Genomic DNA, 140,000 nt, shown 5'->3' on the forward strand with positions numbered 1-140,000 from the left:
TCCATTATTCTTGCCTTTATGTCCTTGAGTAAGTTCCCTGAGAAGATGCCCCAGTCACTTTTGTTTGCTCACTTAGTGTATCATGCCAGTCAAAGTCAATTTGAATCAGTCAACAGTACCAATATTGCCTTACTGACTGAAAGACAATGTGTTTGTTCTCACAGCTTGTATCTGAGATTTGTTAAAGTGCTGCAAAATGTGAAGTTCAGATTAAATTCCTATAGATCCGTGAATCACTTATTAACGTAGCCGAGCGGTCAGGCACTAGTAATACTGTCACTCCTGTCTGGAATCCAGCCACAATATCGTGCATGCAGGATAGTGTACAGTTACCTTGGGTTTCAGAGGAACCTCAGACGACCCTGGGTGCTGAGACTACTATCCCTGCGATGGCGACTTGTTCAAGTAGTCGTTCCTTCCCAGGGGACGCTTTGAGAAGAACTTTACTTGCAACGAGTTATGCCATCTCTTGCTGATGCCACAAGCCGTTGCAGAAAGACATTTCTGTGGCTAGTGTACTCACTTGAGTGTGTTGTTGTTCCTTGTGTTTCAGATGGTGATACTATCCTCGTTGACAGTAATTCGTGCATTGTAAAAAGTTAATTCTCGAGTAACCTTCGCATGTTGTTAACGTTTGTAAGTGTTGTCTCTTTATAGTTGATACCTCGTGTCACTGTGTGTGACTCAGATTGAATATCAGTATTGTTGACCGTGTTCATTTCTTTTCCCCTGTGTTTGCAGTGAGAGATAGTAGATCTGTTCTCCCTTGCTCATATTGCGCATTACAGTGTTATTTTTCTACCGGGGAGAGTCATCCACTCCACCGAGTTTGTTCATTCCTCCAATAAGAAAGAACCGATCCTGTGTGGTCTGGTGTGATTCGATTCCTGCTCCAGGAAGATCTTGTTCTGACTGTGAAGCCACCAGCACCCATTAGTGACTTTGCAATGAGCCAAGAATTACTGTATCGAATAGCCGAGTTGGGTACTCCTAGCAGAAGAGTATACCATTTAGTAATTCCACAGTCACTAGTGAATGTAGCTGTATCTTTAGTAGATACTTGTTCAGATCGCCCTCAGTCAAGGCATGTGTTAGCCATTGCAGAAGAATTCGATCCACCCAAAGATGATAACCATTCTGCATATATAAATCTTACCCTCGCAGAGTTGGGTTTAAATGTACATTGCCTGTATTAGATGTTCAAGATGAATGAAGTGTCCATTGCGTGTTTATTATTAGCTGATCAGTTTTCAGAATTTTTTTGTGTTCACATTCCCTCCGAATTCTGAGATTAGCAGTAATGATCTGTGCGTGCCAGATCTTCCTTTGCTGTTAATTACTCTCACCTTTGTAAATATAAATATTCTTCCTCAGAATCCGTAGAGTGCATGAATACAGATCGATCAATCAATTCCATCCTTTATTATGCTATGATTTGTACTTATAATTCGTAATTACCTGGAGTTTACCTGGAGAGAGTTCCGGGGGTCAACGCCCCCGCGGCCCGGTCTGTGACCAGGCCTCCTGGTGGATCAGAGCCTGATCAACCAGGCTCTTGCTGCTGGCTGCACGCAAACCAAGGTACAAGCCACAGCCCGGCTGGTCAGGAACCGACTTTAGATGCTTGTCCAGTGCCAGCTTGAAGACTGCCAGGGGTCTGTTGGTAATCCCCCTTATGTATGCTGGGAGGCAGTTGAACAGTCTTGGGCCCCTGACACTTATTGTATGGTCTCTTAACGTGCTAGTGACACCCCTGCTTTTCATTGGGGGGATGTTGCATCGTCTGCCAAGTCTTTTGCTTTCGTAGTGACTGATTTTCGTGTGCAAGTTCGGTACTAGTCCCTCTAGGATTTTCCAGGTGTATATAATCATGTATCTCTCCCGCCTGCGTTCCAGGGAATACAGTTTTAGGAACCTCAAGCGCTCCCAGTAATGGAGGTGTTTTATCTCCGTTATGCATGCCGTGAAGGTTCTCTGTACATTTTCTAGGTCAGCAATTTCACCTGCCTTGAAAGGTGCTGTTAGTGTGCAGCAATATTCCAGCCTAGATAGAACAAGTGACCTGAAGAGTGTCATCATGGGCTTTGCCTCCCTAGTTTTGAAGGTTCTCATTATCCATCCTGTCATTTTTCTAGCAGATGCGATTGATACAATGTTATGGTCCTTGATGGTGAGATCCTCCGACATGATCACTCCCAGGTCTTTGACGTTGGTGTTTCGCTCCATTTTGTGGCCAGAATTTGTTTTGTACTCTGATGAAGATTTAATTTCCTCGTGTTTACCATATCTGAGTAATTGAAATTTCTCATCGTTGAACTTCATATTGTTTTCTGCAGCCCACTGAAAGATTTGGTTGATGTCCGCTTGGAGCCTTGCAGTGTCTGCAATGGAAGACACTGCATTATGTTAACACCCATTCTGTTAACACCCATTACATTAACATCTATTACGATACCATCCATTAGTTCTAAGTTACATATGTTTTTGCTATTGTATAGAATCAGCCCAGAGCCACCTGCCTGTTCAGCCTGTAGTATAGTATTGTATGTCGAGACAACATAGGTAACATGACCGAGCTGTCAGCATAGGTGCTGATCCCCTGTATATGTATATGTTATCTGAGTATCATAGTACCATCCATGTTTTGCATACATGACCCCTTGCTAGGCTCGGCGACTAGCATGTGTGACGTCACGTGATGCTGCATGAGTGTGTGGGATGCGCTGTCCCACTCTCAGTTCCCCGTAGACCTACCAAGCAACAGGACAGGCAGGTTGGGCTCCCTCTCTTCACACTCTGCTAATATAAGCGTTACCATCCAACAAGTGTGTTTAACTCCAACCATCCCATCTCCACGAACCCTCTCAACAAAGTGTTGTGTGTGCAGCAAGGCACACAACTCAAAGGACTGCATTGCAATTCTCAAGCAGCCAACCAGCGAGACCCTTCAGCCAGAGCCCAAGTGTGCCAACAGCTCAAAGAAGCACCATGCCTGGAACTGGAGCTGTCCTGTGATGGTGCAGCACTGGCAGCAGGTTCATCATTGGAACTACCCGGCAGCCCCGACACCACCCAAAATTGGAACCACCCAGCAACAGTCAGTATGGGCTCCAACCGTGGTACCCCGGATACTGCAGGAGGGCAATACCAGCGAGTTCCCAGCACTGGGCTCCCAGCAGTGGCATTAGGGGGCAGGCACTGGCTTGCAGCAGCCCGGTCAACTGCAGGGTCAGATGGCATGGTGGCCAGGAAGACAGAATCACTGGGAAAAGCAGCCACAGGCCAGGAACACTGCCCAGCAGGTCCCAGCTGGGCACCATCATTCCTTGCCATCCCACCAGCAGGCCTCTTCCCAAGGGCAGACCCCTCCTGCAAGCGGCCAGAGTCAGGCAGTGGTTTCCCGCCAGGGGACCCGGAAGCCCATAGCCACTCAGGCCAGACCCAGGGTGCACCCGGCTTATGCAGCTGCAGTGTCGACAGCCACCCAGACATACTCAGAGACTCACCCACAACTCGATGTGTCGTCCAGCTCAACGTCTACAGAGGTATTGGTAGACTCATTTCCCACTCGACTGAAGAAAACCATCAGGGTCATCTCAGTGCTCCTCTGTCGCCTGCTGCCATCGGCAGAGGACAGGGGAACCTGCAGACAGCTCCTGTCGTGAATGCAATGGAACTTCAAGCCATCATCCAGGAGTCCTTCCAGTCTGTGATGGAAGAGGCCCGGGAGTCACCAACAATGGACGACAAGTCCCAGGCAGAGATGGAATCCAAGGGCCACCTCTGCAGCCCTTGAAGATCCTCCAGTGGAACATTTGTGGGCTGCAGTGGAAAATTAACTTAGTGATTGAAGCTGCAGTTGAAGATAAGGTTGATGTCTTCCTGCTCCAGGAGACACTTACCAATCGTCACATCAAACGCAGCCACGTATCCTGAGATTCTCGGCATACCTTCAGCGCCTGGAAGGGACTGGCAGGGGCACAGCGATCTACGTCAGGACCACTATCCCTCATTCAATCTCCACTGACCCAATCAACTGCGGAGAGGGCGTGGAGGTTCAGGCTGTTACTCTACACCTGCCGGATGGACCTCTCGTGGTTTACAACTTATACAGAAGCTCTCGGTACATCCTTGACATTTCAGAGGTGGCAGCACTTGCCCCCCTGGAGGGTCTTGTTGTGGCTGGGGATGTCAATGCCCACCACCCAATACTTACTTCTGTCTCTCCTACCAATGCAGCTGGGAGGCACCTTGCAGCTGTGCTGGAGGAGGTCCCTGAGATCGCCTTCCTCATTATTATTATTATAATCAAGGGGGAAGCGCTAAACCCGTAGGATTATACAGCGCCCAGGGGAGGGGGGATGTGGAAGGCATTCAGGCTTAATTCGGGGAACTGGAGCACAGATCCAATTCCCTAAATCAAGAGCCCCTCACCAACATCAAGGAACCTTCCATGAGGGGTCGCCTTCCTCAACAATGGTGAGCCAACCCATCACTATGGTGGCCACCTGGACGTCACACTCATCTCTAGACAGTTGCTCTCGAGTGCAAGATGGGAGGTCCACCCCCGTCTCACCAGTGATCACTTTGCAGCAGTCACCACACTGATGGTCCAGCGGTGCCCGCCCCCACACCTATCCTCAAATGGAATCTCAAGAAGGCCGACTGGCAGTGCTTCCAGGAGGTCATCGAGCACTGGTGGGCAGAGTCTCCTCTTCTGGAAGATCCAGATGAGGCAGCTCAGAGCTTGCAGGCGGCCTTCACATGTGCAGCTGAGGCAGCCATACCTAAGATTCCAGGCGGAGGGTCATACAAGCGTGACTGGTGATTTTACAACGAGGACATCAGGGAGCAGAACCATCGGATCAAGATCATACGCAAGTTGCACAGGCTTAATCCCACGGCTGAGTCCGTGCATCTGCTCAGGGAAGTAGTGCAGCATACACGCCATGTCTCAAACAGGGTCCGGCAAGCTAAATGGTTCGAGTGGTGTGCCTCCCTCAGCTACTCCTCCACCTTATCTGATATTTGGACCAAGTTACGATTGGCCACTGGGCAGTGTCTCAGTGTGGCTCGATTGCACCCAGACCCCACAATGGAGGCAGAACGTCTGGTGGACCTTTTCTCCTCCAGAGCGGCCATGGCTCAACTGCCTGAGGATCTCAGGGACCTCCAAGCCACCCTCCTTCCTAGGAGGATGATGGTGATCCAAGCGGCATGCCAGGCTCAGGACGTCACGGATGAAGACTTCACCGACCAGGAGCACCAGGCAGCCTTCACATCTCATTGGGACACTGCACCAGGGCATGATGGTATCACCTATGGCATGATCACTCGGTCTGGCCATTCTGGTCATGCAGCTGTCCTGGGGGTCATCAACCAGACTTGGCGAGCTGGCAAACTCCCTGCCATATGGAAGGAGGCTGACATCATGCCAATTCCTAAGCCTGGGGATCCTGGCAGTGTGAGACCCATCTCTCACTGCCAGGTGTCTGAAAGGATGATGTTGGAGCGCCTGAGGTGGAAGCTTTGCCCTCCTCATAAACACCTCTATGGCTTCATCAGAGGAGTGGGCACTTTTGAAAGCCTTACCACCCTACTGGCTGGCATTGGGTCAGACGCCCAAGCCCACATTGTTGTCTTCTTCGACCTTGAGAAAGCTTTTGAGCTAGCCAGTGCACCTGCCATCCTCTCACTCTTAGCCTGCAGAGGGGTTAAGGGCAGGCTGCTTGCATGGCTTTGTTCCTATCTCCAGGACAGGTGGGCCCAGGTACACTTCCAGGGGCATGCCTCTTCTCACAAGTCCCTGGACAACGGCACTCCACAGGGTGGGGTGCTTAGTCCCACCCTGTTCAATGTACTGATGCACCAGCTGGCATGCCTGCCTTTCTCCACAGGCACCTTCCTATTCAGCTACACCGATGACCTGGCACTTGTCGTACCTAGGAAGTGCCGACTTTTGCAGCGTGCCCAGGAGGACTTCGATCTGCTGGCTTCCACTTTCCATCACTTGAAGCTAAAGATATCTATGGCGAAATTCAAAGCCATGATCCTTTGCACCAGGGAACCCAGTCAGAGGCTGTGGGTCCTGGGCATCGACCTGGACTGGGTTAACAGTTATAGGTACCTTGGCATCTACATTGACAGGCGCCTCACCTTCCAGAAACATGTACACCACATCAAAGATAGGGCCCTGCAGAGGGTCAGGGCATTGAGTGCATGGCCAACCCTAGGGTCGGAGCCAGCCTCGAGGTCTTGAGGTTGTTCTACATCCAGGCAATGCGCTCGCTCGTTGACTATGGGGGGCTTGCTCTGGTTCATGCCAGACCCACAAACATCAAGTCCCTCTGTGTGATCCAGAACACAGCTGTACAGGCCATGCTGGGGGCTCCTAGATGGGCCAATGCAGTGGCTCTGAACTTTGAGGCACAGTTGCAGCCCCTTGAAGACAGGATCCAACTTGTAGCTGCCAAGAGGATTGCAAAGTATCTCCGATGCCCAGGGGCTGACAAACTGATGAGGGATTTATGGGTCTGCCATGGACAGGTCATTCCAATGCACCCCAGCCGCCGATGGATGTGGTAGATTGCAAATGCCACACAGAAGCTCCTGCCCATGACATTGCTCCAGGCGGGAGGCTGCGAAAGACTGGCAGTGAACAACATGGTGCTGCCCCATTGGGCACCAGAGCTGTTGGCGGTGCACTGGACAACCCTACCAGGCAGCAAGAGGCATTGCCCCCAGCACATTCTGCAACGACTTGCCTTGGCTAGCACTGTAGGTGTGGAAGGCCCAGGGTGTGCCATATTACACTGATGGCTCCAGAGACCCAGTGGCAGGCTGCACAGCTGTTGGGATATTCCACAGCAATCTGACAGCAGGTTGGCGCCTCACAGACCATTGCACCAGCCTCCAGGCTGAACTCGTTGCCATCCAACAAGCTCTGCAGCATGCTCTTGCAAACCATCAGCATCCCCCCGTCATCCATGTTGATTCCAAGGCAGCGATCCATGCACTTATGCACAGAGAGCCAAGGGACAACATACACTTAATCACATCCATCTGGGGTGACCTGCAGACGCTCATGGCCCAGGGTCACAGGGCCACCATCAACTGGATCCCGAGCCATGTGGGTATTCCTGGCAATGATGCCGCAGATGAGGCTGCAAGGGCTGCATCCCTCGAGGCACAGCCATGTGCTGCAATCTCCATCGGTCTCAGCCAGATTGTGTTGTGGGCTGCCAGTGCGGCCAGGCGTCCACTCCCTGACCCTGGGGATTCATGGAGCCTCCGCTGGTATGTCAGGGCGACCCACCCTAGAAAATGCCATGCCCATATGACAACAGAAAAATGCAAACTCCGGTAGCAAAATGCTTGGCGGCTTTCACTGAGATTTCCCACATAGTCGACTTGGACAACGGACAATGGAGCCCAGGTTGCGATCCTCTGGCACGGATGCATGGAGCAAGTGAACAGCAGGCAAAAAGAATGGGGCAGCCTAAGGTACATTGCAGAAGTCCATTGCGCTTTGCACACAAATTCAGCAATCGCCTCAAATGATGCTGATGGAAGTTTGGCAGTAAGGTTAACGAGAATCCAAAATCCTAGGGTCATTGTGGTAAGTTCAGCAAGCCTCCTGGATGGGCAACATCTTCCCAGCAATTTCCAAGGAACAGCTGTTAAAAATTGGACCTGACTTAATGGAAAATTCGGAAATTTTCCCAGCTTCCTGGCACTCCCGAACATCTTGCTTCCTGGGGATTTCGGATCTTAACAGGCACTCCTTAAAATGGAGGAACAGTTAAGCAAATAATATTCAGCCAGTAACAATCAACCAGAGGCAGCCGATGATCACATCATTTGCTTTTACTTAGCACACCGAGCCCCTTTAAATCTCTGCACAAAGATTCAATAAACCAGCAAATCAATTAGGGTACCGGGAGAACACAATTACACTAGTACCTCATCTTCATTAACAATGATAGATCTTCGATGACAGGTCAGCCATATCAAAAACAATATACAACAGATCACCCAACTGTGAGTAATTGAGTAGTTCAGACATGTATGTGGACGTGGAACCCCAGACCACCGACACAATGGTAGGCTAAGTCACGAGGAGCATTCAACCAAATTCAACATTCCAATAACAAAGCATAAGAGTGGGATCATCAAACCTGTAAATTGCCTGAACCGATATAGCTGGGAAGAGTGATACCTAGCAACAGCTAGATCCCCAACAACTTACCTCACAGAACAGATTAACGAAAGGTGGCACTCCGATGTACGCACAAGGCTTATTCCTCTAAGAAAAAGGAGGAGCAGATGTAAAATGAGAGATTCAGGCGCTCCTACGTTGAGGCGATGGAAAAGTTAATCAACAGAGCGGCTTAAAGAGGGTCAATATAGCCTGAAATGCGTAGGGAGACACTGGTCGAGAAGAATAACCAAGCATCGAACTTAAGCCTAAAGCGAATCTTATAGTAAGTCATGAGGATCAGTTAGTTCAGAACTTAGCCAGTATGAATTCCGAAAAGAAACTCCAGTTATTTCTTCTCCTCCCATGCCAAATCAAGTCGAGAACAACGTCAGTACAGGGCTCCCCTTACTTCAAACAGAAGATAAGGGTCTCCTACAGATGACAGCGTTAAGTGGAAATGAGTGACTTACTCAAGTCCAATCAATGACGACCAGTATTTGTAAGCCAATGTCGGCTAACTGACTTCGTTTTAACATCAAAATGAATTTCTTTTTATGAGAGGAACCACAAAATTTAGTTAACACAAAGCCTATCCCGATGCTTATCTGACGCCAAATGACTACGAACAGGCGTGATGCCAAATGACAGCAAACTTATGCACACGCAGCTCCCAGGGCCAGACTCATGGCAGAACTCCGTGACCATCAAGAACCGTAAAGCAAGGCCCCTATCATCGAGCCACCTCATCCTCATGGAGGAGGGAAGGGTCATGGGGAAGGTCCACACAGCCAGGGTAACAAGACAGCAGCTCTTCCCACTCAATGTTGGCAGCAGCAACAACAGCCCCCATCCAAGATGGATAGGCAGCCAACATTCTCCATTATCATAAAAATCTGAAAGGGTCTCAGCAAGCGAAAAGATCTTACCACTACCTAGAAACCCATCAGCCACACAGCCCTAGGGCAACATGGGTTTTAAGAACAGGATCGCACCTGTTCGTCTCAACTATTGGATCCCACTACGACAAGGAAATCCTAAATGCACAAGAATAAAGAGGGAATCGCAGATGTAAGATACAGTTACTGCAGCCTTTGACAAAAGTCGATATTATTACTTGGACCATTATATTAATAGCTGACTAAAATGCGAAAAAGCTAAAGGAATCAACAGGAAAAAGTCCGGAAATCGATGGATCCTAGTAATTTCCTTCACTAACAGAACACAGAGAGGTTAGTCGTAATGACAGGAGTGGAAAGTTCGAGGCAGGCTACAGGTGTAAAAAGCTTCTGTATTCCACAAGGCACCAGCAGCCACTCCTCCCATCTTTGCTTCCTCATCCTCATATTCCGAACACAGAATTCAAGTGGATGTCAGTTACAGCACCGTGTCTTTCCTTTTGCAGGAATGGCACCCGGAATACTCCGCATGACGGAGGTCTTCCCACTTGCACAGCATTGCAAGGCGTCAGGCGGACATCAACCAATCACCAGTGGGCTGCAGAAAACAATGTGAAGCTTCAATCGACGAGCAAGTTTCACTACCAGACATAGGTAAACAAGAGGAAACAAATCTTCATCAGCAGTACAAAACAAATTGGCCTATGCAAAATAGAACGAAACACCAACGTCACACCTAGGAGCCTGAGAGGGAGGATTCATGTCGGGAGATCTCACCTTCAATGGACCATAACATTTGCTTATCAATCGCATCTGAGAAATAGATTGACAGGAGCCGGATAATGAGAACCTTCGAAAACTTAGGAGGCCAAGGCCCATTGGACAGACGCTCTTCAGGTCACTTCTTGTTCTATCTGGGCGCCGGAATATTGCTGCCGCACACTGGAACAGCACCTTTCAGGCAGGCGCAAGGAAATGCTTGACCCTCAGAAAATGCACAGAGATCCTTTCCACGGCACGCATAACGGAGATAAAACACCAATCAATTGGCAGCATTTCGGAGGCACTTCCTTTGCCCTAACCTGTATTCCCCTGGAATGCAGGGCCAGTGGAAGATACATATTGAGAGTTGCACCTCCGGAAAATCCTTAGAAGGAACTTAGTAATCCGAACTTGGCACACGAAAATCAAGTCACTACAGCAAAAGACTTGGCTTAGACGATACAACATCCCCCAATGAAAAGCAGGGGTGTCCTTACCTTACGTTAGAAGACCATACAATAACAAGTGTCAGGGCCAGAGACTGTTCTAACCTGCCCCCAGCATACATACCTGGAGGGTTTTACCACCTGGAGGAGAAGTTCAGGAGGGGGTCATCGCGCCCCTACCGGGCCCAGGTCTGAGACCTAGGCCTCCTGGTGGATCAGGAGGCCTGACTTCAACCAGGCTGTTTACCTGCTTAACTGCACCGCAAAACCAACATACGAGCCACAGCTCCCGGCTGATCCGGGAAACTGACTTTAGGGTGCTTGTCCAGTGCCAGCTTGAAGCACCTGCCAGGGGGTCTGGCGGTAATCCCCCTTATTGCGTGCTGGGAGGCAGGTTGAACAGTTTCCCCGGGCCCCCTGACACTTATTACCATGGTCTCTTAACACGGTTCTGCGACACCCTGCTCATTGGGGGAATGGGATGGCATCGTCTGCCAAGTCTTTGGAACAAGTAGTCGGTTGTTTATGTGCAAGATTCGGCACTAGTCCTCTTAGAGGATTTTCCCGGGAGGCTATAATCAGTATGTATCTTCCCTCCCACAGCTCCAGGGAAAATACAGGGTACAGGAACCTCAAGCGCCCCAATCCCAATTGATGGTGTTTTATCTCCGTTATGCGCCGCCGTAAAGTTCTTCTGTACATTTTCAGGGTGGCAATTTCTTACCTGCCTTGAAAAATGCAGCAGCAGTGTAAGCAAGCAAATATTCCAGCCTAGAATAGGAACAAGTGACTCCTGAAGAAGTGTCATCAGCGGGCTTGGCCTCCCTAGTTTTTGAAGGTTCTCATTATCCATCCTGTCATTTTTCCTAGCAGATGCAGATTGATACAATGTTATGGTCCATTGAAAGGTGAGATCCTCCCGACATGATCACCTCCTAGGGTCTTTGGACGTTGGTATTTCCTTCGCCTTCATTTTGTGGCCAGAATTTGTTTTGTACTCTGATGAAGATTTAATTTCCTCTATATTTTACCATATCTGAGTAGTTGAGAGAATCTCTAATCGCTTGAAGCTTCATATTGTTTTCTGCAAGCCCATCAAAAGAATTTAGGTTGATCGTCTGCCTGAGGGCTTGCGAGGTCTGCAATGAAGAACACTGTCATCTGCAGATTCGGGTATCATCTGCAAAAGGAAAGACACGGAGCTTGCATTGACACCTGTCTTATGTCGGATATAAGGAATGAGGAACAAGATGGGAGGCGGCAGCATTGGTGCCTTGTCAGGAAATGCGAAGCTGCCACCGTAGCTGCCTCTTGGACTACCTGGTTGACGACTACCTTACTGTGTTCTGGTTAGTGAAGGAAATTATAGGGATCCAACGAACCGACTTTTCCTGTTATTCGCCTAGGCACGCATTTTGTGCTATATTACGCCATGGAAACAACACTTGTCGAAAAGGCTGCAAAAGTCTGCATATTACATCTACCATCCTTTGTCTTCTATGCGCATAGGAACCTTGTCGTAGTTGGTCCAATGAGTTGAGTCAACAGACAGAGGCGACTTCATTCTAAACCCATGTTGCCCACAAATTGTGTAACTTGATGGGTTTTCAGATGCGTGGTGATTCTTGCTTCTTTAAGTTACCTCAAAGATTTTATGGACTATGAAGGGATGTTAGTGCTATTGGATCTGTAGTTCTGCTTGTTGATTTTACTACCCCTTTACCTGGAAGTAAAGCAAGTATGTTGCTGTTAATAACAGACGGACCATGTCCAATGCTGCCTCTCCATGAATGGATGGAAAAAGGCACAGTGAACACAGGGGATCACAGTTCTTGATGAACAATGAGTTCCGCGAGTCTGGGCCCAGGGGCAGAGGCATAAGTATTAGTTCATTTATCGCCTGGGGTCTGAAGTCAATACAAACAGTTGGACAACATCGGAAGTTAGGCTTTGAGACAATCCAGAAATTTTGTGGCTCATCAAAGGCTAAAAATTAATTTTGATCTTCGACTCAGTCTGGATTACAATTGGCAACTTGCCTAAAAGCTGAGTCATGGATTGACTTGGACTTAGGTCCAACTCATCATCTGTTGTCATCTGTGAGGACCCTTATCTTGTTTAAGAAGGGGTCAATACTGAACGTTATTCTCATTTTGATTTGGCTAGGAGAAGTAAAATACTGAGGGACTCTTTCGATTTCATTTATGGCTTTTTAGTTCTTTCCCAGCGATTCCTGACTCCCTAAAGGATTCTTTTTAGGCTTGAAGATTCGATAAGCCATTACTATCTGACCAGTGTCTCCCCTACCCCGCATTTCAGATATATTGACCCATAACTTTTTTAAGCTGCCTGTTGATTAGCCGTCGCCCAAAGGAGGCGCCTGTCTCTTTCTTGTTTTATCATGCTACCTCCTTTTTCTTAGGAAGGAATAAACCTTGTGCGATACATCAGAGCACACCTGAGTTAATCTGACTAGGCAGGCACTGGGGTTGGGGGCCTGTGGCTAATAGCATAGCTTCCCAGCCTATATCGGGCCCAGGAACTCTGCTTACTTGGTGTGTGCGATTTCTGCCATTTCCTGCCAGTTTTTTTTCCTTCCTGGCACTAAAAATCCTCTCCCTCTTGAGTGGCTGTGGCTACCCAGGTTTTCCCATGGCCTGGATGTTTTGTATCTTTTTGTCCCCTTTAGATGGTATGCCTGGCAATTTAAGTTATAGCACAGTCTTTCCTGTACTGAAGAGGTACACAGTTCAGGGTGAAAAAGCTTACAGGAAGGGAGTTTGCATTTTCCTTTTGTCATATGGGCATGGCATTTTCTAGGGTGGTCATAGTTGCACGTCCCATCTGTTTTTCCAGATTTCCCATGCCAGCAGATACCGAGTGCATAGTATGTGCACAGGCTTGGTTTCCATTTGCCTTGGGTTTCTGTGACTGTATTCCCTGTTGGTGCATGTTTCCCTGTCTTACTTCTATCCTCCCTAGCACCAACAATGGAGCTCCCACCATTTGTTTTTGGTAATATATCCTCACTATTGCTAGTGGAGTCCTCTTGTTTGCTATTTCCTGCAGTATTTCTAGTTTGCAATATTGGTTTTATCTTATCTTTGAATACACTTGTTTCCCTACTATGGCTCCTGTCCCCTATGAGGTCATTCATATGTATTCCTTCCTGCGTATAATTCCCGACTACCTGGACAAAATCTCCAGCTTCACCATTACTGTCTCCCAGGACAGCATCTCCAGCTTCACCATTACTGTCTCCCAGGACAGCATCTCCAGCTTCCCCAGTACTGTCTCCCAGGACAGCATCTCCAGCTTCACCATTACTGTCTCCCAGGACAGCACCTCCAGCTTCACCATTACTGTCTCCCAGGACAGCACCTCCAGCTTCACCATTACTGTCTCCCAGGACAGCACCTCCAGCTTCCCCATTACTGTCTCCCAGGACAGCACTATCAGCCCCCCATTTACTGACTACCAGGACATCATCTCCAGCCTTACAGTTTCTGACTACATGGCCAGTATCAAGGGCAGTACCATTCAGCCCGGACTTTTTATGTTCCCATCTGTTGTAGAAAGCTTCCAGGTTTTCTATGAAAGCAGCTTTGATGTTGACCTCTTTTAATACCCTTGTGATTTTAGTCCACAGATTTATCTCATTTGGGCATACCCAAAAACACTTCCCTGTTTTAATACTGCTTGTAGCTAGTTCTTGGATATCTGCACAAGGGGCGTGACACCAATTTCCACAGAAATGACAATTTATGCATGTGGAAGCCCGTTTGTTTGACTGACCACAGACTACACACAGCTTCATAATGATTTGAATGGTTGATTTACTGCAATTCTACTAGCAACCTCTTGAATATTCTATTAATAACCTGCTAGGTGGTGCACAACGAAACCGTTTGAAACAAGTCCAGGGTTCGGACCAGTCAAGGGTTCGGACCAGTCAAGGGTTCGGACCAGTCAAGGGTTCGAACCAGTCTATCTGATCTGATCAGTGGGTCACTTATTTAAACCATACTGGTCGGTGATTTGAGCTAACACATGAAGGATCTACTGGAAATTATCTACCCGAGTAATATGTGATTTGATTGATACAAAAGTATAACTTGCGTGTTGAAGAGCCGGTGACTGCTGGCACTCCTACAATAACGAACGGTCGAGCCTCCACCTTTGTTTATCAATCGCTGTATCTAGCTTCTCTATTTTTTTTTTCGTCTCCACCACAATAAATGCTATATTATCACTATAGTTGACTGGTGCAAATTTTGGAGGAAGGGCGCTTTTTCTGTAGTAATAATTGCTTCTCGTTGTGTATATTGCGACCGCTGGTAACTACAGGTTATATGAAATTCACATAAGGGGGATTACCAACAGACCCCTGGCAGTCTTCAAGCTGGCACTGGACAAGCACCTAAAGTCGGTTCCTGACCAGCCGGGCTGTGGCTCGTACGTTGGTTTGCATGCAGCCAGCAGCAACAGCCTGGTTGATCAGGCTCTGATCCACCAGGAGGCCTGGTCACAGACCGGGCCGTGGGGGCGTTGACCCCCGGAACTCTCTCCAGGTAAACTCCAGGTAAACTAAAAAACAAGGCAGGAGATTTAAATACCTTACCACCCTTTATATACAAAAAAGTGTCACAAGTGCTATCACCAATCACTGCAACACTCTTTAACAAATCCATTGAATCCTCCACCTTCCCTACAGTACTCAAAATAGCAAGGGTCACCCCGATCCACAAAGGAGGAGACCAAACAGAGTTGAACAACTATAGGCCAATATCCAACTTACACCCTCTCTCAAAAATCTTCGAAAAATTAATTCATAAACGAATCTACTCCTACCGCATCTTCCAAAACATACTCAACCCCTGCCAATTTGGATTCAGGCCTAATAAAAATACTAATGATGCTATTATACACATGCTAGAACATATATACACTGCAATAGAGAAAAAAGAAGTCCCACTCGGGATCTTCATTTACTTACGTAAAGCTTTCGATACAGTTGACCACGACTTGCCCCAGGGCCAGACTCATGGAACTCTGTGTTCATCAAGAACTGCAAGAAGCCCCTATCACGAGCCTTTTCCATCCTATGGAGAGGGAGCATGGACACGGGGGTCGTCCCTCAGTTACTAAAAACAACAGACATAGCCCCACTCCACAAAGGGGGCAGTAAAGCAACAGCAAAGAACTACAGACCAATAGCACTAACATCCCATATCATAAAAATCTTTGAAAGGGTCCTAAGAAGCAAGATCACCACCCATCTAGAAACCCATCAGTTACACAACCCAGGGCAACATGGGTTTAGAACAGGTCGCTCCTGTCTGTCTCAACTACTGGATCACTACGACAAGGTCCTAAATGCACTAGAAGACAAAAAGAATGCAGATGTAATATATACAGACTTTGCAAAAGCCTTCGACAAGTGTGACCATGGCGTAATAGCGCACAAAATGCACGCTAAAGGAATAACAGGAAAAGTCGGTCGATGGATCTATAATTTCCTCACTAACAGAACACAGAGAGTAGTCGTCAACAGAGTAAAGTCCGAGGCAGCTACGGTGAAAAGCTCTGTTCCACAAGGCACAGTACTAGCTCCCATCTTCACGGCGCGCATAACGGAGATAAAACACCTCAATTACTGGGAGCGCTTGAGGTTCCTAAACCTGTATTCCCTGGAACGCAGGCGGGAGAGATACATGATTATATACACCTGGAAAATCCTAGAGGGACTAGTACCGAACTTGCACACGAAAATCACTCACTACGAAACCAAAAGACTTGGCAGACGATGCACCATCCCCCCAATGAAAAGCAGGGGTGTCACTAGCACGTTAAGAGACCATACAATAAGTGTCAGGGGCCCGAGACTGTTCAACTGCCTCCCAGCACACATAAGGGGGATTACCAACAGACCCCTGGCAGTCTTCAAGCTGGCACTGGACAAGCACCTAAAGTCAGTTCCTGATCAGCCGGGCTGTGGCTCGTACGTTGGTTTGCGTGCAGCCAGCAGCAACAGCCTGGTTGATCAGGCGCTGATCCACCAGGAGGCCTGGTCACAGACCGGGCCGCGGGGGCGTTGACCCCCGAAACTCTCTCCAGGTAAACTCCAGGTAAAACCCCATACCCATCCTGTGGGCGGTAGTCAAAAGATTACAAAGGTACATAATGGGTCCAGTGACTGGACCCCAAAGTTATGATAGCTGAACTAGTTACAAAGGTAATGAACTCCAGGTAGATCTGGTCACTAATCATGGCAAGTTACAGAGGTAATGAATCCGCTTCACTCCTATACATGGTTACAGTCATGAACAATTACAAAGTAATGAACCACTGATACGTCCACACCTGGTCACAATTGTAATGAGTTATAAATACAAATATTAAGTGGATCATACACCCACACTAGTGCGCGCGCGCACATACACACACGAGGGCGCACGCACGGACATGTGCACACGAGCGTACAAATATATGCATACACACAAGGACGCACACCCACACACACACACCCCCGTGTGGGCGGCTGTGAGGTCAAGGTCAGCAGCACAGCTGCTGGTTCTGTCCCCACAAATGCAGTCACCATGTCAGACAGAGGAGAGCGGCCTAAACGTTTATTGGAATGCGAGGACGAGTCGGAGGACGACATGGGGCAGGTGGGAGCCCCCACCAGGTAGGCCAAGGATGATGTGGAGACTGCTATATCTGCCGATCTGCCACTAGATCAGACGGCAGCTGCTACTTATGCCTAGAACAGATTAACTCGGTGGCACTCGATGTATACTCAAGTCTTATTCCTTTAAGAAAAAGGAGGAGTAGATGTAAAATAGAAAGAGACAGGCGCTCCCTTTACAGGCGACGAAAAAGAATAGCAGAGCGGCTAAAAGAGGCCAATATATCTGAAATGCGTAGGGAGACACTGGTCAGAGAAATAGCAAACATCGAACTTAAGCTAAAGGAATCTTATAGGAGTCAGGAATCGCGGGAAGAACTAAAAGCCATAAATGAAATCGAAAGAAACCCAAAGTATTTCTTCTCCTATGCCAAATCAAAGTCGAGAACAACGTCCAGTATTGGGCCCCTACTTAAACAAGATGGGTCCTACACAGATGACAGCAAGGAAATGAGTAAGCTACTCAAGTCCCAGTATGACTCAGTTTTTAGCAAGCCGCTAACCAGACTGAGAGTCGAAGATCAAAATTAATTTTTTATGAGAGAGCCACAGAATTTGGTTAACACAAGCGATGAGAAATTTCAATTACTCAGATATGGTAAACATGAGGAAATTAAATCTTCATCAGAGTACAAAACAAATTCTGGCCACAAAATAGAGCGAAACACCAACGTCAAAGACCTGGGAGTGATCATGTCGGAGGATCTCACCTTCAAGGACCATAACACTGTATCAATCGCATCTGCTAGAAAAATGACAGGATGGATAATGAGAACCTTCAAAACTAGGGAGGCCAAGCCCATGATGACACTCTTCAGGTCACTTGTTCTATCTAGGCTGGAATATTGCTGCACACTAACAGCACCTTTCAAGGCAGGTGAAATTGCCGACCTAGAAAATGTACAGAGAACTTTCACGGCGCGCATAACGGAGATAAAACACCTCAATTATTGGGAGCGCTTGAGGTTCCTAAACCTGTATTCCCTGGAACGCAGGAGGGAGAGATACATGATTATATACACCTGGAAAATCCTAGAGGGACTAGTACCGAACTTGCACACGAAAATCACCCACTACGAAGGCAGACGATGCACCATCCCCCCAATGAAAAGCAGGGGTGTCACTAGCACGTTAAGAGACCATACAATAAGTGTCAGGGGCCCGAGACTGTTCAACTGCCTCCCAGCACACATAAGGGGGATTACCAACAGACCCCTGGCAGTCTTCAAGCTGGCACTAGACAAGCACCTAAAGTCAGTTCCGGATCAGCCGGGCTGTGGCTCGTATGTTGGTTTGCGTGAAGCCAGCAGCAACAGCCTGGTTGATCAGGCTCTGATCCACCAGGAGGCCTGGTCTCAGACCGGGCCGCGGGGGCGTTGACCCCCGGAACTCTCTCCAGGTAAACTCCAGGTGATGTTATCCTGACGCCAAATGACTTCGAACAGGCGATACATGACATGCCCATGCACTCTGCCCCAGGGCCAGACTCATGGAACTCCGTGTTCATCAAGAACTGCAAGAAGCCCCTATCACGAGCCTTTACCATCCTATAGAGAGGGAGCATGGACACAGGGGTCGTCCCACAGTTACTAAAAACAACAGACATAGACCCACTCCACAAAGGGGGCAGTAAAGCAACAGCAAAGAACTACAGACCGATAGCACTAACATCCCATATCATAAAAATCTTTGAAAGGGTCCTAAGAAGCAAGATCACCACCCATTTAGAAACCAATCATTTACACAACCCAGGGCAAAATGGGTTTAGAACAGGTCGCTCCTGTCTGTCTCAACTATTGGATCACTACGACAAGGTCCTAGATGCACTACCTGGAGTTTACCTGGAGAGAGTTCTGGGGGTCAACGCCCCCGCGGCCCGGTCTGTGACCAGGCCTCCTGGTAGATCAGAGCCTGATCAACCAGGCTGTTGCTGCTGGCTGCACGCAAACCAACGTACGAGCCACAGCCCGGCTGATCAGGAACTGACTTTAGGTGCTTGTCCAGTGCCAGCTTGAAGACTGCCAGGGGTCTGTCACTAGAAGACAAAAAGAATGCAGATGTAATATATACAGACTTTGCAAAAGCATTCGACAAGTGTGACCATGGCGTAATAGCGCACAAAATGCCTGCTAAAGGAATAACGGGAAAAGTCGGTCGATGCATCTATAATTTCCTCACTAACAGAACACAGAGAGTAGTAGTCAACAGAGTAAAGTCTGAGGCAGCTACGGTAAAAAGCTCTGTTCCACAAGGCACAGTACTCGCTCCCATCTTGTTCCTCATCCTCATATCTGACATAGACAAGGATGTCAGCCACAGCACCGTGTCTTCCTTTGCAGATGACACCCGAATCTGCATGACAGTGTCTTCCATTGCAGACACTGCAAGGCTCCAGGCGGACATCAACCAAATCTTTCAGTGGGCTGCAGAAAACAATGTGAAGTTCAACGATGAGAAATTTCAATTACTCAGATATCGTAAACACGAGGAAATTAAATCTTCATCAGAGTACAAAACAAATTCTGGCCACAAAATAGAGCGAAACACCAACGTCAAAGACCTGGGAGTGATCATGTCAGAGGATTTCACCTTCAAGGACCATAACATTGTATCAATTGCATCTGCTAGAAAAATGACAGGATGGATAATGAGAACCTTCAAAACTAGGGAGGCCAAGCCCATGATGACACTCTTCAGGTCACTTGTTCTATCTAGGCTGGAATATTGCTGCACACTAACAGCACCTTTCAAGGCAGGTGAAATTGCTGACCTAGAAAATGTACAGAGAACCTTCACGGCACGCATAACGGAGATAAAACACCTCAATTACTGGGAGTGCTTGAGATTCCTGAACCTGTATTCCCTGGAACGCAGGCGGGAGAGATACATGATTATATACACCTGGAAAATCCTAGAGGGACTAGTACCGAACTTGCACACGAAAATCACTCACTACGAAAGCAAAAGATTTGGCAGACGATGCAACATCCCCCCAATGAAAAGCAGGGGTGTCACTAGCACGTTAAGAGACCATACAATAAGTGTCAGGGGCCCGAGACTGCTCAACTTCCTCCCAGCATACATAAGGGGGATTACCAACAGACCCCTGGCAGTCTTCAAGCTGGCACTGGACAAGCACCTAAAGTCGGTTCCTGACCAGCCGGGCTGTGGCTCGTACGTTGGTTTGCGTGCAGCCAGCAGCAACAGACTGGTTGATCAGGCTCTGATCCACCAGGAGGCCTGGTCACAGACCGGGCCGCGGGGGCGTTGACCCCCAGAACTCTCTCCAGGTAAACTCCAGGTAATAGGGAAGGTTTCTGATACATGGGATCAACTTTGTCATCCTCCTTTGTACATTTTCCAGAGCATTTATATTCATTCTGTAATACGGTGACCAAAACTGTGCAGCATAATCTAAATGAGGCCTAACCAAGGATGTATAGAGTTGAAGAACAACTTGAGGATTCCTTTTATTTATGCTTCTTGATATGAAGCCAAGGATTCTATTAGCTTTATTGCAAACACTTATGCACTTTTGTCTTGGTTTCAGATTACTGCTAACCAGAACTCCTAAATCTTTTCCGCAATCCGTAATATTAAGATCTACATTATTTAGTTTATATGTGGCATGGTTATTTTTCTGTCCAACATTTAGAACTTTGCATTTGTCTATATTAAACTGCATCTGCCACTTCTCCGACCACTGCATCAGTCTATTCAAATCTTCCTGGAGTGCTCTAATGTCCTCGTCAGAATGAATTCGACGGCCTATTTTGGTGTCATTTATGCTTTTGAAGGTGGCTAGGAACTGCCTCGGCAATTATTGATTCAATAAATTTTCACACTATGATGTCGCTCTTTATGCCCTCATCTATGTCGTTTATGTAGATTGTGAACAGCAGGGGGCCCAACACTGACTCCTGTGGAACACCGCTCATGACGCTTCCTCACTCTGATTTCTCCCCATTTATGCGAACTCTCTGCTGCCTATTTGTCAACCATGCCTCTATCCAGGAAAAAAATTCTCCTCCTATTCCATGTGCCTTAATTTTCCTGGTTTAGAAAGACACGTAAGCAAACACTATAACATATTTATTAGAAAACGTTTCGGTCCTGGGACCTTGATCACTTCTAACATGTTAGAAGTGATCAAGGTCCCAGGACCGAAACGTTTTCTAATAAATATGTTATAGTGTTTGCTTACGTGTCTTTCTAAACCAGCTTGTCGGTATTTATTACCAAGGTTTATACCATCTTAATTTTCCTCAACAGTCTCTGATGTGGGACCCTGTCAAAAGCCTTACTGAAGTCCATATACACAATATCATATTCATTACCATGATCTACCTCCTCAAATACCTTAGTGAAAAAGTTAATAAATTCGTAAGGCAGGAACGCCCCTTTGTAAAACCATACTGAGATTCGTTGATTAATTTATGCTTTTGAAGGTGGCTACGAACTGCCTCGGCAATTATTGATTCAATAAATTTTCCCACTATGGAGGTTAGGCTTATTGGTCTATAGTTCGAAGCTAAGGACCCGTCACCTGCTTTGAAAATAGGTATCACATTTGCCATTTTCCACTTATCTGGCACCATGCCAGTTTGTAGTGATATGTTGAAAAGATTAGCCAAAGGTTTGCTAAGCTCCTCTTTACATTCCTTTAGAACCCTTGCATACAGTTCATCAGGGCCTGGGGATTTGTTAGGTTTTAATTTATCTATTTGTTTAAGGACCATGTCACTTGTGACCCTAATCATAACAAATTCCCACTTGCGACAGCATACTCCACCTCTATTCAAAAGTCTAAATCTACTCACCATAAAGAACATCCACACTTATTCATGTGCCTACTACATACATAGAATAATACACGCAAACATAAACCCTCCACTCAAACTTCTCCTCACCAACCTTAACCAGACACACGACCATAACACAAGATACAGATCACTTTTTGATGTACCTCGTGTCCATATCACACTGTAAAAACTCTATGCACATAAAGGGCCCCAAAATCTGGAATTCATTACCAGAACATACTAAAGTAACCAGGCCTGAAAATCAATTTAAGACTCTTCTAAAAAACCACTTACTCGCCCAGGTCTAAATAATCAACATTCAATATTTAACATTATCAATAATTCTCTCAATTACTTAAATCTTAAAAATTCAAGACAACATATAGCATATTGAATATCTTTTGTTATACATTGTAATGTGACAAATTTGTACAACTATAATGCTTCAGTATCGATACTGTTCAAATTTCATTGTTTCAAATACTCAATTGTACTTTATATTCTAAATTGTTTACGGTAACTTTATCATTGAATCTTTCATTGCTTGTTAATTATAAGTTAATTTTAAGCCTACCCATAATGCTCTGTATACAAGGGACTTTTGGCATGTTCACCCAGCTACTATAATTCATTGTACGACTATGTATCATGTCCAAATAAAATATATGAATGTGAATATGAAAGGGGTAATCCAATGTGTGACGGGATCCATAGCAATTGTACATTAATTCCTTTGTCCCGGATTTTTGAGTATCTATACCTGGCTTCTGCAATGAGCATGTTGTTGGAGTCATTATACGAGTCAAGAGCCTTCAATGATGACATAGAATCAGTAATGATGATAGAGTCAAGCTCAGTGTCATAAGTTAGCTTTAGCACCATTAGGATTGCAAACAATCCTGTAAACCCCGCATTGTAATACTTATAGAGAATAAACTTTGATTTGAGCTAGGCAAGAAATTTCTTCTTTAACAGTTGCTTTAACAAGTGATTTAAGGAAGGGATTACTATGGTGGTCCGGTGGCCCGGTGGCCTGGTGGCCCGGTGGCCTGGTGGCTAAAGCTCCCGCTTCACACACGGAGGGCCCAGGTTCGATTCCCGGCGGGTGGAAACATTTCGACACGTTTCCTTACACTTGTTGTCCTGTTCACCTAGCAACAAATAGGTACCTGGGTGTTAGTCGACTGGTGTGGGTCGCATCCTGGGGGACAAGATTAAGGACCCCAATTGAAATAAGTTAGACAGTCCTCGATGACGCACTGACTTTCTTGGGTTATCCTGGGTGGCTAACCCTCCGGGGTTAAAAATCCGAACGAAATCTTATCTTATCAATGATCTTCTTGGGAGGAACTTGTTGGTATGTGACAGAAAGGAAGGAGAATGATTTTTTATTTTTTTTAACCAACACACGTAAATATAAATAACTCATTTTACCATAATTCCTAGTATATCTCCTTTATAGTATAATAATAAGGTATTAAAAAACCCCAATGGAAATAAATCACTTTGACTTTTCTGGTTTACCCCAGGTTCTCTACACATACGCTGCTATGTATGATAATCTATGTAACTGTATATATGTATACCTGAATAAACTTAACTTAGCTTTGGGCAACAAATCTTAGTGCCATCGAGAAGTGAGGCTGGACACAGTTGATGGTGTCAGTGGCCCTCATACACCCAACAACAACAACAACTCATCTTGCAACCTTTACCCATGTAAGTTTAATTTTATTGTTATAGTTAAGATGTTTGGTACTGATGAGTCCATTAATAGTAGTAGTTAGTGGTAGCAGCATTTATTAGTTATTATAAGACTAGACAGTCCTCGATGACTGCCTTTCTTGGGCTATCCTGGGGGGCCTACCCTGTGGGGTTAAAAATCCGAACCAGAAAATCTTTTCTTAGTAATAGTCAGTGGCGGCTCGTCCATAGGAGCTATAATTCCCCCAGATGCTCTCTGCCAGATGTATGACTTCATCAACCTTACGCAAAAATAATCTGCAACTAACAAATATATTACAGGAAAAATCTGTTGTATGTTTTTTTTCAATGTATTTATAAGCGAATTTTTATTTTTTTGTTGAAACGATAAAAAATTATTAAAAATAGAGGTTTGATGTGGTACAATAGTATAGGTATTACTGGCGTTACATTTAGCAGCGAGGAGCTGCATTTGATGCAGCACACCAGTTGCAATCGGTCTGTTTACATTTAAATTTTTTTCACTAGCGTTAAATTGAATTACCATTTGATAAACGATGCAAGTGGAAACTAGAGTAAACTCAATTAAATATTTACAAAATATTAACTTTTCAAAGTTGATTTTAAGTGAAAAAGTAGATAAAAAAAAAGATTGACAAACACCAGTTTTATCTATTCTACAAAAGAGTACAAGTAGGAGCAAAGAATATGCATGCCAGTTTAGCATCAGTGTTTACCACAAAACTGAATAGCTTTGTGGATGTGATGAAAAGAACACTTTATTCTGTTTTCCATGCTTACTATTTGGTGGACAGACTTCATGGACAAAAAGTGGCATGACTGACTTGAGGCATTTACCACAAAAAGTAATGAAACATGAGCTGTCAACCAAGCATATAAATAATGTTATTGATTTGTCAATGCTGGGTAAAGTGAACACTGTAGCTCAAATTGATAAAGCATACAATATTTTGATAGCGAAACACAATATCAAATACTATTTGTAACATCATCACCTCTGCTAGTCACGTCTCCGCCAGCAGGATTGTGATGACCTCAGTGGGTATGTATATGTGAACACTTATTAAATTTAGTTTAATTTTAAAAATTATTACTCTACTAATGTTTATTATGCTGTTCTATGAGGTTTGCAGTCACGCAGTCCTCCCATTCTATTTTTTGATGAACCGCCACTGGTAATAGTTAGTGGTAGCAGTAGTTAGTAGTGGTAGTAGTTAGTAGTAGTAGTAGTAGTTAGTAGTAGTAGTAGTTAGTGATAGCAGTCATTAGTGATAGTAGTATACCTGGAGAAGGTTTTGGGGGTCAACCTCCCCCCCCCTGCAGTGCCTGTCCAGTGACTTCTTGAAGACAGCCAGGGGTCTATTGATAATCCTCCTTATGTATGCTGGGAGGCAGTTGAACAATCTTGGGCCTCTGACACTTATCATGTTGTCTCTTATCGTGCTAGTGGCACCCCTGCTTTTCATTGGGGGAATGTTGCATCTCCTGCTGAGTCTTTGCTTTCATAGGGAGTGATTTTCGTGTGCAAGTTTGGTACTAATCCCTCTTTCTCGCCTGCATTCCAGGAAATACAACTTCATTTGTAGGTACTTCATTTGTTACCAGTAATTTAGGAGCTTTATTGTACTTATGTGTGCTGTGAAAGTTCTTTGTACACTCTCCAGGTCAGCAATGTTGCCAACCTTGAAGGGGCAGTTAGTGTACAGCAGTATTCCAGCCTAGAGAGAACAAGCAATTTGAAGAGAATCATCATGGGCTTGGTCCTAAAGCCTAGAGGGCCCGGGTTCGAGAAACAAGTTTCCTTACACCTATTTTGTTCACCTAGCAGCAAATAGGTAAGTCGATCGCATGGGGGACAAGGGACCCCAATGGAAATAAGTTGACAGTCCTCGATGACGCACTGAGTTATTTGGATCCGGGGTCCGAACTCATTATCTTATCTTATCCTATCATTTTTCTAGCAGATGCAGTAGATACATTGTTGTGGTCTTTGAAAGTGAGATTCTCTGACATTATCACTCCCAGGTCCTTCACATTAAATAGTAGTAGTAGTTAGTAGTAATAGTACTACAGTAGTTGGAACTACTAGTTAGTTGTAGCAGTATTTAGTAGTAGCAGTCAATTATTATGGGATTGACATGCATCATAGAAGTCGGACTCTCCATAAATATTGTGCTAAAGTATTCACTCTGGACCTTGATCTGTATTCCCTGGAATGCAGGCGAGAGAGGTACATGATAATATACACTTGGAAGGTCCTGGAGGGATTGGTACCAAACCTGCATACGAAAATCACTCCCTATGAAAGCTCAAGACTCGGCAGTAGATGCAACATTTCCCCGATGAAAAGCAGGGGTGCCACGAATACAATGAGAGACAACACAGTAAGTGTCCGGGGCCCAAGACTGTTCAACTGCTTCCCAGCATACTGGAAGAAGAGCTTAGGGTTGCTAAGCAGGAGATACGGCGATTAACAGAGGAGAACAAGAGGATTCAAAGTAATCCTCCTGTTGTGAGTCCCCAGGTTAAGAGTGGAGCTTGGTCAGTGGCCGGGCAACATGGAACCAAGCTGAGGATCAAGAACTCTGTAGGAGAGGCAGAAAACAACGAGGACCCAGAAATGGAAACTTCCATTTTCGGTGCTACCTGACGAATGTGGGTGTTCTACTGGGAATGTCACAGCAAACACCAAGGAAGCATTGGCTGACGTGAGTGAGACATCCCTAGAAACCCCAACGAAAACTATTGAGAATGTCTTGACGAATTCCACAAGTGAAGGTGTAGTGCTACCTAATGAATGTGAGTCGACTACTGAGAACATCACGATGGACATCGCCAAGGAAGGTAAAAACGTTGTTGTTGGGGATAGCCAGATTAGGTACATGGATAGGGTGTAGTGATACTGGTCCTGTGGGGAGCAGCAGCAGGATAATACTGCACCACCTCTTGGGGCCCTTAACAACAACAACAGTTTGGTGTGTGTGATGGGCGCCAACACACAGTGTGATTCTCTCCTCCTCTATTTATATATATATACATTAGTCATGCAGATTACATGGTGAGTTTAAATATGTGGCCTGTAGTTATAACTTTTCTCTTGACATATGCAAGACATCACCATCCCTGTAGAAGCCATTATTAGATGTACTAGTCATTATATTTTGTTGTTGCAGAAGTACTATGAAGATTCTATGTTCAATAAAGCCTAGAGATAAGGCCTGTGTTTCTATCACAACATAGGGCATTCTGCTTGAAGGATAGGAGTAGAAGGCAGAGAGTGTGTTTTCCTGGGGCTGGGATGAAGGATATTGTTAGCCGTCTGGATGACATCATGAGAGGTAATGGGAACAATCCTATTATGTCTCAGTGCTGGAGGCAACGATGTTGGCAGACGTAGGAGTGAGGACCTCATTAGCAGGTATAGGTCAGCAATAGAGATAATTAGGAGGAAGGGTGGGAACCCTGTCATATGTGGTATTTTGCCAAGGAGAGGAGTTGGAAATGAATGGTTGTCCAGAGCAATTGGTGTCAATTGCTGGCTGGACAAATACTGTAAGGAAAATGCGGTAACATTCATTGACAACTGGGACCTCTTCTATGGCAGAAATGACATGTATGCCAGGGATGGGATTCACTTATCTAGGTCTGGGGTGGGAGCACTGGCCAATGCAGTGGAGGGAGCTGTTAGGTCTTTAAACTAGGAATAGTTAGTGGTATGGGTTTTGGCGGGAAAACAGTGAAGTTGCAGTGTAGTAATATGAGTACTAGGAGAACTAGTAATAGGCACAATGAGGTGGATATTGGAAAGCCAGTGGCACTAATTGACAAGGACAGTAATAGGTTTAGCAGAATAACAGAAAGGAGCAGGAAGGGTAAAGAGAAAGGAGGGTCCTTAACTATATATTACACAAATAGTCGTAGTGCTAGGAATAAGATGGACGAGTTGAGACTAGTTGCTAGTGCAGGTAACATTGATGTATTTGCCTTAACTGAGACATGGTTCAATATGAAAAATCGGGACATGCCTGCGGAATGTCACATTCAGGGTTTTAAATTGTTCCAAGTAGATAGAAGTATCGGGAAAGGGGGTGGGGTGGCATTGTATGCCCGAGATCGCTTGAACTGTTGCATAAAAATGGGTATTAAGCCTGAAGTAACACATACAGAGTCTGTTTGGATAGAATTTTCAGAGGGGCATGAAAAATTGATTTTAGGTGTGATATACCGTCCCCCAAACTTAGATAGGGACCAAGGGAGACTACTATGGGAGGAAATTGTTAGGGCCACAAGACACGATAATGTAGTAATTCTAGGAGACTTTAACTTTAGTCATATTGATTGGAATTTCTTGACTGGGAGTTTAGAATCATACGAATTCTTAGAAGTAGTTCAGGATTGTTTTTTAAAGCAGTTTGTGACAGAACCTACAAGGGGTAATAACCTGCTTGACTTAGTTCTGGCAAACAGTGAATCCCTTGTTAATAATTTAGAAATTTCAGAGGAACTCTGTGCTAGCGACCACAAATCAATTACATTTAGCATTGAATGGAAGTACGATAGTAGGGATAACTCAGTAACAGTCCCAGATTTTCGCTTAGCAGATTACGATGGGCTTAGAGAACACTTATCATCTGTTGACTGGGGTAACGAAGAGAGCTATCAATATGACAGTTTTCTGACACTATACATGCTGCTCAAAGAACGTTTATCCCATATAAAGAAATTAGATCAAATAGAAATGACCCTAAATGGATGAATAATAGGCTGAAATATCTACTTGGGCATAAGAAAGGAATTTATAGGCGTATCAAAAGAGGTGAGGGTCATCTTATGAATCAGTATATTGACATTAAGAGGGACATTAAAAAGGGAATAAGAAAAGCTAAAAGGGACTATGAAATTAAAGTTGCTAGGGATTCTAAAACTAACCCAAAAAGCTTTTTCCAGGTTTATAGAACAAAAGTTAGAGATAAGATAGGTCCCCTTAAAAATAACTATGGGCATCTTACTGACAAAGAGAATGAAATGTGCTCGATTTTAAATAATTATTTTCTCTCGGTTTTTACACAGGAAGACACTAACAATATTCCAGTAATTAATTTTTATAGTGGGCTAGAAGAAGATAAATTATGTAACATCACAGTCACTAGTGAAATGGTTGTGAAGCAGATAGACAGACTGAAGCAAAATAAGTCGCCGGGTCCTGATGAGGTTTTTTCAAGGGTTCTTAAGGAATGCAAAATGGAACTCTGTGAACCATTAACTAATATTTTTAATTTGTCTCTTCAAACAGGTGTAGTGTCTGATATGTGGAAGATGGCTAATGTAATTCCTATTTTTAAAATGGGACAAGTCGTTACCGTCAAATTACCGCCCAATAAGCCTGACCTCAATTGTAGGCAAATTACTAGAGTCAATATAGCTGAGATTATAAGAAGCCATCTCGATAAGAATAGCTTGATTAATGATACTCAGCATGGATTCACAAGAGGCCGGTCTTGTCTAACTAATTTATTAACTTTCTTCAGTATAGCTTTTGAGGCTGTTGACCACGATAAAGAATTTGATATTATTTACTTAGATTTTAGTAAGGCTTTTGATAGAGTTCCGCACCAAAGACTGTTAAAGAAAGTGGCAGCTCATGGCATTGGGGGAAAAGTGGTCTCGTGGATCGAGTCATGGCTCACAGACAGGAAGCAGAGAGTGTTCATAAATGGGGTTAAATCAGAGTGGGGATCTGTAACAAGTGGCGTTCCACAGGGATCAGTCTTGGGCCTGTTGTTGTTTATAATATATATCAATGATCTTGATGAGGGAATTACTAGTGATATGAGCAAATTCGCCTATGACACAAAGATAGGTAGGATAATTGATTCAAACGTAGATGTTAGGGAACTTCAGGAGGATTTAAACAAACTCTATTCTTGGTCAGAAAAGTGGCAGATGCAGTTCAATGTAGATAAATGCAAGGTTCTGAAGCTCGGGAGTGTCCATAACCCTAGCACTTATAAGTTAAATGATTGTAATAAAGTTGGTAGAATTACCGACAATATGTAAAGTAAAAGGACACAAATGCAACTAATGTGACATTTATTGTAGCAACGTTTCGCTCTCCAGGAGCTTTATCAAGCCATTACAAACAATTCATGGACACAGAGGGTATATAAAGGCTCAGAGTGAGGTGAATACTAGTGAGGTACCATTTCGATGTTCACTAGTGGTAGTAGTAGTAGTAGTGGTAGTGACAAAAGTAATACAATATGGTAGAGCAATTAATTCGTACATGAGTAAAAGGATATAAAAGCTATTACTTGGGTAACATAAAAATAGGTTGGACATATATAGACTGGAATGAGGCAGGTTGTTTCAGTGTTCACTCTCTGTAACGTGCTTTGTGTAGTATAACAGGAGAGACTATGTGATGGCAGGGTTTACTGTTTTCAGGAGGATTCTTGCTAAGACTTCGGAGATGGTGAAGCTGCCGTTGTTTTGTTTAATTGTATTCGAAACAGCGATCAGTGCTGATTCGAGGCACTTGCGTCTGCGGAAATTAGTTTCTTTGATCACTAATTGGGCGTCTCTGAATTTCATGAGATGATACAACACCGAAATTCCTCCAATCATCTCATGAAATTCAGAGATGAAATTGGCAATTTCTTCCAAAACAGGCTTGTTTCGTCGCAATTAAATACGTGTTCAGGTTTAAATTCTTCACTGTCTATGTAATCCTTGAATTCCTTCACATATTTTTCAGCTGCTTTTTGGTCCGAACTGGCAGCCTCGCCATGCCTAATCACACTATGTATGCCACTATGATTCTTAAATCTTTCAAACCAACCTTTGCTGGCCTTAAATTCACTCACATCACCACTAGTTGCAGGCAATTTCTTTACCAAATTGTCATGCAACTGCCTAGCCTTTTCACAAATGATCGCTTGAGAGATGCTTTCTCCTGCTATCTGTTTTTCATTTATCCACACCAATAACAGTCTCTCAACATCTTCTAACACTTGCGGTCGCTGTTTCGTAATCACAGTTGCACCTTTTGCAACAACAGCTTCCTTGATTGCCGTTTTCCTGGTCACTATAGTAGAGATGGTTGATTGGGGTTTTGTATACAATTTGGCCAGCTTCGACACACGCACTCCACTTTTGTACTTTGCAGTTATCTCTTTCTTCATTTCAATAGTCATTAGCACCCTTTTTCTCGAAGGGTTGGCACTAGAAGCTTTCTTGGGGCCCATGGTGACTTATTTTGCAGAAACAAGCACCAAAAACACTGTGATAATATGGAATGTACCGAATGTATCCTTAGATGCGAGCACACTGGCTGGCTTGTAAACACTGGCACACACGGGGCAGTTCAGGCCACACGTGGACACGTCTCGGACGAATCGCGTATACCGGGTTTTGTAATGGAACCGAGGCAAAATTTTTGCTGTACAATGCATCGGATACTGGATTTATCGGATAACGATGGCATCACGAACCGAGGGTCCACTGTATATCATGTTTCTTTGTTATTAATATTGTTTATTATGTCATTTTAGATGAATTGTGATATACAGTGGACCCCCGACATTCGATGGCATCGACATTCGATAAATCCGACATTCGATGCATTTTAATGCAAAAATTTCACCTCGACATTCGATCGAAAACCCGCCATTCAATATGATTCGTACGAGATGTGTCCACATGTGGCTTGAACTGCCCTGTGTGTGCCAGTGTTTACAAGCCAGCCAGTGTGCGCTCATCTAAGGATACATTCGGTACATTCCATATTATCCATATTATCACTATTTTTGGTGCTTGTTTCTGCAAAATAAGTAACCATAGGCCCCAAGAAAGCTTCTAGTGCCAACCCTTCCATCAATCCATCCCATCAATCATCACCAGATCTTCATTAAAGGTAAGTCTCAATTATTCTATTGTTATTAATCTATTGTTATTGTTGTTATTGTAATTATTGTAATTATTCTATTGCATTACACTTAATATTTCATGTGGTAAAATTTTTTTTTTCATACTTTTGGGTGTCTTGCACGGATTAATTTGATTTCCATCATTTCTTATGGGGAAAATTAATTCGACTTTCGATATTTTTGACATTCGATGAGCTCTCAGGAACGGATTAATATCGAATGTCGGGGGTCCACTGTATAACCAAGCCGTAGAGTTGATATTAGCATTATTTTTTCATGCCTCCTGAGAGGCTGGAATAGATTAATTGCATTTCAATTACAGTGGTCCCTCTATAATAGTCGGGCTCGATAGTCGTCCTTTTTGGAAATTGTCGCGTTATTTTAGTCCAAACATTGGCTTGCAAATGGTTGGTTGACTCGCTAATTGTCATTCGTCCTGGACGCATACTCACGGCTCTGAGCCGCCTCGGCCTCCCTTCCCAGCCAGTGTGCCATTGTTTACCAGTGGGCGACGGTCCCCTCATGTGTTCATAAATAAGCTACCATGGCTCCAAAGAGAGCTCCTAGTGCCAAGTCTTTGGTAAAGAGGGTGAGAAATACGAATGAATTTAAGAAAAACATCATTGAACAATATGAAAGTGGCGTATGTGTGGCCGAACTGGCCAGGATGTATAACAAATCCTGTACAATCATATTTTCCATCGTGGCCAAGAAAAAGGAAATCAAGGAAGCTGTTGTTGCAAAGGGGTTAAATATGCTGACAAAAATGAGATCACCAGTACTCGAAGAGGTTGAGGAGTTATTATTGGTGTTGATAAACAAGAAACAATTAGCAGAAGATAGTCTTATGACGTCGATTATTTGTGAAAAGGCTAGGCAGTTGCATTACAATCTGGTAAATAAATTGCCTGCAATGAGTACTGATATTTGTGAATTTAAGGCCAGCAAAGGTAGGTTTTAGAGATTTAAGAACTGTAGTGGCATACACAATGTGATAAGGCATGGTGAGGCTGCCAGTTCGGACAAAATTGCAGCTACAAAATTCGTAAGTGAATTCAAGGAGCACATAGAGGCTGAATGACTGAAACCTGAACAAGTGTTCAATTGCGATGAAACAGGCCTCTTTTGGAAGAAAATGCCAATGAGGACCTACATTATTCAGGAGGAAAAGGGACTGCCAGGAGGACACAAGCCTATGAAAGACAGGCTGACACTCATGTTCTATGCTAATGCTAGTGGGGATTTCAAAGTGAAGCCGTGACTAGTGTACCATTCTGAAAATCCCAGTGTTCAAAGAAAACAATGTTATGAGGAGTAAATTGTGTGTGTTTTGGAGATCTAATAATAAGGCATGGGTCACAAGGCAAATTTTCATCAAGTGGTTCAATGAAGTGTTTGGCCCTAGTGTGAAGAATTACCTCCTGGAAAAGAAATTGGATCTCAAGTGTCTCCTAGTTTATTTATTTATTTAATAATTTGAACATACATACAGAGGTACAAAAAAATACAGGTAAGAGCAGCATGCCAAAGCCACTTGTATGCATAGCATTACGGGCAGGCTTAAAATTAACTTAAGATTAACTAAGCAATGATGTAATCAGTGATAAAACATTATTGTAAACAGATAACAATAAAGCACTAATGAGTATTACAAAGACAGGTCATATGGTTGCATGCATTGCTGTACATTCAGTCGAATGGAGTATTCTGTTAGGTAGTGTATTTAAAAAATAACAAAGTTAGATTGGGTCTTAGGTTTAACATTTATGTGATAGAATTGTGAGAAACATATAAGATATACAATTTATAAGGTTCAGTTATTCAGTATTTATTTGGTTTTGGGTGATTAAGTGATCTTTGAGAAGAGACTTTAATTTACCATACCCCCGGCCGGGATTGAACCTGCGGTCATAGTCTCAAAACTCCAGCCCGTCGCGTTAGCCACTAGACCAGCTAGCCACAATAAGATTCATCCAACTAGGTATATTTCTACACCATAGGAAGGTTAGCACAAGCACCTCTGTGACCACAAATGCAAGTTTTTACAGACGAATCTCCAGCTAGCGTGGCCGTGACGAACTCTAGCTCAAGTCCCTTCACTGCCGTCAACATGACTTAAGAAATCGTAATGACACGATTGCAAACATAACCATATGGTTTGTTTGCAATCGTGTCATTACGATTTCTTAAGTCAGACTTTAATTTATAAACAGGTAGTGTTTCTTTTATATTTTCAGGTAATGAATTCCAGATTTTAGGGCCTTTTATGTGCATTGAGTTTTTGCATAGCATGAGATGGACACGAGGAACATCAAAGAGTGATCTGTGCCTTGTGTTATGGTCATGAGTTCTGTTGAGGTTGGCAAGGAGATGTTTGAGGGGAGGGTTAATATCAGAGTTAAGTGTTCTATGTATGTAATAGGTGCAGTAATAAGTATGGATGTTTTGTATGGTGAGTAGGTTTAGTGTTTTGAATATTGGTGGAGTGTGCTGCCTGTAGTGGGAATTTGTTATCATTCTGACTGCAGCCTTTTGTTGGGTAATTAGTGGTCTGGGATGGTTAATTGTTGTTGAGCCCCATGCACAAATTCCGTAGGTGAGATAGGGGTAAATAAGAGAGTGATATAGGGCCAGGAGCGCTGACTGTGGAACATAGTACCGTATCTTCGATAGTATGCCTACGGTCTTGGAAATTTTCTTAGAAATTTGTTGTATATGTGTATGAATTTTGAGTCTATTATCAAGGTGGATTCCTAAGAATTTTCCCTCTGTTAGCTTTGTGATAGGTCATCCGTTTATCATTATGTTAAGAGGGACATCTGTAGCTCTGTTACCAAACTGAATGAAGTAGGTTTTGTCAATATTTAGTGTAAGTATGTTAGTCCTCATCCAGGTAGATATTTTCTGTAATTCGGTATTTACAGCATTGGCTAGCATGACTGGGCTCGGGTGAGAGAAGACGTATGTAGTGTCATCTGCAAATAGTGTGGGTTTGAGTAATTGCGAAGCATTTGGTCGGTCATTTATGTATAGGAGAAAGAGAAGAGGGCCAAGGACACTTCCCTGTGGGACACCAACTGTAATTGGTTGTGCAGAAGAGTTTGCCCCATTTGTGCACACATATTGGCTTCTGTTGCTGAGGTATGACTTGAGGTAGTTGAGGGAGTGCCCTCTTATACCATAGTGTGACAATTTTATGTGGGGCAAGTCATGGTCAACTGTATCAAAAGCTTTACGTAAGTCAATGAAGATCCCCAGTGGGACTTCTTTTTTCTCTATTGCAGTGTATATATGTTCTAGCATGTGTATAATAGCATCATTAGTATTTTTATTAGGCCTGAATCCAAATTGGCAGGGGTTGAGTATGTTTTGGGAGATGAGGTAGGAGTAGATTCGTTTATGAATTAATTTTTCGAAGATTTTTGAGAGAGGGTGTAAGTTGGATAGTGGCCTATAGTTATTCAACTCTGTTTGGTCTCCTCCTTTATGGATTGGGGTGACCCTTGCTATTTTGAGAACTGTAGGGAAGGTAGAGGATTCAATGGATTTGTTAAAGAGTGTTCCAATGATTGGTGATAGCACTTGTGACACTTTTTTGTATATAAAGGGTGGTAAGGTATTTAAATCTCCTGCCTTGTTTTTTAGTGTGTTGATAATAAGGGAGACTTCATGGACAATGCACCTGCTCATCCACCAAACTTAGATGACCTAATTCTGCAGGAGTTTGGGTTCATCGCACTAAAGTTCTTGCCCCCGAATACCACTGCTCTCCTCCAGCCCATGGACCAGCAGGTCATTTCAAACTTTAAAAAACTCTACACGAAAGCATTGTTTCAATGCTTTAATGTGACCTCAGACACTCACTTGACCCTAAGAGAGTTTTGGAAAGAACACTTCATTATCCTCCATTGCATAAGCCTTATAGGTAAGGCTTGGGAGGGAGTGACTACCAGGACTTTGAACTCTGCTTGGAGAAAATTGTGGCCAGTTTGTGTCCACAAGAGGGATTTTGAAGGGTTTGTGGCTGACCCTGATGAGCCTATGTCAGTTGTGAGCTCTACTGTGGCACTGGGGAGTTCCATGGGGTTGGATGTGAGTTTGGAGGATGTGGAAGAGTTGGTGGAGGACCACAACGAAGAGCTAACCACTGAGGAGCTGCAAGAGCTTCAGCAGGAACAGCAACAGATCGCAGCTCAGAATCTTGCTGCAGAGGAGGAGGAAGAGAGATGGAAGAAGGTGCCTTCAGAAATTAAGGAGATTTTTGAAATGTGGGGTAGGATGGAAAGATTTATGGAGAAACATCACCCTGAGAAGGATGTTGCAAGCCATATCAGCAACTTGTACAGTGACAGAGTCTTGGCCCATTTTAGGGAAGTTTTAAAGAGACGCCAGAAACAGAGCTCTCTGGACACTTTTTTTGCGAGACAGGACTCCAGTGGCTCTCAAGCTGGTCCTAGTGGCATTAAGAAACAGAGAAGAGAAGTAACCCCAGAAAAGGACTTGGTACCTAAGGTGTTGATGGAAGGGGATTCCCCTTCCAAACAGTAACTAATCCAATCTCTCTCCTCCTCCAGTCTTCCATTGTTACACCCTTTTGTTCATTTTAAGTAGACTGTTTCTACTTGTTATTATCACAATGGTATACTTTTACATGTTATTTTTGCTATTTCACTTAATATTATATTCAGGAGTAATTCCATTAGTAGCTAAAATGGATTTACTCGACTTTATAATATTATCTGATCGTATTACTTGGCTTTGTATATAGGTAGGTTGTTTAATTAGTCTCAACTGCTGGTGCGACCTGGCCAAGCACCAGTAGGTGATTTGAACTGCTCAACCCCTGCTCCGACCGAGTCAAAGTGGGCTGGTAAAGCCTCACTGAGTTGAGGTCATACCTTCCTCTGGACCAGGAAGGGTCTCGGAAGTGTCCACCTCTAGACCAACATTCGCCTCCCTAGAAAATACCAGGAATTTTTGGAAACTCAATGCTAAGACATATCTCGGTTGGAGAAGGCAGTTGGGAAGCTCTTAGAGAAAGTGAAGCCAAGTGATCAAGCCTCTGTGGTGTAGAGGGCTTATTGCAGAGTGAACCCTATGTAAGAGTTCTATCAATGTGGTGTTCAAGTTTTTAAAGCAACGCCTGTGCCTGTACATATACTGATATTTCCTGACTTACTCAAAGCCATTTGTAAATACATATCCTAGTACTGTGATGTTTTAATAAGTGTTCTACTCATAGTGCAAAATGTGAGAAAGTGGATTTAAGTGGTTTTGGTTATTAATAAATTAAATAGAAACCAAGGAAATTCCTTTTCCTCCATGAATGAAGACCCCTAGATGTGTTAAGTTTGTTAGTTTGTTACAAAAAGCACTATAACCCAGGGACCAACTGAGTATGTTCGTAACATCCATACACTAAGAATAATCGCCAATAAAGGTAAGTGTTATGCTGTTAATGTCTCATTCATCATGTCCCATTGTATTGTTTATGTACTACATCTATATTTCATGTAAAAAAAATTTTTGTTTTAATGCTTCTGGGCGTCAGGAACGGATTAATTGTATTTACATTATTTCTTATGGGGAAGATTGATTCGAAAATCGTCTATTTTGATAATCGTCGCACCTCCAGGAATGGACTAACGACGATAAACAAGGGACCACTAATTTTAATGAGGAAGATTGACTCAGCATACGAACAAATCAGGATACAAACAAGGTCACGGAACGGATTAAATTCGTAAGCCGAGGTTCCACTGTATATAGAAAGCCGCTTGTTATGCAGAGCATTTTGGGGCAAAATGGGTAAATTTTGTCCCAGAATGTGACCACATGACCCACACTAGTCGACTAACAACCAGTTACCCAATTTTACTGATGGGTGAACATGGACAACGGGTGTCTCATGGCAACATGTCCTAATGTTTTCGAGCTGTACTGGAGGATCGATCCTCGGACCTCAGTGTGAACTGAGTATACTAGCGATTGAGCTAATATGAATAAGAACAGAAGCATTTTTACTTAGTTACTGGCAACTGCTTGGCAGAACTCGAGCATTATTTTACACTTATTATGTACGACCAGTGCACATTATGAATTAAGTATTTCTTGCACAAATTATTATTTTGGGAGATAATGACAATTGGTGGCACATGAAGTTAATAACGCACTTGCTTCTCACACTGAATGACCGGGATCAGTCCCAGGCACGGGTGGAAACATTGGGCATATTTCCTTACACCTGCTGTCACTGTTCACCTAGCAGTAAGTAGGGTGTAAGTCGACTGTTGTGGGTTGCATTCTGGGGGACAAGATTAAAGGACCACAATGGAAATAAGACAGTCTTCAATAACACACTGACTTAATTGGGTTATCCTGGGTTGCTAACACTTAGAGATAAAGGTCTTAGGTTAAGGTTTAGGGAAATGCCAAAGTATGAGTATTATTTTCAGCATTAATAATAATAATAATAATAATAATAATAATAATAATAATAATAATAATAATAATAATAATAATAATAACCTTTATTTCTGCAAGTGCATTTACAAAGTATACAGGCCTTGCTGACATCATTGACATACTACTATATAGAAATACCCTTGTTATGCAGAGCAGTTTTGGCAAATTAGGTTAATTTTGTCACCAGGATGCAACCTACATCATTCAACTAACATGCAGGTACCCATTTCACTGTTGGGTGAACAAGGACAACAGGTGTCTTAAGGAAACATGCCCTATTGTTTCGACCCACACTGGGCATATACCATCCAATACTTATATAATATTAATATTACAAAAGTGCTTAAAAATAGTAAAACTAACACTACCTCAAGATTGTGAGGGTTACTCACATACACAAACACAGTATGTATATACAATTTAACTGGTTATCCATGGTTGTATTCTGGAGCATATAACAGTAAAAGACATCACTGCTAACTCTAGGCAGTGACCCACTTCAGTCACTCTGCTCTAGCTTGCAGTACCTGGAGTTCACCTGGAGAGAGTTCTGGGGATCAACGCCCCCATGGCCCGGTCTGTGACCAGGCCTCATGGTGGATCAGAGCCTGATCAACGAGGCTGTTACTATCATGTGGGAGTTCGACACGTGGATTGGGTAAAGTAATACTCACGTAGGCTGGTAGTACGTATAATTACAGACAAGGCGAGTAGCGCCCTTACAGCCGTAACCTAGTCTCTCTGCTCTCTCTCGTACAACTGACTGACTGGCCGCCCACAGTACCCATATGTGAGAGGGTCTTTGAATACTGCCAGGTCAGCGCAATATGAGTTCAGACAGTGACTCAGGCAGAAACGGTTGGTCGTGAGTCAACTGGCACAGTGGTTACTGGTAAATTCTGCTGTTGATTTATGAAGTGTTTCACGGATTCTTCTAAAAACACTTTGAGCTAAGCTGGTAAGAGTTGCTATGAAATCATCAGGGTTGTAATTTGGTTTCGGATTAGAATATAACAACTCATAAGGCAAACGTTTATCTACACCATACAATGCATAATGTGGAGTGTCACCTATAGAAACATTGTAAGCAGAATTTATAGCACACTGCACATCAGGTATAACTTCATCCCAAGTTTCACTGTTGGGATTGATAGTGGCTCTCAAGACATCAAGTACTTTCTTATTGGTTCGTTCCGCTAACCCATTGCTGGCAGGATGATGAGGAACAATGGTGGATTTAGAGATCTTGTACAAGGTACACAAATTTTCAAGAATCTCATTACAGAATTCACCTCCATTATCTGTTACTAGTGACTTAGGGGTGGTATGCCTGCAGATAATGCGTTCTTTGAACGCTTTAGCTACTGTCTCGGCAGTCTTGTCTGCAATAGGAACTAGCTCACAATATCTGGTGAAATGGTCTACCATAACACACAGATGTTTGTTACCTTGGAGGGAACATTGGAAATTAGTTAACAAATCTAGCGCAACTCTTTCCCACGGTTCGCTAGTAGTTGGATATACTTGGATTGGATTAGGACCATTAGCATTACCTTTATGTTGCATGCAGACACTACATTTCTTAACATACTCAGAAATATCAGTTGCCATACGAGGCCAAAAGTATTTCAATCTGGCTTGTTTTACTGAACGATCCATACCAGGGTGTGCAACACCTGGTACATCGTGAACTAGCTGTAAGGCTACATTCACTAGTGACTGTGGAATTACTAACTGGTATACTCTTCTGCTAGGAGTACCCAACTCGGCTGTTCGATACAGTAATTCTTGGTTCATGACAAAGTCACTGATGGGTGCTGGTGGCTTCACAGTCAGAATAAGATCTTCCTGGAGCAGGAATCGAATCACACCAGACCACATGGGATCTGTTCGTTGAGCATTCTTTACATCTTCAGCACTAAATGGAGGATCTGCAGTTACTATACTAACATGTCGCGATAAGGCATCTGCGACTACATTTGACTTGCCAGGTAAATGCTCAAAGGTGGGATTGAACTCTTGGATAGTCAAGGTCCATCTGGCTAACCTTCCAGTAGGTTGTTTGTTCTGGAATAAGGGTATCAGTGGAGCATGGTCTGTCAAGACATGAACAGAGTACTGATAAATAATGTCTCGGAAGTGCTTTAAAGACCATACTATTGCTAAAGCTTCTTGCTCAGTTACTGTATAATTACGTTCAGCCTTCGTAAGGACTCGGCTAGCAAATGCAGCTGCGTTGTACTTGCCATCGGTCTTCTGAGCTAGTACGGCACCTATGCCAATTGAACTAGCATCAGTTGTCAGATAGAAGGGCTTAGAAAAATCTGGAAATTTCAAAATTGGAGCAGATGTTAGCTTTTCTTTTAGAGTTTGGAATGCTCTTTCTTGACGGAAGGTCCAAACAAAAGGAGCATCTTTCTTAAGCAACTCAGTTAGAGGAGAAGCTATGGAAGAAAAATTGGCAATGAAAGATCTATAAAAACCTGCTAAGCCCACAAAGGATCTTACGGCATCAGCAGTTTTGGGAGTTGGAAAATTTAGTACTGCAGTTACTTTACTTTGGTCAGTCGTAACCCCTCTAGGAGTGACTACGTGACCAAGAAACTTAATTGCTGATCTGAAAAATTGACATTTAGACAGTTTGATCTTTAAATTGGCTTCTTCAAGCTTACCAAGTACTACATCAAGTCTTTTCAAGTGTGTATCCACGTCTTTAGACACGACGATTACGTCATCTAAGTACACCATAAGTGCATTACCTATGAGACCTCTAAAGATATTAGTCATGAGCCTTGAGAACGTGATAGGGGAAGATCGTAATCCAAACGCCATACGGAGGAAGTGATAATGACCTGTAGGAGTGGAGAATGCAGTTAGCTCTTGGCTGTCCTCGTGAAGAGGGGTCTTCTAACGTCTTGAATTACCCTTAAAACTTATCCACGCTCCACACCGCTGTCACCATTTATCATGTGGGAGTTCGACACGTGGATTGGGTAAAGTAATACTCACATAGGCTGGTAGTACGTATAATTACAGACAAGGCGAGTAGCGCCCTTACAGCCGTAACCTAGTCTCTCTGCTCTCTCTCGTACAACTGACTGACTGGCCGCCCACAGTACCCATATGTGAGAGGGTCTTTGAATACTGCCAGGTCAGCGCAATATGAGTTCAGACAGTGACTCAGGCAGAAACGGTTGGTCGTGAGTCAACTGGCACAGTGGTTACTGGTAACTGGTTACTACTACTGAGATTACTGCTGGCTGCACGCAATCCAACGTATGAGCCACAGCCCGGCTGGTCAGGTACTAACTTTAGGTGCTTGTCCAGTGCCTGCTTGAAGACAGCCAGGGGTCTATTGGCAATCTCCCTTATGTATACTGGGAGGCAGTTGAACAGTCTTGGGCCCCTGACACTTATTGTATTGTATCTTAACGTGCTAGTGACACCCCTGCTTTTCATTGGGGGGATGGTGCATCGTCTGCCAAGTCTTTTGCTTTCATTGTGAGTGATTTTCGTGTGCAAGTTCGGTACTAGTCCCTCTAGGATTTTCTAGATGTGTATAATCATGTATCTCTCCCGCCTGTGTTCCAGGGAGTACATGTTCAGGAACTTCAAGCGCTCCCAGTAATTGAAGTGTTTTATCTCCGTTATGCGCACCATGAAGGTTCTCTGTACATTTTCTAGGTCAGCAATTTCACCTGCCTTGAAAGGTGCTGTTAGTGTGCAGCAATATTCCAGCCTAGATAGAACAAGCAACCTGAAGAGTGTCATCATGGGCTTGGCATCTCTAGTTTTGAAGGTTCTCATTATCCATCCTGTCATTTTTCTAACAGATGCGATTGATACAATGTTATGGTCCTTTAAGGTGAGATCCTCCGACATGATCACTCCCAGGTCTTTACTAGTAAACCAAAGACACAGGAAAAAATGAACTGCAACAGTGCAAGCTCATTCAGAATTTGCCTACCTTCTGGAATAACATTTATTTAATGTCAGATAGCATCTGTAAAATAAAAAAATTATAGCAAATTGCTTGGATAACATACAAACTTCCAGTATTTGATGGAAATTAGTGTAATCTTATTGCCAAGTTATCTATTTTTATGCAGCAAATACTAGTAAAAAAAATTGTGATATTTTAATCCTTTGTCTGTTTTGGTCATATATATACATCTTACTAGCCACCGTTTTTGACGTATATATACTCATAAATTCTAGAGGTTTCCAATCAAGCAGGAGAAAGCTGGTAGGCCCACATGTGAGAGAATGGGTCTGTGTGGTCAGTGTGCACCATATAAAAAAAAATCCTGCAGCATGCAGTGCATAATGAGAAAAAAAACTGACCTTTTTTTAATTAAAATGGCAAATTTATGGTCTATTTTTGTATAGTATTTATGGCTGTATTCTCGTTTTCTTGGTCTCATTTGATAGAATAGAAAACATATTATAGAAATAGAGGTGATTTTCATTGGTTTTACTATGAAAAGAACCTTGAAATGGAGCTCAAACTAGGGAAAATGTTTGATTTTTTGCCCATGTTCAAAAGTAGACAAATGATGTCATTGTCCAATAAATGTCCAACTAGCCATTCTAATATGCAGTCATGAATGGGTTGATGTTATTTATACAATTATTACAGTATTGCAGTAGTCTGCATAATAGTAAATCTTCTATTTTTTGTTTGAATAAAAATTCAAAATAGAAAGCAAGAGTAATATCAGAGGGGCCTGGAGACGTGACTGATGAACAAAGAAAATGTTATTTTAGAGCCAGGAATGTCTGCATTGTTCATTCTGGACCTTATTTTGAAATTGTCATATTTTTTAATTTTCGTGAAATTGGCCAAATTGCAAATTTCTGACCACATTATTGGGTAGTTGAAATTGGTAAATGGGCAGTATCTTGTACTCAATCGATAGAAAAAATGGAGTTCTAAAGAAATAGCTATGAGTTTGGTCAACTGGAACAATGGAATTAGCCGAAAATAGGGCTCAAAGTGGGCGAAATCGCCGATTTGTAAATATCGCCGAGGACGCTAACTTTGCGAGACTGTAATTCTGTCAGTTTTCCATCAAATTTCGTTTTTTTTGGTGTCATTACAATCGGGAAAAGATTCTCTATCATTTTATAAGAAAAAATGTTTTTTTTTTTGCGACACCAGGAGACACCTCAGGATTGGGGGTTGCGACAGTCAAGGGGTTAAAAGAAAAGATTTTTTTCCCCTCAAAAAATTTGGGGCGCCACGCGAGTGAACGTATATATACGTTTGGACCGTTTAAGGGTTAATGGCCCCAAGGGGGACAGGAGCTGTAGTGGGTAAAAAAGTGTAGTCAAGGACAAGGTAAAACCAATATTACAAACTTGTAATACCACAGGAGATAGCAAACAAAGGGACTCCACTAGCAATAGTTAGGATATATTACCAGAAACAACTGGTGAGAGCTTCATTGTTAGTACTAGTGAGGATAGGAATGAAACAGGAAAACATGCACCAACAGGGAATATAGTCACAAAAATCCAAGGCAAACAGAAACCAAGCCTGTGCACATGTTATGCACTTGGTATCTGCAATCATGGGATATCTGGAAAAACAGATGAGATGTGCAATTTTGACCACCCTAGAAAATGCCATGCCCATATGACAACAGGAAAATGCAAACTCCCTTCCTGTAAGCTTTTTCAACCTGAAATGTGTCCCTCTTCAGTACAGGAAAGACTGTGCTATAACTTAAATTGCCAGGCACACCATCTAAAGGGGACAAAAAGATACAGAACATCCAGACCATGGGAAAACCTGGGCAGCCACAGCCACTCAAGAGAGAAGTTTTTTAGTGCCAGGAAGGAAAAAAAAAACTGGCAGGAAATGGCAGAAATCATACACCAAATCCAGTCATTTCTGGAGTGGAATCACAGTTGATGGCCTCCACTCCAAACCAATAGATACAGATATTAGTGCCGGAAAAAAAAGTCCCCCCAGTACCACCAATACCACCAATCCGATGACATTCTTCTTTGCAAATATACAGGGTCTGAAGCCAGCAACGAACAACAAAATACCTTTCATCTGTTGACTGCTTGCAGAGGCAAATGCAATGTTCGCGACTTTCACTGAGACCCACATAAAAGATCACTTGGACAATGAAATATGGATCCCAGGTTACAACCTATACAGATGCGACAGAGTGAATAAGCAAAATGGGGGGGTTGGCCTGTATATTGCAGAGTCACTTATTTGCACAGAACTGCTTAATGCTTTAAATGATGCTGGAAGGCTTTCTTGAAATTCTCATTGGTCAATTTTTCTAGTTGTCTCAGTGTTTCTGTGATGTTCTTTTCTACTTTCTGTTTGGTTGGAGGGCCTGGTACGAAGGTCAGGCCTTTGTTGAGAGTTCTTTTTTCCTCGTCTGACAGGTCGACCTCTGAGACTACCAGTGTCTCCAATTCCTGAAATTGCTTTGGTATTGGTTTGTGTGCTGTTGATCCCTCCAGTTTTGGTTCGTGTCGTACCTGTTTTGGAAGAATCCCTTTCCCTTCTGAAACCCATTGTGATTGTTCCCCCAAAAATTGTTATAGTTATTGTATTGTGGTTTAGGTTTGTAGTATGGTTTTTTATAGTTATCATAGGTTTTACATTTATAGAAGTTGTTGTTATAGTTATTGTTGTAATTATTGTTATAATTTTTCTTTTTATTGAATTTTCCTCCATTTTTATTCTATTGTTTTTGGTTCCCTGTTTTCTCATTATTTTTGTTGGTTTCTAACCTAGCCACCCTCTCTGCTAAGATCTTCAAGGATTTTGCTATGGATTGTACGTCTGTCTCTTTCTTTCTATTCGTTTCAGTCGTTGGTTGTACAGGTGTTTCTTGTACTATTTCGATTTCCTTGCTAGGTTCTGTCCTATCTTGTCTGGTTTTTGTATTTTTCTTTAGCTGTATGGTAGGTTTATTTTCTTGTTTTTTCTGTGTTTCTGTTGTGTTTTCCCCTTCATTATCTATGTCTAGAACCTGTTGCCAAAGTTTAACCAGTGAGTCTAGTGTGTCTGTGTTTTCCGTCAAGTCTTTTCTAATATTATTAGTTTCAAATAATGGAGGGTTTAGTGTTGGTCTGCGTCTAGTGTGTTTGTTATAGTCTAGTGCTAAGGTAAAGATGTTCATAGCTATAGCTGCCCCGAATTTCTTAAAGATGAAGTTTTTAATGACTTTGATCTTTTCTTCAATATGTTCTAGAGTGACTGCCAGTCCAAGTGCTTGCATGGAAGCCAGGGATTTGTAGAGGTTTTCTGTTTCGTATTCCATGGTCTTCCTTAGCCACTCAGGATATGTACTAGTTTCAGGGAGGTTTACTAACTTAAGAGATTTGTGTCCCATGTCTGGTAGAAGGCCTGCTTGGTGGCAGTCCTGGAAATATCTAAGTTTGCTTAAGGTTTGGTCCCAATCCCGATTAAGTTGTCTTAATAGTGCTGCTGCTTTATTCTCCTTTCTACTCAGAATTCGGGATGGCCTGTGATTTGGGTCAATGTGCGGCATTGGGTCCTTGAGAGAGTTTCCAAGCAGGAGGAAAGAGGGAGGGCTTAGTGTTTGGAAGGGAAATCCCCCTCCATAAGGACTTCAGGTACCAAGTTCTTATCTGGGGTTACTTCCCTTCTTGGTCTTTTAATGCCACTAAGACCAGTTTGAGAGTCACTGGACCCCTGTCTCACAAAATAACTGTCCAGAGTGCTCTGTTTCTGGTATCTCTTTAAGATTTCCCTGAAGTGGGACAGGGTTTTGTCACTAAACATGTTGCAGATATGGCTTGTTTCAGCTTTATCAGGGTGATACTTTTCGACAAAACTTTGCACATCATTACACTTTGCACAAATGTTCTTAATCAATGAAGAAGGCACCTCTTTCACTCCCTCTTCCTCCTCCTCTGAAGCAAGTTCCTCAGCTGCAGTCTGTTGCTGTTCAAATTGAAGCTCTTGCAGCTCTTCAGTGGTTAGCTCTTCCCTGTAGTCCTCCTCCAACTCTTCCACATCCTTGCCACTCACCTCCAACCCCAGGGACTTTCCCAGTGCCACGATAGAGTGCACAGGGTCTGCAGGGTCTGGGTCAACTTCAAACTCTTCAAAGTCCCTCTCTTGGAAACAATCTGGCCACAGTTTTCTCCAGGCAGAGTTCAAAGTCCTGGAAGTCACTCCCTCCCAAACCTTACCTATAAGCCTTATGCAGTGGAAGATAGTGAAAGTGATTCTTCCAGAACTCTCTTAGGGTCAGCTGAGTGTCCGAGGCCACTTCAAAGCACTTTTGAAACACTGCTATTGTGTAGAGTTTTTTGAAGTTAGAAATGACCTACTGGTCCATGGGCTCGAGGAGATGCATGGTGTTAGGAGGCAAGAACTTCTCTGTGATGAAACTGAAGTCCCTAAACACTTGGTCTTGCAAGTCTGGAGGATGTGCAGGAGCATTGTTCAGTAACAGGAGGCACTTGAGTGGCCAAGACTGTCCAGGGCCCAAGACTGTTCAATTGCCTCCCAGCACACATAAGAGGGACTACCAATAGACCCCTGGCTGTCTTCAAGAAGGTACTGGACAGGTACCTAAAGTCAGTACCAGACCAACCGGGCTGTGGTTCGTATGTCAGCTTGTGTGCGGCCAGCAGTAACAGCCTGGTTGATCAGACCCTGATCCACCATGAGGCCTGGTCTCACACCGGGCTGTGGGGGCATTGACCCCCGAAACCCTCTCCAGGTAAGCTCCAGGTATTTTTTCACACTTGGGCCAAACACATCATTAACTCACTATTTGAAAATTTGCCTTGCGACCCATGCCTTATGATTAGCTTTCCACATCACACACACTATTCTTCATGATATTGTTTTTCTTGAACACTCTGGGATTTTCTGAGTGATACAGGAATAAAGGCTTCGCTTTGAAATCCCCACTAGCATTACCACACAACAAAAGAGTAAGCCTTTCTTTCATAGGCTTGTGTCCTGGCAATGCCTTTTCCTCCTGGGTAATGTAGGTCCTGTTTGGCATTTTCTTCCAAAACAGGCCTGTTTCGTCACAATTGAACACTTGTTGGGGTTCGAATCCTTCAGCCTTTACATAGTCCTGGAATTCGTGAGCATACTTGCCTTGCCTTCTCACAAATAATCGACTCCACAACACTGTCTCCCACTAATTCTTTTTCCTTAATCCACAATAATAATAAATTTTCCATCTCTTTCATTATTGGTAGCCTTTGTTTAATTAGAAAAGTTACTCCTTTCACAACATAGCATCCTTGATTTGTTCTTTCTTTGCCAGGATGGATGTAATTGTTGATTTATTCTTGCTGTACATCCTGGCAAGTTCCAGCACCCTCATATCACTCTCATATTTTTCAATCACTTCACGCTTAAATTCCATGGTGTTTCTCACTTTCTTTACCACAGGAATTTTCTTTTGAGCCATGGTTACTTATTTTACAGTTGCACTGCAAAAATAACACAAACTACAATGGGAAATAAGCCAAATGTTTGGATGTATGAGCAGAAGCTTCCTCAGCCACCAAGAGACACAGCCAAACTGACGCGCAAGTGGCCCCAGCCGGCGGATGGACGCTTCCCAAACGGCCAATCACCGAATTAATGGCTGATAACCGGGCGCCAAAAAATTGGCCAATCACCGAGTTGGCTGATAATAGAAGTGGCCGATAACAGGGGGTCCACTGTACTTAAAACTTGACAGATAATAGTACATAGTAACTATTTAAAACTAGACAAGACAGTAGTGATTAACTGTATTACAATTTATTTAATCTTAATACTAATGAGAGGTAGTCAAAGTGAAGGTTTTTAAGAAAAATAATCCTGAAGTTGCACATAATAAAATCAATACGGTGGATTCTCGCATAACGCTATTAATCCGTTCCTGAGAGCTCAATGTTAGGCGAAATTATCGTTACGCGAATTAATTTTCCCCATAAGAAATAATGGACATCAAATTAATCCATTCCTGACACCCAAAAGTATGAAATTTTTTTTTTTTTACCACATGAAATATTAATTTTAATACACGCAAACTGAAGAAGACATGCACAGTTATGTTATGGGGCTATAGGACCCAACATGTATTTATAAGTAACAGTTACTCTGGAATACCTAATTATATTGAATTGATGGGGACTTTGCTCTAAATGTCAGAAGGACTGATCAACCTTATGACTGAGAGGCAGCTGGGTCAAGCCTATTTTTCTCAATATAATAGGTTATACTATAGACACATAAACACACAATTTAAATAAGTAGTTTATAAAATGTAGAAGTAAAAAATAAGTAGTTTATAAAGTTGTATTTCCTTTTGTAAAAGTAAAATTAAGGTGTGGTAGAATTGTGGTAACTGGAGAATTGTGCTTGGCAAATAAGTAGTTTATAAAGTTGTATTTCCTTTTGTAAAAGTAAAATTAAGGTGTGGTAGAATTGTGGTAACTGGAGAATTGTGCTTGGCAACAGTCTTTTGTTTTGGTGGGAGGAGCTTAGCCTCTTTCTCTCTCTCCCTCGCACTGACTCGGTCTCTCTGTGGCTGGCCTTCAACCTGGCAGGATCTCTGGGTCCTTCTTCTATCTTTTGGGGCATTATGTGTGCTCCAGGGGTGAGTTTTTTTTATAATTTAAGTTGTGACCACCATACCCAGGGTGACTAAAGTGTGTCAAAACACTGGTTAGCCCAGAGTTATGTCAAGAGAGAGAGGACTAAAGTTGTTGAGATATACCATGTGGGAGAACAGCTATGCAGTGTGTAGATCGTTGTTTTGAAAATGTGAGGCTGTAATTGTATATTCTGTACATATCTATTGAGAATACAGTTATATTTTTATAGTAGTAGTTTACATAACCTGTGAAGAGGGCTGGTGAAAGGGTATCAGAGACACTCAGGATGATCAGCCATGATGTAAGTATTACCCCTAGACAAATAAGACCATTAAGTAAAAGCTACCCCACACTAGAACATGTAGTGAGAACCTTACTATCAAAGTAATAAGGGACAACCAACGTAACATGGGAGCTTGACCGGGAGAGTTATTTGACTGCTAAAATAACTCAAAACATTCTTTGAACTATATGTGCTGGTATGGGGTAATAACAGTTGCATGTTTCTGGTAGAAGATTTACCAAGGTGGTGTCAGTGGAAGTGTTGTTTTCATATATTAGTTTACAGGTTGTTTTTCTCCTAAGGTGGGGGAAAGGGAGTAACACATTTTTGTTGTGGTTATGGTAAGTGCTATGTGCATAGTTTACATTCAATTTGTGTTATTTTATGTGCCTGTGGGAAAACTTTGTCCACTGATACTGTAAGAGGGAAGCAAGTGTTTAAAGATAAAACTATGTCAGAAGATGAGTCTTCAGATTTTTTAGGCTTCAGGGAAGAAGGTAATAATTCATCAGTAAACATGCCTGTTAATAGTGAAGATGAGGAATCACCTACTCCAGGTGATATGGAAATGGAGAGAATGAGACTGAAATTAGCTGTACTAGAGGCTGAAATGAAATTAATGAAAGCTAAGGAGAAAGAACGTCAAAGGTTAGGAGGTTCAGAACAAGAGCCTGAGCAGTACTTTAACATAACTAAAGCTGCAAATTTTGTCCCTAAGTTTACAGAGAGTGACCCAGATAGGTATTTTTCTTTTTTTGAGAAGACTGCTTTGGAGCAAGGATGGCCCAAACAGAAGTGGGCTACCCTAGTTCGCACACAACTTGTAGGTAAAGGATTCCAGAGAGTAGAGACTCTGGAGGGGCAAGATTTTTCTGATTATGATAAGATTAAAGAGGAAGTATTGCTTGCATACCAAATGATACCTGAGAAATATAGACAAAAGTTCAGGAATCAAAAATTTCAGGATGGGCAGACCTTAACTGAGTTTGGGAATGAGAAACTGTTCCTTTTTAAGAAATGGGTTTGTTCTAAAGGAGTTAATAAAGACTATAACAAATTAGTAGATCTGATGGTTCATGAGGAATTGTACAATACAATCCCTGTTGACCTCAGAGAATATTTGGAGGACAAAAACCCAGATAATCTTTCAGAAGCACTGGATCTAGGTGACCGATTTTTGGCTCGCAGGGAATTGGTAAGTAAAAACAGTCATGCTGCTTCTGAAAATTTCCCCACTCATTCTAAACCTTATTCCAAGTCTTATGGTCATAAAGGTAAGTGGGACAAGAATTTTCAGGGACAAATGAAGGCTGAGGTGCCCTCTAAAATAGAAGGAAAAGGTAAGTCAGCTGGAGTTCAAAGTTTACCTAGACAATCAGATAATGTTTCAGGTCCTCGAGTAAACAGTACCAGTCCTACACCAAATGGTAAAAATACCTTTAAGAGTTATGCCTGTTACTACTGTAACAAAACTGGACACACACAAAAGTTTTGCTGGTCAAGGCGGCGAGATCAGGAAAGGGAGGAACCACCCCAGAGGACTCTAACTGCAGAGATACATCCAGTTGCCTGCATTAGGTCTTCAAGGCAAGGTGAGGAGGAACCTTTGGATCTAGACCCCAGGATGTGTATATTTTCTAGTAGGTCCACAGTTGGTTTGCAAAAGGATGTAGGCAGAGTTGAGAACATATTGTCCTTGAGAGATGGATGTAGCACCTACTCTTTGCTACGTGCTGGAGTGCTACCAGTGTCTAAGGATACCTATACTGGGGTAGATATATTGTTGAAGGGTATTACGGGTTCAACCATAAGGACACCTGTACACAAATTATGGGTAGAATCTGCATACCAAGTTGGCTATCTCCCTGTAGGTATCTCAGATGAAATTCCCTTCAAAGGGGTCGACCTCTTATTAGGGAATAATGTTATGGGTCTGTTAGACAGTGAGGAACAACTAGTTTGGGGGAAACCAAATCCCAAATGTTGGGAGGAAATGGCTAGGAAAACCCTGCCAGACCTTCTCCCTGATGGTTCCACCATGAGAAGTATGGCTCATGATCATGCTACCAACAGTCTTCATGATATTTCTCATGAGGATGGTGAGGGCTTAAGTTTGGTAACTCTGCTTTCTGATGTTGAACTGCAGTCAACTGAAGAAAAGGATGTTCCAGCCAGAGCTGAGCATGATTGGAGAATGGATCAGTTAAATAGTGTGAGAGAGGCTGCACCTGCTAGGGTGCAATTAATTTCTGTGCAGGAAAATGTCGCTGTTGCTGAGGAAGAGATTTTACAGTTAAATAAGTGTTTTCATTTCAGGGAGGAAACTCTTATAAAGAATTCACCTCTGTTTGCAGTATCGATGGAAGGAGAACAAGGGCTTTGTCCCCAGGTGGTGATGTCCAAGGTTTCCAGGCATTTCTTCTGGTCTCAGCTGTGGGAGACTGTCAGAGAGCATATTGAGACCTATCATGCCTTTCAAATTATAGGGAAACCTAGTCGAAGTATTAAACCTGTTCCCCTTCAGCCGATTTCAGCACCAGGTGAACCCTTCAGCAAGCTGGTAGTGGATGTCGTTGGCCCACTCCCAAGGACCAGAATGGGAAATGATTATTTACTCACAAATATTTGCTCCACTACCAGGTACCTGGAAGCAGTCCCTCTGCATAAGATAACTGCTCATGTAGTCTTAAGGGTTTTGATGAAGTTCTTTTTTCATGTTGGTTTTCTTCAAGCAGCACAAACAGATCAAGGGCCTAACTTTACCTCAAAGTCTTTTAGAAATGTTTTGAAGGGACTAAAAGTAGAGCCTCAGTGTTCAACTGTGTATCACTCTCCATCTCAAGGGGAAATAGAGAAATTACATCAAACCCTCAAGACAATGATGCAAGCCTATGGTATAGACAATACTAACAACTGGGATGAGAGGATCCCTTTCTTTGTATTTGCTGAGTGGGGAAGCACTCTGGAATCTCTGAGCTATTGGCTTGGGGAGGATGGTGATGCTCCCCCCTCGGAGCTTTTTCTCAGTTTCAGATACTGTTTGGCTCGTATGAGGTGGATGGTACCAGTGAACGTGCCCATCAACCAGACCAGGATGATGATGTGGGACCATAATGTGGACCATGATACTCTGGAGGCTGGAGAGGAAGTGCTGATACTGGAGCCAATTCATGTGAAAATCTGTATGGCAAGTTGCTGTGAGCTGAACATGTTGTGGGGGAAGTTCCCAGGGGTTAGATATAAAACCCACACCCCTGAGCAGAAAAAGAATGAGTATAGTGTACACAGTAACCGGTTAAAGGGTTTGAAGTTATGTCAAAAATTCAGAGAGACCAATGTTTTAATGGAATGTAAAGGGCTGCAAAACAATAATCTGTATGAAATACCAAAAGCGTATTTAAGAAATAACATGTGTGTAAAAGATTTTGGGAAATGCATGCTTGGGTTTAATGAGAAAAATGTTGGAGAGTTGGCTCAGCCACCTTGGAACTTTATAAAAGTTTGGGATGTCAGTAATGGGGAAAAATTGAAACTCCATGAGGAAATTGTTAAGGAAACTGAGCCAATTCAACAATTTTTGTGTGGGAAAAATCTGTATGAAAAATTGGAGATGGAGGAAGAAGTGAAATTCTTCCAACACCAGTTTGTAGTGCTTAGTGAGAGTCAGTGGGCATTCCCATGCTTCATGGTTCCCAAATTAGATGGCACCCTGGGCATAAACACTGACTACCACAGAGTACGTTTAACAACTAAGGTTTACAGAATTAGAAAGATTGATACTTATGCACTAAAAGATGCAAACATTTTAAATAAGCTAAAACATGGAAGATGTGATTTCCATGGCCTGTGTTCCAGTACCATTTTAATGTGTGTAATGCAAATTGTGTTCATTGTGTGCTTAAAATTTGTGTGTGAGATGGAACGTGATGGTGTTTGTGTAAACTTGATGTATCCAACCTGGGTGCAAAGAGATGTCTTTGGTGTTTGTTGTTGCACTGCGAGAGGTTGCAGAACTGTTACTGTCTATGAACAACCTTCTAAGTTTAAATGTCAACATTTTACCACAGGAAAGAAAATTTTCATTTTGGGGCTGGCTATTCAGCATTTGTACATGTCTCAGGATCTCTTCATCCTGTTCCTGTGTATAGTGACTAAAATCAGACTCTTAAAATGGGCTTTGTTCCTACAGCCTTTTAATTTGAAAGTTAAATATATAAAAGGCTCAGAGAATGTGGTTGCTGATGCTCTCTCTAGATGTTTCATGTAGATGCATGGTGCATACTTTGTACATAGTGTTTGTCATGTGCTGACCTTGTTGTTTTTGCAGTGGTGAACTCTCGGCGAGCCTGAGTACTCTCTACCAGCCGTCTGACTGTAAAGGAGTTGAGTCGGAGCCAAAAGTGTGACGAGGGTCAGGGTGTACGTGAATGTGAGTTGAGGCAGTGGTTGACAACCTTCGGTAACATGAGACGTTCAGGAAGGTATGTGATGTTGTGTCTTGGTGTGCTCTATGTACAAAACGGCCCGACGATTTGCCTTTGTGGTCCCTTGGACCCCTCCATGTTCTATGACAGCCTCCTCTTAATAAGTTTGGAGGATCTGTGTGGAGTGGGACCTCGGAAGATGGGCTTAAGTGCCTGACCATGTTAAGGATCGTGAGTGTTGACTGGAAGTCTCACTGTTTGGTTCGGCCACCAAGTGAGAGACACCTTGACATGTTTTGTGAAGTTTCCTGCCTGGGGTACACCTGACTGCTCTGGGTTTGGCTCTACTCTCGTCTCCTGATCAGGAAGATGCCACCCTGGAGTACCAGTTGCTTGCTGGATTACCGTAGCAGAGGCACAGGCCTGTTGGTGCGGGCTTTCACAGTGGGCATTGTGTGAAAAAATTTTGCATTGTAATGTGTATTGTTTAAAAGTCACTAAAATTGTAAATAGTTACACACTTGAGTATATGGGTATGGTTAAATTGCTTTTCTAAAAAATTCTGCAATCTCTTGTAAATAACAGTAAAGTGAAGAGTAGTTATGGTGCTGGGAAAATGTAGCATTTCTAGTAGTCTTGTTTACCGCCTTCAGACTTAAGCAATATACTTTTTACTAGCCGTATCCTGAGGGACACAGCTAGCTTTTGTGAGACTTCGTCTGGAGGTGGGGGTGTTATGGGGCTATAGGACCCAACATGTATTTATAAGTAACAGTTACTCTGGAATACCTAATTATATTGAATTGATGGGGACTTTGCTCTAAATGTCAGAAGGACTGATCAACCTTATGACTGAGGCAGCTGGGTCAAGCCTATTTTTCTCAATATAATAGGTTATACTATAGACACATAAACACACAAATTTGGAGAATTGTGCTTGGCAAATAAGTAGTTTATAAAGTTGTATTTCCTTTTGTAAAAGTAAAATTAAGGTGTGGTAGAATTGTGGTAACTGGAGAATTGTGCTTGGCAAATAAGTAGTTTATAAAGTTGTATTTCCTTTTGTAAAAGTAAAATTAAGGTGTGGTAGAATTGTGGTAACTGGAGAATTGTGCTTGGCAACAGTCTTTTGTTTTGGTGGGAGGAGCTTAGCCTCTTTCTCTCTCTCCCTCGCACTGACTCGGTCTCTCTGTGGCTGGCCTTCAACCTGGCAGGATCTCTGGGTCCTTCTTCTATCTTTTGGGGCATTATGTGTGCTCCAGGGGTGAGTTTTTTTTATAATTTAAGTTGTGACCACCATACCCAGGGTGACTAAAGTGTGTCAAAACACTGGTTAGCCCAGAGTTATGTCAAGAGAGAGAGGACTAAAGTTGTTGAGATATACCATGTGGGAGAACAGCTATGCAGTGTGTAGATCGTTGTTTTGAAAATGTGAGGCTGTAATTGTATATTCTGTACATATCTATTGAGAATACAGTTATATTTTTATAGTAGTAGTTTACATAACCTGTGAAGAGGGCTGGTGAAAGGGTATCAGAGACACTCAGGATGATCAGCCATGATGTAAGTATTACCCCTAGACAAATAAGACCATTAAGTAAAAGCTACCCCACACTAGAACATATAGTGAGAACCTTACTATCAAAGTAATAAGGGACAACCAACGTAACAGAGTGGTATTAGGAGGCAAAAACTTGACCTTAATGAAGCTCATGTCCCCAGAAAGTCGCTCTGCCAAGTCTGTAGGATGACCAGGGGCATTGTATAATACCAGGACGCACTTAAGGTCTAATTTGTTTTCAGTTAGGTAATTTTTCACATTGGGGGCAAATGCTTGGTGTAACCAGTCATAGAAAAAGTCCTTAGTGACCCATGCCTTAGTGTTTGCCCTCCACAGCACACACAAATTAGCCTTGAGGATATTCTTTTGCCTGAATGCTCTGGGAGTTTCAGAGTGATACACTAATAAAGGCTTCACTTTGCAATCACCACTAGCATTGGCACACATTAACAGAGTAAGCCTGTCTTTCATAGGCTTATGTCCTGGGAGTGCCTTTTCCTCCTCAGTAATGTAGGTCCTGCTTGGCATTTTCTTCCAAAACAGGCCTGTTTCGTCACAATTAAACACTTGTTCAGGTTTCAGTCCTTCACTGTCTATGTACTCCTTGAATTCCTGCACATATTTTTCAGCTGCTTTGTGGTCCGAACTGGCAGCCTCACCATGCCTTATCACACTATGTATGCCACTACGCTTCTTAAATCTCTCAAACCAACCTTTGCTGGCCTTAAATTCACTCACATCATCACTAGTTGCAGGCATTTTTCTAATTAAATCGTCATGCAACTTCCTAGCCTTTTCACTTATGATCGCTTGAGAGATGCTATCTCCTGCTATCTGTTTTTCGTTTATCCACACCAATAACAGTCTCTCAACATCTTCTATCACTTGCGATCTCTGTTTCGAAAACAAAGTTGCACCTTTGGCAAGAACAGCTTCCTTGATTGCCGTTTTCTTGGACACAATAGTAGCAATGGTTGATTGGGGTTTACTATACAACCTGGCCAGCTCGGAGACACGCACTCCACTTTCATACTTAGCAATGATCTCTTTCTTCATCTGCATAGTAATTCTCACCCTTATTCCTGTAGGGCTGGCACTAGAAGCTTTCTTGGGGCCCATGGTCACTTATTTTGCAGGTGAAATCACTAAAAACGCTGTAATAATTCGAAATGTTCCGATTGTATGCTTGGATGTTACCGCGGAGGCTGGATTGTAAACAATGCCACTGGCGGAACAAGTGAGGCTGGCTCAGGCCGCACATAGAGGCGTCTCGGACGAATCGCGTTGAGCGAGCTTTTTAGCGCTATGCAAGGCCAAATTTTAGTGATAAAATGTATCACTATGCGGATTTAATGTTGTGTGATGCCAACGTTAGATGGGGGCCCACTGTATTACAAATAATGATTCAGGCAGTAATATTTCATGGACTGGCAGAAGTTTAAAAGTCTAGAGGTCACATAATATAACTAATTAGCATTTGTTTTGGTTGAATTGTTTAATATTGAGACATAAGTTAATTTTTTAGCAAAGTCCTAAATTTACGTATAAGTAGTCAGGGGATCCTTTACCAGTTCTTGTAGCGAGTTTCAGATCTTCGGGCCCTTTACGTGCACAGCGTTTTTGCATAGTGCGAGACTGACATGAGGGATAGTGAAGAGTGCCTTATGCCTTGTATTGTGACTGCATTCTCTTGTAACTGTCAAGGAGTAGTTTAAGTGAAGGGTTTATATTGGAATTGAATGTTCTGTATATGTAGTAGGCACAACAATATTACCTGGATTACCTGGAGTTTATCTGGAGAGAGTTCTGGGGGTCAATGCCCCCACAGTCCAGTCTGTGACTAGGCCTCCTGATTAATCAGGGCCTGATCAACCAGGCCGTTGAGAGTGTATGTCTCGTATATTTAGCAAGTTTAGGCTTTTGAAAAGTGGTGGTGTGTGCTCTCTAGCACAGGAGCTGGTAATCATCTGCACAGCAGCTTTTTTTTTTTTTTTTAATTTTATTTATTAACACATTGGCCGATTTCCACCAAGGCAGGGTGGCCCGAAAAAGAAAAACTTTCATCATCATTCACTCCATCACTGCTTTGCCAGAGGGGTGCTTTACATTACAGTTATAAAACTACAACATAAACACCCCTCCTTCAGATTGCAGACACTGTACTTCCCATCTCCAGGACTCAAGTCCGGCCTGCCGGTTTCCCTGAATCCCTTCATAAATGTTACTTTGCACACACTCCAACTGCATGTCAAGTATTAAATACCATTTGTCTCCATTCACTCCTATCAAATATGCTCGTGAATGCTTACTGGAAGTTCAAGCCCCTTGCACACAAAACCTCCTTTACCCCCTCCCTCCAACGCTTCCTAAGCCGACCCCTACCCCGTCTTCCCTCCACTACAGATTTATACACTCTCGAAGTCATTTTGTTTTGTTCCATTCTCTCTACATGTCTGAACCACCTCAGCAACCCCTCCTCAGCCCTCTGGATAATAGTTTTGGTAATCCCACACCTTCTCCTAATTTCCAAACTACAAATTCTCTGCATTATCACTCCACACATTGCCCTAAGACATGACATCTCCACTGCCTGCAGCCTCCTCCTTGTTGCAACATTCATCACCCCATGCTTCACACCCATACAAGAGTGTTGGTACAACTATATTCTCATACATTCCTCCCTTTGCTTTCATGGACAAAGTTCTTTGTCTCCACAGTCTCCTAAGTGCACCATTCACCCTTTTCCCCTCAGTTCTGTGGTTCACCCCATCCTTCATTGACCCATCCGCTGATACGTCCACTCCCAAATATCTGAATATATTCACCTCCTCCATACTCTCTCCCTCCAATATGATATCCAATCTTTCATCACCTAATCATTTTGTTATCCTCATCACCTTACTCTTTGATGTATTCACTTTCAATTTTCTTCTTTTACATGCCCTACCAAATTCATCCACCAACCTCTGCAACCTCTCTTCAGAATCTCCCAAAAGCACAGTGTTTGATTCTTTATCTTTTAGCTCCACAACTCTAGCCAAGACCTTCACATTCACTTCTCTTACAACCCCATCTATAAATATATTGAACAAACACAGTGACATCACACATCCTTGTCTAAGGCCTACTTTTACTGGGAAATAATCTCCCTCTCTCCTACATACTCTAACCTGAGCCTTGCTATCCTCATAAAAACTCTTCACTGCTTTCAGTAACCTACCTCCTATACCATACACCTGCAACATATGGCACATTGCTCCCCTATCCACCCTGCCATATGCCTTTTCCAAATCCATAAATGCCGCAAAAACCTCTTTTCCCATATCTAAATACTGTTCACCTATATGTTTCACTGTAAACACTTGGTCTACACCCCCCCTATCATAGGTGAGGTAAGGATATACAGTGGACCCCCGACATTCAATGGCATCGACATTTGATAAATCCGACATTCGATGCATTTTAATGCAAAAATTTCACCTCGACATTCGATCGAAAACATGCTATTCGGTATGATTCGTACGAGATGTGTCCACATGTGGCCTGAACTGCCCCGTGTGTGCCAGTGTTTACAAGCCAGCCAGTGTGCGCGCATCTAAGGATACATTCGGTACATTCCATATTATCCATATGATCACTGTTTTTGATGCTTGTTTCTGCAAATTAAGTAACCATGGGCCCCAAGAAAGCTTCTAGTGCCAACCCTTCGAGAAAAAGGGTGCTAATGACTATTGAAATGAAGAATGAGATAATTGCAAAGTACGAAAGTGGAGTGCGTGTGTCGGAGCTGGCCAGGTTGTGTATAGTAAACCCCAATCAACCATCTCTACTATAGTGAGTAGGAAAACGGCAATCAAGGAAGCTGTTGTTGCAAAAGGTGCAACTTCGTTTTTGAAACAGAGATCGCTAGTGTTAGAAGATGTTGAGAGACTGTTATTGGTGTGGATAAATGAAAAACAGATAGCAGGAGATAGCATCTCTCAAGCGATCATTTGTGAAAAGGCTAGGCAGTTGCATGATGATTTGGTAAAGAAATTGCCTGCAACTAGTGATGATGTGAGTGAATTTAAGGCCAGCAAAGGTTGGTTTGAAAGATTTAAGAATCGTAGTGGCATACACAGTGTGCTAAGGCATGGTGAGGCTGCCAGTTCGAACCACAAAGCGGCTGAAAAATATGTGCATGAATTCAAGGAGTACATAGAGGCTGAAGGATTGAAACCTGAACAAGTATTTAATTGTGACAAAACAGGCCTGTTTTGGAAGAAATTGCTAAGCAGGACCCTCATTACTCAGGAGGAAAAGGCACTCCCTGCACATAAACCTATGAAAGACAGGCTTACTCTTCTGATGTGTGCCAATGCTAGTGGTGATTGCAAAGTGAAGCCTATATTGGTGTATCACTCAGAAACTCCCAGAGCGTTCGGGCAAAAGAATATCCTCAAGGCTAATTTGTGTGTGCTGTGGACGGCAAACACTAAGGCATGGGTCACTAGGGACTTTTTCCATGACTGGTTACACCATGCATTTGCCCCCACTGTGAAAAATTACCTAATTGAAAAGAAATTAGACCTTAAGTGCCTCCTGGTATTAGACAATGCTCCTGGTCTTCCTTCAGACGTGGCAGAGCGATTTTCTGCGGACATGAGCTTCATTAAGGTCAAGTTTTTGCCTCCTAATACCACTCCTCTCCTGCTGCCCATGGACCAGCAGCTCATTTCCAACTTCAAGAAACTGTACACAAAAGCTATGTTTCAAAAGTGCTTTGTAGTGACCCTAGAAACTCAACTGACTCTAAAAGAGTTTTGGAAGGATAACTTTAATATACTCAATTGTATAAACCTTATAGGTAAGGCTTGGGAGGAAGTGACTAAGAGGATCTTGAACTCTGCTTGGAAAAAACTGTGGCCAGAATGTGTAGACAAAAGGGATGTTGAAGGGTTTCAGGCTAACCCTGAGAATCCTGAGGAATACATTGTTGCATTGGGGAAGTCCTTGGGGTTGGAGGTTAGTGGGGAGGATGTGGAAGAGTTGGTGGAGGAGGACAATGACGAACTAACCACTGATGAGCTGCTAGATCATCTTCAACAGCAAGAGGGCAGACCTGAGGAAACTGCTTCGGAGGAGGGGAGAGAGAAATTGAAGAAGTTACCTACTTCAAAGATTAGGCAAATGTGTGCAAAGTGGCTTGAAGTGCAAACCTTTTTTGCTGAAAATCACCCTGACACAGCTACTGCAAGCCATGCTGGTGACTATTACACTGACAATGTTATGAACCACTTTAGGAAAGTCATAAAGGAACGAGAGGTACAGGCCTCTATGGACAGATATGTTGTGCGACAGAAGTCCAGTGACTCTCAAGCTGGTCCTAGTGGCATTAAAAGAAAAAGGGAAGTAACCCCGGAAAAAGACTTGATACCTCAAGTCCTAATGGAAGGGGATTCCCCTACTAAACACTAACACCATCCACACTCTCCCCTCCTCCTATCCCATCAATCATCACCAGATCTTCATTAAAGGTAAGTGCCAATTATTCTATTGTTATTGATCTATTGTTATTGTTGTTATTATAATTATTCTATTGCATTAAACTTAATATTTCATGTGGTAAATTTTTTTTTTTCATACTTTTGGGTGTCTTGCACGGATTAATTTGATTTCCATTATTTCTTATGGGGAAAATTAATTCGACTTTCGATATTTTTGACATTCGATGAGCTCTCAGGAAGGAATTAATATCGAATGTCAGGGGTCCACTGTATTGAAGAGTGGTATAGGGTAAGGAGTGTCCTTTGTTGTACATTGTATCGTATCTTGGAAAGGATGCCTACTGATTTGGAAATTTTCTTGGATATGTGTTGGATGTGGGAATGAAATTTAAGATTACAGTCAAGGACAAGACCTAGAAATTTACCCTCAGTGTATCTTGATATAAGGGAATCATTTATCGAAAAATTAAGTTGGATACTTAAGGCTCTGTTGCCAAACAGCATGAAGTACGTTTGGCTATATTGAGAGTGAATTTGTTGGTCATCATCCAAGTATGTATTTTTAGCAGCTCGTTGTTTACAATGTTTCTAAATACAGCTGGGTTCGAATGGTAGTACACATAAGTTGTAGTGTCATCTGTGAATAGAACTGGTTTGAGGAGTTGGTTTGCATTGGGGAGATCATTGATGTAGATGAGAAAGAGGAGTGGGCCTAGGACACTACCCTGGGGTACTCCTACCCCAGGGTAGTGTCCTAGGGGTACTCCATTTGCATATACATACCGGTGTCTGTCGCTAAGATAAGATTTTAAGTAATCAAGGGAATGTCCTCTGATGCCATAGTGATTTAGTTTTAGGTGTAGGAGATTGTGGTTGACTGTATCAAATGCTTTTTGTAGGTCAATGAGGAGCCCCAGAGGATATTCATTTTTATCAAGAACTGTATATATTAGTTCAAGCATTTGTATAACAGCATCATTCGTACATTTTTTTGGTCTAAACCCAAACTGGCAGGAGTTAAGTATGTTGTTGGATATAAGGTAGGAGTAAAGTCGTTTGTGTATTATTTTTTTGAATATTTTGGAAAGTAAGGGCAAATTTGATACGGATCTGCAGTTGTTCAAGTCAGTTGGATCACCTCTTTTGAGGATCGGGATAACCTTTGCTGACTTGAGTATGGATGGGAAGGTTGAAGATGCTATAGATTTGTTAAACATTGTTGCAATAATGGGTAACAGCACATGTACAGCTTTTTTATATATGAATGGTGGCAAGTTATCCAGATCTCCTGCTTTGTTTTTTTAACCTTTAAACGGTCCAAACGTATATAAAAGTTCACCTGCGCAGCGCCCCGAATATTTTGAGAGAAAAAAGTAGTTATTTTTATAGGAAAAAAGAGCATGTGGTACCCAGACATCCCTAATTTTTTCATATGGTGCACACTGAGTGTGCACACCCATTCTCTCATGTCTAGACGACTCAGGCCTATCGTGCCAATGTTGAATGAATGACAAATGAAACGTATATATACGTTTGGGGTGCTACGCGAGAGAACGTATATACAGTGGTCTCTTGTTTATCGTCGTTAATCCATTCCTGGAAGTACAACGATTATCGAAATAGACGATTTTCAAATAAATTTTCCCCATAAGAAATAATGTAAATACAATTTATCAGTTCCTGACATCCAGAAATATTAAACAAAAATTTTTTTTACATGAAATATAGATGTATGTAGTACATAAACAATACAATGGGACATGATGAATGAAACATTAGCAGCATAACACTTATCTTTATTGACGATTCTTCTTAGTGTATGGAAGACTGGAGGAGGAGAGAGATTGGATTAGTTACTGTTTGGAAGGGGACTCTCCTTCCATCAACACCTCAGGTACCAAGTGTCCAGAGAGCTCTGTTTCTGGCATCTCTTTAAAACTTCCCTAAAATGGGCCAAGAGTCTGTCACTGTACAAGTTGTCGATATGGCTTGCAACATCCTTCTCAGGATGATGTTTGTCCATAAATCTTTCCATCCTACCCCACATTTCAAGAATCTTCTTAATTTCTGAAGAAGGCACCTTCTTCCATCTCTCTTCCTCCTCCTCTGCAGCAAGATTCTGAGCTGCGATCTGTTGCTGTTCCTGCTGAAGCTCTTGCAGCTCCTCAGTGGTTAGCTCTTCGTTGTGGTCCTCCACCAACTCCTCTACATCCTCCAAACTCACATCCAACCCCATGGAACTCCCCAATGCCACAAAAGATTTCACAACTGACATAGGCTCATCAGGGTCAGCCACAAACCCTTCAAAATCCCTCTTGTGGACACAAACTAGCCACAATTTTCTCCAAGCAACAACAGCTTCCTTGATTTCCTTTTTCTTTGCCACGATGAAAGAATTGGTTGTATGGGGTTTGTTATACATCCTGGCCAGTTTGGCCACACGTACGCCACTTTCATATTGTTCAATGATGTTTTTTTCTTAAATTCAATCATATTTCTCACCTTCTTTACCAAAGGCTTGGCCCTAGGAGCTTTCTTTGGAGCCATGGTAGCTTATTTAGCACTTGCAAGCACTAAAATGAATGGAATATTATGAAATATTTCGTATGAACAAGTGAGGGGACTGTCGCTCACCGGTAAACAATGGCACACTGGCTGGGAAGGGAGGCCGAGGTGGCTCAGAGCCGTGAATACGCGTCCAGGACGAACGATGATTAGCGAGTCAACCGACCATTTGCGAACCAATGTTTGGACGAAAATAAAGCGACGATTTCTGAAAAGGACGATTATCCAGCCCAACTATTATTGAGGGACCACTGTATACTTTTGGACTGTTTAAGGGTTAATGATTTGATGAGTGAGACTTCAGTAGAATTAATTGGAGCTAGATATAGAGTACGTATTTGGGTAGTTGACAGTGAGGTAATCTTTCGGCTGGGTATTTGAACTAGGAATTTTACTTGCTAGTTTTGATCCTACAGTAGAGAAGAATACATTAAATTTGTTGACCGTGTCTATAGGCTGTATGTGAGGTTTATCTGGTTTAGTTAAGTTTATCTCTCCGTTTCCTGATGGTTTCCTAGAGCCCAAAATTTTGGAGAGGGTTTGCCAGGTACTTTTCATATCACCTTTTATTTCACTAAATCTGTTTTCATAATACAGTTGCTTTGATTTTCATATTAGCTGTGTATTGATGTGTATCATTTAGCCAGTTCTTTAGTAATCAGACCTAATCTGAACTGTTTTTCAAGTTATTGCTTTTTATCAATAGATTTGAGGATACTATTTGTTAGCCATTTTATTGGTAGTCATCCAGTTAAGGTTACACACTTCATGGCATCATCACTTGCTTTAGAGGCCATTGTAAATAGCACTGTACATAGTACCTTAATAAAATGATTTAAAACACAGTCAATCCATGGAGAAATTGGAGATAAAATGATGTAAGTGTAGAGGCAGACACTGACGTGGGCAGTCACTGACCCTACTGCCCAAGAACAATGAAAGTGGATGTGTCCAGCAGGAACCTCAAACTATACAAACTTCCAATTTAGCAGAGTTGGTCATATTATGGAATGCACTTCTGGACCGGATAGCCATTTGATGTAGTGGATTTGGTCTGCTTCATGGCTATTTTTATCAGACACCCTATTAAATATACATGTTTAGTCTCCATTTGGCCAGATTTTTTGTAAATTTTAGCTGACACCCACCTTATAGGGGTCCATTTTATTGGTTGTTTACTGTATGCAGAGAATTTGGAGCTGGAGATTAGGTGTGGGGTTACCATACTTATTCAGAGGGTTGAGGTGGTTTGGATTAAGTAAAATAGGATAACTAGAAGGGTGTATAAATTTGGGGTTGGAAGGAAGAAAGGATAGGAGCCATTCCATAAAAGACTGACAGGATGGGGTGTAGGAGGTTTTGAAGTCAAGGGGCTTGAACATCCAACAAGTTTGTGTGAGTACGTTAGGAATGAATGGAGTTGGAGTGCTGTTGGAGTGTGAGCAAGGTGACATGAATGGATCTGGGGAAACAGGTTAGCCAGATTTGAGTTCTTTAGGTGGGAAGTACAGTATGGATCTGGGGAAACAGGTTAGCCAGATTTGAGTTCTTTAGGTGGGAAGTACAGTATGTGCAGTTTGTAGAAGAGGTTCAGATATTGTGGTTTAAAGAGCCATATGAGCCTTGATATCACCATGCTTCTGGCAAGATAGTAATTGAATGAATGACAGTGAGAGTTTTTTTCTTTTTTGAGGTCATCCCTTTCTTGGTGGGAAAAGGCTGGTTTGTTAAAAAAAAATTAAGTAAATAATATATGTAATCATATTAGAGCAACACTTTTATATTGTATTTTCATATTTTCAGTTTTATGAGATGAATCATTTGATTGAGCACAGTACTACTTGACCCAAGGAGTCTACAGTTATTCTCAGCACCAACACCAGTGTATAGCTGACTATCCAGAATGAAGGAATCCTGTTTGCCTGGTCCCAGCAGCAAACCAAAGACACTCCACAGCCTTGTACTCATCCGATTGTCTCATCTGCTGCTGGAGAATGCTGTCCCACCAAGTTTAAAAAAGTACTTCCCTTTCTTGAACATGGTTGGTCGCCTGCAGTTGTTACCCAAATGCCCCCATATGAACCTGGGTACAAGTGCAGAAGAGCAGCAGCAGCACAACGAAGGGGTGCTTACTGCAGGTGCTGAAGATGAAACTGTTCTAACTGGTACTTTTGATTACTCCATAGATGATATCATCTTGTCAGAGCCAGGAAGATGTAACGATCGTCTTCTTGTTTATAAGGAACTATTACTGGTAAGTCTTTCATATGTTATTGTAAATATTCTGTAGCTGTATTATATGTACAGAAAGCCTCCAACATACGAACACCCCAAGTTACAAACATTCACCCTTTAAAAGAAGGCACTTAATTAATTTTTTTAAATAGTAAAGCATAATCACTCTTGTTTTTTCCCCTTAAAAAGTCACTATGTAAGTTGAAGCAACAACCCTTTCACTGTCTCGTACATAAATCTATGTTATTGATGCCTGGGTTGCATACATAGCTCTACACACAAATTTTAGTGGCTTCAGATTTGGCGTGAGAGGCCTGGTAGCCTACATATGAGAGAATGGGTCTTCATGGTCAGTGTGCACAGTATACAAAAAATTGTGGTAGCTGCAGTGCATTGTGGAAGAGCCGTATTTAACCCTTTGACTATCGAGACCTCTGCTCACAAACTTGCTCTCAGTGTCGAAGAATTTAAGAAAAAAAAAAGATTTTTTCTTATGAAATGATAGAGAATCTTTTCCCAATGGTATTGACACCAAAAGTACAAAATTTGGTTGAAAACTCACAGAATTACGCTCTCACTAAGTATGCGATCTCTGCGATATTTATGCATTGGCGATTTTGCCTACTTTGAGCCCTATTTTTGGCCAATTCTATTGTTCCAGTTGACCAAACTCATAGCTATTTCTTTAAAACTCTATTTGTCATATCGATCGAGTACAGGAAACCGCCCATTTACCGATTTCAACTACCCAATAAAGTGGTCAGAAATAGACAATTTGGTCAATTTCATGAAAATTAAAAAAGATGCCAATTTCAAAATAGGGTCCAGAATGAACAATACAGACATTCCTGGCACTAAAATAACATTTTCTCTGTTCATCAGTCATGGCTCCAGGCCCCTCTTATATTACTCTTGCTTTCTATTTTGAATTTTTATTCACACAAAAAATAGAAGATTTACTGTTATGCAGACTACTGCATTATTGTAATAATTGTATAAATAATATCAACCCATTCATGACTGCATATTAGAATGGCTAATTGGACATTTATTGGACAATGACGTCATTTGTTTACTCTTGAACATCGGCAAAAATTGAACATTTCCCCTACTTTGAGCTCAATTTTAAGGTCCTTTTCATCGTGAAATCAATCAAAATCATCTCTACTTCTGTAATATGTCTTCCATTCTATCAAATAAGACCAAGAAAATGAGAATACAACCATAAATACTATATGAAAATACCCCACAAATTTGGCCTTTTAATCCAATAACATGGTCGGAGTTTTTTTTTTTCTCATTATTCACTGTGTGCTACAGGATTTTTTTGTAATACTGCACACACTGACCACACACACCCATTTTCTCACATGTGGGCCTATCAGCTTTCTCCCGCTTGATTTGAAGCCACTAGAATTTTGGAGTATAAATGCGTATGTCGAAAACACTGGCTCGTAAGTTGTATATATATGACCGAAATAATCAAAGGGTTAAAATGGTACACCTTGTTCACCATGCCACGTGGATGTAAAGGCCTCACTCCCAGGAGAATTGAACGGGTTTTAATACTAAGTGGTAGCTCCAACAATGAGAATTGTGGAACTATTGATGCATTCTTTGGTTTCAAATGTATAGTGAATGAAGGTGATGCTCAGGATGCCAGAAATATTACCAAAAACCTCAATGACCCACAACCATCCAGGTCTGGGGTTGGTTAATCTGGAACATATCCTCCTCCACCACGCCATAAGCAACAGCTCATATTATTTCATAGTCTGGGCTCAGATGTAAGTAATGGTGAGTGTGATGCGGACTTTGATTTCTTAGCAATTAATGACCAGTCTAGTAGTGATAGCAATGAAGATTATTCACCTGTGAAGCATCAGTTTTTATGGTGTTCCACATGGCCTGGTATTGTGCCCACTGTTATATTCAGGAGTGAGTACATTGTGGGACCCAACACTGGTGACAGATAGTGATAGTGAGGATGATAATGCATCAGTTAGGATGGGTAATAGACCACTAGCAGTGCCAGTACAGCATGCAGCAACAAGTGGTGATACAGTGAGGTATGGCAACAGTGCCATCCCAGGCTGCCTCTTTACCCACACAAGCACCACTAGCACATCCATGACAACCAGCCACTAATATCCAGCAATCACCACCGGCCTGGATCTGGGATTGGCAAGAGGATGCAAATTTTATGCCCAATCCCATTCAATTAGACAACACACACAGTGGAATCCAGTCAAACAGTACCCTGGAGAATGATGCTAGTAAACTTGAAACCTTTGAGTTGTATTTTGACAAACTGCTGATAAAAATTATAGTGAGGGAAACTGATAGATACTTCCATTATATTATGGCAAACATGTTGGTTTCATCACAATCACACTTACACCAGTGTAAGACACAAATGTGGCTAAGATGTATCTCTATTTGCTACAATAATGCTTATGCTACATGTATATAAGCATATGTTGCATAAGAATAAGGGATTTGGACAGGCTGCAGGCCTGGTCCAGAAACTGGTTCCTGGAGTTCAACCCCACCAAGTGCAAAGTCATGAAGATTGAGGAAGGGCAAAGAAGACCACATACGAAGTACAGTCTAGGTGGCCAGAGACTACAAACCTCACTCAAGGAAAAGGATCTTGGTGTGAGTATAACACCAGGCACATCTCCTAAGGTGCACATTAACCAAATAACTGTTGCAGCATATGGGCTGCAAACCTAAGAATAGCATTCCAACATCTCAATAAGGAATCGTTCAGGACCCTGTACACTGTGTATGTCAGGCGTGTATTGGAGTGTGCAGCACCAGTTTGGAACCCACACCTAGCCAAACACATTCAGAAATTAGAGAAAGTGCAAAGGTTTGCAACAAGACTAGTCCTGGAGCTAAGGAGCATGTCCTATGAGGAGAGGTTAAGGGAAATCGACCTGATGACACTGGAGGATAGGAGAGATAGGGGATGATATGATAACCACATATAAAATACTTAGAGGAATTGGCAAGGTGGACAGAGACAGGATGTTCCAGAGATGGGACACAGCAACAAGGGGTCACAGTTGGAAGTTGAAGACTTAGATGAATCACAGGGATGTTTACAAAGTATTTTTTCAGTCACAGAGTTGTCAGAAAATGGAATAGTCTGGGAAGTGATGTAGTGGAAGCAGGATCCATACATAGCTTTAAGAAGAGGTATGATAAAGCTCATGGATCAGGAATAGTGACCTAGTAGCAACCAGTGAAGAGGGGGCCACAGGAACTGTGACTCAACCCCTGCAACCACAACAAGGTGACTGCAGTTTTCAGTCATATTGGTTGACTGCCTAATTTGGCACCCTGGAGTCTACCCAGAGGGTATTCCGGGGATCAGCACCCCCACCACCTGGTCCACAACCAGGCCTCCCGGTGGACCAAGGCCTGATCAACCAGGCTGTTACTGCTGGCCACACGCAGTCCAATGTATGAACCACAACCTGGGTGATCTGGCATCCACTTCAAGTATCTGTCCAGCTTCCTCTTGAAGGCAGCCATTGGTAATTCCCCTTATGCTTGGTGGGAGGCTGTTGAACCATCTTGGGCCCCGGATACTTATTGTGTTTTCTCTTAGTGTACCATTGGCGCCCCTACTTTTCATTGAGGGTATTTTGCATTGCCTGCCCAGTCTTTTACTTTCGCAGGGAGTGATTTCTGTGTGCAGATTTGGGACCATTCCTTCCAGGATTTTCAAAATGTAGATTATGATATCTCTCTCACCTGCATTCCAGCGAGTACAGGTCAAGCGCTTCCAAGCGTTTCTAGTAGTTGAGGTGTTTGATGGAACTTATATGAGCAGTAAAGGTTCTCTGTACTCTCTCCAGGTCTGCAAATTCACCTGCTTTGAATGGAGATGTTAATGTACAGCAATATTCCAGCCTAGAGAGAACAAGTGACTTGAAAAGGATCATCATTGGCTTGGCATCTCTTGTTTTGAATGTTCTCATTATCCATCCTTTCATTTTCTTTGCAGTTGTGATCGTGGCACTGTTGTGATCCTTGAAAGTGAGATCCTCAGACATTACCACTCCCAGGTCCCTCACATTATTTTTCTGCTCTAGTGTATGATCAGAGTTTGTAGTAGTATACTCTGTTCTAGTTATTATCTCCTCCAGTTTTCCATAACGGAGTAGTTAAAATTTGTCCTCATTGAACATCATATTGTTTTCCGTTGCCCATTGGAAAACTTGGTTTATATCTTCTTAGAGGTTAACCGTGTCCTCAATAGATGACAGTCTCATGCAGATCCTAGTATCATCTGCAAATGATGACACAGTGCTGTGGATTACATCTATGTCTGATATGAGGATGAGGAATAGGATGGGGGGCAAGTACTGTGCCTTGTGGAACAGAGCTTTTTACTATGGCAGCTTCTGATTTAACTCTGTTGACCACTGCTCTTTGTGTTCGATTGGTTAGAAAGTTGAAGATCCATCTCCCCACTTTGCCAGTTATTCCTTTAGCACGTATTTTGTGCTCTGTTACGCCATGGTCACACTTTTCAAAGGTTATTGCAAAGTTTGTGTATATTACATCTGTATTCTGTTTTTCTTCCAGTGCATCCAAGACCATATCATAGTGATCCAGTAGTTGCGAGAGGCAGGAGTGACCTCCTCTGAACCCACGTTGCCCTGGATTGTGCAGTTTTTGGGAATCAAAGTGGTTTGCAATCATGCTTCTTAGCACTCTTTCAAAGATTTTTATGTGGGATATTAGAGCTATTGGTCTATAGTTCTTAGCTAATGCTTTGCTGCCACCTTTATGGAGTGGGGCTATATCCATTGTTTTAAGTGACTGGAATTTCACCCATGTCTAAGCTCCTTCTCCATAGTATACTTAGGGAACGTGAAAGGGGTTTCTTGCAGTTCTTAATGAACACAGAATCCCATGAGTCTGGGCCCCAGGACTGAGTGCATGGGCATGTTGTCAATAGCTTTTTCAAAGTCTCTCGGAGTTAGGATAATGTCGGAAATCTGGCATACATTGGTGTAGTTTTGAGGCTTATTCATGAAGAAATCATTTGGATTGTCAATCTTCAGACTGAGTAGTGGCTCACTAAACACAGAGTCATACTGGGATTTCAGTATCTCACTCATTTCCTTGTTGTCGTCTTTGTAAGTCCCATCTTGTCTGAGCAAGGGCCCATTACTAGATGTGGTATTTGCCTTGTTTTTAGCAAATGAAAAGAAATATTTAAAATTTCTTTCAATTTCACTAATCACTTCAAGCTGCTCCTGTCTCTCCTGGTTCCTGTGAGAATTCTTCAACTTAAGTTCGATACTTTCCACTTCCCTGGTCAGCGCTTCCTTCCATGTATCAGATAATCTAGCATTCTTGAGGAGCTCAGTGATCCTTCGTCATCTTCTGTAGACGGAGCGTCTTTCTCTAGTTTACTCCTGCTCTTCTTTCTTAGGGGAATTTGCCTTGAACATACTTCAGCTTCAGGAAGTTGATCCTTTCAAGGCACTGGTTTGGATCCATGTTATTTAAGACATCTTCCCAACATGATTCATTTAAGACATGGTTTACCTGGTCCCAGTTGATGTTCTTGTTGTTGAAGTTGTATTTGGTGAAGACACCTTCCCAGATACATGCAGTTTGCTGATCAGGTCCCCTGTGCATGTAAGGCTGAACTTCGATTAGATTGTGATCAGGATTAGTTGTTTTTGATATTGTTATGTCTCTTACCAGGTCCTCATTATATTTGTGAAGATAAAGTAAAGTGTGTTTTCTAGTCTTGTTGGCTCCACTATCTGCTGACTTACAGTGTGTTTATCACAGATTTAGTACCTCATGTGTGTGTGACCTTTCATCTGTGCTACCTCCAGGGTGACTATATAGTTTCGAGTCATTTGTTGTGGTATGGGTTGTGGTATGGGCATTTTGCATTTTTTGGTTTGCTCCTCCTATCTCTTTCTCCCATGTTTTATATATTTTTGCTAGACTGTCCAAGAATTCATCTTTATTTTCTTGGTTATTTTTATCATTTATTACCCTTAGTGCCTTTCTGATACCTGCCCGAAGCTCTATATCTTTATTGCCTTCAGTGATCTCATCCTGGTCAGCAAATTTATCATGTTGTTACGAATGCTACACTTCTCAGACAAGACAAATTCCAACAGGAATTGTAAGTTATATAGGATCAGGGATTTTTTTTTATGTATCTGAAACAGAAGTTCGGTGTAATTTTATTCCCTTCAAGAACCCAAGTTTCTAAAAGGTAGTGCCTTTGAATTGCCCTTCCCCATTGCTCACATAATAAATTTATCCATCACCACTAATACTGTACTAGAGGGGTTCAAGGAGGTCAGAGTTACTCCTGTCTTCAAGAAAAATAGTAGGTCTGATGTCAGCAACTATAGGCCTATTAGTATACTCAGTGTAATATCCAAAATTCTATAGAGGGTGGTGTACTGTCAAGTAGTTAAGTATCTTAATGACAACAATATTCTTCATAGTTGCCAGTCAGGCTTTAGATCTTAATCAACCAACACCTCCCTAATTAATCTGATAGTTTACGTGAGAACTGAAATGTCGATAGGGAACCTCATAGGAATGGTAGCCTTAGACTTCCAAAAGGCCTTCTATACTCTCAACCATAATATATTACGTAAGAAACTTCAAGCTATCAGCATAGGTTCCATAGACTGGTTTAAGTCCTATCTTAGCAACAGGAAACAAATTGTCAAAATTGACAAAACAGAATAAGAACCCCTGCAGATAGCATGTGGAGTTCCCCAAGGCAGTATTGTGGGTCCCTTATTATTTCTATGTTATGTAAACGACATGCCCATCAGTGTCAAGTGCAAACTCCTACTGTATGTGGATGATAGTGCTCTGTTAGTGTCAGGTAAAGCCTCACAAGGTATAGTTAATATAATAACACTGGAACTGAAGTCCTTCAGCAAATGGTTAGTAGACAACAAACTATGTTACACCTCGGAAAAATGGAAGCCATACTCTTTGGCATGAAACATAAACTGAGAAGGGTAAATAATTTTAATGTTAGGTGTAATGGGGAACCCATCACTTCATTTTCCGCAGTAAAATATCTGGGAATCCCCTTTGACCCATGCATGTCAGGAGAATTGATAGAGAACAGTGCAGTAAAGAAAGCGAATGCCAGACTGAAGTTCCTCGGTGGCCTGGTGGCCTGGTGGCTAAAGCTCCAGCTTCACACACGGAGGGCCCGGGTTCGATTCCCGGCGGGTGGAAATATTTCGACACGTTTCCTTACACCTGTTGTCCTGTTCACCTAGCAGCAAATAGGTACCTGGGTGTTAGTCGACTGGTGTGGGTCGCATCCTGGGGGACAAGATTGAGGACCCCAATGGAAATAAGTTAGACAGTCCTCGATGACTCGCTGACTTTCTTGGGTTATCCTGGGTGGCTAACCCTCCGGGGTTAAAAATCCAAACGAAATCTTATCTTATCTTACAAGCATGGTGTCTACCTACTGAGACTTGCAGGATCCTATTTCTAGCCCTTATACAATGTTATATGGACTATGCTTGCTCTTCTTGGTACTCTGCCTTGACAAAAAAACTGAAAGATAGACTGCAAATCACCCAGAGCAAAATGGTAAGATTCATCCTGGATCTAGGTCCAAGAGAACATGTAGACCACAATGAATTACAGCAATTGGATATACAGTACTGAATGTTGAAGGCAGAGTAAAACAACTGAAGTTAAATCAAGTTTATAAAATTGCTCACAGTGTCCAGAATATCTTGCTGCCAATTTTGTCAAGGTTGGGAACCAAAGCAGTCATAGTACTAGAGGGAGGGAGCACAACTTTGTAGTACCCACAGTCAGTGGCCAGGCTTCAAACGCCTTTTATTGTACAGCAAAAAAGGAATGGAACAGACTGCCTGCACATGTCAAAGCCAGTCATAGCATGATCCAGTTCAAGAAGAGAGCCAAAAGATACCTAGTGAATGTAGCGACAGAAAGAGAGGAAAATTATTTTTTATTTTTTTAGCTAACACACATGTAAATGTAAGTAACTCATTATATCTTATTCTTAGCATACATTCTTTATAGTATAATAATAAAATATTATCTCCTTTATAGCATAATAAGGTATTAAAAGGACCCCAATGGAAATAAGTCACTTTGTCTGACTTTTTTGGTTCATCCTAGGCTCTCTCCACACATGCTGTTATGTATGATAATCTATGTAATTGTATCAGTGTATTCCTGAATAAACATACTTAAGCTTGCATGAATGAGCATTTTAGATAGAAGCAAGTGGAGATGAATAGTTTTAATGACTTGATGTGCTCTTGGGGCATGAGCAAAGTAACATTTATGAAGGGATTCAGGGAAACTGGTTAGGCAGACTTGTGTCCTGGAGGCAGGACGTACAGTGCCTGCTCTCTGAAGGAGAGGTGTTGAAATGTCAGTTTTTTTTTAACTGTAGTGTAGGCATACCTCTGGCAAGACAGTGATGGAGTGAATGATAATGAAAGTGTTTATTTTTTGGGGGTCACCCTGCCTTGTTGGGAAATGGCCAATGTGTTAATAATAAAAAAAAAAAAGAATTTTTTCCTTCAAAGAACACTTATGATTATTCATCCCTTGACTCTTTCGGTCGTATATATACGTTTTACGAGGCACCATTTTTGACGTATGTATGCTCATAAATTCTAGTGGCTTCAAATCAAGCAGGAGAAAGCTGGTAGGCCCACATGTGAGAGAATGGGTCTGTGTGGTCAGTGTGCACCATATAAAAAAATCCTGCAGCACGCAGTGCATAATGAGAAAAAAAAACTCCGACCGTTTTTTTAATTAAAATGCCAAATTTGTGGTCTATTTTCGTATAGTGTTTATGGTTGTATTCTCGTTTTCTTGGTCTCATTTGACAGAATGGAAAACACATTATAGAAATAGAGGTGATTTTGATTGGTTTTACTATGAAAAGAACCTTGAAATGGAGCTCAAAGTAGGGGAAATGTTTGATTTTTGCCAATGTTCAAAAGTAAACAAATGATGTCATTTTTCAATAAATGTCCAAGTAGCCATTCTAATATGCAGTCATGAATGGGTTGACATTGTTTATACAATTATTACAATATTGCAGTAGTTTGCATAACAGTAAATCTTCTATTTTTTGTTTGAATAAAAATTCAAAATAGAAAGCAAGAGTAACATCAGAGGGGCCTGGAGACATGACTGATGAAAAAAGAAAATGTTATTTTAGAGCCAGGAATGTCTGCATTGTTCATTCTGGACCCTATTTTGAAATTGTCATATTTTTTAATTTATGTGAAATTGGCCAAATTGCAAATTTCTGACCACTTTATTGGGTAGTTGAAATCGGTAAATGGGCAGTTTCTTGTACACAATCAATAGAAAAAATGGAGTTCTAAAGAAATAGCTATGAGTTTGGTCGACTGGAACAATGGAATTAGCCGAAAATAGGGCTCAAATTGGGCGAAATTGCCGATTTGTAAATGTCACCGAGGTCACTAACTTTGCGAGAGCGTAATTCCGTCAGTTTTCCATCAAATTTCGTTCTTTTGGTGTCATTACAATTGGGAAAAGATTCTCTATCATTTCATAAGAATTTTTTTTTTTTTTTGGAAATTTTGTGACACCTCAGGATTTGGGGTTGCGACAGTCAAAGGGTTAATATACTAGGAGATTACGCGTATATATCACGTACATTGACACTTAGCTCAATCATTATAAAAGTGGCATAAGCAAAGGAAGCATCAGGGTGAACACTGGTACTCAAAGATGCTGTGTTTAATTCTCTGGCCTTGGAGTCTTTATTCATGTAGAAATGAGAACATATTGACAAATAACTTTCAAATTCAAATTCAAATTCTAAGTTTATTCTCTATAAGGATTACAATGCTGAGTTTACAGAATTTGGTTATTGTGTGGTATACATGTAGTAAAATAATAATTAAAGAGTGTACCACTATAACACCTAGCATGGCTAGGCATTTCGGGCAGACTTAAATTAAATCTTAAGTTTAAAATATTACAAAATTATGAGGTAAGTTGGTATTATGGCTAAGTGACTAAATACTAGTTTGTGAGTTTAGCAATGTGAATGCTTTTGTTTTGGCACTATACATAGTTTCAGTATTGGAGTATCACAGGCCAACTTATGACTAGTTAAGATTCATTATTTTGAGATTGAGATTGATATTTCTGTTTATGGTCAAATGGGTGAGTGAGTGTAAGTGTTAACCACCAGGTGGTATTTGTATAATTAGTTGACAGGGTGTATCAGGGAGATAAGATGTTTTCTGATGGTAGTTTTGAAGGTGATGAATGTGTCTGCAGTTTTAGAATTTTCAGGTAGGGTGTTCCAGATTTTAGGGCCTCCGACATACATTGAATTTTTGTAAAGGTTTAGTCGGACACGGGGAATGTCATAGAGATGTTTGTGTCTGGTGTTGTGCCTGTGGGTTCTGTCACAACTATCAAGAAAGCATTTTAGGTCAAGGTTAATATTGGAATTTAAGGTCCTGTAGATGTAGATTGCACAGTAGTAAGTGTGGATGCACTGAATAGGGAGTAAGTTTAGATCTGTGAAGAGTGGGGGGGTGTGTTGCCAGGGATGGGATTTAGTGATTATTCTTACTGCGGCTTTTTGTTGGGTTATTATTGGGTTTAGGTGTGTTGCTGCAGTTGAACCCCAAGCACAGATAGCATAGGTGAGGTATGGATATATAAGTGAATGGTATAGTGTGAGAAGGGCAGTTTGCGGCACATAGTATCATAGCTTGGAGAGGATCCCAACCGTTTTGGATACTTTTTTGGTTATGTGTTGGATATGGGTGCTGAAGTTCAGGTTGTTGTCGAGGTATAGGCCTAGGAATTTGCCCTCATTATGCCTGGCAATTAGAGTGTTGTCGATCTTAATGTTAATTTGCGCATCTCCTGCTCTGCTACCAAGCATAATGTAGTAGGTTTTGTCAGCGTTAAGCGTAAGTTTATTGGCTGTCATCCAAGTCGATATTTTGATCAGCTCCTCATTAACAATGGTGTTGAGGGTGGCAAGATTAGGGTGAGAGATGACATAAGTCGTGTCGTCAGCAAAGAGAATGGGGTTCAGGTGTTGAGATACGTTTGGAAGATCATTGATGTTTATGAGGAAGAACAGGGGACCAAGGACACTTCCCTGCGGAACTCCAGTATCAAGTGGCCGTGTTGTTGATGCTGTGTCTATAATGGTGACATACTGATACCTATTAGTAAGGTAAGATTTGAAATAAGCAAGCGCATGGCCTCTTATACCATAATGGTCAAGTTTGTGGAGTAGGATGCCGTGGTCTACTGTGTCAAAAGCTTTTCTTAGGTCAATAAAAATTCCTACTGGATATTCCTTATTTTCCAATGCTGTGTAAAGCAGATCTAGCATTTTTATGATTGCATCGTTAGTGCTTTTATTTTTCCTGAATCCAAATTGGCAGGGGTTGAGTATTTTTTGTGCCGTTATAAATGAATATAGTCTCCTGTGCACGAGTTTCTCAAAGATTTTGGATAGCAATGGTAAGCTTGATATTGGCCTATACATATAGTACAGTGGACCCCCGCATACCGATGGCACCACATAGCGATTAATCCGCATACCGCTTGCTTTAATCGCAAAAATTTTGCCGCGCATACCGCTTAAAAACCCGCTCACCGATTTTCGTCCGAGACGCGTCCAATGTGCACCCTCAGCCAGCCTCACATGTGCCGCCCGTGCCATTGTTTACCAGCCAGCCTCCGCGGTAACATCCAAGCATACAATCGGAATATTTCGTATTATTACAGTGTTTTCGGTGCTGTTTCTGGAAAATAAGTGACCATGGGCCCCAAGAAAGCTTCTAGTGCCAACCGTACACCAATAAGGGTGAGAATTCCAATAGAAATGAAGAAAGAGATCATTGATAAGTATGAAAGTGGAGTGCGTATCGCCGACCTGGTCAGGTTGTACAAGAAACCCCAATCAACCATCGCTACTATTGTGGGCACCAGAAAGGCAATCAAGGAAGCTGTTCTTGCCAAAGGTTTATCTGTGTTTTCGAAACTAAGATCGCAAGTGATGGAAGATGTTGAGAGACTCTTATTGGTGTGGATAAATGAAAAACAGCTAGCAGGAGATAGCATCTCTCAAGCGATCATATGTGAAAAGGCTAGGAAGTTGCATCAGGATTTAATTAAAAAAATGCCTGCAACTAGTGCTGATGTGAGTGAATTTAAGGCCAGCAAAGGTTGGTTTGAGAGATTTAAGAAGCGTAGTGGCATACATAGTGTGATAAGGCATGGTGAGGCTGCCAGTTCGGACCACAAAGCGGCTGAAAAATATGTGCATGAATTCAAGGAGTACATAGACAGTGAAGGACTGAAACCTGAACAAGTGTTTAATTGTGATGAAACAGGCCTGTTTTGGAAGAAAATGCCAAGCAGGACCTACATTACTCAGGAGGAAAAGGCACTCCCAGGACATAAGCCTATGAAAGACAGGCTTACTTTGTTGATGTGTTCCAATGCTACTGGTGATTGCAAAGTTAAGCCTTTATTAGTGTATCACTCTGAAACTCCCAGAGCGTTCAGGCAAAAGAATGTCCTCAAGGATAATTTGTGTGTGCTGTGGAGGGCAAACAGTAAGGCATGGGTCACTAGGGACTTTTTCTATAACTGGTTACACCATGCATTTGCCCCCAATGTGAAAGATTACCTAACTGAAAAGAAATTAGAACTTAAGTGCCTCCTGGTGTTAGACAATGCCCCTGGTCATCCTACAGACGTGGCAGAGCGACTTTATGGGGACATGAGCTTCATTAAGGTGAAGTTTTTGCCTCCTAATACCACTCCTCTCCTGCAGCCCATGGACCAGCAGGTTATTGCAAACTTCAAAAAACTGTACACAAAAGCTCTGTTTGAAAGGTGCTTTGTAGTGACCTCAGAAACTCAACTGACTCTAAGAGAGTTTTGGAGAGAGCACTTTAATATCCTCAATTGTGTAAACCTTATAGGTAAGGCTTGGGAGGGAGTGACTAAGAAGACCTTGAACTCTGCTTGGAAGAAACTGTGGCCAGAATGTGTAGACAAAAGGGATTTTGAAGGGTTTGAGGCTAACCCTGAGAGGATTATGCCAGTTGAGGAATCCATTGTGGCATTGGGAAAGTCCTTGGGGTTGGAGGTTAGTGGGGAGGATGTGGAAGAGTTGGTGGAGGAGGACAATGAAGAACTAACCACTGATGAGCTGATAGATCAACTTCAAGAGCAAGAGGCCAGACCTGAGGAAACTGGTTCAGAGGAGGGGAGAGAGAAATTGAAGAAGTTGCCTACTACAAAGATTAAGGAAATGTGTGCAAAGTGGCTTGAAGTGCAAACCTTTTTTGATGAAAATCACCCTCACACAGCTATTGCAAGCCATGTTGGCAACCTGTACACTGACAATGTTGTGAAACACTTTAGGGAAGTCATAAAGGAACGAGAGGTACAGGCCACTATGGACAGATATGTTGTGCGAAAGAAGTCCAGTGACTCTGAAGCTGGTCCTAGTGGCATTAAAAGAAGAAGGGAAGTAACCCCAGAAAAGGACTCGACACCTCAAGTCTTAATGAAAGGGGATTCCCCTTCTAAACACTAACACTCTCTCTCCCCTCCTCCCATCCCATCAATCATCACCAGATCTTCAATAAAAGTAAGTGTCATGTAAGTGTGCATGCCTTTTTCAGTTTGTGTGTATTAAAATTAACATTTCATGTGGTAAAAAATTTTTTTTTTCATACTTTTGGGTGTCTTGCACGGATTAATTTTATTTCCATTATTTCTTATGGGGAAAATTCATTCACATACCGATTATTTCGCATAACAATTACCCCTCTTGCACGGATTAAAATCGGTATGCGGGGGTCCACTGTAGTTGTTTAAATCTGTAGGGTCACCACCTTTATGTATTGGTGTAACCCTTGCCGTCTTGAGTAGTTTCGGGAAGGTGCTAGTTTCTAGTGACTTGTTAAAAAGTAATGAGATAGTATGCGAGAGGACATGGGCCGCTCTCTTGTACAATAATGGTGGGACATGAGACAGATTCCCTGAGTTATTTTTAAGTGACTTTATAATCTCGGTGACTTTCGTGGGCTCAGTTGGAGCAAGATAGAAGGAATTTGGGAAATTCCCATCTAGGTAGTCCCTGGCATGGGTATTGGTACATGGGATTTTATTGGCGAGATTAGAACCTATGGTTGAGAAGAAGTCGTTTATCTTGTTAGCTGTGTCAGTGGGTTGCAGTGGTGTTTCATTAGGTTTAGTTAGGACAATATTCTTGTTTTTTTTCAGTTTGTGGGTCCCTAGAATCTGAGAGAGTGTTTGCCAGGTCTTTTTTATATCTCCTCTTGTGTCAGTGAATCTACTGGAGTAGTATAGTTGTTTGGCTTTCTTTATTACTTTGGTGAGGACTGATGAATAGTGTTTAACCCTTTCAGGGTCCAAGGCCCAAATCTGGAGTCACGCACCAGTGTCCAAGAATTTAAAAAAAAAAAAATTGTTATTTTTTCTTATGAAATCGTAGAGAATCTTTTTGTGAAGGTAATAAAACAAAAAGTACGAAATTTGGTGGAAAATTGACGAAATTATGCTCTCGCGAATTTTGATGTGTCAGCGATATTTACAAATCGGTTATTTTGCCGACTTTGACTCCCATTTTAGGCCAATTACATTATTCCAATCAACCAAATTCTTAGCTATTTCACTAGTATTACTTATATTCTATCGATTGAGCACAAGAAATCGCCAAGTCAACTGTTTCAACTACAAAATAAAGTGATCGGAAATTGTTAATCTGGCCAATTTAACACAAAGTTCAAAATATTCCAATTTCAAAATAGGGTCCAGAATGAACAATGTAGGCATTCCTGGCACTAAACTAACATTTCCTCTGTTCATTAGTTATGTTTTGAGGCTTTACAAATAAATTCCATTTTGATTTTTTATTCACATAATGAATTTTTATTCACACCAAAAAATAGAAGATTTACTGTAATGCAATACTGTAATAATTGTATAAATATCATCATCATATTTGTGAATGTATATTAGACCCACCAGCTGACGTGTATTAGACGTATGAGGTCGTTTGTTTACTCTTGAATATCGGCAAAAATTTAACATTTCTGCTACTTTGAGCTCAGTTTCAAGCCATTTCCAGTGCTAAAACCAATCAAAATAATCTCTATTTCTGTAATATGTCTTCCATTCTATCAAATGAGACCAAGAAATCGCAAATACAACTATAAAAAACATACGAAAAAACACTGCAAAGTTGCTGTTTTAATCGAAAAATCATGATTTCATTTTTTTTCTCTCATTATACACAGTGTGCTGCAGGATCTGTTTTATGTGGTGCACACATACCACATAGATGTATTCTCTCATATCTAGGCCCAAATGTACCACTCACAGTTTATCAGAGTGAGCTGAGCTCATGGCGTAGATCTACGGTTTCGACCCTGAATGTAAAGCCGTAGATCTACGGGACGGACCCTGAAAGGGTTAAGAATATCTTTGTGTATTAAGCCCTGTCTATATTGCTTTTCATATTGGTGTTTCTTATCAATGGATTTCAGAATGGTGCTGGTTAGCCATGGGCAACCAAGCCGTTTGTTTGTGATGTTTCGTTTTTATAGGACAATGTTTGTTGTATAGTCTAAGTAATTTGTTAAGAAAAATGTCTCTCCAGTCATCAATACCATTGGCCTTGGAAAATTCTGTAGGCCAGTCAACAGTCTCTAGGTCAGCTGTGAACTTCCTTATTGAGGCCTCATCATGGAGTCTAAATGAAACTTTGTTGTATTCAAGTGGTGGTTTACTAATGTTTGTCAAGAGGAAGGTAGGGTAGTGGTCTGTAGTGCTATCTGTGATTATCCCTGATTTAAGGGGGGCTAGTATATTGGTCCATATGTGGTCTATTATGGTTGCACTTGTCTCAGTGAGCCTGGTTGGTTTAGTTATTGTTGGTATGAGAAGTGTTTTGTTCATATTGTTGATGAAATCAGTTACAGGCTGATCATCTAGTAGGCCAAGGTTGAAGTTGAAGTCTCCAGATAAGAGGTGGTGCTTATTCATTTGTCTGTTTGTTATTATTGCCTTTAATTTCTCACTGAAATTTGGGATGTTTGTGTGGGGTATCCGGTAAATGGCACTGATTGTTATAGGCGTCTTAAGGTTTTTTACAGTAAAATTAGCAAAAATGTATTCTCCATATTCATCACTAAAGCAAGTGGTGCTAATACAAGATAACTGGTTAGAGTAATAGATTGCAATACCACCCCCAACTTGGCATTGTTTAGGATAGTGCTGGCTTGTGATGCTGTGTAGTAAAGGCAGTTACTTTCCAATAGGTTTTGATTGTGTGTCAGATTACAGAGGTTTAGATCAGGGTCAATGTGATCAATCATCTTCTAGGTTTAAATTATGGTTATTTATATCCTGAGTTGTGTATTGAGTTTTAGTACTGATATCTGTAGTGGTGGGACGTTTGGACAAGTGTATAGCTATAGCATTTTGGTCATGTAGAGTATACTCACTAATACACATAATGGAGTTGGTATAGTCTATGTATTGAGCTAGAATGAGTTAGAGTACAACTACGTTTAATCTAATAATATAAAAATACAAATTAAAAATAGCATCAGGCTCTCACTAGTAATTACACTATGGTCTAATATAATGAATTTGGTACTGACTATGTATTGAGCTAGAATGAGCTATAATACAACTGAGTTTAATCTAATGATATAAAAAAGGCACTAGACTCTCAATTGTAATTGCACTAATGGTTGAATGGAGCATACAGTCAGAGTATTATAGGATGTCAGTCACACAGCATCATGACACAGTCACTCAGAATAATGCAAGGTGACAGTCATATAGCAATGCAAGGTGACAGTCATATAGCAATGCAAGGTGACAGTCATACAGCAATGCAAGGTGGCAGTCATACAGTAATGCAAGGTGACAGTCATACAGTAATGCAAGGTGACAGTCATACAGAGTATGGCAGGGCCCAAAGGTGATACAACTCATCCTTGAACCTGTGAAATTTACTTTCAACAACTTCATGGTCACCTAAAGCATAAAGTACAACAACTGACACTCTAATGAGTGAACTAGCCACTACAGATAGTATGCCTCTCCCCTGTAGACAGCTTGTAACAGTCACAGAAAGCACCAGCAGTTCAAGTAACTCTACTTGAATTAGCAACCATAAAAGGAAGAGTCCTGGAGCCTTGGGCTGTCTGAGCATCCCCTGACACCTTGGGCTGTCCTAGCATCCTTTGACACCTCGGGCTATCCGAGCACCCCCTGACACCTCGGGCTGTCCGAGTGTCCCCTGACACCTCGGGATGTCCAAGCATCCCCTGACACTTGAGCCATCCTCACACTTTCCTACAAGGAGCTGTAACATCAGGTTACAGATTGATAACAATGCATCACCAGTGCCTACTGCTTTGTAGTGCTACTGGCAAAGATACATGTCTTCACGTTCCTTAAGCTTGACCACCAACTGCATTGTTAGCAGAATCTCCAGGAGCTGTCAAGTAAGAAGAAATGAAAGCAGAACAGGGGCAGATATCCTGAGAGAAGATTACCATAGTCTCAGGTCTAGATAAGTGGATGGATTGCTGGTATGTTTGGAGACCAAGCTCCCACAGTGCTTGATATGAATGCTATACCAAATATAGTGACAGTAACAGTTGTAAAGACAACTGCTTAAGATCCTTAAAATTAAGATATACAATAGGGCCCCACTTATAAGGCAGGTTAGGTTCCAAGCTACTGCCAGAAAGCAGACTTTGCCGGAGAGCAGAACTCCATTTTTTCCATTTATAAATGCATATAAATGCCAGATAACAAGTTTACACTAACACATATTAAGTTAGCAATAGAACTAGTCATTAAAAAGTAAAATACACACAAAGTACACTCATTATTTACCTCAAAATATTTGTATTATTTGTAGTCTTAATGTAGGGCAAAGGGAGAGTAGTATTTACTGTAAGAAGTCAGGTGCGGTAGCCCTCCTGGCCACCCCACCCACACACATATTATACTACGATGCTTAAAGCTCCCTAGAGCGATAAAATGCACATACAGTACATTCGTTACTTACCTTAAAATATTTGTAGTCTTAATGGTCTTAATGTAGGGTGAGAGGTTAAAAGTATTTATTTGTAGAAAGTCGTGTGGGAGGTATGGCATCCTGCCTGGCCACTCCCACCTACTATGACATTAAGCTCCCTAGAGCGATAAACTGCATATATAGTACATTCATTAATTACCTTAAAATATTTGTAGTCTTAATGTAGGATGAGAAGTGAGTTTTATTTGTAGGAAGTCAGGTTGGGAAGTATGGGTAGCCAGGAAGGGCAGCCCTCAACACGTAATGTACACAAACCAGGAGAACACGTCTGGTTTTTGTCACTGTGCATTGTGTACAAATTGTCTCCATGTTGATACAGTAGAATAAATAAAGAGAAACAGTTCCATCCTCGCGTAACATTTTTGTAAAAAAACGTAGTTTTTTCATTGCGTGTAGGCATCCTGTAATGCGAGGAAGCCCATCGGCACACGACAGTAGCAGAACCTGCCTTGCTCTGTCAGAATGTTGTCTTGTGGCAATCCTCGGGCCGGATCTCATAAGAACATAAGAACATAAGAAAGGAGGAACACTGCAGCAGGCCTGTTGGCCCATACTAGGCAGGTCCTTTACAATTCATCCCACTAACAAACATTTGACCAACCCAATTTTCAATGCCACCCAAGAAACAAGCTCCAATGTGCAAGTCCCACTCCAGGAAGATTTGAATAGACTGATGCAGTGGTCGGAGAAGTGGCAGATGCAGTTTAATATAGACAAATGCAAAGTTCTAAATGTTGGACAGGACAATAACCATGCCACATATAAACTAAATAATGTAGATCTTAATATTACGGATTGCGAAAAAGATTTAGGAGTTCTGGTTAGCAGTATCTGAAACCAAGACAACAGTGCATAAGTGTTCGCAATAAAGCTAATAGAACCCTTGGCTTCATATCAAGAAGCATAAATAATAGGAGTCCTCAGGTTGTTCTTCAACTCTATACATCCTTGGTTAGGCCTCATTTAGATTATGCTGCACAGTTTTGGTCACCGTATTACAGAATGGATATAAATTCTCTGGAAAATGTACAAAGGAGGATGACAAAGATGATCCCATGTATCAGAAACCTTCCCTATGAGGATAGACTAAGGGCCCTGAAACTGCACTCTCTAGAAAGACGTAGAATTAGGTGGGATATGATTGAGGTGTATAAGTGGAAGACAGGAATAAATAAAGGGGATGTAAATAGTGTGCTGAAAATATCTACCCTAGACAGGACTCGCAGCAATGGTTTTAAGTTGGAAAAATTCAGATTCAGGAAGGATATAGGAAAGTACTGGTTTGGTAATAGAGTTGTGGATGAGTGGAACAAACTCCCAAGTACCGTTATAGAGGCCAGAACGTTGTGTACCTTTAAAAATAGGTTGGATAAATACATGAGTAGATGTGGGTGGGTGTGAGTTAGACCTGATAGCTTGTGCTAACAGGTCGGTTGCCGTGTTCCTCCCTTAAGTCAATGTGACCTGACCTGACTAGGTTGGGTGCATTGGCTTAAGCCGGTAGGAGACTTGGACCTGCCTCGCATGGGCCAGTAGGCCTTCTGCAGTGTTCCTTCGTTCTTATGTTCTTATGTTCTTTTTTTTTTTATATTTGAAAACGTGTAAAAAACTTTGATCTACTTGTTTTTTTTTTTTGTTATATTTGAAAATATGTAAAAAACCATAGATCTACTTTTGGAGCACTACGCATGTGAACGTAAATCTTTTTGGACAGTTTAAGGGTTAAAAGAAATGATGCCCTGAGTGAAGGCATATGAAAGGAATAATTTTCTAGCTATCTCCAGTAATATTAGTGTACACATTTTCTCTTATGTTTGACTACAAGTCGCCTGGCTACCACAAGTCCTACAAGTTGCCTGGCTACCACAAGTCCTACAAGTCACCTGGCTACCACAAGTCCTACAAGTCACCTGACTACCACAAGTCCTTCAAGTCACCTGGCTACCACACCTCATATTTATGTTAATTTATTATACTGTGGGGTGTATTTTGATGGATTAAGCAAAATGTCTATACAGTGGACCCCCGGTTAACGATATTTTTTCATTCCAGAAGTATGTTCAGGTGCCAGTACTGGCCGAATTTGTTCCCATAAGGAATACATTGTGAAGTAGATTAGTCCATTTCAGACCCCCAAACATACACGTACAAATGCACTTACACAAATACACTTACATAATTGGTCGCATTGGGAGGTGATCGTTAAGCGGGAGTCCACTGTATTAATGTTTTATATGATATTTAATGCTCCTCAGAGTGATTATTATTGTGTTATAATTATTATCATTATTAATATGTCGTCTTCAAGACTAATAAGATGTTCTCAGTGATTTTAATGTGTACCTGCATGCCAGCACAGTGTGTAAGCTTACTTAGGTACAGGTACACATAAGTATAATTATCAGTACATGTACAACAAATTTCCAAAAAAATCTCCAAGACCGTAGGCATACTATTGGAGATATGGTACTATGTTCCACGATCAGCTCTCCTCGCCCTATATCACTCACTCATTTACCCCTATCTCACCTATGGAATTTGTGCAATGGGCTCAACAATAAATCATCTCAGACCAGTAATTACCCGACAAAAGGCTGCAGTCAGAATGATGATAAATTCCCACTCCAGGCAACATACTCCACCAATATTCAAAACTCTAAACTTACTCACCATACAAAACATCCATACTTATTATTGTGCCTACTACATACATAGAACACAAAACTCGGATATAAACCCTCCCCTCAAACTTTTCTTTACCAACCTCAACAGAACACATGTCCATCACACAAGGCACAGATCACTCTTTGATGTTCCCCATGTCCATCTCACACTATGTAAAAACTCAATGCACATAAAAGGCAAAAAAATCTGGAATTCATTACCTGTGAATATAAAAGAAACACTGTTTATCAATTCAAGACTCTTCTTAAAAACCACTACTCACTCGCAACTAAATAAATACTGAAAACAGTAGGGGCCCCACTTATACGGCGGGTTAGGTTCCAGGCTATCGCCGGAAAGCAGACATCGCCGGAAAACAGAACGCCATTTTTTCCATTTATAAATGCCAGACAACAAGTTTACACTAAATTATATTAAGCTAATAATAGAACTAGGCATTAAAAACACAAAAAGTAAAATATATACTCAGTACATTCATTACTTAAAGTATTTGTAATCTTAATGTAGGTGAGAGGTGAGTAGTACTTATTTGTAGGAAGTCAGGTGTAGGTAGCCCTGGCTTCCGGTCTCATACTTAATATACGATCAGATCATATCAAATCAAATCAAAGTTTATTCTCTATAAGGATTACAATGCGGGGTTTACAGATTTTGGTTATTGTGTGGTTTACATGTAATAAAATACTAATTACAGAGGGGGCCACTAGAACACCTAGCATGGCTAGGCATTTTGGGCAAACTTAGATTAATTCTTAACCCTAAATTATTACAAATTGTGAAGTAAGTTGACTAAATACTAGTTTGTGAGTTTAGCAATGTGAATGCTTTTGTTTTGGCACATTACATAGTTTCTATATTGGAGTATCACAGGCAAACTTGTGACTAGTTAGGAATCATTATTTTAAGATTAAGATACGTATTGGTGAGAGTGAGTGAGTGTAAGTGTGAACCACCAGGTGGTTTTTATGTAGTTAGTTGACGGGGTGTATCAGGGAGATAAGATGTTTTCTAGCGGTAGTTTTGAAGGTGATGAATGTGTCTGCAGTTCTAGAGTTTTCAGGTAGGGTGTTCCAGATTTTAGGGCCTTTGACATACATTGAATTTTTGTAAAGGTTTAGTCGGACACGGGGAATGTCGTAGAGATGTTTGTGTCTGGTGTTATGCTTGTGGGTCCTGTCACAACTATCAAAAAAGCATTTTAGGTCAAGGTTATTATTGGATTTTAAGGTCCTGTATATGTAGATTGCACAGTAGTAAGTGTGGATGTTCTGAACAGGGAGTAAGTTTAGATCTGTGAAGAGTGGGGGGGGCGTGTTGCCAGGGATGGGATTTAGTGATTATTCTTACTTAAGCTTTTTGTTGAGTTATTATTGGCTTTAGGTGTATTGCTGCAGTTGATCCCCAAGCACAAATAGCATAGGTGAGGTATGGATAAATGAGTGAATGGCATAGTGTGAGAAGGGCATTTTGCGGCACGTAGTATCGTATCTTGGAGAGGATCCCATCTGTTTTGGATACTTTTTTTGATATGTGTTGGATATGGGTGCTGAAATTCAGGTTGTTGTCGAGGTATAGGCCTAGGAATTTGCCCTCATTATGTCTGGCAATTAGAGTGCTGTCGATCTTAATGTTTAGTTGCGCAGCACCTACTCTGCTACCAAACATAATATAGTAGGTTTTGTCAGTGTTAAGTGTAAGTTTATTGGCTGTCATCCAAGTCGATATTTTGAGCAGCTCCTCATTAACAATGGTGTTGAGGGTGCCAAGATTAGGGTGAGAGATGACATAAGTCGTGTCGTCAGCAGAGAGAATGGGTTTCAAGTGTTGGGATACGTTTGGAAGATCATTGATGTAAATGAGGAAGAGCAGGGCTCCATGACACTTCCCTGTGGAACTCCAGTATCAAGTGGCCGTGTTGGTGATGCTGTGTCTTTAATGGTGACATACTGATACCTATTAGTAAGTTAGGATTTGAAATATGCAAGCACATGGCCTCTTATACCATAATGGTCAAGTTTGTGGAGTAGGATGCCGTGGTCTACTGTGTCAAAAACTTTTCTTAGGTTAATAAAAATTCCTAGCAGATATTCCTTATTTTCCAATGCTGTGTAAAGCAGGTCTAGCATTTTTACAATTGCACCATTAGTGCTTTTATTTTTCCTGATTCCAAATTGGCAGGGGTTGAGTATGTTTTGTGCCGTTATAAATAAATAGTCTCCTGTGCACGAGTTTCTCGAAGATTTTGGATAGCAATGGTAAGTTTGATATTGGCCTATAGTTGTTAACATCTGTAGGGTCACCACCTTTATGTATTGGTGTAACCCTTGCTGTCTTGAGTAGTTTTGGGAAGGTGCTAGTTTCTAGTGACTTGTTAAAAAGTAATGAAATAGCATGCGAAAGGACATGGGCCGCTCGCTTGTACACTGTACAATAATGGTGGGACATGAGACAGGTTCCCTGAGTTATTTTTAAGTGACTTTATAATCTCAGTGACTTAGGTGGGCTCAGTTGGTACAAGATAGAAGGAATTTGGGAAATTCCCATCTAGGTATTCCCCGGCATGGACATTGGTACGTGGGATTTTACTGGCAAGATTAGATCCTGTGGTTGAGAAGAAGTCGTTTATCTTGTTAGCTGTTTCAGTGGGATGCAGTGGTGTTTCATTAGGTTTAGTTAGGACAATATTCTTGTTTTTTTCAGTTTGTGGGTGCCCAGAATCTGAGAGAGTGTTTTCCAGGTCTTTTATATCTCCTCTTGTGTCAGTGAATCTGCTGGAGTAGTACAGTTGTTTGGCTTTCTTTATTACTTTGGTGAGAACTGATGAATGGTGTTTAAGAATATCTTTGTGCGTTAAGACCTGTCTATATTGCTTTTCATATTGGTGCTTCTTATCAATGGGTTTCAGAATGCTGCTGGTTAGCCATGGGCAACTGAGCCGTTTATTCGTGATCTGTTTCGTTTTTATAGGACAAAGTTTGAAAAATGTCTGTCCAATCGTCAATACCATTGGCCTTGGAGAATTCTGTAGGCCAGTCAACAGTCTCTAGGTCTGCTGTGAACTTCCTTATTGAGGCCTCATCATGGAGTCTAAATGAAACTTTGTTGTATTCCAGTGGTGGTTTACTAATGTTTGTTAAGAGGAAGGTAGGGTAGTGGTCTGTAGTGCTGTCTGTGATTATCCCTGATTTAAGGGGGGCTAGTATATTGGTCCATATGTGGTCTGTTATGGTTGCACTTGTCTCAGTGAGCCTGGTTGGTTTAGTTATTGTTGGTATGAGAAGTGTGTTGTTCATATTGCTGATGAAATCAGTTACAGTCTGATCATCTGGTAGGCCAAGGTTGTTATTAGTGCCTTCAATTTCTCACTGAAATTTGGGATGTTTTTGTGGGGTATCCGGTAAATGGCACCGATTGTTATAGGCGTCTTAAGGTTTTTTACAGTAAAATTAGCAAAAATGTATTCCCCATATTCATCACTAAAGCAAGTGGTGCTAATACAAGATAGTTGGTTGGAGTAATAGATTGCAATACCACCCCCAACTTGGTATGGTCTGCAGTTGTGGATTGCTGTGTATCCTGGTAGTGGGTAGATATCTATTGTGTCCAGCTTAAGCCAGTTCTCAGTAAGAATAATGCAGGAGAAGGGTGTCTTTAGCGACTCAAGGAGTGCCAGGAGGTCATCATAGTGTTTGCTTAAGGACCTGATGTTGTAGTTAAGAACTGATAAACTTTTATCACTGTTTAGGATAGTGCTGGCTTGTGATGCTGTGTAATAAAGGCAGTTTCTTTCCAGTAGGTTTTGATTGGGTGTTAGATTATGGAGGTTTATATCAGGGTTGATGTGATCATTCATCTTCTAGGTTTAAATAGTGGTTATTTATATCCTGTATTGTGCGGTAAGTTCTAATACTGATATCTGTAGTAGTGGGAAGTTTGGACAAGTATATAGCTAAAGCACTTTGGTCATATAGAGTATAGTCTCTAATAAACTTAATGAAGTTGATATTGTCTATGTATTGTGCTAGAATGAGCTAAAGTACAACTAGGTATAAACTAAAAATATAAAAATACAAATTAAAAATAGCACCAGACTCTCACTTGTAATTGCACTAAGGTCTAATATAATGAATTTAGTGTTGTCTATGTATTGAGCTAGAATGAGCTAAAGGACAACTAGTGGTTAATTAACTCAAGACTAGAAGAGTGCAATAATAAGATGAAAAGTTTACAATAAAGTTGGGCACTAAAATATAAAATAAAAATGGGCAATAATAAAAAGTTTACAATAAGGATGGGCTATAATAGAGATTTTAAAATAAAATTGGGCGATATTTAAAACAAAGTGGGAGCTGTCACAGCTGCTCTTTGCTGATGACACTGTGCTCTTGGGAGATTCTGAAGAGAAGTTGCAGAGATTGGTGGATGAATTTGGTAGGGTGTGCAAAAGAAGAAAATTAAAGGTGAATACAGGAAAGAGTAAGGTTATGAGGATAACAAAAAGATTAGGTGATGAAAGATTGAATATCAGATTGGAGGGAGAGAGTATGGAGGAGGTGAATGTATTCAGATATTTGGGAGTGGACGTGTCAGCGGATGGGTCTATGAAAGATGAGGTGAATCATAGAATTGATGAGGGGAAAAGAGTGAGTGGTGCACTTAGGAGTCTGTGGAGACAAAGAACTTTGTCCTTGGAGGCAAAGAGGGGAATGTATGAGAGTATAGTTTTACCAACGCTCTTATATGGGTGTGAAGCATGGGTGATGAATGTTACAGCGAGGAGAAGGCTGGAGGCAGTGGAGATGTCATGTCTGAGGGCAATGTGTGGTGTGAATATAATGCAGAGAATTCGTAGTTTGGAAGTTAAGAGGAGGTGCGGGATTACCAAAACTGTTGTCCAGAGGGCTGAGGAAGGGTTGTTGAGGTGGTTTGGACATGTAGAGAGAATGGAGCGAAACAGAATAACTTCAAGAGTGTATCAGTCTGTAGTGGAAGGAAGGCGGGGTAGGGGTCGGCCTAGGAAAGGTTGGAGGGAGGGGGTAAAGGAGGTTTTGTGTGCGAGGGGCTTGGACTTCCAGCAGGCATGCGTGAGCATGTTTTATAGGAGTGAATGGAGACAAATGGTTTTTAATACTTGACGTGCTGTTGGAGTGTGAGCAAAGTAACATTTATGAAGGGGTTCAGGGAAACCGGCAGGCCGGACTTGAGTTCTGGAGATGGGAAGTACAGTGCCTGCACTCTGAAGGAGGGGTGTTAATGTTGCAGTTTAAAAACTGTAGTGTAAAGCACCCTTCTGGCAAGACAGTGATGGAGTGAATGATGGTGAAAGTTTTTCTTTTTCGGGCCACCCTGCCTTGGTGGGAATCGGCCAGTGTGATAATAATAATAAAAAAAAAAAAAATTTAAAACATCCCAGAGAGTTAAAATACACATACAGTACACTCACTATTTACCTTAAAATATGTGTAGTCTTAATGTAGGAAGAGAGGTGAGTAGTATTTATTTGTAGGAAGTCAGTATAGATAGCCGGTAGGTGTAGCCCGCCTAGGCTACACCTACTGGCTACCTACACTGTGGCCCAGAGCCATATTATTAGCATCGACATACCTTGTTCACTGAATTTATTTGTTTCTGACAACTACCTTTAAATGTCATCATAAACGAAGGGAGAAGTAATGAATAATTCATGCTCAAAATTGTAAACAAAAGCGGAGTGAGGGAGTGGCTGGACCAAACGCAGATTCATACACGTTTTCTCTGGTGCCTGACCAGAGATAACGTAATGTTATCCCTCCGCCCGGCTACCACACAGATCCACAAGTATTATTATCAGAGCACATATAAAATATGCAATAAATGCTAGACAACAAGTTTACACTAACTTATATTAAGTTAGCAATAGAAATTGGCATTAAAAACACAATAATAGGTAAGATACACACAGAGTACACTTATTACTTACCTTAAAATATTAATATTAATGTGTGAGAGGTAAGTGGCAGGGTATTTATTGAATAAAATCAGAATGGCACACCATCATCCTCTAACTTGGCCCTTAAACCTTTGAAGGTTTCGGACGTACTAGTACGTCTTACGCGCAGGGGTTTTTGACGTACTAGTACGCATAAATTCTAGCGCCGTCAAATCTCGTGGGAAAAGGCTGGTAGGCCTCCATATGAAAGAATGGGTCTGTTTGGTCAGTGTGCACAGTATAAAAAAAATCCTGCAGCACACAGTGCATAATGAGAAAAAAAAACTTTGACCGTTTTTTTGGAATAAAACAGCGACTTTGCACTGTATTTTCGTATGGTATTTATTGTTGTATTCTAGTTTTCTTGGTCTCATTTTATAGAATGGAAGACATATCACAGAAATAGAGGTGATTTTGACTGGTTTTACAATGAAAAGTACCTTGAAATTGAGCTCAAAGTAGCAGAAATGTTCGATTTTTACCAAAGTTCAAAAGTAAACAAATCATGCCAAGTGTCCAATACACGTCAACTGGTGAGTCTAATATTCTTTTTCAAGTGCGCCAATATGATTTATACCATTTTTTACACTAATGCAGTAGTCTGCATAACAGTAAGTCTTCTATTTTTTGTGAGAATAAAAATTCAAAGTGGAAAGCAAATGAATGTAAGAGAGGCCTTGAGACGTGACTAATGAACAGAGGAAATGTCATTTTAGTGCCGGGAATGTATTTCTTGTTTGTTCTGGACCCTATTCGGAAATTGGCATTTTTTGAAATTTGTGTGAAATTGGCAAAATTGCTAAATTCTGACCACTGTATTGGATAGTTGAAAATGGTAAATGGGTGGTTTTTGCACTTATTCAATAGTAAAAATGTAGTTCTAGCGAAATATTCATGTTTTTTGTCGACTAGTACAGTGGAATTGGCCGAAAATGGGGCTCAAAGTGGGCAAAATCGCCAATGCGTAAACATCGCCGAGACCGCTAACTTCGCGAGAGCATAATTCCATAAGTTTTCCATCAAATCTCATAATTTTGGTGTCATTATGATCGGGAAAAGATTCTCTATCTTTTCATAAGAAAAAATTATTATTTTTTTTTTTTTAAATTTGGCCGACCCTGAGAACGAGTTTCTGAGAGGGCCTGTCGACCCTCAAAGGGTTAAAGCAAGAGGCTTACGACTCCTCTTTTTATCACAGCTAAGCTTAGACACCATCGTCAGTGAGAGCCAACTAGTTAACGAAAGAGTAAACGACAGAGAGAGAACGAGATACAGAGTTCAGACAATGTAAGAACACAAACTGAACAGGTAGTGGGCGATCGCTTTGTCAGGTGAAATAAATGCGTATTAATATGTGTCTGCTTTTAGTTCATTCACGTACGTTTGTGAGAGTTAGTAAAACTTTTACCTCACAATATTTTTTTTATTATAATAATAATTACCTCACAATACAAATACTCTTACATTGTGTACAAGTTGTACAAGTTAGTACAGAATAAACAAACAGCAACACTCCCATTCTCATGCAACACCATTTTTAGAGTGAATGAAGATGATGATATTATTATCATCATAAAAAAGCACTAAACCCACAAGGGTCGTGAATTGCTATATATAGAGTGAAGGCATATGAAAGGAATATTTTTCTACAGTTATCCCCCAGTGTTTGACTAGAGAAAACGTAATTCTTCCGACACTACCTACACAACCGCTTTGTAAACAAATCTCATATTTACGTCAATTTTTATTCTGTGAGTGTATGCATCATGTTTATATGCTATGTAACGTGTTTCTTATATAACTTTGAGGAAAATATCATAGATGGATTAATGAAAATGTCTATATTAATGTAAAATAAGACATTTAATATGTCCAAGAGTGATGATTATTACGTACTATTGGTATCACGAGTAGAGAGAGACTTAGTGATTTTAATGTGTACCTGCACACCAGCACAGTGAGTAAGTATATTTAGGTACTGGTACACATAAGTATAATTGTCAGAGTACATATAAATATGCATTAACTGTAAAACACCTGAAATTTTGGAAAGTTTCCAGACATAATAGATGTGGTCACGGAGAATGTAAACAAACCAGATGGGGCGCACTGTACAGTGGACCCCCGCATAACGCTATTAATCTGTTCCTGAGAGCTCAATGTTATGCGAAATTATCGTTATGCGAATTAATTTTCCCCATAAGAAATAATGGAAATCAAATTAATCCGTGCAAGACACCCAAAAGTATGAAAAAAAAAAAAAATTTACCACATGAAATATTAATTTTAATACACACAAACTTAAGAAAACATGCATAGTTACATGACACTTACCTTTATTGAAGATGTGGTGATGATTGATGGGATGGGAGGAGGGGAGACTGGATGGTTTTAGTGTTTAGAAGGGGAATCCCCTTCCATTAGGACTTGAGGTGTCAAATCCTTTTCCGGGGTTGCTTCCCTTCTTCTTTTAATGCCACTAGGACCAGCTTCAGAGTCACTGGACTTCTGTCGCACAACATATCTGTCCATAGTGACCTGTACCTCTCGTTCCTTTATGACTTAACTAAAGTGTTTCACAACAGTGTCAGTGTAATAGTCACCAGCACGGCTTGCAATAGCTGTCTGAGGGTGATTTTCATCCATGAAGGTTTGCACTTCAAGCCACTTTGCACAGATTTCCTTAATCTTTGAAGTAGGCAACTTCTTCAATTTCTCTCTCCCCTCCTCCGAAGCAATTTCCTCAGGTGTGGCCTCTTGCTCTTGAAGTTGATCTAGCAGCTCATCAGTGGTTAGTTCTTCATTGTCCTCCTCCACCAACTCTTCCACATCCTCCCCACTAACCTCCAGCCCCAAGGACTTCCCCAATGCCACAATTGATTCCTCAACTGGCATACTTCTCTCAGGGTTAGCCTCAAATCCTTCAAAATCCCTTTGGTCTACACATTCTGGCCACAGTTTCTTCCAAGCAGAGTTCAAGGTCCTCTTAGTCACTCCTTCCCAAGCCTTACCTATAAGGTTTATACAATTGAGGATATTAAAGTGCTCTCTCCAAAACTCTCTTAGAATCAATTGAGTTTCTGAGGTCACTACAAAGCACCTTTCAAGCAGAGCTTTTGTGTACAGTTTTTGAAGTTTGCAATAACCTGCTGGTCCATGGGCTGCAGGAGAGGAGTGGTATTAGGAGGCAAAAACTTCACCTTAATGAAACTCATGTCCCCACAAAGGCGCTCTGCCAAGTCTGTAGGATGACCAGGGGCATTGTCTAACACCAAGAGGCACTTAAGGTCTAATTTCTTTTCAATTAGGTAATTTTTCACAGTGGGGGCAAATGCTTGGTGAAACCAGTCATAGAAAAAGTTCCTAGTGACCCATGCCTTATTGTTTGCCCTCCACAGCACACACAAATTAGCCTTGAGGATATTCATTTGCCTGAACGCTCTGGGAGTTTCAGAGTGATACACTAATAAAGGCTTCACTTTGCAATCACCACTAGCATTGGTACACATGAGAAGAGTAAGCCTGTCTTTCATAGGCTTATGTCCTGGGAGTGCCTTTTCCTCCTCAGTAATGTAGGTCCTGCTTAGCATTTTCTTCCAAAACAGGCCTGTTTCGTCACAATTAAACACTTGTTCAGGTTTTAGTCCTTCACTGTCTATGTACTCCTTGAATTCCTGCACATATTTTTCAGCTGCTTTTTGGTCCAAACTGGCAGCCTCACCATGCCTTATCACACTATGTGTGCCACTACGCCTCTTAAATCTCTCAAACCAACCTTTGCTGCCCTTAAATTCACTCGCATCACCACTAGTTGCAGGTATTTTTCTAATTAAATCCTCATGCAACTTCCTAGCCTTTTCACTTATGATCGCTTGAGAGATTTTATCGCCTGCTATCTGTTTTTCATTTATCCACACCAATAACAGCCTCTCAACATCTTCTATCACTTGCTATCTCTGTTTCAAAAGCACAATTAAACCTTTGGCAAGAACAGCTTCCTTGATTGCTGTTCTCTTGGACACAATAGTAACGATGGTTGATTGGGGTTTACTATACAACATGGCCAGCTCGGAGACATGCACTCCACTTTCATACTTAGCAATGATTTCTTTCTTCATCTCCATAGTAATTCTCACCCTTATTCCTGTAGGGTTGGCACTAGAAGCTTTCTTGGGGTCCATGGTCACTTATTTTTCAGGTGAAATCACTATAAAAAGGCTGTAATAATACGAAATGTTCCGATTGTATGCTTGAATGTTACCGCGGAGGCTGGCTTGTAAACAATGGCACTGGCAGAACAAGTGAGGCTGGCTCAGGTCGCATGGACGCGTCTCGGACGAATCGCGTTGAGCGAATTTTTTAGCACTATGCGAGGCAAAATTTTAGTTATAAAATGTATCGCTATGCGGATTTAACGCTATGCGATGCCAACGTTTTGCGGGGGTCCACTGTATTTTAAATACCGCTTGCCGTATAGCAAATTTTGGTCATAATTTGACATCGCCGTATTAGCGAAACACCGTAAGGCGAAACGCCGTTAAGCGGGGCCCTACTGTAACTGTATCTCATAAATGTATAACCTGTGGCCGTATCAAACTATGTTTTTTTTAATTACATTACCTAATAGAATACTCCATTCTCTTGAATACACAGTAACTCATCTAATGACCACATGACCTGTTTCTGCACTACAAATCATTGATTTGATTTGATTTGATTGGATTATATTATACATTGTTATGCTACAAATTTTTCACTATAAAGCTTCTTATTTGAAATACTCGTTTGTACTTCATGTTGTAATTTGTTTACTGTAATTTTTACCACTGAATATATCATTGCTTAGTTAATCTTAAGTTACTTTTAAGCCTGCCCATAATGCTCTGCATACAAGGGGCTTTTGGCATGTACACCCAATCACTATATTTCTTTGTACAACTATGTATCATGTCCAAATAAAAATAAATAAATAAATAATAATGTAGGTATGTAGTCTGCCTGGGCTACATACCTACACCTACCTACATAGCTACATGATATTTATTGTGGCCCAGAGCCATATTATTACCATCGACATACCATGTTCACTGAGTGTAATCGTTTCTGTCAGCTACCTTTTGATGCCATCATAAACAAAGGGAGAAGTAGTGAATAATTCATGCCGAGAATTGTAAACGAAAACATTATGTATTAAGGGGAGTGACGTAATGTTTTTCCTCTGCCCGGCTACCACACCTCCATAGTATATAAACATAAAACGTTAATATGCTATGTAATGTGTTTCTTATATAATTTTGAAGAAAATATAATAGATGAATTAATAAAAATGCTATATTAATGTAAAATAAGACATTTAATTTGCCCAAGAGTTATTATTAGTATTAAGTAATGTTTTCCCTCTGCCCGGCAACCACCCCTCCATAACATAAAAACATAAAATGTTTATATACTATGTAACGTGTTTCATATATAATTTTGAAGAAAATATCGTAGATAAATTAATAAAAATGTCTATATTACATAAAATAAGATATTTATTGTGCCAAAGAGTGATTATTATTACATAATAGAGATGTGTGCTCATTGAGAATGTAAACAAACTAGGTGGTGCTCGCCGCATTTGAAAGACCGCTTACCATATAGAAAGTTTTGGTCATAATTTGAAATTGCCACGTTAGTGGAACGCCGTAAAGTGGGGCCTTTCTGTTCTAGAAAGAGAGTCAAGATTAATTAAACAGAAATGGCATGTATCTAAACATAATGCATAATAATACTAATATGTAGAAATAAAGATCATTATAAGTACATGTACAAGGTATACAGGCCTAGCTGGCATCAGTGACATACTACTGTATAGAAAGCTCCTTGTTATGCAGAGCATTGCAGGCAAATTAAGTCAGTTTTGTCCCCAGGATTTGACCCACACCAATTGACTAACACCAATTGTAGAGAAATTTCTTGTTATCTGTTAACTACTATCCACAGCAACATATGGTGAAAGTGAAACAGTGGTTTGATGATGAAGGATGGCTTGGGAAGCAAGATTCAAAATTGCGCAAGTTGCTGCGAGAATCCTGCTGGGATCTGCTGCAAGTCCTTGGCTATAATTGTCAGTGCCCACTCCTCTTACTGACTCTTGAATTAATGTTCACCACAAAGGCTGGATTTAACAAGGTGAGCTGCTAAGTGTACAAACCCTAGAGCACTGTGAAATGGCCCATGAAGGTTTAGTGCATTTTGTTAACATGAAAAAAATCAATTGTAGAATCTCCTTTAGGAATATAACATCTGCCTTACAATGAAGTGGTGAGTGGCCCAATTACCTTCATTGTTTTCATAAAAATTCAGTTGGTTTTCTGTCTGTCTTTGTGTGTCTGCCTTTGTGTGTGTCTGCCTTTGTGTGTTAGTTACCATTTTGTCCTAGGTACATGTCGATTAAACACTAGGCCTGTGTATATGCTTTATGTGTGTGTACTCACCTAATTGTGTTTGCAGGGGTCGATCCAGCTCCTGTCTGTGTGTGTGTGTGTGTGTGTGTGTGTGTGTGTGGGTGTGTGTGGGTGTGTGTGGGTGTTAGTTACCATTTTGTCCTAGGCACATGTGTGTACTCACCTATTTGTACTCACCTATTTGTGGTTGCAGGGGTTGAGTCACAGCTCCTGGCCCCACCTCTTCGCTGATTGCTACTAGGTCCTCTCTCTCCCTGCCCCATGAGCTCTATCATACCTCGCCTTAAAACTATGTATGGTTCCTGCCTCCACCACATCACTTTCTAGGCTATTCCATGGCCTGACTGATGCTTCTATTCTCCTTGTATCCCATCTACCTTTTACTCTCAGTGTAGCTACAACTAGAAAGTGATCTGATATATCTGTGGCCCCTCTATAAACATGTACATCCTGAAGTCTACTCAACAGTCTTTTATCTACCAATACATAATCCAACAAACTACTGTCATTTCACCCTACATCATATCTTGTATACTTATTTATCCTCTTTTTCTTAAAATATGTATTACCTATAACTAAACCCCTTTCTATACAAAGTTCAATCAAAGGGCTCCCATTATCATTTACACCTGGCACCCCAAACTTACCTACCACACCCTCTAAAAGTTTCTCCTACTTTAGCATTCAGGTCCCCTACCACAATTACTCTCCCAAAATCTCTCTCTCTCCTCTGCATTCCTCTCTTCTCCAGGTGCATACACGCTTATTATGACCCACTTCTCGCATCCAACCTTTACTTTAATCCACATAATTCTTGAATTTACACATTCATATTCTCTTTTCTCCTTCCATAACTGATCATTTAACATTACTGCTACCCCTTCCTTTGCTCTAACTCTCTCAGATACTCCAGATTTAATCCCATTTATTTCCCCCCACTGAAACTCTCCTACCCCCTTCAGCTTTGTTTCGCTTAGGGCCAGGACATCCAACTTCTTTTCATTCATAACATCAGCAATCATCTGTTTCTTGTCATCCGCACTACATCCACGCACATTTAAGCATCCCAGTTTTATAAAGTTTTTCTTCTCTTTTTTAGTAAATGTCTACAGGAGAAGGGGTTACTAGCCCATTGCTCCCGGCATTTTAGTCGCCTCATACGACACGCATGGCTTACGGAGGAAAGATTCTTTTCCACTTCCCCATGGACAATAGAAGAAATAAAGAAGAACAAGAGCTATTTAGAAAAAGGAGAAAAACCTAGATCTTTCTTTCTTTCAACACACCGGCCGTATCCCACCGAGGCGGGGTGGCCCAAAAGGAAAAACAAAAGTTTCTCCTTTTACATTTAGTAATATATACAGCAGAAGGGGTTACTAGCCCCTTGCTCCCGGCATTTTAGTCGCCTCTTACAACACGCATGGCTTATGGAGGAAGAATTCTGTTCCACTTCCCCATGGAGATAAGAAGAAATAAACAAGAACAAGAACTAGAAACAAAATAGAAGAAAACCCAGAGGGGTGTGTATATATATGCTTGTACATGTATGTGTAGTGTTACCTAAGTGTAAGTAGAAGTAGCAAGACGTACCTGAAATCTTGCATGTTCATGAGACAGAAAAATGGACACCAGCAATCCTACCATCATGTAAAACTATTACAGGCTTTCGTTTTACACTCACTTGGCAGGACGGTAGTACCTCCCTGGGTGGTTGCTGTCTACCAACCTACTACCTAGGAAAAACCTAGATGTATGTATATATATATGCATGTGCGTGTATGTGAAGTGTGACCAAAGTGTAAGTAGGAGTAGCAAGATATCCCTGTTATCTAGCGTGTTTATGAGACAGAAAAAGAAACCAGCAATCCTACCATCATGCAAAACAGTTACAGGTTTTTGTTTCACAGTCATCTGGCAGGATGGTAGTACTTCCCTGGGTGGTTGCTGTCTACCAACCTACTACCAACCTACTACAGTATGGCCATCTATTTACATATAAATACTGAATTTCTGGAAAATATATACAGTATTTTCCACACTCCAGATCATAAAGGACCAAACGAGAGTTACTGTACCAGAGTCAGAAATAAAGGAAGCCAAGTTACTAGGATCCCATGGTAGAAAGTGTTATGCTTAGATTCCACTCACATGACAGGAAAAAAGACTTAATTATTGCATCTATTAAAGTAAAGAAAGAGGTATACATGAACAAGTGTCTCGCCAAATAACGTCAGAACGGGCCACTCTACTTTGGTGGGAAATGTCCAATGTGTTAATAAAAAAATATATGCACGCTCATTTTATATACACATTTTTCTTTTTCATAAACTCGTGTGCCTTTATTTATACGTCATGTACACATGCACATGTATTTGTATTATATGCACATTCACATGTGCTTCTATATGTGCCATTCACACTTTCATAGGTGTTTGTTTATATGTTGTGTTTATATATTTCTGTGTACTTATCTCTTCATTCTTCTAAACATGACTTTCTTTTCTTTTCAGATAGTGACGGTGGTACCAAATACCTTTTGTGCCACCTTAAATAATTTTCTTTTGAAACTTCAACCTTTTGGAATAGAAAAACTTTACACAGTTAATTTACAGTTTGATTGCCCATCTATTGTGGTTACTATATGTAAAAATTCTCCATTAATTAAGTGGATTTATCTGAGAATAGAATTTGTCAAAGGGGATATTTTAAGGGAAATTGGACATGCTGCTCCTAGCATTGAAACAGTTATTGTTGCTGTCAGAGAAGATGAAATATTTGAGGAAATATCATCTACTGTTGAAATTGTGATTGATGGTGGGGAGGGTCTGGAAGATAGTTTATACACAGGCTTTTTTGATGGCCTAGACAAAGATGCTGTCAATCTTAAAATTCAGAATGGGGAAGGTTTTAAAATGACTTTCCCAAAATTAAAGTATGTAGATGTAGGAATTCATAGAGATGTACGGGACTTTTTGCATCACCTCTTATACATATACCCGGATATAAGAAGCATCATGTGTGATTCAGAAGACTGGGTTCTGAGCAAGTATTCTCTCAATTTTCCGTTTGCATCACCTTCATATCTGGGTGCTGGTCCAAAGTCCTTACAAGAGAAAGTAGTCGAGTATAATCTTCGTGAAATGAGCTTTACGTCATTTTGCCTCTGTTCAAAATTACACGATATTACTAGATTCAAAAAGTTAGAGCACATTAGTTTACATTTGTTGAGAGGCCCATGGAAAATTAAACATACCAGTGAAAATGCAGAAGAACTTCTTTCTCGAATTAGTTGCCAATATTTGACTATTTTTGTTGATGTTTACATGAGTAATGATGATTTATTAGGTTTATACACACCATCGCTGCAGAGAGTTGGATCATCTCTGAAAATATTACAGTTTCATCTTACTAATGAGGTGAATGTCAAGGTTTTATGTCAGCTCATCAATATGTGCCAGTCCTTAGAGGAGCTGGCACTTGTAACATCCTGTGAGAGATGTGAGGTTGAAGGTGAGGCCACTGACAGGATAGACCTTTGCCAGTTAACAAGGTTGAAATGTCTTAGTATCTCCAGTCACTACAATGTCACTGATGCTCTGTACTTGTTGTCACACAAACTTATCTGTTCTTCAACAAATCTAACAACTTTGGAGCTTGAGCTTGGTGGGCGAATTGTAACAGAATGGCTGATGGAGATTGTCACAAGTGGGGCTCTGGCAGGACTGAAAATCTTTCATTTAAATTTGCCTGGTTACAGTTTTGATAAGTTGATAATAAGCAACTTTTTCATTCCTTTGATAAGTGCTTTACCTCATCTTTCATGCTTGATGCTGGGCAATGTTTGTTACTGCATTATCCAGGCATTAAGGGAAAGATACAGATGGTCAAAGTTGACAATCATTTCTAGGACTTCATCATATGTGGCATTCAGAAGTCTCACTTGCCGATGCTGTTAGATACAGCTCACTTTACAGGGCATGTGTGCATTATCCTCAGTTATAAACATTGTTTCTCAGCTAGAGTAAATGTTTTAATATAAATTAGTCAGTGAAACAAACTGAAACATCATTAAAGTTCAATCTCCAATTTGTGGATTACTTGTGAAGAATGCAATGTATACAGCTTGTGTCTGTGTTGAAATTGTGAATTAGGGCTGTGTTTTCCTAAGAAACTATATTAAATTTAATTGTAGGAGATGCCTAGCATCAGCCAGTAGGCTTACTGCAGTGTTTCTCACTCCTAGTATGAATTGCCTGGCATAGGGTAGCAGGCCAACTGCAGGGTTTACCTAACATGGGCCAATAGGTCAGCTGCAGTACGTACTCCTCTAATCTTATGTCTGGTGATATTTCTGAGGAAAGATTGTCCTCTGATCTTATGTCTGGTGATATTTCTGAGGAAAGATTGTCAGGCTGGTTCATTATGTACACTATACCCTGTGTAATAATTGAAAGAACACATGACTGATTTATAATAGCATTCCTTTTACTTCGTATATTTTCATCTTTGCAAGATAGTAGGTTGGTAGACAGCAGCCACCCAGGGAGGTACTACCGTCCTGCCAAGCCAGCGTAAAATGGAAGCCTGAAATTGTTTTACATGATGGTAGGATTGCTAGTGTCTTTTTTGCCTCATAAACATGCAAGGCTTCAGGTACGTTTTGCTGCTACTACTTAAACTTAAGTCATACTATACGTACATGCATGTACAAGCATATATACACACACCCCTCTGGGTTTTCTTCTGTTTTTCTTACTAGTTCTTGTCCATGTTTATTTTCTCTTAACTCCATGGGAAAGTGGAACAGAATTCTTCCTCCATAAGCCATGCATGTTATAAAAGGTGACTAAAATGCTGGGAGCAAGAGGCTAGTAACCCCTTCTCCTATATACAGTGGACCCCCGCATACCGATTTTAATCCGTGCAAGAGGGGTAATTGTTATGCGAAATAATCGGTATGCGAATGAATTTTCCCCATAAGAAATAATGGAAATCAAATTAATCCATGCAAGACACCCAAAAGTATGAAAAAAAAATTTTTTTTACCACATGAAATGTTAATTTTAGTACACACAAACTGAAAAAGGCATTCACACTTACATGACACTTACTTTTATTGAAGATCTGGTGATGATTGATGGGATGGGAGGAGGGGAGAGAGAGTGTTAGTGTTTAGAAGGGGAATCCCCTTCCATTAAGACTTGAGGTGTCGAGTCCTTTTCTGGGGTTACTTCCCTTCTTCTTTTAATGCCACTAGGACCAGCTTCAGAGTCACTGGACTTCTTTCGCACAACATATCTGTCCATAGTGGCCTGTACCTCTCGTTCCTTTATGACTTCCCTAAAGTGTTTCACAACATTGTCAGTGTAATAATCACCAGCACGGCTTGCAATAGCTGTGTGAGGGTGATTTTCATCAAAAAAGGTTTGCACTTCAAGCCACTTTGCACACATTTCCTTAATCTTTGTAGTAAGCAACTTCTTCAATTTCTCTCTCCCCTCCTCTGAACCAGTTTTCTCAGGTCTGGCCTCTTGCTCTTGAAGTTGATCTATCAGCTCATCAGTGGTTAGTTCTTCATTGTCCTCCTCCACCAACTCTTCCACATCCTCCCCACTAACCTCCAACCCCAAGGACTTTCCCAATGCCACAATGGATTCCTCAACTGGCATAATCCTCTCAGGGTTAGCCTCAAACCCTTCAAAATCCCTTTTGTCTACACATTCTGGCCACAGTTTCTTCCAAGCAGAGTTCAAGGTCTTCTTAGTCACTCCCTCCCAAGCCTTACCTATAAGGTTTACACAATTGAGGATATTAAAGTGCTCTCTCCAAAACTCTCTTAGAGTCAGTTGAGTTTCTGAGGTCACTACAAAGCACCTTTCAAACAGAGCTTTTGTGTACAGTTTTTTGAAGTTTGCAATAACCTGCTGGTCCATGGGCTGCAGGAGAGGAGTGGTATTAGGAGGCAAAAACTTGATGTTAATGAATTTCATGTCCCCATAAAGTCGCTCTGCCACGTCTGTAGGATGACCAGGGGCATTGTCTAACACCAGGAGGCACTTAAGTTCTAATTTCTTTTCAGTTAGGTAATCTTTCACATTGGGGGCAAATGCATGGTGTAACCAGTCATAGAAAAAGTCTCTAGTGACCCATGCCTTACTGTTTGCCCTCCACAGCACACACAAATTCTCCTTGAGGACATTCTTTTGCCTGAACGGTCTGGGAGTTTCAGAGTGATACACTAATAAAGGCTTAACTTTGCAATCACCAGTAGCATTGGAACACATCAACAAAGTAAGCCTGTCTTTCATAGGCTTATGTCCTGGGAGTGCCTTTTCCTCCTGAGTAATGTAGGTCCTGCTTGGCATTTTCTTCCAAAACAGGCCTGTTTCATTAAAATTAAACACTTGTTCAGGTTTCAGTCTCTATGTACTCCTTGAATTCATGCACATATTTTTCAGACGCTTTGTGGTCCGAACTGGCAGCCTCACCATGCCTTATCACACTATGTATGCCACTACGCTTCTTAAATCTCTCAAACCAACCTTTGCTGGCCTTAAATTCACTCACATCAGCACTAGTTGCAGGCATTTTTTTAATTAAATCCTGATGCAACTTCCTAGCCTTTTCGCTTATGATCGCTTGAGAGATGCTATCTCCTGCTAGCTGTTTTTCATTTATCCACACCAATAAGAGTCTCTCAACATCTTCCATCACTTGCGATCTTTGTTTCGAAAACACAGTTAAACCTTTGGCAAGAACAGCTTCCTTGATTGCCTTTCTGGTGCCCACAATAGTAGCGATGGTTGATTGGGGTTTCTTGTACAACCTGACTAGGTCGGCGATACGCACTCCACTTTCATACTTATCAATGATCTCTTCATTTCTATTGGAATTCTCACCCTTATTGGTGTAGGGTTGGCACTAGAAGCTTTCTTGGGGCCCATGGTCACTTATTTTCCAGAAACAGCACCGAAAACACTGTAATAATACGAAATATTCCGATTGTATGCTTGGATGTTACCGCAGAGGCTGGCTGGTAAACAATGGCATGGGCGGCACGTGAGGCTGGCTGAGGGCGCACATTGGACGCGTCTCGGACGAAAATCGGTGAGCGGGTTTTTAAGCGGTATGCGAGGCAAAATTTTTGCGATTAAAGCAAGCGGTATGCGGATTAATCGTTATGTGGTGCCATCGGTATGCGGGGGTCCACTGTATATTACTAAAGTGGAAAAGAGAAACTTTAATTTTTCTTTTTGCGTCACCCTGCCTTGGTGGGATACTGCCGGTTTGTTGAAAGAAGAAGATTTTCATCATTGTTAAAATTGTTAGGTGTAGTTGGTTCCCCATAAACAACATTAATGCTGTACTGAAAAATAGTTATAGGTTAATTGTTCAGAACTTAAAACCTATTTTTCCATAGAGCTGTTCTAAATGGACATACATTCCAGAGCCATAACATTCCATATCTAATTTCATTAATCATTTTATTTAGAATATTTACCCAGTATTTTACATTCAGCACTCTTCATTTTTACTCGTCAATAGTAATGAATATTGGTTAGATATTTTATTCAATATAGTAACATGTAAAAAACTAAGGAAACAACAAAGTCGATAATTGTCATACTTTGGCTGGCCAGGTGTCCATTTTCTTTGGACTTGGTGCTAGACATGTAAATTGAAATTTAACAATGGGGTGTCCTTCAAAATGTGCTCATTGTATTTCCCACTCCAAATCTGTTATTTTTTTCAATTTTATGAATGTCAATTTCAACATGCAACCTGTGCTTTTCCTGGTCCCTGATGCTGAAGGTTACCCTAGCCTGTGATACAGGAGTACCTGTGCTTTTCCTGGTCCCTGATGCTGAAGGTTACCCTAGCCTGTGATACAGGAGTACCTGTGCTTTTCCTGGTCCCTGATGCTAAAGGTTACCCTAGCCTGTGATACAGGAGTACCTGTGCTTTTCCTGGTCCCTGATGCTGAAGGTTAGCCTAGCCTGTGATACAGGAGTACCTGTGCTTTTCCTGGTCCCTGATGCTGAAGGTTACCCTAGCCTGTGATACAGGAGTACCTGTGCTTTTCCTGGTCCCTGATGCTAAAGGTTACCCTAGCCTGTGATACAGGAGTACCTGTGCTTTTCTTGGTCCCTGATGCTAAAGGTTACCCTAGCCTGTGATACAGGAGTACCTGTACTTGCTAGTCTGGCCAACTACCCTCTAATATAATTTTGAGTGACATTTAAAAAGATAATGTTAAATAGGAAATACATGAGTAAGCTGTGTGTTGTTGCAATATTTACTAACAACCATAAAATCATTTTCCACAGCCATGCCCCCCACCCTCCACAGCTCTTACACTGGTGGACCTACATTTTTGGGGCCCCTGAAGCTTGAACTGTTATGGGGACTCCTTTGCAACCCCTTCTCATACAGTAGACCCGAGATTTTTAAACATTGTGGGCTAAAGTCACTTCTGGGGCCCCCTTCGGGATTAGGGGCCCCTGAAACTTAGGCTTGATCAGTTTCATAATGGATCCTTCCCTGGCTGTCAATACTCCTGCATATTGCAATAGTGAGTCAGTATTTGTTAGTCATTAATTGCTTCCAAATTGCCACTGTTGTAAAAGCAAAACATGAATTGGAACATTGTTAATAAGGAAAAATCATGAGTTGGAGACCTACTGTATATTTAATAACAATAATCCTTCAAAATGATAGCCGAGTTTTAACAATCATTCATACATCTCATATTTGTGAGAGGCAATATGAATTTGGAACAAAGAAAAACTTTTAAGAACATAGTTTTTTGTGTAGCTCATTATTTTACAGCTGTTCTGGACAAAATTATGTGATAAGTAACATATTCATGAAAACTGATGCTAAAACATCTCACATTGCACAAAAATCCATTAGCATAATTATTGTATTGTATTTTCTGACTATATAAAAGAGTCAAGTTATTGTTGAGTATGGCACAACACACCAATGGTAGTAATACACTTGTACTGCATGTTATTGTTTAATATTATACAAGACAACAATGGTGGTAATACACTCCCACTCTGAGATATTGTTGAGTATTGCACAACATAACAATACAAGCAGTACACTTCCATTGTCAATTATAGTTGAGCATTGCACAACACCAGTACTGTACTGGTCTGAGAAATTTGGGTGCCCTTGTCAAGCTTATGTTTTGGCAACCTTGCTGACTGGTATTGATATTCTTTAAAATATTTGTTCACTTCTGTATTGAAGTCAGATGAAACTTATTTTTAATTATGGCTAATAAAGATAAATTGCATACTCTTACTTTATTTTCATGAACAGAATGTAACATAACTTTGGAAAATATTAACTTCCAACTGTCTGTTATTATGTAATGTCCTTTACAATGGTAGGGAGGGGGTCCTTGCCAAGGAGAGGTTTTTAGTTTAAGGAATTGGACCTTTCAGTCTTCTTCCTCCAACTGAGCCTAATTGCCCCCCACTCCTCCCTTCACTACCCCATTCTTCCAATCCTTCTTTTCCCATCCTACCTCCTTTCCAAATCCTTCTCCTTCCTTGTCTGCTTTTGCCCTTTGAGATTCTCCCCTCTGAAATTCTAGTTTCTAGGTTGGAGAAAGGGTGTTGTTGAGGCCCTTGGTGGTGGTGTTTGCTGTGGAATCTGGATCATCAAGGGATGTGCCAATCCACCCTCCTGTTTTTGTGTCCTTTGGATGATGGGTGTACCTCTGGAGGCTGTCTGTCAGTTCTGGGAGGTAGTGGCAGAAGAGGGGTGTGCCTTGTGGCAGATTTCTGCCATATCCAGTGAGGTGGCTCGCTGGATATGAAGTTGCTATTCTAGATCGCTGGTTAACCAGTGTGAAGGGTAGGGCAGGGGTTCAGTGCTACATCTTCACTACTGGCTATGCTGAGGGTCCTTTTGGGCATGGATTGGGATATACGGTCTCCCATGCCCATGAATTTCCTCCTCCCAGATTCTGTCCTTCTGTGGCATCCCTTATTGAACCTGGTTTGCCGTCAGACAATTCTTTGGACCTGTCTTACAACTTGGTATCTTCTCTGGGTAGCATTTTGTTGCCTTCCTCTGGTACTATGGTTCCGACTGACCAACCCTCTTGAAACTTCTGACATTCGTACATCTATGACTATGATTCCGGCTTCTCCCCTTAGTGTGTTGGTTTTCGGATCGTACACACAACTCAGGATGGCTGCTGCTGCCCTTGATCTGTAACAGACAACTCTTCCTCAGTTTCCTCTCACACAGCTAAAAAACGACCAGCTAGGCAATTTCTCCCTTTACACTCAGTGTTTCAAAGTCCTTCATGGACCTAATTTTTTTACATTCCAACTAATGTCTACTGACTATCTTTCCAACCACAGCATCAGCAAGGCACTCCTTCACCATGTTGGGCAAAATATTTCCTTCCATGTTCTTAACCCTTTCAGGGTCCAAGGCCAAAATCTGAAGTCACGCACCAGTGTCCAAGAAATTTTGAAAAAAAAAAAATTATTTTTTCTTACAGAATTAAAGAGCATATTTTTGTGAAGGTAATAAAACAAAAAAAATTAGAATCTGATCATTACTTACCGAGATACAGTGCCAAGAAGTTTATAGAAAATGATGTGGTGGCGGCAACATCGACGAATTCCACATACGCGTATTATATTATTTTGTTGTTTTAGTTGTTTTTTCTTTTCTTTTCCAATTTTTTTCTATTCCTACTAACATTTGGGGCCTGAGAGACCAATACTGTATATAATTGATATATATATACTCACTGTATTGAACACAATAACCGCACTAAAGTTATTATCATATTATTGTTTACCACTGTTGTTTATTACAATAAACATGCACAAATATTGTATAATACTAATGTTCTATCATATATTTACATATTTACAATCACTGGACATGGTTTTAGAACTGCTGGAGCTTGTGGAGCTCCTTGAAACAAGGCACCATGCACAGAGGCACCTTACATTCCTCACACATAAACTGAGTGTCTTTGCGTCTTTGTTGCCGTCGTTTTGTTTGTGCACAGACAATGCATCTCTTCTGAGCAAATTTCTTTTGAGTTGAAGGAAGCTGTATTATGAAATGATCACCTTCTCTCCTCAAACGCTTGGGTATATTGTGATGAATTTGAGGACCATGTTGTATTGCAGGTGTTGTTACCTGGTACTTCATTATGAGTTGTCTGACAACAGACAAACAAAATTCACCATACGGTGGTCTGTTACCAGTCTTTATTTGGTACATATTATATGCATTCAGCATTGAAATGTCCATGAGATGGAAGAAAAGTTTCATGTACCACTTGTAACTCTTACGAACACAGTCAACAAAACCAATCTGCATGTCACACTTGTCAACCAAGCGCATGTTTTGTGTATAATCAATCACTGACACTGGTTTTCGAATACGTTCATTAGTCACTCGATCAACTTTGCCACTGTCTTGCATTTCATTACGGTGAATGGTTGTTAACAATGTGACATCTCGTTTGTCATGCCACCGTAATGCCATGATGTCATTGGCAGTAAACACCTGCACGTCATCACCACGAACACCTGCGTTGAGCCTGGGCATATGTTTACGATTAGAACGCACTGTGCCACACACATCTGTCTTGTTCACTCGCATGAAATCACTGAGTAATGGGCTTGTGTACCAGTTATCGGTATATAATATAAGGTGCCATCATGTTTCTCACTATGTCACCTGAGATACCCAATAACATCTTGGTATCTTTCAATGTTTTACTACCCGTGTATACAACAATATCCAACACCAGGCCACTGTCACAATCACAGAGTACAAACAATTTTATACCAAAGCGGTTCCTCTTGCTCGGTATATACTGCTTGAATGACAGTCTACCTTTGAACAAAATCAAAGACTCGTCAATTACAAGATTCTTGAATGGATAAAAGTATATCCTGAACTTTTGTTTGAGATACATGAAAACATTTCTAATCTTGTATAACCTGTCACTTCTGTCAGGCCTGCTTTTGTCAGAGAAGTGCAACATACGTAACAGTAAGATAAACCTGTTCACTGGTATTATTTCACTGAAGGATGGGGTACAAATTAGCCGATCTGTGGACCAGTATGCTTTTATATTATGCTTATAGACGTGAGGCATAAGCATTATTGTTGCAAAAAGCAAATACATTTCTGCAACAGTCGTCTCTTTCCACCTGTGTAGTCTTGACTGTGGTGATAAGATCGTATTTGCCATGGTGTACTGAAAATACTTATTACTTTCCCTGACAATAATTTCCATCAATGGCTGGTCAAAGAATAATTCAAAGAATTCCAGTTCATTGGTCGTGGTTCCAAGGGGACAGGTAGGTAGAATTCCACTTTGAGAGTCATCAAAGTGGTGAGGGCTGGGAACAAAATTGGGATTTTACTGCCAATCCCAGATACGGTTTGCTGGTGGATACTGGACATCATAGGCTAGTTGTACGGGTGGTTGTGGCGGGCTGGTGGGTGACGCTCCGCTTTGTCCTTGAACTGACGAGTCAGCAGCGTGGGTCCCCGCATGGCACAGTGAGTCACGCATGGCGGTGCCACTACCACCACCAGCACCACTAACACCATTCACTGATGCCTGTGGCCCATCCATGCCAAGTGTAGCCACATCATCCTCACTATCACTACCTAAAACGGGTGTAGGGCCACGGGATGTACTCCGGGATGTACTCCGTCCCCTGGGCACAGCATAGGGTACACTACCCGAGCGCATGCGGCGGCGAACATACCGACGCTTCACTGGTGAATATGTTTCCTCACTATCACTACTCGAATGATCGTCGAGCGCAATAAAATCACAATCCACGTCAGAATCATCGTCATTACTAAAGTCAGAGACCTGGCCACGGGAAAATATTAGTTTTCTCTTACGTTTAGGAACACCCGACCGTGAGTCATGAGTGCCCACACCAGAGGTAGAAGGTCGAGGATCGTCGGGGTTTTCTGCACTATTATCGATATCCTGGTCATTATTTTCGGTCACTAACTTATCAAAGCCGTAGAATTCGTCTTCATTTCCACTTCCATCAGTGTCAGAACTATCAGATAGGAAGAGGAGAGTCCCAATTTTCCGGGGAGTGAGAGCTGACTTGCGACGAGGCATGGTGAACAAGGGTGACTGAGCCGGCGTTCCCACAATGCTATGCAGGCGCCTAGATTTTTTGTTTATGGCGCACACCCACGGTGCAGACCCATTCTCTCACATGTAGGCCTATGAGCGCTTTCGCGCTAAATTTGACAGCGCTAGAATTTTGGCGTAGATCTACGGTTTGGACACTCACCGAAAAGCCGTAGATCTACGGGACGGACCCTGAAAGGATTAACCCTTTCAGGGTCCGTCCCATAGATCTACGGCTTTACGTTCAGGGTCCAAACCGTAGATCTACGCCATGAGCTCAGCTCACTCTGATAAACTGTGAGTGGTACATTTGGGCCTAGATATGAGAGAATACATCTATGTGGTATGTGTGCACCACATAAAACAGATCCTGCAGCACACTGTGTATAATGAGAGAAAAAAAATGAAATCATGATTTTTCGATTAAAACAGCAACTTTGCAGTGTTTTTTCGTATGTTTTTTATAGTTGTATTTGCGATTTCTTGGTCTCATTTGATAGAATGGAAGACATATTACAGAAATAGAGATGATTTTGATTGGTTTTAGCACTGGAAATGGCTTGAAACTGAGTTCAAAGTAGCAGAAATGTTAAATTTTTGCCGATATTCAAGAGTAAACAAACGACCTCACACATCTAATACACGCCAGCTGGTGGGTCTAATATACATTCACAAGTGTGGTGATGATATTTATACAATTATTACAGTATTGCATAACAGTAAATCTTCTATTTTTTGGTGTGAATAAAAATTCATTATGTGAATAAAAAATCAAAATGGAATTTATTTGTAAAGCCTCAAAACATAACTAATGAACAGAGGAAATGTTAGTTTAGTGCCAGGAATGCCTACATTGTTCATTCTGGACCCTATTTTGAAATTTGAATATTTTGAACTTTGTGTTAAATTGGCCAAATTAACAATTTCCGATCACTTTATTTTGTAGTTGAAACAATTGACTTGGCGATTTCTTGTGCTCAATCGATAGAATAGAAGTAATACTAGTGAAATAGCTAAGAATTTGGTTGATTGGAATAATGTAATTGGCCTAAAATGGGAGTCAAAGTCGGCAAAATCGCCGATTCGTAAATATCGCTGACACATCAAAATTCGCGAGAGCATAATTTCGTCAATTTTCCACCAAATTTCGTACTTTTTGTTTTATTACCTTCACAAAAAGATTCTCTACGATTTCATAAGAAAAAATAACAAATTTTTTTTTTTAAATTCTTGGACACTGGTGCATGACTCCAGATTTGGGCCTTGGACCCTGAAAGGGTTAAGAGTGGCTCACACATTCTCCTGATCCAAAATGAAGGGTAAGCACATAATCTTTCACTTCTTACCAAGATTGACATCATACCAATTATGATTCGCAAGCACATCTCCCTTAACCTTTTAACTGTCCAAATGTTGATCTACACTTTCAATGCTAGCGTCCGAACATTTTGAAAGAATATTCAGAGCAATTTTCTGTGTGTAATACAACAATAAAAAAAAAAGTTAGCACCAGTACTTATCAAGATATAAGGCAGCAAAGTTGGCACTAGATGCTCACCTGACGGGAATATGGAGTCCTGCCACTTGCTGAAATATAATCAGTATACCGTTTTCTCCTCTTTTTTTTTCTTTTTTTTTTTTTTACATAATTTTTAAGTTTGATAATTACAATTTATAATAATTTTTGTGATTTTTATAGCCAATATTTTTTCTGACACTAATATTAGGTACTGAAATAATAATCAAATAGTCACAAATACACTGGCAGAAGAATGTGTTCACCTGCCTTGGTCACATACTATTGTCTAGAAGTGCTGGAGTATGTAACTCCTAAGTACAGTCCTCTTCAAGGGGGGCTCCTTGGCATGGTGAAGAGGCTCTTGGTCTGAGGAATTAGACCTTTTGGTCTCCTTCCTCAGACCACTGAGCCTAATTACCCCCCCTCCCCCCCTTCCTTATCCCATCCCCCCTTTTTCCTTTCCTCCCCTCCCAACCCTCCCTTGTTCCCGTCCCATTTGTAGCATCTGGGGTCCTCCCCTCTGACATCACAGTTTCTAGGTAGGGGGAAGTGTGCCAGGGTTCATCTTGCTCCGTGGGGCTCCTCAGGAGTGGTGTAGGTTGCCGTGGAATCTGGATCATCTGGAGGTGCCCTCCTCCCTTCCTGGATTTCCAGGAGGTGGGGTGGGGTGTCCTGCAAGTGACGGGTGTATCTCCAGAGGCTGCTTGTCGGTTCTGGGAGGTGGTAGCCGAAGGAGGTATGCTTTGTGGCAGGTATCCAACTGCCCTCTCGTTTGTTCTCCCAGGTGGCTTGGTGGATGTGAGGTTGCTATCCTAGAGCGCTGGTTTACTGGCATGAAGGGTAGGGTATGGCATGGGTTCCATGCTGCATCTGCACTGCTGGCAGTGTCGAGGTCATCTTGGATGAGGGAAGGAACTTACGGTCCTTTCATGCTTTCTACTAACTGTCCCTCTTCCTTTTTTTTTTTCTTTCCTCCTTTCCATTTTTTCCTTAAAATAATAAGAAAGAAGTACCACTATCATGGAGTCTTTGTTCCGTGACCTTCCCTCCCCCTCCTCCTCCTCCCAGGCCCCTTTTTGTTAGTGAACCCTGTTCTGACCCAGCTTCATTACTGAACCATTCTCTGGATTGCCATGGGAGTGACCTCCATCGAAGACACTGCAAGATTCCAAGCGGACATCAACAAAGTCTTCAAATGGGCCACTCAAAACAATATGAAGTTCAATGAAGAGAAATTTCAACTACTCAGATATGGGAAACTTGAGGAAATTAAAACTGTATATATTTATTTATTTATTTATTTATTTGTTTATTATTATTTGGACATGATACATGGAGACAAATGGTTTTTAATACTTGACGTGCTGTTGGAGTGTAAGCAAATTAACATTTATGAAGGGGTTCAGGGAAACCGGCAGGCCGGACTTGAGTCCTGGAGATGGGAAGTACAGTGCCTGCACTCTGAAGGAGGGGTGTTAATGTTGCAGTTTAAAAACTGTAGTGTAAAGCACCCTTCTGGCAAGACAGTGATGGAGTGAATGATGGTGAAAGTTTCTCTTTTTCGGGCCACCCTGCCTTGGTGGGAATCGGCCAGTGTGATAATAAAAAAATAAAAATAATGATACGTACATAGTTTTACAAAAGAAATACAGTGGTTGAGTGTACATGCCAAAAGCCCCTTGTATGCAGAGCATTGTGGGCAGGCTTAAAATTAACTTAAGATTAACTAAGCAATGATATATTCAGTGGTAAAAATTACAGTAAACAGATTACAACATGAAGTACAAATGAGTATTTCAAATAAGAATTTGTAGCACAATTTATAATATAATCCGGTCAAATCGAATAAAATCAATGATTTGTAGTGCAGAAACAGGTCATGTGGTCATTTGACGAGTTACTGTGCATTCAAGAGAATGGAGTATTCTATTAGGTAATGTAATTACAAAAAAACAGTTTGCTAGGGCCACAGGTTATACATTTATGAGATACAGTTAATCAGTATTTATTTAGTTGTGGGTGAGTAAGTGGTTTTTAAGAAGAGACTTGAATTTATAAACAGACAATGTTTCTTTTATATTCACAGGTAATGAATTCCAGATTTTTGGGCCTTTTATGTGCATTGCATTTTTACATAGTGTGAGATGGACATGAGGAACATCAAAGAGTGATCTGTGCCTTGTGTTATGGTCATGTGTTCTGTTGAGGTTGGTAAGTGAGATGGACATGAGGAACATCAAAGAGTGATCTGTGCCTTGTGTTATGGTCATGTGTTCTGTTGAGGTTGGTAAGGAGAAGTTTGAGCGGAGGGTTTATATCCAAGTTAAGTGTTCTATGTATGTAGTAGGTACAATAATAAGTATGGATGTTTTGTACGGTGAGTAAGTTTAGAGTTTTGAATATTGGTGGAGTGTGCTGCCTGTAGTGGGAATTTGTTATCATTCTGACTGCAGCCTTTTGTTGGGCAATTAATGGTCTGAGATGGTTTATTGTTGTTGAGCCCCATGCACAAATTCCATAGGTGAGATTGGGGTAAATGAGTGAGTGATAAAGGGCCAGGAGGGCTGACTGTGAAACATAGTACCGTATCTTCAATAGTATGCCTACGGTCTTGGAGATTTTCTTGGAAATTTGTTGTACACGTGTTTGAAATCTGAGTCTATTATCAAGGTGGATTCCCAAGAATTTTCCCTCTGTGAGCTTTGTGATAGGTGATCCGTTTATCATTATGTTAAGAGGGACGTCTGTAGTGCTGTTTCCAAACTGTATGAAGTAGGTTTTGTCAATATTGAGAGCAAGTTTGTTAATCATCATCCAGGTAGATATTTTCTGTAATTCGGTATTTACAGTATTGGCTAGCATGACTGGGCTTGGGTGAGAGAAGACGTATGTAGTGTCATCTGCAAATAGTGTGGGTTTGAGTAGTTGCGATGCATTTGGTAGGTCATTTATGTAAATGAGAAATAGAAGAGGGCCAAGGACACTTCCCAGTGGGACACTAACTGTAATTGGCTGTGTGGAAGAGTTTGCTCCATTTGTGTACACATATTGGCTTCTGTTGCTGAGGTATGACTTTAGGTAGTTGAGGGAGTGCCCTCTTATACCATAGTGTGATAATTTTATGTGCAACAGATCATGATCAACTATATCAAAAGCTTTACATAAATCAATGAAGATCCCCAATGGGACTTCTTTTTTCTCGAGTGCAGTGTATATTTGTTCTAGCATGTGTATAATAGCATCATTCGTATTTTTATTAGGCCTGAACCCAAACTGACAGGGGTTGAATATATTGTGGGAGATGAGGTAGGAATAGATTCACTTATGAATTAATTTTTCAAAGATTTTAGAGAGAGGGTGTAAGTTGGATATTGGCCTATACTTATTCAAGTCTGTTTGATCTCCTTTATGTATTGGGGTGACCCTCGCTATTTTGAGAACTGTGGGGAAAGTAGAGGATTCGATGGATTTGTTAAAGAGTGTTGCGGTGATTGGTGACAGTACTTGCGAAGCTTTTTTGTATATAAAGGGTGGTAAGGTATTTAAATCTCCTGTCTTGTTTTTTAGTGTGTTGATAATAAGGGAGACTTATCTTGGGTTAGTCGGAGCTAGGAACAGTGTGTTCAGGTAGTTGCCAGTGAGGTAGTCATTGGATGGGGTATTTGAGCTTGGGATTTTATCAGCAAGGTTTTTTCCTATGGTGGAGAAGAAAACATTGAGTCTGTTTGCTGTTTCAGTTGGTGGGAGTTGGGAGTTCGTCTGGTTTTGTTAGTTTGATTGCTCTGTTTCCTGATATCTTTTTTGTTCCTAGAATTTTAGATAGGGTTTTCCAGGTCTTTTTTATATCACCTTTTAAGTTGGATAATCTGTTCTCATAATGCAATTTTTTTGCCCTTCTTATCAGGCTGGTTAGAATTGATGAGTAACGTTTTGTTTGGTCTCTGGTTATGTGACCCATTCTGTACTGTTTTTCGTATGTGCTTTATATTTGTGGATTTGAGGTGTTAGCCAGGGACTGTTCAGTCTCTTAGCTGTGATCTGTTTTTTTTTTTTTTTTAGGGCAATGCTTGTTATAGAGGTATTGGGTCTTTTTTAGAAAATTATTAATACATTTGTCAGTATCTGTATAGGTTTCTAGCTCAGTTAGCCAGTTGATGTTTGTCATTGCTTTTGTGAAGTTATTAATGGCTGCCTCATTATGAAGTCTGAAGGTTACTTTAGTAGTGTCCTTGGGCAATTTACCTAGATTGGTTATGAGAAAGGTAGGGTAGTGATCTGTGGTATTATCTGTGATTATGCCTGATTTTAAAGGGGATATGGTATCAGAATCAGGGTATGGTATGGTATCAGGGTATACAACAAATTCTAACCATGCAATAGAGCAAAAAAGTAATGTGAAGGACCTGGGAGTGATAATGTCAGAGGATCTCACCTTCATAGACCACAGCAATGTATTTACTGCATCTGCTAGAAAAATGATAGGATGGATGAGAACCTTCAAAGCTAGGGATGCTATTCACATGATGATTCTCTTCAAATTGCTTTTTCTCTCTAGGCTGGAATACTGCTGTACACTAACTGCCCTTTCAAGGCAGGCGAAATTGCTGACCTGGAGAGGGTACAAAGAAGTTTCACGGCAGACATAAGTATGATAAGGCACCTAAATTACTGGGAACAGTTGAATTCCTTGATTTGTATTCCCTGGAATGCAGGTGAGAGAGATCAGGGTTAGTACCAAGCTTGCACACGAAAATCACTCCCTATGAAAGCAAAAGACTCTGCAGGAGATGCAACATTCCCCCAATGAAAAGCAGGAGCACAATGAGTACACTGAGAGTCAACACAATAGGTGTCCAGGGCCCAAGACTGTTCAACTGCCTCCCAGCATACATAAGGGAGATTACCAATAGATCCCTGGCTGTCTTCAAGAAGGCACTGGACAGGCCCCTTAAGTTAGTTCCTGACCAGCTGGGCTGTGGTTTGTATGTCAGTTTGCATGCAGTCAGCAGTAACAGCCTGGTTGATCAGACCCTGATCCACCACAAGGCCTGGTCTCAGACCAAGTCATGTGGGGTGTTGACCCTCGAAACCCTCTCCAGGTATACTCCAGGTATTATACTGCAGCCTGTGTTTATTTGCACAGGTGGTACACAATTTGTTCTCTATTTCTCTCCTTCCCGTGCATTCTGATTCTCGGATGTTGCATTCTTGATTTCTTCTCTGCCACCACCCATCTTGTTGTTAGGTAATTTTAACACTCATCATCTTTGGGGAGGGTCCCACTGTGATTCTCGTGGTGATCAGTTGGAGACTCTTGTCAGTTCTCATTCTCTTCATGTTTTAAATAAAGGTACTCCCACCCATTTTGACTCACACTCAGTCTCTCTCTCGTGCATTGATCTTTCTATCTGCTCCTCGTCATTTGCACTTGATTATGCTTGGTCTCTTCTCCCTGATTTGCATGACAGTGATCACTTTACAGTTATTCTTACTTGTACTATGTATTCCTGACTGCCTCGTATTTGGACGAGCATATTGGGACTTAAACTCTCATTTTACTGCTTTTTGTGAGGACCCTTCTTCATCCTCTATTGATGAGCTAGTGCACCAGTTTTCCACCTTAGTTTTGACTGCAGCATCGTGTTCTATTCATCAAACCTCAGACGTGTGCCTTGGTGGTCTCCTGCATGTGCCCATACAGTGCGTTTGAAACGTGCTGCATGGGGCCATTATTGATATAGTTGGGCTGCAGATTGTCTTTTGGATTTTAAGCAGGCAAGGGCAGTCACTCGCTGCATCATACATGACGTTAAATGCACTTGTTGGCAAGTAAGTAAGCTTATTCGGGTATACACAAATACAGTTACATAGAATTATCATACAGAGCAGGATATGTGTAGAGAACCTAGGATAACCCAAAAAAGTCAGACAGAGTGACTTATTTCCATTGGGGTCCTTTACAAGACTACGTTTCTACCATTACCTCAAGTTCCCGTATGTGTGCAGTTTGGAAGAAGGTACGGAAGTTGTGTGGCAAGCGCTGGGCCCAGCTCCCATTTTTTGGGTTGCTGGTGTTAGTGGTGTGGAACCTCTTGAAGTTGCCGTGGAAATCAGGAACTATCTTGTCCGTGTCTCCCAAGGGCTTCACCTCTGTCCCTCGTTTCTTGCTTCTAAGTCCGCCAGAGAGCAGTCGCCCTTGGATTTGTCTTCTGTTTATACAGATGGTTCTGATTCTTCTGACGGTGTTGATGGTCGCAGTGTTTCCTGACGATGTTGTCTGGGGGTCATTTGTTAGACTCAGCTAGTATATTTACTGCCAAGTTGTATGCCATCCTCATAGCACTTCTCTGTATTACATCAATTAATCAATCAAAGTTTATTCTCTATAAGGATTGCAGTGCGGGGTTTACAGATTTTGGTTACTGTGTTGTTTACATGTAATAAAATACTAATTACAGAGGGGGCCACTAGAACACCTAGCAAGGCTAGGCATTTCGGGAAAACTTAGATTAATTCTTAACCCTAAATTATTACAAATTGTGGAGTAAGTTGACTAAATACTAAGTGACTAAATACTAGTTTGTGAGTTTAGCAATGTGAATGCTTTTGTTTTGGCACAATACATAGTTTTTATATTGGAGTATCACAGGCAAACTTGTGACTAGTTAGGAATCATTATTTTAAGATTAAGATACGTATTTCTGTGCTTATAGTCAGATGGGTGAGTGAGTGAGTGTAAGTGTGAACCACCAGGTGGATTTTATGTAGTTAGTTGACGGGGTGTATCAGGGAGATAAGATGTTTTCTAAGGGTAGTTTTGAAGGTGATGAATGTGTCTGCAGTTTTAGAGTTTTCAGGTAGGGTGTTCCAGATTTTAGGGCCTTTGACATACATTGAATTTTTGTAAAGGTTTAGTCGGACACGGGGAATGTCGTAGAGATGTTTGTGTCTGGTGTTATGGGGTTTACCTGGGGAGAGTTCCGGAGGTCAACGCCCCCGCGGCCCGGTCTGTGACCAGGCCTCCTGGTGGATCAGAGCCTGATCAACCAGGCTGTTGCTGCTGGCTGCACGCAAACCAACGTACGAGCCACAGCCCGGCTGGTCAGGAACCGACTTTAGGTGCTTGTCCAGTGCCAGCTTGAAGACTGCCAGGGGTCTGTTGGTAATCCCCCTTATGTATGCTGGGAGGCAGTTGAACAGTCTCGGGCCCCTGACACTTATTGTATGGTCTCTTAACGTGCTAGTGACACCCCTGCTTTTCATTGGGGGGATGTTGCATCGTCTGCCAAGTCTTTTGCTTTCGTAGTGAGTGATTTTCGTGTGCAAGTTCGGTACTAGTCCCTCTAGGATTTTCCAGGTGTATATAATCATGTATCTCTCCCGCCTGCGTTCCAGGGAATACAGTTTTAGGAACCTCAAGTGCTCTCAGTAATTGAGGTGTTTTATCTCCGTTATGCGTGCCATGAAGGTTCTCTGTACATTTTCTAGGTCAGCAATTTCACCTGCCTTGAAAGGTGCTGTTAGTGTGCAGCAATATTCCAGCCTAGATAGAACAAGTGACCTGAAGAGTGTCATCATGGGCTTGGCCTCCCTAGTTTTGAAGGTTCTCATTATCCATCCTGTCATTTTTCTAGCAGATGCGATTGATACAATGTTATGGTCCTTGAAGGTGAGATCCTCCGACATGATCACTCCCAGGTCTTTGACGTTGGTGTTTCACTCTATTTTGTGGCCAGAATTTGTTTTGTACTCTGATGAAGATTTAATTTCCTCGTGTTTACCATATCTGAGTAATTGAAATTTCTCATCGTTGAACTTCATATTGTTTTCTGCAGCCCACTGAAAGACTCGGTTGATCTCCGCCTGGAGCCTTGCAGTGTCTGCAATGGAAGACACTGTCATGCAGATTCGGGTGTCATCTGCAAAGGAAGACACGGTGCTGTGGCTGACATCCTTGTCTATGTCGGATATGAGGATGAGGAACAAGATGGGAGCGAGTACTGTGCCTTGTGGAACAGAGCTTTTCACCGTAGCTGCCTCGGACTTTACTCTGTTGATGACTACTCTCTGTGTTCTGTTAGTGAGGAAATTATAGATCCATCGACCGACTTTTCCGGTTATTCCTTTAGCACGCATTTTGTGCGCTATTACGCCATGGTCACACTCGTCGAAGGCTTTTGCAAAGTCTGTATATATTACATCTGCATTCTTTTTATCTTCTAGTGCATTTAGGATCTTGTCGTAGTGATCCAATAGTTGAGACAGACAGGAGCGACCTGTTCTAAACCCATGTTGCCCTGGGTTGTGTAACTGATGGGTTTCTAGATAGGTGGTGATCTTGCTTCTTAGGACCCTTTCAAAGATTTTTATGATATGGGATGTTAGTGTGATCAGTCTGTAGTTCTTTGCTGTTGCTTTACTGCCCCCTTTGTGGAGTGGGGCTATGTCTGTTGTTTTTAGTAACTGTGGGACGACCCCCGTGTCCATGCTCCCTCTCCATAGGATGGAAAAGGCTCGTGATAGGGGCTTCTTGCTTGTGGGTCCTGTCACAACTATCAAGAAAACATTTTAGGTCAAGGTTAATATTGGATTTTAAGGTCCTGTATATGTAGATTGCACAGTAGTAAGTGTGGATGTTCTGAACAGGGAGTAAGTTTAGATCTATGAAGAGTGGGGGGGGGTGTTGCCAGGGATGAGATTTAGTGATTATTCTTACTGCGGCTTTTTGTTGAGTTATTATTGGGTTTAGGTGTATTGCTGCAGTTGATCCCCAAGCACAAATAGCATAGGTGAGGTATGGATGAATGAGTGAATGGTATAGTGTGAGAAGGGCATTTTGCGGCACGTAGTATCGTATCTTGGAGAGGATCCTAACTGTTTTGGATACTTTTTTGATATGTGTTGGATATGGGTGCTGAAATTCAGGTTGTCGAGGTATAGGCCTAGGAATTTGCCATCATTTTATCTGGCAATTAGAGTGCTGTCGATCTCAAAGTTTAGTTGCACAGCACCTGCTCTGCTACCAAACAATTGTAGGTTTTGTCAGTGTTAAGTGTAAGTTTATTGGCTGTCATCCAAGTTGATATTTTGAGCAGCTCCTCATTAACAATGGTGTTGAGGGTGGCAAGATTAGGGTGAGAGATGACATAAGTCGTGTCGTCAGCAAAGAGAATGGGTTTCAAGTGTTGGGATACGTTTAGAAGATCATTGATGTAAATGAGGAAGAGCAGGGGTCCAAGGGCACTTCCCTGCAGAACTCCAGTATCAAGTGGCCATGTTGATGATGCTGTGTCTTTAATGGTGACATACTGATACCTATTAGTATGGTAGGATTTGAAATATGCAAGCGCATGGCCTCTTGTACCATAATGGTCAAGTTTGTGGAGTAGGATGCCGTAGTCTACTTTGTCAAAAGCTTTTCTTAGGTCAATAAAAATTCCTAGCGGATATTCCTTGTTTTCCAATGCTGTGTAAAGCAGATCTATCATTTTTACAATTGCATCATTAGTGCTTTTATTTTTCCTGAATCCAAATTGGCAGGGGTCGAGTATGTTTTGTGCTTTTATAAATGAATACAGTCTCCTGTGCACAAGTTTCTTGAAGATTTTGGATAGCAATGGTAAGTTTGATATTGGCCTATAGTTGTTAACATCTGTAGGGTCACCACCTTTATGTATTGGTATAACCCTTGCTGTCTTGAGTAGTTTCGGGAAGGTGCTAGTTTCTAGTGACTTGTTAAAAAGTAATGAAATAGCATGCGAAAGAACATGGGCCGCTCACTTGTACAATAATGGTGGGACATGAGAGAGGTTCCCTGAGTTATTTTTAAGTGACTTTATAATCTCAGTGACTTCGGTGGGCTCCGTTGGTACAAGATAAAAGGAATTTGGGAGATTCCCATCTAGATAGTCCCCGGCATGGGCGTTGGTATGTGGGATTTTACTGGCAAGATTAGATCCTATGGTTGAGAAGAAGTCGTTTATCTTGTTAGCTGTTTCAGTGGGATGCAGTGGTGTTTCATTAGGTTTAGTTAGGACAATATTCTTTTTTTTTTTTTTCAGTTTGTGGGTGCCCAGAATCTGAGAGTGTTTTCCAGATCTTTTTTATATCTCCTCTTGTGTCAGTGAATCTGCTGGAGTAGTACAGTTGTTTGGCTTTCTTTATTACTTTGGTGAGAACTGATGAATAGTGTTTAAGAATAACTTTGTGTATTAAGCCCTGTCTATATTGCTTTTCATATTGGTGTTTCTTATCAATGGATTTCAGAATGCTGCTGGTTAGCCATGGGCAACCGAGCCATTTATTCATGATCTGTTTTGTTTTTATAGAACAATGTTTGTTGTATAGTCTGAGTAATTTGTTAAGAAAAATGTCTGTCCAATCGTCTGTAGGCCAGTCAACAGTTTCTAGGTCTGCTGTGAACTTCCTTATTGAGGCCTCGTCATGGAGTCTAAATGAAACTTTGTTGTATTCCAGTGGTGGTTTACTAATGTTTGTCAGGAGGAAGGTAGGGTAGTGGTCTGTAATGCTGTCTGTGATTATCCCTGATTTAAGGGGGGCTAGTATATTGGTCCATATGTGGTCTATTATGGTTGCACTTGTCTCAGTCATCCTGGTTGGTTTAGTTATTGTTGGTGTGAGAAGTATGTTGTTCATATTGTTGATGAAATCAGTTACAGTCTGATCATCTAGTAGGCCAAGGTTGATACTGAAGTCTCTAGCTAAGAGAAGGTGGTGCTTGTTCATTTGTCTGTTTGTTATTAGTGCCTTCAATTTCTCACTGAAATTTAGGATGTTTGTGTGGGGTATCCGGTAAATGGCACCGATTGTTATAGGCGTCTTAAGGTTTTTTACAGTAAATTTGGCAAAAATGTATTCCCCATATTCATCACTAAAGCAAGTGGTGCTAATACAAGATAGTTGGTTGGAGTAATAGATTGCAATACCACCCCCAACTTTGTATGGTCTGCAGTTGTGGATTGCTGTGTATCCTGGTAGTGGGTAGATATCTATTGTGCCCTGCTTAAGCCAGGTCTTAGTAAGAATAATGCAGGAGAAGGGTGTCTTTAGCGACTCAAGGAGTGCTAGGAGGTCATTATAGTGTTTGCTTAAGGACCTGATGTTGTAGTTAAGAACTGATAAACTTTTAGCACTGTTTAGGATAGTGCTGGCTTGTGATGCTGTGTAATAAAGGCAGTTACTTTTATGGGTCCTCTTCACGGGGGGCTCCTTGGCGTGGTGAAGAGGCTCTTGGTCTGAGGAATTAGACCTATCGGTCTTCTTCCTCAGACCGAACCTAATTACCCCCCAATCTCCCCTCCCCTATCCCATCCTCCCCATCCTCCCCTTTTTCCTTTCCTCCTCCCCCTCCCCACCCCTCCCTTTTGCCCTTCCTCTTTTTGTCCTTTGGGATTTCTCCCACAGGCGCGCTAGTTCCTAGGTAGGGGAAAGGATACCGGGGTCCATCCCATTCCTTTGAGGTTCTTAGCGGTGGCGTAGTTTGCCGTGGAATCTGGATCGCCTGGGGATGTCCCGATCCCTCTCCGGTATCCCGGAGTAGCTTTGGGTGTCTTTCGGGCGACGAGTGTATCTCTGGAAGCCACCTTTCGGATTCCGGGGGTGGTGGCCGAAGGAGGTATGCTTTGTGGCGGATATCCGGCCGCCCTCTCTTTTGTCCACCGAGGTAGCTCGGCAGATGTGAGGTTGCTATCCCGGATTGTTAGTTTACTAGCATGATGGGTAGGGTATGGCACGGGTTCCATGCTGCATCTGCGCTACTTGCGGTGCTGAGGTCCTCTTGGGCGCGGAGGGAGATTTCTGGCCCTTTCATTCCTCCTAGGACCTATCCCTCCCCGGTCCCCCCTTTTTTTTTTTCTTTTTTTTATTTTTATTTTCTTTTCTTCTTTCTTTTTTTTTTCTTAAAAACAAAAAGAAAGAAGTAACCTAACCATGGCAGCCCTAGTCCATGAACCTGGTACCCCCGGGCCCCTTCTTGATACCGCACCCCGTTCTGACCCCGCCTCGTCTTTGGACCACTCTTCAGACATTCCTCATGCCTCTGTACCTATTGCCGGTGCTGTTTCCTCACCCGCTTCAGGTACTGAGGCCTCGACTGACTCCTTCGATTTATCGGACCTTCGCTCTCCTCTGACTATGCTTCCGGCCTCTCCCTCTACGGTGCGGCAATTTTCAAATCGCCGACCCGTTCCACGTCGGACCAACTCTGGTCCCACGCCTAAACGCCAACGACAATTACCTGCTGATGATACTTCTCCACCTTCTCGTTCTTCTCAGAAACGATCGACACGTCCTTCACTACCTTTCCACGCTCAGTTTCAGACTGAACAGTGGACTAAATTCTTCACTTTACGACCAACTTCCTCTACTGCCTATCTTTCTGACCATAGTATTGGCAAGGCACTCCTACGCCATGTTGGTAAAGATATTTCTTTTCATGCTCTTAAGAGCGGTACGCGCATCATTACCGTACAGAATGCTACCCAGGCTCATGAGCTCTCTCGTCTTTCCCATATCGATACTGTTCCTGTCACTCTTGAAAAACATCATTCCCTCAATTCTTGTAGTGGTACCGTCATTCTGCCACATACCATAGTTCAACAAAATTTCCAGACATGTGGCACTGACATTCTAGAACAGCTGGAACTCCAAGATCTCCCAATCCTCAAGGTAGACACTTACGTTCTTCCTGCCCGTGGGCGGAGACGATACCCTAGCAATGTGGCTCGTTTAACTTTTGACAGCCGAGAACTCCCATCCTCAGTTTATATAGCAGGACATCGGTTACAAGTTCGAAAGGTGATCCCTACACCACAACAGTGTAGAAATTGCTGGCGATTTGGCCATCCAGCGAAATATTGCAGATCTATCGCCGAATGCCCAGTCTGTGGTGCCGATGACCATTCTAATACGTCTTGCAATCGATCTCCCTCTTGCCTTAACTGTCATGAGGCTCACCCTTCGTACTCTCGCCGTTGTCAGGTCTATTTAAACGAGCGGGAAATCCGTTACCTCAAAGAGACAGAAGGTCTCCCTTATGCCATGGCAGTTTCTCATCTCCGCCTCCAAGGGAGACTCCCACGTGTTTCTTATTCCCGTGTTTCAAAACGTCCCCCCACTTCTGGTATCCCATCTTCTACACCCACCTCTGTGGTTACCTCTCCCATAATCACTCCTGTATCTAATCCTTTTGCTGTCCTCGGCTCAGACGTCCCTACTTCAACGCCTCAGTCTAATCTCGCTTCTTCGAGTTCTCTCTCACAAGCCTCAGTATCGACGAGACCTCGTACGACACCTCCTCCCAATCGTCCCTCTACTTCTCAAAAGTCAAAAAAAGGTCCGGTAACACCTCCTACCCATCTTCCACCTCCTCATTTTACCCTCCCTGTCTCTGTCCCTAGTTCTTCCCCTCTCACTGGCTCAGTTACAAGTGCAGAGGTTCACCCTCCTCCTCGTAATGTACCTTCCTCCCCTGTTCCCTCCCAAGTTTCTTCCTCTTCTGCCACCTCCCAGGTTCCTGCCTCTTCTGTCCCCTGCCATGCTTCTCCAGTTCCCTCCACCCTTTCGCCCCCCCCCTACCTTGGTACAGTCCAATACAGTTCCAATCTTTACTCATCCTCCCCCTACCATTCCCAATATTGTCTCCCATACGACATCTCTGAATTCCGAAACACTTGAAGCAATCTCTGAATATATTGCAGAGACCAAACCATCAATGGACACTGATCCACCTTCCGCTCTTTCTCTCTCCTCTGCTCCATCTGCGCAACTCCTTTCTTCACAGCGCACCGTTCCTTCGCTGCTTGAACATTTTCCACTGCCTCCGCATGTGGACTTTTCTAACCCTTCTAGTCCGTAGGAACCCTTACCTGCGGATTTCAAGTATCTTTATCATTGCCAATCATGGCCTATTTACAGTGGAATATACGCGGCCTCAGGGGTAATCGGGGTGAGCTTCAGATGTTACTCTCCCAGTTTGCCCCTGTTGGTGTTTGCTTACAGGAACCAAAATTACACTCTGCTGTTATTTCTCACATCTCAGGCTATAATTTATTGTATTCTTCAGATCCTTTTCCTGATGGGACCTTTAATGAAAGTGCCCTTCTTCTCCGCACTGATATTCCGTACCATCAGCTATTTGTTCATACTTCGCTGCATTACACAGCAGCCCGTATCCACTTACATAGGTGGTATACGCTCTGTTCTTTATATCTCTCTCCTTCTCGGGCATTATCTATTCCGGATTTTGCCTTCCTTGTTTCGTCATTACCGCCACCGATTCTGTTACTTGGTGATTTTAATGCCCACCATTTCCTCTGGGGGGGGGTCTCACTGTGATTCCCGTGGAATTCAGTTAGAGGCTTTTCTTGCCACCCACCCCCTCCATGTTTTAAATACAGGTACTCACACCCATTTTGATCCTCGGACTCATACTCTCTCTTGCATCGATCTCTCAATCTGCTCTTCCTCCGCCGCATTAGACTTCACTTGGTCTGTTCTCCCGGACTTACATGACAGTGATCATTTCCCAATCATTCTTACTTCCCCTTCATATTCGCCACCTCTTCGCACCCCACGCTGGCAATTTAATCGGGCAAATTGGAACCTTTACTCACACCTAACTGTTTTTAAAGAGGTTCCTTCTTCGTCCTCCATCGATGAGCTTTTACACCTCTTCTCGTCCTCCGTTTTCACCGCAGCTTCTCATTCTATACCCCAAACTTCGGGCAGGCATTCTCAGAAATGCGTGCCTTGGTGGTCTCCTGCTTGTGCTCGTGCAGTACGTTTGAAACGCGCTGCATGGGGCAGGTACCGGTACAATAGAACCACAGAGCGACTCCTTGATTTTAAACAGAAGCGTGCGATCGCTCGCCGTGTCATCCGTGACGCTAAACGCACTTGCTGGCGAGATTATGTCTCCACCATCACCTCTGCTTCCTCTATGAGTGCAGTCTGGAAAAAAGTACGAAAACTGAGTGGTAAATATTCTCCTGACCCGGCTCCTGTTCTGCGGGTTGCCGGTGTTGATATAGCAAACCCACTAGATGTTGCCAATGAAATTGGCAATCATCTGGTCCGTATTTCTCAGGGACTCCATCTATGCCCCTCATTTCTTTCCTCAAAGTCTGCCAGAGAGTTAGCACCCTTGGACTTTTCTTCTCTCAGAGAAGAACAGTATAATGTGCCTTTTACACTTCAAGAACTGGAGGCAACACTCTCAGCTTGTCGATCATCGGCAGCTGGGCCCGACGACATTCATATTCGTATGCTACAACATTTACATCAGTCAGCCCTTGCAGTCCTATTACGCCTTTACAATCTTATTTGGTCACAAGGAGTTCTTCCACAGCTGTGGAAATCCGCCATTGTTCTCCCTTTCCGCAAACCAGGCACTACGGGACATGAAACCTCCCACTATCGTCCCATTGCTCTTACCAGTGCAGTTTGCAAAGTAATGGAACGCCTAGTAAATAGACGTTTAGTGTGGTATTTAGAGACACACAACAGTCTCTCCACTCGTCAATATGGCTTTCGTAAGGGACGTTCTACCATAGACCCCTTACTACGCTTGGATACGTATGTTCGTAATGCCTTTGCGAATAACCACTCAGTTATTGCCATATTTTTTGACCTTGAGAAGGCATATGACACAACTTGGAGGTATAATATTTTAGCCCAAGCCCACTCCTTAGGCCTTCGAGGCAATCTACCATCCTTCCTTAAGAACTTTTTAACTGACAGGCATTTCCGTGTTCGGGTTAATAATGTGCTCTCCCCGGACTTTATCCAAGCTGAAGGTGTCCCCCAGGGATGTGTTCTGAGCACAACACTTTTTCTCCTTGCTATTAATGATTTGGCCTCTAGTCTTCCATCAAATATTTGGTCATCACTCTATGTTGATGACTTCGCTATTGCCTGTGCAGGCGCTGACTGTCACCTCCTTACAGTTTCTCTCCAACATGCAGTCGACCGTGTTTCCAATTGGGCCACCACACGTGGGTTTAAATTTTCCAGCACTAAAACCCACCAAATCACTTTCACTAGACGCTCTGTCATCTCCGATCATCCTTTGTACCTCTATGGCTCCCGTATCCCTGAACGTGATACAGTCAAGTTTCTGGGCCTCCTCTTTGATCGTAGGTTATCCTGGAAACCTCACATTACCTCTCTGAAGGCAACTTGTCACAGCCGGCTGAACCTTCTTAAAACCCTTGCTCATCTTTCGTGGGGAGCTGATCGTCGAACCCTCCTTCGCCTACATTCCACCCTTATTTTATCGAAACTTGATTATGGTGACCAGATCTATTCAGCGGCATCTCCTGCTACTCTCTCTAGCCTTAACCCCATTCATCACCAAGGATTACGTTTATGCCTTGGTGCTTTTCGCTCTTCCCCTGTCGAGAGCCTCTATGCAGAAGCGAACGTTCCATCCTTATCCGATCGCCGTGATGCCCATTGCCTGCGCTACTATGTACGCTCTCATGATCTCCGCAATCCTTCCATTTATAGAATGGTCACTGATATTAGTAGACATTCTTTATTTGTTCGCCGCCCCTGTTTACTCCGTCCCTTCTCTCTTCGCCTTCATTCGCTCTTGTCTTCTCTTCAACTACCACCTTTCTATGTACATGTAGCATCTCACTTTTCCCTACCCCCCTGGGAAGTTCCAGCTGTTCGAGTCTGTTCTTTCTCCCTCCCTTGCTCGAAAGCCCAACTGTCTACGGTCGCTTCCCGCTCTCTTTTTCTTGACCACTTTCACTCTCATTCTCATGCCATTGCTGTGTACACAGATGGCTCTAAGTCTTCTGACGGCGTAGGATTCGCAGCAGTGTTTCCGGACAGCGTCGTACAAGGGCATTTACTATCTTCGGCTAGTATTTTTACTGCTGAATTATATGCCATCCTTACAGCACTTATCCGTATTGCATCTATGCCTGTGTCATCATTTGTGGTTGTCTCAGACTCCCTTAGTGCTTTACAGGCTATACAAAAATTTGATACACCTCACCCCTTAGTCCTCCGTATCCAACTTTGGCTACGCCGCATCTTTACCAAGCATAAAGATATTGTTTTTTGTTGGGTCCCTGGTCATGTTGACGTACAGGGCAATGAACAGGCAGACACTGCTGCGCGGTCAGCAGTACATGACCTACCAGTTTCTTATAGAGGTATTCCATTTACGGACTATTTTGCTGTAATATCTTCCCACCTTCACACTCGTTGGCAACAACGTTGGTCTACTATGCTCGGCAACAAACTTCAGTCTATTAAACCGAGTATAGGTTACTGGCCGTCTTCTTATCACCAGTGTCGAGGTTGGGAGACTACTCTCTCCCGTCTTCGCATTGGCCATACTCGTCTTACTCATGGATATCTCATGGAGAGGCGTCTTGCTCCTCTCTGTGAGAATTGCCAAGCTCCATTATCAGTCAGCCACATTCTGTTGGACTGCCCACTTTATCAACGAGCACGCAGAATTTACCTCTGTCGTCGTCTTCGCTCCGCTGCTCTCTCTTTACCTTCCCTTCTCGCTGATGGACCCACCTTTCATCCGGACTCTCTCATTGACTTTTTGACAACGACTGACTTACTTCACAAATTCTGATACCTTCAGCCCTTTCTACTTCAATCTCTTGCTACCCTCTACCCCCGTACTATCCCCTGCCCCGCTGTTTTCTGTAACCTGCTGATCATCCCCCCTCCCTTCTGCCATCCAATTCCCTTGCTTCCTTCCCTACCCTGCAGCGCTGTATAGCCCTTGTGGCTTAGCGCTTCTTTTTTGATTATAATAATAATAAAACTTTTATGGGTCATTTTGAATTCTACGTGGGTTCGTGCAGTTGTACCGATTAAATACCACCACTAGTTCGTGGTTACAATAATATATATATATATATATATATATATATATATATATATATTATATAATATATATATATATATAATGTCGTGCCGAATATGTAAAACTGGTCAATTAGCAAGAACTCATTCAAAATTAAGTCCTTTCTGAAATTTTCTCTTATACGTTTAAAGATATATTTTTTTAATTAATGTTAATGTAAAAAAAAATAATTTTGTACCAAAAGAATCTTAGAAAACTTACCTAACCTTATTATAACAAGAACAATTTATTTTAGCCTAACCTAACTAAATATATTTTAGAATTGTTTACAATAATTTAATACTAAACAAACACAGTGAAATATATTTTTTTCGTTAGGTTCAGAATGATTTTGGCGAAATTATTGCATACACAAATTTTCGCTTGTTCTATATGGCAAGACGAGCGTTGCTATTTAAGCCAAGATCGCAAGTTCTGCCTATTCGGCACGACATATATATATATATATATATATATATATATATATATATATATATATATATATATATATATATATATATATATATATATATATATATATATATATATATACATATATAAAGTGAGAGAGAGTGAGAGAGAAGGTGGCCAGATTATTAGAACCACACTAGAAAAATCTAATATTTGTTGGTTTTCAGCATATTACATTGACCTGTCTTCAAAAATGTCTGATGAATGATACAGTTATGGTAGAACATAATTTTCCTGAGTGTACTGAAAGTATATTCCAAACATTTAATAGCGTTTATTAGCGCAGCAATGTGCCGAGGTATACTTGGTATGCAGGTAAGGCAGTGTGGGTTTGCACGTCATCATGATGTTTTGATACCCATTTAGTCTTTTATAAACTGTGTTTTGGTTGTGATAAACTGCCTTCACTTTTCTTTTATTTCCAATAAATTCTGTACTGGATTCATATCAGGAGAATTACCTGGTCAGTCAAGTGGAGTAATATTTCGTGAGGCCATTATTATTATTATTATAATCAAGGGGGAAGCGCTAAACCCGGAGAATTATACAGCACCTGGGGGGGGGGATGTGGAAGGCATTCAGGCTTAATTCGGGGAACTGTAGCACAGATCCAATTCCCTAAATCAAGAGCCCCTCACCAACATCAAGGAACCTTCCTTGAGGGGTTCGTGAGGCCAGAAATTTTTCATCCTGCTTGAGATGGGAGGATTCTTCATCTTGAAACCAGCTACATATCTGAGGGATGAGTCTTGTGTTTGAAACTCTTAAATATTGATCCTGTCGCATGGTACCTTCAACAATACGCATTATTATTATTTTGGGGGCCCAGTTCCTGGACCCATTACGTACCTCTGTAATCTGTAAATACCTTTGTAACTTGTCATGATTGTGACTAGACCTACCTGGAGTTCATTACCTTTGTAAATTGTGAGTTCATTACCTCTGTAACTTGCTCAGCTATCAAAACTTTGGAGTCCAGTCCCTGGACCAATTATATACCTCTGTAATCTTTTGACTACCACCCACAGGATGGGTATGGGGTGCATAATAAACATATTAAACTAACTAACTAACTATCATAGGAGAGCGCTAAATCCGTAGGATTATACAGCGTATAGTGTATACTACAGTGGCTCCCTAGTATATAGATGATAAAGGCTAAAGTGTCATTTGAAAACAGGTGAATTTGTAAATGAAGTGATAAGCCTATAGAGGCAGATGCCAGAAGTCGCCAGAATCTTACCACAGTGGTCAGCTGTTTTAATAATCTTCCTGGAAATATAAACACATATGCAGTATAATGTGAGCCTTTATTGACTACGTTTCGCTCACACAGTGGGCTTTTTCAAGTCACAAACAGAACTACCTGGGGTGGAAGGAACGTGAGTATTTATAGTCCGGTTCAGAATGCAGAGGTCAGGTGGAGAATGCTGCATCTGATGATGTACCGAGTGGGGTTATAGAGTCTAAAAACTTGGGTAGCTTGGAAAGGAGATTGGATAAGTTTGTGAGCAGACCTTCTACAGTGTTCTTATGTGGGATAGCGATGAAGAAGTTTCTTGGCAAGTGGTTCAGCTATGTTATAGAAGCCACAATTCTGGTTGAAGTTGTCGGATACAGAAATAAGTGATGATTCCAGGATTCTTCGGGTTGAGGCTCGACCGTTCGTCATTGTAGGAGCTGCCAGAGATCACAGGCTCTTCAACACGCAAGTTATACTTTTGTATCAATCAAATCACATATTACTCGGGAAGATAATTTCAAGTAGATCCTTCATGTGTTAGCCCAAATCATCGACTAGTATGTTTTAAATAAATGACCCACTGATCAGATCAGATCGACTTGTCCGAACCCTCGACTGGTCCGAACCCTCGACTGGTCCGAACCCTTGACTCGGGAAGTTTCAAATCCTTCGTTAGATTCGTTGGACAATAAAGCAGACTGTAAACGGATGGGGTTGTAGACTGTAAATGGATGGGGTTGTAGGCCCTTATCAAACACAAACAATAAATATAAATCAGGAACGTACATGGTAAACTGTCCAATATACAAGTACAGTTAGAAATAGAAATACAAATAGCTAGAGCTTCATATAAGGAGGTTATTAATAGAGTATTCAAGAGGTTGCTAGTAGAATTACAGTAAATCAACCACTCAAATCATTATGAAGCTCTATAGTCTGCAGTCAATCAAACAAACGGGCTTCCACATGGATAAATTGTCATTTTTGTGGAAATTGGTGTCACGCCCCTTGTGCAGATATCCAAGAACTAGCTACAAGCAGTATTAAAACAGGGAAGTGTTTTTGGGTATGCCCAAATGAGGAAAATCTGTGGACTAAAATCACAAGGGTATTAAAAGAGGATAACATCAAAGCTGCTTTCATAGACAACCTGGAAGCTTTCTACAACAGATGGGAACATAAAAAGTCTGGGCTGAATGGTACTGCCCTTGATACTGGCCATGTAGTCAGAAACTGTAAGGCTGGAGGTGATGTCCTGGTAGTCAGTAAATGTGGGGCTGATAGTGCTGTCCTGGGAGACAGTAATGGTGAAGCTGGAGGTGCTGTCCTGGGAGACAGTAATGGTGAAGCTGGAGGTGCTGTCCTGGGAGACAGTAATGGTGAAGCTGGAGATTTTGTCCAGGTAGTCGGGAATTATACGCAGGAAGGAATACATATAAATGACCTCATAGGGGACAGGAGCCGTAGTGGGGAAACAAGTGTAGTCAAAGATAAGATAAAACCAATATTGCAAACTAGAAATACCACAGGAAATAGCAAACAAGAGGACTCCACTAGCAATAGTGAGGATATATTACCAAAAACAACTGGTGGGAGCTCCATTGTTGGTGCTAGGGAGGATAGGAATAAGACAGGGAAACATGCACCAACAGGGAATACAGTCACAGAAACCCAAGGCAAACGGAAACCTAGCCTGTGCACATACTATGCACTTGGTATCTGCAGACATGGGAAATCTGGAAAAACAGACGGGACGTGCAACTATGACCACCCTAGAAAATGCCATGCCCATATGACAACAGGAAAATGCAAACTCCTTTCCTGTAAGCTTTTTCACCCTGAAATGTGTACCTCTTCAGTACAGGAAAGACTGTGCTATAACTTAAATTGCCAGGCACACCATCTAAAGGGTACAAAAAGATACAAAACATCCAGGCCATGGGAAAACCTGGGTAGCCACAGCCACTCAAAAGGGAGAGGTTTTTTAGTGCTAGGAAGGAAAAAAAACTGCCAGGAAATGGCAGAAATCGTACACCAAATCCAGTCATCCCTGGAGTGGAACCACAGTCGATGGCCTCCACTCCAAACCAACAGATACAGATACTAATGCCGGAAAAAAATCCCCCCCCCCCAGTACCAACAATACCACCAGTCCGATGACATTCTTCTTTGCGAATATACAGGGTCTAAAGCCAGCAACAAACAACAAAATACCTTTCATCCGTGGACTGCTTGCAGAGGCAAAGGCAGTGTTCGCGGCTTTCACTGAGACCCACATAAAGGATCACTTGGACAACGAAATATGGATCCCAGGTTACAACCTATACAGATGTGACAGAGTGAACAGGCAAAAGGGGGGGGAGGGTTGGCCTGTACATTGCAGAGTCACTTGTTTGCACAGAACTGCTAAATGCCTCAAATGATGTAGTGGAAGTTTTAGCAGTAAAGGTCGAGAACCAAAACCTAGTCATTGTGGTAGTCTACAAGCCTCCGGATGCAACATCCCAGCAATTCCAGGACCAGATGCTAAAAATTGACCACTGTCTGGAAAATCTTCCAGCTCCTGCACCCAACATCTTGCTCCTGGGGGATTTCAACTTAAGGCACCTAAAATGGAGGAATATAGCAAATAATATTGTTGCAGTAATAACACCAGGAGGCAGCTCTGATGAAAACTCACACTCACACGAGCTTTTAAATCTCTGCACAAAATTCAATTTAAACCAGCAAATAATAGAGCCTACTAGACTGGAGAATACACTAGACCTCATCTTCACTAACAATGATGATCTGATAAGAAATGTCACCATATCAAAAACAATATACTCAGATCACAACATAATTGAGGTTCAGACATGTATGCGTGGAGCCCCAGACCGACATAATGAGACTAGTCACGAGGGAGCATTCACCAAATTCAACTTCAATAACAAAAACATAAAGTGGGACCAAGTAAACCAAGTCCTAACCGATATAAGCTGGGAAGATATACTAAGCAACACAGACCCCAACTTATGCCTAGAACAGATTAACTTGGTGGCACAAGATGTATGCACAAGGCTTATTCCTCTAAGAAAAAGGAGGAGTAGATGTAAAATAGAAAGAGACAGGCGCTCCCTTTACAGGCGACGGAAAAGAATAACAGAGCGGCTAAAAGAGGTCAATATATCTGAAATGCGTAGGGAGACACTGGTCAGAGAAATAGCAAGCATTGAACTTAAGCTAAAGGAATCTTATAGGAGTCAGGAATCGCGGGAAGAACTAAAAGCCATAAATGAAATCGAAAGAAACCCAAAGCATGTCTTCTCCTATGCCAAATCAAAGTCGAGAACAACGTCCAGTATTGGGCCCCTACTTAAACAAGATGGGTCCTACACAGATGACAGCTAGGAAATGAGTGAGCTACTCAAGTCCCAATATGACTCAGTTTTTAGCAAGCCGCTAACCAGACTGAGAGTCGAAGATCAAAATGAATTTTTTATGAGAGAACCACAAAATTTGGTTAACACAAGCCTATCCGATATTATCCTGACGCCAAATGACTTCGAACAGGCGATAAATGACATGCCCATGCACTCTGCCCCAGGGCCAGACTCATGGAACTCCGTGTTCATCAAGAACTGCAAGAAGCCCCTATCACGAGCCTTTTCCATCCTATGGAGAGGGAGCATGGACACGGGGGTCGTCCCACAGTTAGTAAAAACAACAGACATAGCCCCACTCCACAAATGGGGCAGTAAAGCAACAGCAAAGAACTACAGACCGATAGCACTAATATCCCATATCATAAAAATCTTTGAAAGGGTCCTAAGAAGCAAGATCACCACCCATCTAGAAACCCATCAGTTACACAACCCAGGGCAACATGGGTTTAGAACAGGTCGCTCCTGTCTGTCTCAACTATTGGATCACTACGACAAGGTCCTAAATGCACTAGAAGATAAAAAGAATGCAGATGTAATATATACAGACTTTGCAAAAGCCTTCGACAAGTGTGACCATGGCGTAATAGCGCACAAAATGCGTGCTAAAGGAGTTAGTTAGTTTAATATGTTTATTATGCACCCCATACCCATCCTGTGGGCGGTAGTCAAAAGATTACAGAGGTACATAATTGGTCCAGGGACTGGGCCTCAAAGTTTTGATAGCTGAGCAAGTTACAGAGGTAATGAATTCACAATTTACATAGGTAATGAACTCACAATTTGCAAAGGTAATGAACTCCAGGTAGGTCTAGTCACAATCATGACAAGTTACAAAGGTATTTACAGATTACAGAGGTACACAATGGGTCCAGGGACCGGGCTCCAAAGTTTTGATGGCTGAACTAGGTACAAGGTAATGAACTCACAAGTTACAAAGGTAATGAACTCACAAGTTACAAAGGTAATGAATACTGTAAGAATGGTTACTTACGTTTATACATGGCTGCAATCATGAACAAATTTTAGAGTAATGAGCAATTCACACTTCCACACCCGGTCACAACTGTAGTGAGTTATTGGTGCAAATGTTGATTGCTGAGTCTCTCTCTCACACACACACACACACACACACACACTCTCTCTCTCTTGCTCTCTCTCTCTCTTGCTCTCTCTCTCTCTTGCTCTCTCTCTCTCTTGCTCTCTCTCTCTCTTGCTCTCTCTCTCTCTTGCTCTCTCTCTCTCTCGCTCTCTCTCTCTCTTGCTCTCTCTCTCTCTTGCTCTCTCTCTCTTGCTCTCTCTCTATCTTGCTCTCTCTCTCTCTTGCTCTCTCTCTTGCTCTCTCTCTCTCTTGCTCTCTCTCTCTCTTGCTCGTTATCTCTCTCTCTTGCTCTCTCTCTCTCTTGATCTCTCTCTCTCTCTTGCTCTCTCTCTCTCTCTCTTGCTCTCTCTCGTCCCCATTTTCCCTTCTAACTCTCCCCTCTCCTACTCTTCCCTTCACTCTCTCTCCCCCTCTACCTTTCCCTTCTCTCTTCTCTCACAAAAAAAAAAAAAAAAAAAAAAAAAAAAAAAAAAAAAAAAAAAAAAAAAAAAAAATGGTGGGGACTCGCAGGAACCAAGGATCAGATGAGAATGGTTCGGGTAGGGAGGAGTGGATGGAGGAGCAGTGGAAAAGGATGGAACAAGAGTGGGAAAGAAAATTAGGAGAGCTTTCTGAAAAAATGGAGAAAGAGCTATCTGTGAAATTGGAAAGGAGGTTTGAGAAGGAGACAAAGAATTGGGAGGCACAAGTCGAAACTGCAGTAGCCAAGATAAGGGTCCTAGAAGTTGAGATAAATAGGCTGAAGCGAGTTACAGGGGCAGTGACCAGAGAAGACACAGCATATGAAGCTGCGAGGCTGAACAGGAAGGAAGGAATTATGAATTATGCTAAGGTCACATCAATCTGCCAAGGAGGACCAAGGAGTGAAAGGGAAGATCAGCTGGTTGCAGATGGAGAGGGTGATAGGTCGAATGCTGAGGCACAACAAGGCTATCAAGAGCCACTGGAAAAATCAAGGGAGAAACTGACCACATACAGGCAGGATCCAGAGTCACAGAGGGTGAGGCAATGGGAGGAAGAAAGGGCAAAATCAGTGTTTATCCATGGGCTTCAGGAGAGAGAGGAAAGGACACACACTGAAAGGAAGCAGGAAGAAAGAAAGGAGATTGAGAAAATCATCACGGAAATAGGTGAAGAGATGGACGAGATTGTAAATTTTCAGAGAATAGGGGGGTACTCGAAGGGGAGAAACCGACCAATCAAGCTGATTCTCAGGACGGAAACAGTGCGGAACAGGATCCTCCAAGAGAAACCACGATTGAAATACTCGGAAGAGTACAAGAGGGTGTTCCTAGACAGAGACAGAACAAAATCAGAACGACAGCAGCTGAGGGAGAGGACAAAAAAGCGAAAGGAGCTAGGAAAAGAGACAAGGAGGGAACCAGCAGAGGTCAGTCAGAGCAGGACAGAACAGCAAGGGCAAGCACACACACAACTACTCTCAGAACCATACAACCTATCACACCATCCCAACACACACTACAATCCATACCCACAGCCTCCACCCAACACCGAGCTATAGAATCCCACAGTATGCCACCAGGTCTCCCACCCTCACAGGCCCCCCAAACCACAGTGTTGGAAAGGAAACTGAAGGTATGGTACACAAACGCTGATGGAATAACAAATAAGTGGGAGGAGTGGCACGAAAGAGTCAAAGAAGCATCACCGGACATCATAGCTCTCACAGAAACCAAGCTTACAGGTATGATAACAGATGCCATCTTTCCAACGGGATACCAAATCCTGAGGAAAGACAGAGGGAACAGGGGGGGGTGGAGGAGTGGCGTTGCTGATCAAAAATCGCTGGAATTTTGATGAGCTGGAGAGAGGAGATAGCGGAGAAGAAAGTGATTACATAGTGGGAACACTTCACTCTGGAGGTCCCAAGGTGGTAATAGCAGTGATGTATAACCCACCACAGAACAGCAGGAGGCCAAGGCAAGAGTACGACGAGAGCAATAGAGCGATGGTTGACACACTGGCTAGAGTGGCCAGAAGAGCTCATGCATGCAGGGCAAAGCTCCTGATCATGGGTGACTTTAACCACAAGGAGATCGATTGGGAGAACTTGGACCCACATGGGGGCCAAGATACATGGAGGGCTAAGATGATGGAGGTGGTACTGGAGAACTTCATGTACCAACACGTAAGGGACACTACAAGAGAGAGAGGAGAGGATGAACCAGCAAGGCTGGACTTAGTATTCACCTTCAGTAGTGCAGATATCGAGGACATCACATATGAAAGACCCCTTGGGGCCAGTGACCATGTGGTTTTAAGCTTCGAATACACAGTAGAGCTACAAGTGGAGGGAGAAGCAGGAAGGCCAGGACGAATGAAGCCAAACTACAAGAAAGGGGACTACACAGGAATGAGGAACTACCTGAACGGGGTTCAGTGGGACAGAGAACTGGCAGGGAAGCCAGTTAATGAGATGATGGAATATGTAGCAACAAAATGCAAGGAGGCTGAGGAGAGGTTTGTACCCAAGGGTAACAGGAGTAATGAAAAAGCCAGGATGAGCCCATGGTTTACCCAAAGGTGCAGGGAGGCAAAAACCAAGTGTGCTAGGGAATGGAAGAAATATAGAAGGCAAAGGACCCAGGAGAATAAGGAGAACAGTCGTAGAGCCAGAAACGAATATGCACAGATAAGAAGGGAGGCCCAAAGACAATATGAAAATGACATAGCAGCGAAAGCCAAATCTGACCCTAAACTGTTGTACAGCCACATCAGGAGGAAAACAACAGTCAAGGACCAGGTAATCAGGCTAAGGAAGGAAGGAGGAGAGACAA

General features: G+C 41.8%; 1 protein-coding gene across 2 annotated transcripts; it reads left to right on the plus strand.

The window, feature by feature from the left end:
* The first annotated feature begins 22,920 nt into the window (after positions 1–22,920).
* On the plus strand, positions 22,921–102,742 carry LOC128689828 (uncharacterized). Of its 2 annotated transcripts, XM_053778319.2 has the most exons (5): positions 22,921–23,151; positions 23,420–23,513; positions 64,646–65,096; positions 97,918–98,106; positions 100,892–102,742. In XM_053778319.2, the coding sequence occupies exons 3-5, from the start codon at positions 64,746–64,748 to the stop codon at positions 102,335–102,337; spliced, it is 1,986 nt and encodes a 661-aa protein (XP_053634294.2). In that variant the 5' UTR covers positions 22,921–23,151; positions 23,420–23,513; positions 64,646–64,745; the 3' UTR covers positions 102,338–102,742. The 2 variants fall into 2 exon arrangements, with proteins under 2 accessions (XP_053634294.2, XP_053634295.2); XM_053778320.2 differs by lacking the exons at positions 22,921–23,151; positions 23,420–23,513 and adding an exon at positions 23,837–24,561.
* The last annotated feature ends 37,258 nt before the right edge of the window (positions 102,743–140,000 follow it).

The sequence above is a fragment of the Cherax quadricarinatus genome, chromosome 22 (assembly GCF_038502225.1).
Source record: "Cherax quadricarinatus isolate ZL_2023a chromosome 22, ASM3850222v1, whole genome shotgun sequence".
Classification (NCBI taxonomy): Eukaryota; Metazoa; Arthropoda; class Malacostraca; order Decapoda; family Parastacidae; genus Cherax; species Cherax quadricarinatus.

Excerpts from the sequence above, each read along its gene's own strand:
- LOC128689828 (XM_053778319.2), top strand. The coding sequence starts at position 64,746 with ATGAAGGAATCCTGTTTGCCTGGTCCCAGCAGCAAACCAAAGACACTC. Across the intron at positions 65,097-97,917 it reads TTTATAAGGAACTATTACTG|CAACATATGGTGAAAGTGAA; the intron begins GTAAGTCTTTCA and ends TACTATCCACAG. Across the intron at positions 98,107-100,891 it reads CAAAGGCTGGATTTAACAAG|ATAGTGACGGTGGTACCAAA; the intron begins GTGAGCTGCTAA and ends TTTTCTTTTCAG.